General features: G+C 38.4%; 5 protein-coding genes across 8 annotated transcripts; 4 read left to right on the top strand and 1 right to left on the bottom strand.

The window, feature by feature from the left end:
• The first annotated feature begins 532 nt into the window (after positions 1 to 532).
• On the top strand, positions 533 to 75,080 carry LOC122654436 (proteasome adapter and scaffold protein ECM29). Of its 2 annotated transcripts, XM_043848519.1 has the most exons (35): positions 533 to 796; positions 1,957 to 2,124; positions 2,268 to 2,357; positions 3,024 to 3,157; positions 3,257 to 3,347; positions 3,514 to 3,596; positions 3,731 to 3,837; positions 6,738 to 6,890; positions 7,758 to 7,822; positions 13,679 to 13,766; positions 14,017 to 14,095; positions 14,194 to 14,302; positions 20,970 to 21,029; positions 21,211 to 21,329; positions 24,368 to 24,749; positions 24,884 to 25,068; positions 25,179 to 25,251; positions 31,712 to 31,862; positions 31,973 to 32,142; positions 37,660 to 38,010; positions 40,068 to 40,235; positions 41,451 to 41,744; positions 42,036 to 42,212; positions 42,555 to 42,818; positions 50,881 to 50,979; positions 51,128 to 51,312; positions 62,885 to 63,220; positions 66,804 to 66,957; positions 67,060 to 67,170; positions 67,433 to 67,600; positions 71,915 to 72,041; positions 73,427 to 73,585; positions 73,668 to 73,780; positions 73,863 to 73,922; positions 74,741 to 75,080. In XM_043848519.1, the coding sequence occupies exons 1-35, from the start codon at positions 623 to 625 to the stop codon at positions 74,942 to 74,944; spliced, it is 5,451 nt and encodes a 1,816-aa protein (XP_043704454.1). In that variant the 5' UTR covers positions 533 to 622; the 3' UTR covers positions 74,945 to 75,080. The 2 variants fall into 2 exon arrangements, with proteins under 2 accessions (XP_043704454.1, XP_043704455.1); XM_043848520.1 differs by lacking the exons at positions 533 to 796; positions 1,957 to 2,124; positions 2,268 to 2,357; positions 3,024 to 3,157; positions 3,257 to 3,347 and having other exon boundaries at positions 3,535 to 3,596; positions 3,736 to 3,837.
• A 3,068-nt stretch (positions 75,081 to 78,148) lies between these two features.
• On the top strand, positions 78,149 to 89,536 carry LOC122653652. Of its 2 annotated transcripts, none has more exons than XM_043847559.1 (6): positions 78,149 to 78,260; positions 80,835 to 80,888; positions 80,978 to 81,050; positions 84,714 to 84,754; positions 89,156 to 89,215; positions 89,324 to 89,536. In XM_043847559.1, the coding sequence occupies exons 1-6, from the start codon at positions 78,195 to 78,197 to the stop codon at positions 89,372 to 89,374; spliced, it is 345 nt and encodes a 114-aa protein (XP_043703494.1). In that variant the 5' UTR covers positions 78,149 to 78,194; the 3' UTR covers positions 89,375 to 89,536. The 2 variants fall into 2 exon arrangements, with proteins under 2 accessions (XP_043703494.1, XP_043703495.1); XM_043847560.1 differs by lacking the exon at positions 78,149 to 78,260 and adding an exon at positions 80,078 to 80,477.
• A 4,924-nt stretch (positions 89,537 to 94,460) lies between these two features.
• Positions 94,461 to 98,982, top strand: LOC122653805 (ras-related protein RABB1c). Its single transcript, XM_043847746.1, has 6 exons — positions 94,461 to 94,697; positions 95,483 to 95,622; positions 96,587 to 96,669; positions 97,332 to 97,536; positions 97,655 to 97,723; positions 98,769 to 98,982. The coding sequence occupies exons 1-6, from the start codon at positions 94,652 to 94,654 to the stop codon at positions 98,859 to 98,861; spliced, it is 636 nt and encodes a 211-aa protein (XP_043703681.1). The 5' UTR covers positions 94,461 to 94,651; the 3' UTR covers positions 98,862 to 98,982.
• A 2,121-nt stretch (positions 98,983 to 101,103) lies between these two features.
• LOC122653806 lies at positions 101,104 to 107,982 on the top strand. Its single transcript, XM_043847747.1, has 2 exons — positions 101,104 to 101,374; positions 107,428 to 107,982. Exons 1-2 carry the CDS (start codon positions 101,201 to 101,203, stop codon positions 107,854 to 107,856), a joined length of 603 nt encoding a protein of 200 aa, XP_043703682.1. The 5' UTR covers positions 101,104 to 101,200; the 3' UTR covers positions 107,857 to 107,982.
• A 426-nt stretch (positions 107,983 to 108,408) lies between these two features.
• On the bottom strand, positions 108,409 to 118,488 carry LOC122653804 (nuclear transport factor 2-like). 2 transcript variants are annotated; one of them, XM_043847745.1, is made up of 9 exons: positions 118,333 to 118,488; positions 116,515 to 116,705; positions 114,873 to 115,176; positions 114,553 to 114,788; positions 114,274 to 114,457; positions 112,046 to 112,167; positions 111,838 to 111,897; positions 109,124 to 109,187; positions 108,409 to 108,985 (listed from the first exon to the last, which is right to left on the bottom strand). In XM_043847745.1, exons 2-9 carry the CDS (start codon positions 116,701 to 116,703, stop codon positions 108,735 to 108,737), a joined length of 1,410 nt encoding a protein of 469 aa, XP_043703680.1. In that variant the 5' UTR covers positions 116,704 to 116,705; positions 118,333 to 118,488; the 3' UTR covers positions 108,409 to 108,734. The 2 variants fall into 2 exon arrangements, with proteins under 2 accessions (XP_043703680.1, XP_043703679.1); XM_043847744.1 differs by having other exon boundaries at positions 111,838 to 111,903.
• Positions 118,489 to 124,956: the final 6,468 nt, after the last annotated feature.

Genomic DNA, 124,956 nt, shown 5'->3' on the forward strand with positions numbered 1-124,956 from the left:
CCATTTTATTCTCTATAGGTGGACTTTCAATATGTTTGTTTACTTTGTTATGTAAATCTTTTATTTGATAATTAATTAAATTCTTTTAAAAAAAAAAAAAAAAGACAAGAAAACTCTATCTGGTCGTGTGGTCTCTGCATCAATGCGAGGACCAATGGGACCATATACGCAAGCATTAGGGGGTGGAATTCACCTGGTAGCTCTTTATTAACACACGAGGTCGTTCTTGTTCAATGGCTTAGATTTAATGATTATGGTCTAATGAACCTCGATGACAGAGATATTTCTGTAACCTCCGCCTGAGATTTTTGAATAAAAAATTAGAAAAATTAAAGATGTTTGCGTCTTCCAAATTCCCGATCGATTCCAACTGGTTTCGAGTCTTCGTCTTACGACTTTACGAGTCGCTCAGGATCTTGCGACTCGGTAACCTGTGTAACTCTGTTATTACTTATTACAATTTTACAAGTTACAACGTTAGTCGGTTACGAGTCACGACTGACGAATTGGAACTAATCCTCCATGTGTACGACCGAAAGCGATAAATAGATATTCCAACCCTATATTCGATCCGCAAACAATTTTGTGTTCCCGTCTCTTTCTTCTCTCTCAAGAAATAGAAATGGCGGATTCTTCAGGTTCCCAGAAATCCGACGCCGAGCGCGAGGAAATGTTGGATCGAATGCTAACTCGTTTGGCTCTTTGTGACGATTCCAAGCTCGAAAACTTGCTTTCCAAGCTTCTCCCTTACTGTATCTCTTCACTTTCTTCTCAGTCTGCAGAAGTCAGAAAGAAGGTTAGCATTCATTCTGTCAATATGATTCTATATCGATTTCTAGTCATATATTCATTGAATTTTTTCTTGCTTTTATTGAATTTCGAATAATACAGTGTCGTCTTAATCTTTGGGGCAAAAAAAAAAAGGAATAAGAACCGATGGCCACTGCCAAATCATGGAATTGGTTGTATGAATCTGTTCATATATAGAGAGAGGGTGTAGTACTGGATTCGAGTTATTATAAGTTGGTGGCGCCCTGAAGTGGCAGGAGAGGTTGCATCTTCAAATCTATAGCAATTTAAGGGATAAATTACGGTTGAAAATGATCAGATATAATGTTTTAGAGGTTGCTTTGAGTCATTGCGATTATTTTTACTTGTTCCATTTATTCCATATATTTGTGCTATCTTCATACATCTCTGTGTGCTGGCAAAAAGAGTATCATCAAAGCTTCCAGTGTCTGAGTTGTCACAAGTAGGTTTTTTAGTCATAGAGACAGCCAAGACAATATTCATTTCCTCAGTCAGACTCAGTAACCTTGGTTGGAAAAGGGATTGGATATGGATGCAACTATCCGTTGCTTGCATTCTTCCTCCCTCTCTATTTGATTTGCTTCCTTTGGAGTTTGAGCTTAGGCATCTCTTCCAGTGACCTGTGCCCTCGCTCTATGGCAGCAATGCTGCACCTATTTAGGAATTCAATGATTATTTAAGAAGAACTCAGCAGACTTAAGTTGAGGCAATCCTATCGAAAGAAATGGAAACAAAATTTGATACTGTACTTTGACTTGGATTGGATTTAAGCTAATATATGGTTAAAACTCATGAGTCCATTTGAACCAAATTTTATGTTGTTTTAACTTTTAGCCAACTTTTAAATAATCATGATTTTCCAGGTGGTCACTGGAAAATGTTTTATGGTGCTTCTTCAGGCACCTTACAAAGCTGAGACAATTTCTAATCATTTTCTGCACCAGCATTAGGGCTGTGAAATCAGAAGGACGTAGTACTTTTGAATGCATAATAACATTTACATCTTTCCTTTGTCAGATGTCCTCCATAGAATTGTTTCTTTTAAAATGTTATTTTTCTAATTGCTAATACATGAATGTTAAGTCCATATTTTAGGTTTGGCAATATTGACATGCCCATCTCATATTATCTCTGTTGTCATGATAGGTTATGGAGATCTTGAGTCATGTGAATAAGAGGGTGAAGCATCAGCCACAGATTGGTTTGCCTTTGTCAGAGTTATGGAAAGTGTATCTTGAAAATAATGCAGCTCCAATGGTTAAGAACTTCTGTATAGTGTATATTGAGATGGCATTTGAACGCTTATGTATAGAGGTCAGTTTTTGCCTTGTTGATATTTGAACTGTATTTTTTCCACATGATTTCACTTGATCTGGAAGAATTATTTGCCATAAAAAACATTTTTTTGGTTTGGAGAATAGTCTTCATGTTACATTCATTTAGATCTTCTACAACAGGAGAAAGCAAGTATGGCACCTGAGCTTGTTGCCAATATTTCAAAGCTTCCTCCTCAGCACCAAGAAATAATCTTGAGGAGCATTGCAAAGGTATATTTGCATCTTGCTCACTTTAAGAATTCAATCATTCCCTCTTTTTCTTTCTCAAATTATATGGAGTCCTTCTTTTATTTTGTATTGTTGCATCTGGTAGTTGGGACCTTCTGATTTGGTGGACAAACTAGAACTGAAAATGTGAACAATATTGAGGTCCCCATGTCAGTATTTTTAGCACTCCTACAGTCCTACTGCTGCTAATAAATACATAATAGCTATTATTAAATGGGAACTACCAACTTAGCCTTGCGAAGGGATGCATTAACCCATTGATGCACACTTGATTGTCTGTAAGTTGTTTCCACATGATATCTTATTGCTGTCTTGAAATTTCAAAAGCTTCATATTTTATGGTAATTAGAAGTGGATATCCTATTCTTTTTCAACACTCTTCTTGGTTAGGTAGTTTTGTTGTTATGTAGAAAAGGTTGGCTCTATATTTGCTTCTGGCATATTTTGGGAGGAACAATGTCTTAATATGCTTCTTGATTTCAACATTACCAGCACTAAAGAGCACGCCTTCTTGTTCTTCACAGCATGATACAATCATGACTTTTGATTCAAATTCGTGGTTCTAGTAGCTTTATTTCTTAAGGTTACTCATGCTGTTTTTCCTGGCACATTGTTTTTTTGTGATCTTTTGATGTCTATGGGTCTCAGGTGATTGGTGAATGTCATTCAAAGCAACTTGGTGATAATGTTGCTGCCAAGTACAAATTGATAAATGGTCAAGACAGGCAGTTGCTCTTCGAATTTTTTCTTCATACAGTTCTGTATCAGCCGCCATCTCAAGGGTCTGTTTCTGGTTGTGGAATTCCAGCTGTAAATTTCCCTTCACGGAACTCTTTTGTTATATTGTAGTTTTGCAGAAACTAATATTGCTTTTTCTGCAGTATGGGAAGTTCAGCAGGGCTTTCAATTAGGCAGACAGATCGTGTTACTGGGAAGCAACCACTAAAAGGGGATGCACTTCTAATGAGAAAGGTGAAGCTTATGCGAGTTAAAGAGAAGCTACTCTGGGAAATATAGATTGTTTTCAGTATTTGCGAATACTTTACCCCTAGGGAAATTTACCCTTGCTTTTAACTAGTTGCTAGTTTCCATGACTCACCATCAGCTGTAGTTTATATTTGCAATTTTTTGGCAGCAGTTAGGGATCTTAAATATTATTGAAGCTCTGGAGTTGGCTCCAGAACAAGTTTACCCTCTCTATGTGATTGCTTGTTCGGACAGGTATGAATCAACTCTTATATTCAATTCCAAAGCTTATTCTCCTTCTTTTCTTTTAAATTTATTTTTATGTTCAGGCTTTTTCAACATTTGAGATGGTGATATTAATGTATTTTTTTGTGGATGGTTTGTTCAAGTCAAGAGCCTGTTGTTAAGAGGGGGGAGGAACTTTTAAAGAGGAAGGCTTCAGCTGCAAATTTAGATGATCCAGACCTGATGAAAAGACTATTCTTACTATTTAATGGTATATAATCTACTCCATCATCTTATTTAACTTCTCTCTTATCTTGTCATAATAATTGATGGTTTATACATACTTGGATTCCCAGTTCAATCAAAGCTCTTCTGGGATTAAAAAAAATAAAAAGTGGAAGTTCAAATATGGGGAAACATATATCGTTATTGGAAACTTTTTTTGGACCTCTAGGATCATAGTTTTTCTGTAAATAATTCTTGAATATATATCATGTTTCTGTGGGAGTACACATACCAATTTAGGTGCAGAAATTGTGGCCCTTCGCTTGATTTATATTATAAGTTTCCCGCAAGTAGCCATAAGGGTGACAATTCCATACCTCTGAGAGAAGATAGCAGGTAACCAAAAAAAAAAGTTTCTTCCAATAGCGAAACTCTTCCTGAGGCTTGGATGCCTAATTTAGAGGTTAAGGAAGGGTGCTCGAGAGATTTATGTTTTATTCCTTGATATGCTTCTGGAAAAGGCTCAGGGTCTTTCAAATTCAAATAGTTTCTGCATGCTGAGGGCTGAGGGATTTGAGAGGTGTTCTCTACATCAACCTGTGCAACTTTTGTATTGGTTGCTTTGTTGATATAGTAATGCATCCTTTTCTTTAAAAAAAAAGAGAGAGAAAAAGAAAAGGTATGCTAGCTGAAGGCTTGGAAGCAGAACGGAAAAAATTCTATTGGGAATGCAGAATGTAGTTTGGTGCAGTTTCTATTTACATTGAGATAGGATATAGCCTCTTGGAAGAAGAAGAAGAGCAATGTCTTATAAAGTTGTGGAAGTTTGTTGGTCTTTCGTTTGGAAAGGCCTTATTTTTTTGTTGGAATAACAGAACTTTATCATGCCCTATGGCCAAAATCAAGGAGGATATACAAATGTACATGTATGACATGCATCACACCCCAATTAAGGGGCCATGTACAAAAAGAATAACTACTAACTACATCCAAAATTTCAATAATGATTGGCATTGGAACTTACAAATAAGATTCTGATTAATTCTAAGAAGTACCGTGAAGATCTGAATGTTCTTTTTTGAGTTTACTTGACGACGGTGCGTCTACATTTCTCTGTCTTGATCATTGGCACCCCTTGGTTGTTCTCCTGCATGTTGTTGGCACCAGAGCCATGAGCCATCTACAGTTCAGGGCTCCCTAGACAGGCCACAGTGGCGGACATCATTAGTCAGGCAGAGTGGCCCCTCCCCACCCCCCGCGCGCCGTCTTCTCCCCCACTATTTGTGGTATGGAAATATGGAATGCTCTGCCCTCCATCACCAGAAGACCTAATAGAGGGGGAAATGTTGTAGTTTGGTCTCCTTCTTCTACTGGCATTTTCAGCACCAAAGCGGCTTGGGACTTTATCCATTCTTGTGGCCCTCTGTCCGCTTGGGGAAAGCTAGTGTGGTTCAAGAACCACCTCCCTTGCCATAGCTTCTCTGTATGGAGAGCCCTCACCAACTGCCTCCCAATGCAGTCTTTCTCATCCACCGCCAGATTCCAGTTTCGCCACCTTGTTGCCTTTGTTGGAATGGAGAGGAAGATGTCGACCACTTCTTTTTGCTTGCCCCTTCTTTTCTTCTATTTGGAAAGGCATCCTAGGCAAATGTTGGCCAAGGAGCAGGAGGATTCTCCCTTTGCAGAGGGAATGGATTCGGGTGGATATGACTTTTGTTGGCAAATCGACTTGCGATATTATGGGCAAGCTTGCCTTTGATTCTGTCATTAAGCACATTTGGATGGAACACAACCTCAGGAAATGGTCCTCCAGTTCCAAATCCTTCCAGAAGATTATGGACTCCCATCTCCTTTGAAGTCAGAAGCAGGTTGTCTGTGGTCCCCTCTATTTCTAGTAACTCCCCAAGGAACAGGCATATTGCTGTATCATGGGGATTGCCCCTCTCCATTCTGCAGCTCTCCTCTTCCTGAGGCTTGGGTTGTGTGTTTTTTGTCTCCTGTTGTAATTTCTCCTTCCGCTCTTTAGGGGCTCCCTGTTCTTTTTCTCTTTGGTACTGAATTATTTATTCACAAAAAAAAAAAAAAAAGAACTAATTGAGCTACGGTATGTTAAGATATTGGAAGTTAGCTCTAATTTAAGATGCACTGTGAGTTTGCATTCCCCATGGTAATAGGTAATTTCTGTAATGAATTTATTAGAATTGAAACTCAACTACTTAAGGTGGAGGTTCCAATTGGTATTAATTATGAGTATTGGATATTTGACATAGCACAAGTAACTCTTGAATCAGGATTAGCCCCACCGACAGAAATTTAGGGCATTCCCTGCTGAAGGATCTAAATAGATGCTTTTGTGCTTGAAATGGATATGTCTTCCCTCTTCTTTCTTTAAATATCAATAATTTGCTTTTGATGTGTGGATGGGTATTATTGGCAAGCTGAATATGTGTTGGGTAATGCTGAGGAATCTAAAGAAATTGTTGTCATATTGGGACCTGATCGTTTTGTAGCAGCAGTAATTTCTCGTGGAATGTCACAATCTGTGTAGTTATTTGGAATTTGGAGGGAGAAAAACAGCATGGCTTTTGATGGATTTAGTGAGTATTACTGTATTACCATCAAGTTGCAAGGAGGGCTTAATATCAGGTTATCATGTGGGAGGCTACTTTCATGGAGTTTAATCAGGCAGTTTACTTTTTCTACAGAAAGAAATTGGAATGAGTCCTCTGTTTGATTCTTTTCTTGATGATTTGTATATTGTCTGGCCGTGTAGTTGGACAATCATTGCCATCAACCTCACAGATCTCTTCTATTAAAATGTAACGATTGTTCTGTGTTTTTCTGTTCTCTTCAATTTTAAGAAACATCGTTCTGTCTGTTACTTATTTGATCGGCATAACCAGTGTTCTCATCTTTCTTTCCATAATTGATTTACCCATTCTACAGGTACGGCAGGAGTTGAAAATATACCTCTGGATTCTAGACTCAATCCTGGGAATGTTGCCTTGCGAATGCGGCTGATGTCTATTTTCTGTCGGTCTATCAAAGCTGCAAATTCTTTCCCATCGACTTTGCAGTGCATTTTTGGTTGCATTTATGGTGAGTGGTTTCTTTCTCATGTTGTGGAGCACTTGAATTCTTAAATTAGAACTTGATCAATGTTATACAGTGAAAAACATAAACATTAAATCATCTGAAATTTAATATCTAAGCCTTCTCCCTTATCTCCTTTTTTCCCCCCTCAAACTATTTTACATTTCCGTTGCTTCCCTCAGATATGTTTATTGTTTTATCCAATTTTCTCATTGTTTCTATCAATCTTTGATTTATACTCTACTTGGTATATGTCGAGGGCAGAGTGCCTTAATAACTCCGGAGAAATAGGAATTAGAGAGAGGGGGTCATTTTTGGCAGCTTTTGTTCCTAAGCTAGACATACCTTTCTATGCCAATTACCAAACTAGGATAAAATTTTTTCCATGCATATAGTTAATAATGGCATAGCATCCTAGAGAACCCAATCCTTAATATGAACATATTATGTGCCTGTATTGCAATTGAACAACTATTACACCCCACTCCACCCCCCCCCCCCCAAAAAAAAAAAAAAAAAAAAGAAAAAAGAAAAAAGAAGAGAAAGAGAGAGAGTGCTGACTTGAATTTCAAATTGTTAATTTGTTGTCTATACTGGACAGAACTATCATGGATATAGTGGCCATGTTTTGAATTCTTTTGTTAACCTGATCAGTTGGTCTCTTCATTAGTGGTTTTAAACTTAGTAACTTATGTTCTTTATTGTTTCAGTTTCAGTTTCAGTCTAACCTATGTTTTAATACCTAATGAACGCTGGAGTAGAAATATATTCTATAGCAATTTTTAAGTCATTTATATGGTAGAACACACTGATTGACTCCATTTTTTGCGATATACTAAATGCTTGCTTTATTCAAACTTTGTAATATGATAGGAAGTGGGACCACCTCAAGGCTGAAGCAATTGGGAATGGAATTCACCGTCTGGGTTTTTAAACATGTAAGCTTTTGCATGGGAACTTCAGTTTCTGCCTTTAACTGTGATGAGTACTTGGTGTTGCTAAATATCTTTTCGTAGTTTGTGCAAAATAATTTTGTATTTTAAGAGGTATTGCGGGCAGTTACACATGCTTTTAGGCCTGATTTGGTATGATTTCTATTTCAGAAATTGTTTGGTTTGATTTTTCCACCTTATTTCGGTGAAATAGAAATTCTGAAATAGCCGAGTAGTAATTTCATGTTAAAAACAAAACACCACCCTTTTTCTTCTCCTAATGGTCTCACCACCACCATGCCACAACCACCACCACTGCCACTACCCCGCCGCTGCCACAACCACCACCCTTCCCAAAGAAATATAGAGAATCTATTCTTAGAAATCGAACTACGAAATGAATTTTTTTTATTTTTAAATATTTCATATTGTACAACCAAAACGATTTCAAATTTTTGACCAAAAATCTATTTGTTGACTATTTCACGAAATCAATCCAAAATTGAAATAGAAATCATACCAAATCTGGCCTTAGTGCCTGGTTATATAAAAAGTCCATCAAGAACCAGATGGATTTGAACTTAATATAATAATCCCTCATTATGGTGACAAGTCCATGTTTTCGAAGTGTTAATTCTTAAATCCATTTTAGAATTTGTGGGTATCCACAATTCCAGGAGATAAGGAGTACACTGCTGTATCTGAAAGAACTATGGTTGCAAAGTAACACCATTTGTAGGTGATTTTTTTTTTCTTGATCAGCAACAACAATGAATAGATTTTCATTCATTGGAAAAAGGATATAATTACTGTTGAGATGATATCCTTGTGGTAAAAAAACTATACCAGCTATAAAGTTAAAACTCAAATTTGAACAAAAAACACAAGAAAGTATTTATATTACAAGGAATTCTAGGACGAAAAACTGCGCCTAACGACCCCGTGAAATTCTTTACAAGCCATGCTTAATCAATCAGATGCCTGGCAATATCAGCACAAATTCTGGATGCCATTCATCCTCCCGAAACTTTATTTTACCTTTTCTTCCCACCTTGTGTGACATGTTCTCAGTAATTCTGTTTGTGCTGATCTATTATATTCTTCCATACCGTGCCATCCATTTACAATATACTTTCCTACCAAGGCTCAGAAGATTCCAAACAGAATCTCCACAGCAATTTGCCTTATAAAGATTGATTAATTTTGGGCATTGTCCTAAATCACTAACCATGATGTTTCTTCAGATTGTAATTGATGTAGGTGCACTACCTTGGATCGACCGAAACGCGTTTGGGTATCCAGACGGAGATGAATTGGGTCCACTTTGAGTTTTTGGATCTAGTAGGATATTCGTAATTTATTTACTTTGGGTGTCTTGTAGAGGTTGAGTACGAGTCATACGAGTCTTTGTGGTTTTCTTTATTATTTGGATTTATATTGAGGCATGTTTAAAGTTTATTCAGTTTTCGATTTCGATTAGGATTATTGGTTGTTTGAGTCTTTAAATACATGGTTGTAACTAGTAGGATATTCGTAATTTATTTACTTTGGGTGTCTTGTAGAGGTTGAGTACGAGTCATACGAGTCTTTGTGGTTTTCTTTATTATTTGGATTTATATTGAGGCACGTTTAAAGTTTATTCAGTTTTCGATTTTGATTAGGATTATTGGTTGTTTGAGTCTTTAAATACATGGTTGTAAGTTGTAACTAGCAAGGTTAGATTTGAGAATGAATTTAAAAGTTGAGTTTGGAGAGCCTGTGTGGCTGTGCATGAGCAATTCCCCCCCTCTTCTTCGTATGTGATCCCTTCTCTCCCCTGCAACTCTGAGAACCGATTCTCAGGTTTTCCTCTTTCTTCTACTGGCCCTCCATCAATTTAGTATCAGAGCTGAAGATATCTCCCTCCCTGTCAGTCTCTCTCATCTCATTCTTCTTCCCTATTCTCTCTTTCCTGTTACCATTCTGCCAATACCAACAGTGAAAAAAAAAACCCTGTGTGAACACCCTCCATCTCCCAGCCCTTCCTTCAATTCCAGCACAACCTCTCCGTTTGGATTCCCACAGAGCAAACCCAACCACCAAACCCAAACCAGACCTCAGTTCCGCCACATCCACCAGTGAATAGCACCCCTCTCCTTGATTCCCAGAACCAACTGACACCGTCTTCCCTTTCCCTCCTAGGGCTCCATCGTGTGAAAAAAAAGAGTGAAGAGAGGAGAGAATGAGAGACAGAGACGTGAGAAATAACTCATACTGGTCTCCGGTTTCAGAATCCCGCATGCTGGTTCGAACTCGAACCCCAGTCAAAGTCTCCTTGTTGAAGTCGAATCCAAGTCCCAATCGCACTCGACTCCGCTGCTGACAACTCACAAGACCTTCCCCCTCGTCGCTGGTTTCCTCTCTTGTTTTCCAGAGGTAGGAGACTCCTAGTTGAAGTCGTCTACCCTCCCATAATAAGTCGTCCTTAAAATCCTTTTTCCCCGTATTGCCCCCCATTTAGTCGTTATTCCATTTAGGCTATGTTTGGTTGTCAAGAAAAGAAAGGAAAAGAAAAGGGAAAAAAAAAACATAATAAGACAAAAATCACGATGACACAATGATTTATGTGTCTCTCTCTCCTCAAATTCAAAAAAATATAATTTTTTCTTTTTCTTGACAACCAACCATAGCCTTTAGTTCATATTTTCTTTTTTCCAAAATTATCCCCTCCCTATGCCCTTCACGTTAGTGTGTTTAATAGGTTATTTTTCCTTTTATACCCCTTTAGTGCCCTTTATTTCCACTTTGTCATTATTTTTATTTAGTTTCCAAGTTTGTCCCTTCCTCCCATACGTTGCAATCCCCTTGTGATTCTTAGTTTAACTTCTAATATTACGGGACTGCCACCCAATTGTACCTCTCATTTTGTTTACAAATCTGCCATTGTTATCATAAATCCACTGACTCCTTGATTTGATTCTCTTCTTAGTTGTTTGGGCCCATAGGCATGGTTCCTATGTGTTTAGGTTTAAAGTTTGCTTGCCCAACGGAAAACTTTGTCTCACGATCTGTCGTAGAGATGCTATCAAAGACCGACCAAATTATTATTGAGTGAGGATTATGCATTCGTCGAATTGACGAATTCTCCATTTCTCAGTATTATGATGATGCTTATAGTGAAGTGTTCGGATATTCTCAGCACTTATTAAATTGGGTCGATTTGCCAAAACCGCAGGGACAGGTACAGACCAGATTTAGGAGAAAATCTGTAACTCTCAATTCTGTGGTTAGATGGGCCAGAAACTCTGGTCGGTTGGTCTATCTGGGGTCTTGAACAAACCCTCAAAGTTTCACAAGAATCCAACAGTAGGATTGTGAGATATGCACTTTGTCAGAAAATAGAAACTCTTCAAATCTGAATTAGAATGTCAGAAATTTGAGATGTAAATTAACAGCTGACAGAAGAAGAAGTAAGAAAACTGAACTCTGGAAAATAGAAATCAATATATAATGAGAGGAACTGATAAAGAGGTGTCTTACCAGCCATAGGAAGTTTCAAACACTGGCTGGACTGAGTTCTGCAGTTGAAGATGAGGAACTGAAGAGAAGAACAGGGATATCCCACCATTTCGAAGAAGGCTTCTCACTGGCCTCCTCCTTGGAATCTCACTGAGGATGCTGTCTCACACAGCAGGAATGCCTCTCATGCTCACACACATGCACATAGCACATTCTTTTGGCTGTCAATCGTGGCTACTATGGAGGCCTTTTCTTTATTTATAAAATTGTAGAGCTGTTACAAAATTAGTAACTCTCAATGGCTAAGGGAGAGTTACTAAATTAAAGGTGTACAGGAAAATTTGAAACTTCACTAATAACAGCAATCTTGCTAGCCAAGGTAATAACATGAAAACTACAGCAGAAAAGTAAAAATAATAGAAAATAGAAACTGGATCCTAGATCTCCATGCAAGATGCTGCTGGTTGCTGGTTGAACTCCTCCCACACATGGTTTAATATTGGGCCTAGGCCTGGGCCATGAAGACCACTAAACTTGGGCCTATGATGGCTGGTCCCTCTTGTTCCTGTGGAAATATTTCTACTGGAACCTCTGATCCACATCAGGTTTCTCCGTTGTGTTGTTGCAGCTCCCTATGCTGCCTTATTTTTTGTGAAACCCTAGTTGTTGAATAGTGGAAACTAGGGTTCTTATACTGTTGAAGAGATATTAATATATAGACTATCTGCATTATTTACACTTCCAAGTTCTACATCATGCTATTGCTGCCTGCTTCTGTTTTCTTCATGTGCACAAGTGTTTTTCCCATCGGCTACTTGGTTGTGATGTAGTTAAGATCTGATCATCATCTTCTTCATGCTGTGGAATTGAGATAAGTATACTGCAAGATTGGAATGCCTTTTCTTGGTTATTCGATCGTGTTTTCTGCCGTTCTTGAAGAGTCCTAGTCCAAGAAGGATTTTTCAAGAACTCATAATTATTTGTCAGATCATTAAAGAATTTTGCGGCAGGGTTATCTATTCCCATTGGAGTGACAAAATTTTTAGGAAGATTAGACCTGATTTACCCTATGCAATTTTAGGCAGAAGATTTATCTCCTGCGAGTTGATCAGATTTGGTTCTTTTGCTCTCTCTAGCTTCTTGACCTGCGGTTTTTGTTGTCTTGTATATAAGCTCAGTATATGTTGCTCCTCGCTGTTTTCTTGATGGTTTCTTTGTGATTACTTCTTCTTAATACTCCGCAGTTGTGGGTGACCTTTCCTCTTCCCCCCCCCTTTTGGTGACCGAGACTATTGCTGGAATTCTTCATTCTTCTTAACACATACTGCAGCTGAGTTAATGTGTCTGAAATCTCTTCTTCAAGAGCTTGGTTTTCCTATTCTAGTTAATTTTATTATAAAAAGAAAAGGAAGACGAGTTACAAACTCATAAAGGATAAGTCCCCAAACACTTTCTGGGTCTAAGCACATACCCCCTATCTAGCTGTGAGATCTGCCATGGCTTAACTGTCGTGGACTCCTGGGTTTCGAACAGAAAAAGGAGTTCACTTGAGAGGCAAGGGCTGTGTTTGGTGTATATATATGGTAGAGCTATTCTAGCTAATTTTGTATCCTGGAGTTATTCTGAAAAATTGTCATTTTACGGCTATAGCTTGAACCGACAATCTCTTTGATTGAATTGGTAAAAAATAATGGATTTTCCAGAGCTCAAAAGGGACTGGGCTATGGGTGTTTCAAATTGAAATTTAACTTTGAACCAATGTCATTGCTTTGCTCCTATTGCAGTGACAGCATTCACAAGTAAACCATGTCAGGTATTGTCATCCTCGTCTCCCTCTCCATTTCTCCCTTACAAGTCTCTGCAATGATCTGATAGAAATTTCCTTGTGGAAATTGGGTTTGGGACTGGCAAATTGGGATCCTGCAGAGTATATCATCGGTGAACACCACGACTCAAATACTCAAGCAGATTCTTTCTCGCTTTCCCCCCTCTTTCTCCGTCCACACACACAGATGCACATACACTGAGACACACAGACACACAAATGCGTAGAGTTGGCTCCTGTTCAATCAATTCAATCAATAGGTGTAGCTACACAAAGCACAGGTCACGGTCTCCTCTCTTTCTCTCCTCCCAGCTAATACTCTAGCAGATTCTTCTCCCTCTCCCCTCTTGAACACTTTCACTTCTGTCATCCATATAAGCCCATAATTTTTGCAGCAGCTGGCCCCTTTGGAATTTTTTTATTTATGCTTGACACTGGCATTGATATCTTTCTAACCTAGCTTCAACCCAAAACTGATTTAAGAGTCTTTATTTGGCCTGAATTCTGTGCAGTTATGTTATCTTCTATCTTTTATGCAGGCAGAAATGGATCAGCTGAAACTTATGGGTCCTGTTATATTGAATGGAATCTTGAGGTCTCTAGATGGTTATTCAATTACAGAATCAGGTTGACATTGTTTTCTGTTGTAACTCTATGTGCACACAACCCTCTTTCTGTATGGTTTGCTTTCATCTTTCCTTTTTCATTGGTCAAATGTGGTACGGAAGTTTTCCTTCATTTAGTTGAGACTATTACTTGTACAAAAGGGTAAACCAGGAAAATTACTTATAAAAAAGGAATCTGAAATTAGTGATATCTCAATAAGGGAAACTGAGTATAATTATGTAACTGGATCTTTCTGTGTACCACTGTTCAGATGCTATTTCCAGGGATGTCAAGTCCTTTGCTTTTCAAGCAATTGGCTTGATAGCACAGCGCATGCCTCAACTTTTCAGGTTTTCTACCCTATCTCTGTTTCTCTTTGCTAGCTTTGTTCTCTTTATTGTGATGAAATTATCTGCAATGCCGGCTCTTCCCTTTTTCTTTCTCTCAGAGATAAGATTGACATGGCTGTTCGGCTTTTTGATGCTTTGAAAGTGGAGGATCCATTTCTTCGTCTCACCATTCAAGAAGCGACCAATTCCCTTGCTGTAGCTTACAAGGTATCTTATTTGCATTCATAATTTATCCACACTGTCATTCTTTAGATTCCTAATTGTCATGAAAAGTTATGTATATGGCATCACCAGAGGATCTGGAATGGTATTTTTCCGCAAAGTTGGTTTTGTGTTGCTCTGAAGCTCTTTTATGGATGCTGCTACCTGAAAAGCTGTTTACTAATAAATAACATATATGTGACGTGTGGGTGCTGGTGTTTGTTTTACTTTTTCTAAACTAAAAAATGAAACAAAAGAGAAAGGAATCTAAGGTGTTTTTGGCTTAAAAGTGAGATTAAGTTTGGTTGTGAGGGCATTCTGGCCTTTGGCTGGTGTATTTGAGGTTTTAATTAGATATTTTGTAATTTTCATTTTCCAAGAATAGTTGGTAATTTTTTTTTTTGAGTGAATAAAGAATTCATTACCAAGAAGCCCCAAAAGGGGAAAAGAGGAAATACAAGAGAAAGAAAACAAAACAAGCAGCACCCAACTCTCAAAAGGGAGGGACAGACAGCTGAAACAAAGTCACGGGCAAGCCCCAGGAGACAACAATAAGTCTGTTCCTTGGGGAATCTGGAACATACTAAGATAAGGTAACATGTGGGGCTTAGAGCTAACATCAAAGTAGATGGAATTCCAAATCTTGTTGAAGGAACTGGAGTTGGAGGTCCATCTGTGACGATTGTGCTCTGTTGAAATATGATTGATAGTAGCATCAAAGGCGAGGGGCAACATCACAGATTGACTTCCCAACATAAGTCATATGCACCCAAATCCACTCCCTTGCAAGAGGAAGAATTCTTCTATTACATGGCCAGCATCTGCCTAAGACCAGCTTCTAAACAGTGGAGGTGAAGGGGCAAGAGAAGAAAAGGCGGTTGACATCCTCCACTCTGTTCCAACATAATGCACTAGAAGGGCAGACAATAATCTGGTGATGCAGAAGAAAAGACTGCGCTGGAATCGAAAAAGCTCTCCAAACAGTAAAACTGTGATGAGAGATGTGACCTTTAAACCACACAATCTTGCGTCAAAGAGATAGAGGCCCACGAGCTCTCACATAGTCCCAAGCTGAGAAGGAACTGAAGAGGCCATTGGAGGAAGGGTGCCAATTAACCGAATCACCCTTGTTTCTCTGCCCATGAGGGAGGGGTGGGGTAAGGCATTCTAGATAGCAGATAAAGTAGGGGAGGAGGGTGGAGGAGCAGCCCAATCACCTTGAGATATAATGGAGGCTACTGAGGAGAACTTATAGATACCCGAAGAGTAGATAGCTCTATCATCCACAACTCATAGAAGAGCGAACCAAAGGGAGGTGGACACCCCATCAACAATGTTGGAGATAAAGTAGGGGAGTAAGGCATTCTAGATAGCAGATAAAGTAGGGGAGGAGGGCGGAGGAGCAGCCCAATCACCTTGAGATATAATGGAGGCAACTTAGGAGAACTTACGGATACCTAAAGAGTAGATAGCCCTATCACCCACAACTCATAGAAGAACGAGCCAAAGGGAGGTGGACACCCCATCAACAATCTTGGAGGATCCGAGGAGATGGCCCCAAGAGCTAAGGGCTTGAGATTCAAAATCTTTTGCCAAACCCAAGAAGCATCAAAGGAGGGGAGACCATCAATGGGTACACCATGCTTCCTCCCCCATTTCCTCTTTGAGAAGCCATTATGTAATCTTCTTACAACGTTACAACAAAAAATACCACACCATTAACTTTTCTACGTCAATTGAAACTCCGAAGACAATAATAATGCTATTTATTAATTATTACCTAACTCTTATATCTTTTCCTTATAAAAACTATTTTCTTAGTTTTTTTTAACAAATAATAACACCCTGATTAACTGAAATGAAGTATGGAATAACATAGTAATCATCCCACCACCAAGCCTCCCTAGAGGAATGATGTTTTCCTTTCAATCGCCTAGGACATTTTTAGCAACCTTTTTAATACACAGTCATTTTGTTCCACATTGTATTAGTGTCTCCATCAAAATCCCACCTTCTTTGTTGGACCAATTTATCAGTAAATGATTTCAAGATATCTCCTTTTAAGCTCCACCACCTTATCCTAAGGCAAATAACCTCACCTTTCTTACGATTTGGCATAATGAGACACATATCCATGACCACTAATCTATGTTTTGTGGTTAGGCTCTCCCCTTGTATAACCTTACAATCCTTACATAACCTATCAGACTTTCTAGTTAGAAAGAAATCTATTTGGCTACTATGATGCCCACTTTTGAAGGTAACTAAATGTTCCCCTTTCTTTTCAAAGTTTGTGATTACAATGGAAAAATCATAAGCCACGACAAAATCTAAAACCGAAGTCTCCTCCTCATTCCTGTCTCCAAAACCATATCCTCCATTTACACCTTCATAGCCTCTACGATCTCTCTCAACATGTCCATTCAAATCACCCCTTATAATATTCTTTTCTCCTTGGCTAAAACCTTGCACTAAACCATCCATGTGTTCCCAAAATTGTAACTTACTACTTTCATCCAGTCCTACTTGGGGTGCATAAGCACTAATTATATTAACCTCTTTCTCCAACACAAGCTTGATGAATATAATCTTGTCACCAAATCTTTTAACATCCACCACATCATTCTTTAAATCCACTCCACTTCTATTACTTTTATTTCCCGTATACTGAAGTTTAAAGTCATCGAACTCCTTAGCTTTTTTACCCTCCTTTCTAGTATTTTGAGTGCAAGCTATATGCTAATCCTTCTGCTCATAACATAAATCAATTCTATACTCTTACCCTTTAAAGAAACTATGTTCCAAGATGCTAATCTAATACTACGTTTTTGGATTAGCTTCTTTACTTGCAGTCCTGCACTCGTCCATGGTGTGATAACCCTTGCCTACTTGTTATCGCATCTAGGTGCCGACGCGGTGCGTCGCTTATAAGGGACACCCTAGCTAAACCTTGTCCACTATTCGCTATACCCGGGTCAAAGTGAAGCGCGTCGCTTATGGGGACGATCTAGCATAAGGTTGAATAACATGGGTTCTAGAATCTAGGTAAAAAGGGTATGGCTAAATTTTTTTTTTTTGGTGTTGGCTGCTGACTTGACGTACCGACCCTCTTTTATCCGGGCTTGGGAGTGGCAACAAAACACTGGTGGAGTTATAAATTGAGCCCCAACCAATATATATTATTATTTTTTTTAAAATTTGTTTCAAGAAGATCAAATTTTAACCAAAACTTCAAAACTAATTTAAAAAAAATAAAATTGTAGATGAGGTTCAACTAAGAACCATTCTACAGTTGGATCGTTAATAGTTTCAGCAGATCATCAATAATGAAAGCAAATCAGAATTAGAAGGTAAACACCAAAATACAAGGTAACAAATGCTAGATAATCCAGCCAGCAGTTTGGTGTGAAACTAGGATCGAATGGAGCAGGGGCTGGGTAGGTCTTGTGTTCCAAACCTCAGCCAGTTCTGATGGCTAACAAGGGAGATATGAAGGAAATCCCCAAAAGAGAAGGTTAGGACAGATCTCCCAAACCAGTGGAATTTAGAACACCAAACTTGGGATTGAGTTTAGCCCTTGATTGTGTGATTCTGCTCTCCAAACCTCTGCTGATTATGAGCCTTGGTTGTAGAGATATTAGCACTTGGAGTTGCTGGAAAATCTGGGCAGAATCTGTTGATGGGAGGCAGTTGCAGCAATTCACAGAGATGGTTAGTGGCTGATTAGGTCTTCAAGAGTGTAGCACAGTAGCAGGTTGGATTGTCTCAGCAGCAGCAACAACTCCAACAGTAGTCTGGATCGAGTTCAGGTCCTTCTCAGGTATAGCAACAGCACTTGGTTGGTGACTCAAACAACTGTAACAGCAGGGAATCGATTGAAGATAGGAAAAGAAGGTAGAAGAAATGGGTAGGGGGATGGGCTCTCTCAGCCCTAGGTCTGTCACCCACAGCTATCCCAGCTGTTGAACAGGGGTCTTACTCCCATAATCGAGTGCAAGAATGCCTCAAAACTTCATTCATTAATCGTTCGGGGGGCCCTCTAAGGGCATTACATATTTATGGGCAGCTATGCTTGCCTTACAAGTAACTGAAGTAAGAGAAAATTAGAAACTTGCAAGAAAAAGGAAACGAACTGAAAATATAAACTCAAGGAAATAGAAAGTTCTAAATAAAAGCTAAACCTACTTTCTAAATCTGAAATTAGAAACTAAACTGAGCTAAGGTTGCTTACTAAACAACCACAAAATATTTAAGAGAATAATTCTGAAAATAAAAACTAAACTATACTCCTAAATCCCCGCGCATAGACAAAATTGACCCTTCTAAAAAGTTTTCACACGATCTGGTCCTGGGCCCCACAGGATCTTCTAGTTACATTCTCACCAAGTCAAATGTGGGGCTGTGACACTGTTCACGTGAACAGTGTTTTGACCTCTTTTTTTTCATGTTTTGTCCTACAGAAAAAAAAATAAAATTCGACTATGTGAGGTTGTAGATTGGCCTATGATGTCTGACATATAAAAATTTGTAGGCCAACCAGTAAATATTTACCCTTTTTTACAAAAGTTAATTTTGGGGAAAAAGGGTATATTATCTCCGACTTGGAATCTTGCTCAAATTTGGCAAATCATCGCTGTAGATGCATTGAAGCGGTACCCAACACCTTGTTCCACTAAGAAATGGAGATGATTTGACAAAAAAAATCTGGAATTCTGGGGTTTTCTGCCAATTTCCCTCTCTCTCGGTAGAAACAGTCGAAGTTCACGAAATGGGTCAGAGCCATTTTGATTGAAATATTGTATTTATTAAACTTGTTATGTATCGTTTCGCATAACAATGCAAAATTTTCGTATGAAACCAAAATTTGTGCAAAATGTCAAAATTTTGGTCGAATCTTTGTATTCTTAAGGGTAGCATGCAGTTTCGTTTCGATCTTCATCGAAATCAAAACAAGTCACGAGATTTCGGTGGTTTCGACCAAAATCTCAAAACATTTACCCATCGCATCCTATTGTTTCATGAGATTGTTAGGATCTCTTTGGATTGATTTCTATATCAAATTCTGGGGCCTATTTTTATTTTGCTACGACTTATTTCTATTTCTAGAAATTGAAAAAAATAGAAATTCGAGAAATAGATGGAGAGCTCTTTCTGTTTCTCGAGCAGAAGTTGCTTCTTACTATTTTGCACTAAAGGTTTAATATACTCGTGCATATAAGGCTGTCTAGTGTGAGCAAATGTGTCATTTTTTAGGTTTTCATAACAGAAATTTTAAAAAAGCCCCTTTTACCATTTCTATCATTCAACCATTCAATACAGGGGAGAAAAACTTATGTATAGAGAAGAGGACGAATCTCAAAACCTCCGGCAGTTATGAATCCATTGGTGTCTCGACAACAGCTGGCCAATTTCTTTCCCTTCTCTCTCTCTCACTCAGAGATCCTGCTGAACCAGATCTGCCAGAAAGAGTAGCCAGAGTGCTCTCACTGCCTGTGTGATACTGCTAACTGAAAATGTCTTTGGCTGTAACTCTTTAGAAAGATATAAAGAAAGTTCATGGCTGTAGCAGTAACCACCTCTTGCACTCTCCATCTTCTCTCCTTTCCTACAATAATCTCGGATATGCAAAACCGGGTTTCCCCTTCATCTTCTTCTTTTTTGAAATCAACTGAAAGGGGGTTTCTCTAATGGACAGATCTGCAGTAACTCCATCTTCTTCCTTTTCCATTGCAAATCTGTTAACTCATTGAAACAATCAAAATTTTTTTTTTTGGGGGGGGGGGTGTTATTTTAGCAGTCAGATGTGCGGTGATTCGGTGAAGAGGATTCATACTAATATACAGTTGGATGATAGGCCTCAAAGCTTGGACATAAAAGCTCATATAGAAACAGAAATGGGGCTCTCCCATTGAAACTTTAACGCTGACATAGCAGAATGGGCTATTGTTGAAAGTTCTCATAGAGAAACAGAAAGGGAATGTAAAATGAAAAACAAATACAAAGTTATTTACCCATACAGAATCTATTTGCAATTGAAGCAAACAAACAATTTTTAATTCTTGACCAAAATTCTTAACATATTTGTTGAATTATTAGAAAAACAGTAACAGAAGTCGATCCAAAAAGAGCCTTAACTCTTCTTTATGGGGAAGGATTTGAACTTGCTAGTTGTTCTTTAAGTGTTTTGAAAATCGAGATGGAATTAAATCCTTCGTTCTTCATGGCACTGCTATTTTCCTTTATTGTTCCCTTTTCTATTGTATAGTTAGGGTTCGATAGGTTCACCAGGAACTTGCTATCTCTCACCAAACCTCTTAGGGAGATGTGACGGGATGAGAATGAGTTTTGTTTTTGGATTCTAAGCTGTTATTTTTTTACATTATTCAAATGTATGATGAATTGGGGGTAGTTTGGGTTTGTTCGAGTTAAGATAAGCTTCAAGTAGGATTGTGCATTTGTGCTAAACTTGCCACAAGCCCCACTTTGTTTCCCTAGTCTTTGGTATCTCAGACAGGATTTCCCCCCCTCTGAAAGCTCATTGTTCTCTTAATAACTTCAATAATAACCTTGAGTAATGAGAGGTAATAATTTTGTCATTATCACTTATCATTATTCTCTAAACTTGTCTTTTTATTTTTGCTGCTGCATCTGAATGTTTCTTTTCTATTATTAGGGAGCTCCGGCAACTGTCTTGAAAGATCTGGAGGCACTTCTGCTTAGAAATTCTCAAGTGGTAATGCCATTATTCAATTGAGCTACCTTATTGTTCTGTTGTTCAAAATTTTTTTTTTTTGTATCTTATCTACACATAGCGAAATAGGTGGGGAAATTTTTAATCAATTTACATTCTTATTTTTCTCAACGTTGGAAGCTTCCTGCTATTAATGAAGAGCAATTGTCTTGTTGATTATAAGGAACAAAGCGAAGTACGCTTTTGTGCGGTAAGGTGGGCAACATCTTTGTTTGATTTGAACCATTGTCCAAGCCGATTCATTTGTATGCTTGGGGTGGCAGATTCTAAACTGGATATAAGGTAGTTCAACCTTTTTATTTCTTATTCCAGTTTCAACTTCTATGTATCATTGCTTACCAATCTTTAGATTTGAGTTTTTATCCTTTTTAATCTTTCATTGTAGTATTCATTTGCATGGGGTCATGGTGTGTTGGTGACAATTTGATTTGGTAGCTTATTTCTTATGTCGCAGATTTATTTTTCATGTTTGAAAAAGCTTTCTGTGCTCGTTTGATAATCTTCATTTTGCTTAATGTGCACTTATTCAATAAAATGTGCTGGTACAATCCGGTTTTCTGAAATGTTATGTGATGGTCATATATGAGTTATTCTGTGCTATCTTTTCTTATATAAATTTTGCATAAATTGGAGGAGGTGGTCCTTTGGGCTCTTAGCAATCCCTTTGATATTGTCTTTTTCCCCTTTTATGTTATTTTCTATTTTCTTTAGCTGTTCTGTTTTCATAAAGATGTGGAGCCCCTTGATTTAATTTTTTGAAAGTTCAGCCTAATAATGTATTGGTCAGTTGAATTTTTGAGCATCTATCTATTTCTTTCTATCAAAGTCCCCCCACTTAAGATCTTTGAACTCTTCCAACTCTATAGACTGTAAAACTGTCGCAGTATTGTTTATTCAAAGGTTTTTGAAGCTTCCCCCCCCCCCCCCCCCCAACTGAATTTAAAGCTTGACTTTTCTTTTTTGCTTTTGGCCTGGTGTTCGTTTTTATATTCCTTCTTTCAATTGCTGATCCAAAAAAAAAAGTGAAAAACTGCACATCAATGGATATTCTATGATTAATTGTTTCATAGTGCAAACAGAGGTTTAACTGTTTGAGTCTGTTTCATGGTCCAACAGTTCAACTGTCCGCAGTGATATTTAAACTGTTGTGTCTCAAAAGGAAAATAATATTGAATGTATAAAATAAAGGGTTTGGCAGGTGGCAAATAGGTGTTACTTTCTTGTGTGCAGGAACTGTCAGCGACTCATATTTCTAAACTGTCATGCGGCTGAAGTGGTATGGGTTTATTTTATTGATCTGTTTGGGTTTAGTTGGAACTGGATAAGTGTGACCATGTGTCTATGCACCGGCCAAGAAGTCTATTTGGAGAGAAGGGTTCTGCTTTATGGAATATGACTTCATATTTTTCTTATTTATTTATTTGCAACTATACTGATTACTCACTAGTTGAGTATCCAACACAACCCCCCCCCCCCCCCCCCCAAAAAAAAAATACAATTTTGTATCGGAGCTAGTCTAGTTCATCCCCCTTGGAAGGGGACAACTTATGATATTTGTACCTTATTTGAGCTTGGAGGGTGAATTTGGAGAAGAGTGTGATCAGTTGGTTTTGAATGAGCATGCTTCTCATTTAGTTACACTAGGAAGGATAATGAGGTGGTGAAAATTGATGAGAGGGAGATTCCGCAAAGTGATTATTTTAGGTATTTGGGCTCAATCATAAATAAAGAAGGTGATATAGAGGATGATGTTTCACAGAGAATTAAAATAGGATTGATGAAGTGGAGAGGTGAGTCCAGAGTGTTGTGTGATCGACCTATTCCTATAGAATTTAAAGGAAAATTCTAAGGTTAGGCTTTTCATCTCTGACTATTATTATGCTTGTCTTCAATTTACTTTCTCTTAAATTGGTGCTATGTCCCCTTATTGCTAGTTGGACTACTTCAAAGAGGCACTGACATTTTTTAGGGTGAAGTGGAACCTTATATTTATTTTTACAATGCAGATTGATCTTACTCAATTTATTGCAGTTCCTCTTGCTTTTACTCACAACTTTTAAACACATCATTCTAATTGAACCATTGCTCCTTGGGGAATTGATATTCCGTTTCCCTATACGTGAAAACAATTTTCCCTACTCATGATGGTTGTATCTTTGGTTCAATTGTTATATCCACTTTCATGTCATGCGCCCATTGGAGAAAATCCCCCCCTTCCCCGTGGAGAGTCACTTTGTTTTCAGTGGCTGGTGCCTATGGGATGTAGGGAATGCATGGCTGTTTAAGATTTCCCTTTTCTTCTCATGAGACGGTGCGTGCTAGAGCTGATTGTAAATCAGCTTGACCACAGAGTGATCGTAGACCAAGGCTTCCTTCATATGCTTCTTTTTTGCCAGGTTCATTCGATTTGTTGTGGATTGGATGATGGAAAAACCAGCAAGCAGAAAGTGGGGCTTAGTCATGTCAAACAGCGAGCTATGCTTCCAGAGCAAAGCCAGCTGCATTAGTCTATCACGATGACTACCAGAATGTTGCATTGGGAGGCAGGTAGTTCAGTAGTAAGGATGTTCCATGCTGGTACTTTTCTGGATTGAACTCCTATGCTTTGTGGGAGGAACCATCCTGATCGGATTGCTCATTAGGTGACCCCCCCTTAAACCTTGATTAATTCCCCTCAGAGGAATACTGGTCCTTGAGGTGTATGTAGAGTGTTAAGAGACAGCATATGAAGTATTTCTTTGTGACCCAGTGAGGGCTGAACTTCTATCTCTCAGCTTGCGTTTGGATGTTTAACTCAGGTGAGGTTGCAGCAGCATCATGGCTGAAAGTGAATCAGTAGTTATGATAGGATGTCCTTGGAATATTGGAGATTCCCCTTAAGATCATCTCATCTGATCATATACATTTCCCATATGATCTTGTCAGCTAATGCCTCGTTTTCCTGAAGACCTAAATTGTCTAATTCATTGGCAGATAAGCCAGCAAGGCAAGGTTTTGTGAGCCAAATATTGTGTTTGGGGAGTATTATACTCTAGGGTATCATGAGGTTGGTTAGGCTCCGTTGGCCCTTAATGTTCTCTTGTTTTTTTCTTAATATTTTATCTGGGAAGCTGCCCCTCTGTTTTTGTTGTATGCTACTTTAATTATTATAAAAGTTATTATCCATAAAAATAGTTTTTTTTCCCCACTTCCCTTTGGTCAATATTTACATGGATTTTGTTTTACATATTTTATGAGGCCTAGTTAGGTTGTGAATGTCACATCGTTTTTCTTGTGTCAAGTTTATTGATAGATGAACACATTGACCTTATTCTTTGTAGGGAAATGGCTCATGAAGGTCTCTTTCCCACGAAAAATGAAGAGCAAACCATGAGCCAGAATTTTGACGTTAAATATCCTGATCTTGGAGAGATGCTAGATTATATTTGTAAACAGCAGCCAAAATTGTTGGATTCCACTGGAATGGCAGAGGAATCCCTTCTTTTTCCGTCAAAAATGTATGTGGCTATGATTAAGTTTTTGCTGAAGTCCTTCGAGGCAAGTTTTGAACGAGATGACTCTGTTCGGGGAACATCGGAATTTAACTCCTCAGTGGAGACAATGTGTCTGTTGCTAGAACATGCTATGGTATATGAAGGTTCAGTTGAATTGCATGCTACTGCCTCAAAGGGATTAATTGCTATTGGATCTCATATGCCCGAGGTTAATTTGCTAATTATTAATGCATTCTTCCTTTAGTGGTTTTTTTTTTTTTGATAATATTGTTCAGTTTCACTCTTTTAGTGGTTCTTTATCTGATTTCTTCCTCTCCCTCCCCTCCAAAAAATTCTCTGTAGATGATATCTTCACGCTATGCGGGGAAAGTTTTGTGGTTAAAGAAATTACTAGGGCATTTGGATTTTGAAACACGTGAATCTGCAGCACGCTTACTTGGAATAGCTTGCTCTGCTCTTTCTACCGCAGAAGCATCTGCTCTTATTTCTGAACTTGTTTCCTCTGTTAGCGGAACACATAATTTAAGGTATGTATGACTGGGATTTTGCGACTTGAGGGGTTTCAACTTTTGAGTTTCCCTAGTTTGAGCTCAATGTTTTCATTGCTTGTATTTGTGGATTTGAACTATTTCTTTAGGTTTGAAAGTCATCATGGTGCATTGAGTACGATAGGATATGTTACTGCAGAATATATGTCGGGAACAGAGCCTGTAAGTTCTCTTTTTCTAAAAACTGTTTTTTTTTTCTATGCCAGTTATCACTTTTCTCATTAACTGGCAAACAAATATTCCTGCTTGTTTTAACGTTTTATTTCTTGTGACATCATTGAACTATCAATCCTATCTTATTTTATTTTACCTTGAAAAAATATTGAAAACATAAAGATGGGAACAAAATACTATAGTACAACAACAACAAAAACAATGGCATTGCCAACCATAATTGCCATGGTGTCTGGGTGACCAAGGCGGCCTAGGCGACGCCTTTACAGCTATGGTACCAACCTAGAAAGGTTTGGCGGAACTACAAAACAGAACTATTAAGTATTAACAGGATAAGGGCTCACTTACAAAGTGTCCTGGTAACCCCTGACTTAGCCAATTCGTCAGATATAGAATTGTCTGTATGCATTCTCCATGGAAAGGAGAAGTCTTGGTTGTTACGTAACTCTAAATGCCCTCACACCAGCCGACCCTAGATTGCCAAATGAACTGCCATCAATATTCAGCTTGATCACAAATTGAAATCCTATGAGAGACCTGATTTAGAAGAAATTCAATGAGTTAACAATCAACAACTCAGATGAGAATGAAATTTTGATTGGATGTCAATTTAATGATCTAGAATAACACTTCAATATGATTGAAATCAGATAGTCATATCTGAAGTTATGGACTAATCCTATTGCACTTGAAGTAGGACTCCAAGAAATCAACACGAAAATCAAAAATTGAAATTGTGTAATGTAGTCCTAGATTGGTAGAAGAGCAACTAGGAGCCAGTACACCAGGATCTGATATGAACTGGTAGGCCGATTGGGGCAAAATGTGATTTTAGGTCAAAATTGGGTTAGGTTAGGGTTTGAGGTGTTGGTTATGCTAGGCAGGTGTAGGGGAGTCTATGAGTGAAGGTCCTGAGATGGTTTGGTAGGTATTTGAGTGTAGTTAGAATGAGACAGCAAATTAGGTTAGGGTTTCTGGGTTTTTGAAAAGCGTAACATGAGGGAATTTAGGATTTAGAGTGAAGAAATGGACCTTGGGTTAGGATCGAGTGCTAAGGGGAATGTGAGTGAGGTTCGGTTAGGTTATGGTAGGTTTTTGATGGCTGAAATTAGCTGGACAGAAAACTAGGGTTTTGGGGAGTGGAGAGATGGAATCTAGGCTTAGGATGGTGGGTTGGGGCTGCAAAGAAGATCGAGTGCTCCTAAAGGGCAGGGGAGTACTCGATCAGATTATGGGCAGGATTTAGGGTTATGGGAAATTTAAAAAACGAAAGGGGGAAAACTTAAGGTTGGGCTGTAGAGTATGAGAAGAAGTATGGGGATGGGGATGCTTTCACACATACTTGCAGTAGCGGAGAGTAATCGGCAGTAGCTTGAATAAAAATTGGATCTTGGACAGAAAACTTGAAGGAGAACTTGAAACGAACTATCCGGGCTTCACACTGCAAGCTGTCGATTGGATCAGACGCCAATCCCACCAACGAGGGCTTCACACCGCAAGGTGTCGATTGGATCAAACACCAATCCCACCAACTTTGATTAAACACAAAGCAAATCTTCAAGGAGTAGAGAAGTTTCAGCAGCTTGCAAGCAGTTTTTAATTTCAAAAGTGGAGAGTGAAGAGCTCCCCGGTTTGCATTACTTAAATTGGGGCCTAAGGGCTTTACACCTATTCAGCCTAGGAGTGTGAATACTCCTAGCCAACTCTACTAGTTCACCTCCTTTTCTAAATTCGTGGGAATGGTGTGGACCCAGAAAATTACAATAAATAAAAGAAAGGTGACTCAAGTCACTTCAATTGAACCGCTGGTTCAAACTAGTTTTGGACCGGTTCAATTTAAAACACTAAAAAATAAACCAAGTATAGAGCTAATCTCGTGTGCAACCTATGTACCCCTACTTTAGGTCCATAAAAGTGACCTATCACATTGAAAACCCATGGGACCAATGGCCCAACATGTATCGAACCTAATCCTAGATTTATTCTATCAAACTAAGCCTCTTTTGGTGATGTATCTGCATCACTGTGGGTGTGTTTAGAATACTATACAATTACCAAATATGAAATCAGATTTCAAAACTGAGATGTAAACAATGAGAAACAGAAATTTCCAGCAACTAAAACATGAAGAATAACTGAACAGAAAACCAGAAATCGCTAACCCAAGTTTTAACTCATTTCATATGTCTACCTTTGCCCTTATCAAAGAAAGAAGCATTATATAAAATCAATGCCTTTCTCTCTTTTTTTTTTTTCCCTTCCAAAATTCAACCATACCTCAATCATCCTTCTACTTTAGCTGTGGTGCCGGAAAAAATTTCTAGCCAGTGAACCTACAAATTTCCGTGTCAATGAAATCCAGTAGGGTATTGCAAATCCATGGATTGCAGTGAAAGCTTCAACCATCTCTGTCATTACCACAAGTGTTTCTGTCACCTTCCCTCTCTGTCATGAACTCTACAACTCAGTTTGTGGCCATTAACACAACCCACACCCCCTCAGTCTCTCTCTTTCATTAGTCACCTGTAATAGAGAATTTGCATCAGTTTTGAAGCAAAATCCTCCATTATTGGAGCCAAAAGAACCATCAGAGATGGATCCCTGTAAAGCTGAAAGTTTAACCTGAGAAGCTCGTGCTTACTAATCTTCTAATGGTAGAGATTGTTTTTTTGAGAGGGAAAGTTCTGTGTTCGTGATTGGAACGTTGAAGGAACCTCAAAGCTTCTAATCTAACTTTGCTCAAGCTTGAAGTGAGTGCAGGTGACACTTGTGCTGGTTTTTGCTGAGCTCGGATTAAAGCCTCATTGTTTCCTTGGACAGAATCCCTTTCTTAGGAGGGTGAGGGTGAGAGAGAGAAAGAAGATATGACAATATTACATACATAGGACTTGCAACAGGGTGAAGCTATAGTGGTCACCAGTAGATGGATCAAATGTAGCGATAAAGACCAAATATCCTCTCCAACTGCTTCCCCACCCAGTCCTTTTTCATCCATCGCCCCAGTTCTCCGTTTCCCCTTCTTGTTGTTTATTTTGGAATGGATTTGAAGATGTTGACCACCTCGTTTTAGCCTGTACCTTCTCCTCCACAGTTTGGAAAACAGTCTTGGGAAAATGTTGGCCAAGGAATAGGAGAATCCTCCTCTTCAAAGAATGGATTTGGGTTGATATGAAATGCTGATTCCTCTATCTGTGATGATGTTGAAAAGCTTGCATTCAGTGCTGCTATCAACCACATTTGGATGGAACGCAATCTTCGTAGATGGACCTCTAACTCCCACTCATTCCACAAAATTTGGAAGGCTATCTTCTTTAACGTTAGCTCCAAAGTTTCCCTTCTCTCCCCCACCCCCCCCAAAAAAAAAAAAAAAAAAAAAAAATGTAACGGGCACCCCAAGTGACAGGTTTATTGTTGTCTCCTAGGGCCTCCCCTTGCCTTTGCTTCAGCCCTCCACCCCCCCTTATGGATAGGCTGTTTTTGTTCGCTTTCCTCCTTGTATATTCTCCCCTTCCCTTTGGGGGCCCGCCTCTTCTCTTTGGTAATGACTTATTTATTAACCCCCCCAAAAAAATCTATGTCTTGTTATTGCTAGGTTAAATTTTTACGAGAATTAATTCTGTAATCTTTTGCTCAACAGTCCAGTAGAATTTACAAAGAAGTGGAAATGAATTAGAAGACAATAAAACATAATTGCAATTTTACTCGTCGTTTTTGTATGAAAAATATGCAAACTGATTAGAATTCTTTGTGATTGTATTTTTTAATCTTTTGCATATAATAATATATATGTTTTCAACATAATTGAGGGACTACTTAATGAATGTATAGTTACGACATAATACAGTGTATTACAATATTACAAGAGAAGATACATGGGTATCTAATCTGTATTGTCCTTAGTATATAGTCAATTAATACTTTTTTTTTTTTGGCTTGTCTTATATGTGAAAATCTAATTGTAACCATAGCTTGATTCTGCCACGTGGGAGATGTGCCAAATCTTACTGTTGGATTTCTAGGGAATTGCCTATCATGACCATGTGTCAAATTTCATCATCAAATTCAATCATTTATCCTTCCACCTAATGCCATACCATCCCATGTATGTCCAAGAACCCTACTGTAGTCCCCTATACCCTCTCGTAGTTCTAAATTCCATTTTTTCCATGTGACAAACTCTGATCGGGATGAAACTTTATATTAGGGTACCTTGGGACCTATATGTCCACAGATTGTCAGCCTCCTCTTAGCCGCCACATAGTAAAATCTAGGCCATTGTTAAGTTATTTGTAATCATCACGGTTATGGAATTCAATTTCCCTTTTTTTCATTTTTATAAAAATTGGAAAACATTTTTTTCCCCTCTCCGTGGAAAAAGTGAGTGCCTAGCACATATTAGATTAGGTCAATAGAATGTAACAGGTATCTTTTGTCATGATATCGACTTTATATGCTGTAACTTATGGTATTTTTTCCAATTCTTTTACATCATTAATAAACTATTACAGTGGACTGTCAAACTAGATTTGGGATCGTAAAACGATTTAGGATGGTTATGTTATGCTTTTATTTATTCCTCGATGTTTATTTATTCTTAAAACTAGCAGTCTGTAAAGGCTGAAGTTTCATATTGTGATTTCCCATATTTTAGTTTTAGCCCAGATTTTGATGATTCCAACAAAATTTTGCAATTTGAACGCCTTAGGATATTAATCTTATATTTCTAAATTTATTTCCTTACAATCTTATGAAATCAGCTCGAGTGAGCATGACTAGACCAAACATTGTAAGGCATTTATTTACAGAATAGCCTTGTAGCTCTTTAGGCATCAAAGAAAATTAGTGGAATGTTATCCCCTGTTCTGTGATGTGTGGTTTCTTGGAAGTGGGGAAGTAGGGGAGTGTTAATGGAAAAATCCAGATCTTTGTCACTCTGTGCTGATATGGCTATTGGGTGGTATTTTATGGATTTGGCTCTTGCTACAAAAAGAGTCCAGGGCTGCTAGTAGATTTTTAGGGTCCAACTGTTTGTCCCTTTTTGGAAGGTGATGAATTTTCTACAGCAAGATGTTGCATAAGCTGTAAATGAAATACTAGTATATACACATGTTGAGTAAATCACATACCACTGACATTTAAGTAGAAAAAAATGAACTTTTGTTGCCCATTAGAAAAATTAAAAAAAGAAAGAAAAAACATTTTTGTAGAGCTGGAGATGCAGGATAGACAAGGTTCCAGTATTGTGAATCTTAGTGGGTCATGGGTCAGACTCAAGGACACGCCTGTGCCTTTGTTGGGAGGACTTACTTGTCCCTTCAGTTGTTTCTTATCCCAGTAGGACATCCAGAGGAAATGTATAAATGGTAAGGGGCCATTGAGGTACACTGCTCAAGATCTTGGTTTATTCTCTATAAATTGTTTTGTGGAAGGGTGATGCAAATCTAATCGATAGATATGCTTGTGGTGGGTAGTATAAAGTGAATCAGCAAGAATTATGAGAGAGATGTTGTGGGGAGGGAGAGGAGAGAAAACCAGAGAGGCAACGACCTCACTATCAAATAAATATAAACCAATTCCATTACTCATTTTGTGGGGGCTTGTGAGCTTTTGCAATGTATTTTTAAAGCTGTAAAATAGAAGAAAACAGAAAATAAAACTGGACCCTAAAAGAACCAATCAATGGGCTGATGTGGCAGTATCCAAAGGGCCTAAACTGAGTAAATAATAAGGAAACTTCCTCCAGCCTCAGGCTACTTATGGAAGAGTTCCTAACGAACTATACTGTTAAAGAAAGAAACCAAACAGTAAAAGGAAAAATGACTCTAACATTGGCTGACTTGGATTGTCCTAAATTAGTTATGGAAGAGTTCCTAACTAACTATACTGTTGCTTTTGGAGGACCTACTGTCACAAGTGTGGGTTGTGGTCTTGGTTGCATTTCTTTTTGGTTTTCTTATTAGATGTTGGTTGTGCATGTCCTGTTTCTGTAGCCGTTACTATTTCCATTTTGGTCTTTTTTACTTCCACGTTTTCTGCAGGGGGGGGGGGGGGTTTGGGTCTGCAATCTTTTGTTGCCTCTTCTCGTGCTCCTTTGCTGGCCACATATTTCATTTTCTTTCTTTTCTGTTCTAATAAATTGAAGTTACCATTTTAAGGGGGCAAGTTTGATCATGAGTCCAAAATTGAATGTGAGACATTAAGAGTATCTGAGATGACTGAACTTTGGAGAAATGGAGTTTGCTTGTTATATAATTTTCATCACCATGCTAGTTGTCTTATTGATGCATTCAAGTTAAAGCTGAGCTGTTGACTGGAATCATATGCAGTTCCTGTAGTATGTAGTATTTTGTGTGTGAGAAAATGTACAGATTGCATGGCTATTTTATATAATTTTCACTTCTCATTTTACTTTTTATTGGACAATATACTGATAGCCATTTTCCACCAGATCTTAGAGGAACAGGTTCAACGTACAATTAAGTGCCTTGTGGATGTGGTTAATTCTGAGACTGCAACATTGGCTTCCATTGCTATGCAAGCACTAGGTCACATTGGACTGTGTGGCCCATTACCAGTGCTTGATCTTGATTCTGGTTCAGGTAATTTGCTCTTTGTGTTTTGAAAAATTCTGAATTAAGTAATATCTGTATTATTTTACATAAAGAAATAAGGCATATGCAAGCTCAACCTTTTTTTTTTTAAACTGCAGCTGGGGTTTTGACAGTTTTACGTGAAAAGTTGGGGAAGCTACTCTCTGGTGACGATATCAAAGTTATCCAGAAAATTGTGCTTTCTCTGGGACACATCTGTATGAAAGAAACATCGTTCCCAGTTATAAGTGTTGCCCTTGATTTAATTTTCAGTCTTTGCCGTTCAAAGGTGGGTAACATTTCTTGTTTCATTTATTTATGCCCATATCAGCCTCTTTGTGCATAAAGTGCCGAAAGTTAGGACCAATGAGTTCACTTCTCTCAGGATCCTGCTGTTGCAGAGCTAAGGGTGTATTCAAGGGGGAATAAAGGCCATCCCAAACAGGCCCATATTTAGGCCCAACAACCATGACTTAAGTTATAGTCAGGCCCACATCTGGCCCATTTGTAGGTTGCAACTTAAGCAGTTAAGCTCATGAAGAGCCTTTGTAGCCATTGGCCATCAAGCTTTGGGAGATATTTTGGCTGATTTCGTGGGACCATGTGGTTGCCTCATGGGTGTTGCTACAAGAAACATTAGTTACTGATATCATGGGTACATGTGGCTGCCACATGGGGGAGTTGCTACAAGTTACATTAGTAGCTAATTTATTTTAGTTTCTATTATGTTTCAGTTTCCATTTATGTGGTAGACCCTTAGTATAGTAATAGCAACTAAGAGTCTCCCTCTTATTTTAGAAAGTTTCTTTGTATTTGGTGATTGGACATTATAAATAAAGAAGGTCCAAGTTACATTAATTGCTAATTTATTGTAGTTTCTATTATGTTTCAGTTTCCATTTATGTGCTAGACTCTTAGTATAGTAATAGCAACCAAGGGTCTCCCTCTTATTATAGAAAGTTTCTTTGTATTTGGTGATTGGACATTATAAATAAAGAAGAAGGCAAGCTGCCCATGACTTTGGTTGTTTGACAATTGCTCTATTGTGAGTTATGGCTGCTGTGGTGAATCAGTTGCACAGGCTCCTAGGTGGTGAAACCTAGGCTGGCTTATGACTTGGTGGTGATACCAAGTCATATCCCCCCTACCTTCTCTCTCTCTCTTTCTTCTTCTACCATTACTGCTCTGTCGAATTCCAGCAACAATCCCTTCTTCTAATGTGGCCATCATTAGGTACTCTTTCATCCCTTTCATGTCTTCTTCTTATATCCTTAGTGAATCTATTGCTTAATTACTTGTCCTGCAAGTTTCTGCCCAGATTTCCCTTCTACGGTTTCTGTTTGCTCTCCTATTCTAACTGTTGTTTTGTCTTATTGTTTCTATCAATCCAGCCAGCAGATATGGCCCAACTTTCGACAAGTTGTTCTCCTCTCTAAGCTCTTCCTTCGACTAGAATTGGAGATCCATCTGACCTCTGGTTTGAGAGTTATTCCTGTTTCTATAATTCTATTAAGTTTCTAAATTCTTTCTTTTTTGTTACTGACTCTGTTCATCATCGGGTTTGACTCATCCAACTGTTGGATCAAACTGATCTCCGGAGTATAAATTCTGCAGGTTCTAAGCACTATTCTGTCTAATACTCAGTCTCATCCAAGTGGTAGATGTTCAGTTATTGATTCGACTCTATTTTGGCCTGTTTCTATTTAACTTTTACTCTCTGTAATTCTGTCCTGTAGTCTATGTTCCGTTAATCTGTCCTACAGGTTAGTGTCCATCATATGCGAAAGCAGGACTTGCTCCGGGTTACTTCTAAGATATGCAGCTGTAAGTCTGTAACAATGCTTTATGTAAACACTGGGGGAAAGTAAATAGAACACAGCAGTAGGTTCTTGGTGGATCTCCAATAAAGAAGAACTTTTTACAGTCTTTTTATTCTGAATGGTTGGGGTGTTTATCAATATAGATTATAGAATGCTTTGCTTGTTCATCTTCTTTCTCCTAACTGCCTCTCTAGTGGCTGACTTTCTAGATAACCACATTAGATTGGCGGTAGCTTTTGTTAATCTCTCTCATATATGGATTCATACTTGTGAAATGCAGTGACAGGGCAATAGTGTTGTTCAAGCTGCAAGCTTTAATTAAAAACATTATGTTGTTGAGGCTGAGGTCCCAAGCTGGTAAAGCAGTTTCAGCTTTGGTTTGTTGCTATCCTCTTCCCTAGACTACTGCTACACATAGCATGGTCGAGGGATTGGATTCCTTTCGAGAGTTAACTCTTGAAACATGCACTACTCAATTGAAGCCCAAATCTATTGCTGAACTCTGAAAGTGAAAAATGGCCATAATTCATAAACGATATTTTATTGAGAATGGAACAGAATAGGTACAGAGACCAAGATCAAATAGAATAGAACACCCAAGACAAAAGTCCTAGAACATACGATAGGAAGTAAAAACAGATTAGGATACACAATCAAAGCTAGTCAGCCTGCGGCAGAAAATTCCTGGCAAACCAACCCAATCTATGAATCCTTCGCTTGGCCAGCACTCCACCATGCCATTAGCTGATCTCCGCTTCCGATGGAATGAACAGATCATAGTCAGCGTGTGGCAGAAAGTTCCTGGAAAACCAACCCGATCTATGAATCCCTTGCTTGGTCAGCATTCCACCATGTAATTAGCTGATCTTTGCTTCCGATGGAATTAGCAGTTCACTTGAAAAGGCAAAAACTTGGTATGTCTAATAACGTGAGTGAAATCTCCAGAGCCTATTCTTATTGGAAGACAGCCAAGTGATATTAGTAGCTGAATCTCCTTATGCCATGATATCAAGGAAACCCTCTCTAATGGCAAACTGCAGTCCATCCAGATAGAGAGAAGTTTCAGCACTGATTGAATTCGTGGTACTTATTGGACCTGAATGGGACCCTCAAAGCAGCTGTGCCTCTTAGTCTAGTCACTCCCCTTCCTCCTGAGTCCTGACAGACCTGGGTTCACAATAGAGGAACCATTGAAATTTAGTTTCCAATACTCCTCTCTTTGGCCTCTTTGAATTTAGGCTTGACGATATTCTCCCAACTAGTGAACAGGAAAGTGAGTTGCATCTCTGAAACGTGAGTCTGCAATTTCTTAATGAATTACCCTCACGGCCTCACCTTGGTTTTGATCTTCAAAGAGAAAACATTGAATAAAAAGTGTGCATTGTTATCTAAATCAACCATAGAAGAGGTAACATGGTAGCCTTCCATAAGTACTTGATCCTTGTCCTGAAAGGAGTGAAATGCTATAACCGCATCAGCTCTAAATTTGTCATTGGGGAATTCCAAACCAGATTAAACACATCCAGTCAGTGAAACCAGACTTTTTGGGCAAAGGAACACTCAAGGAAAAGGTGATCCAGAGATATTCCTCTCTCATATTCCCGTAAGGGTATTAAGTACTCACTCAAGGACTTGTCTCCCTGCTTGAAAGTAAACAGTTTATTTTGTAAATCATACACCCAAGAGATATTCTTCTCTAGAGAGAAGGCACACTTCAAGTCATCCCATACACCCTTAGCAGTAGGATGAAACATGACATTTGCGGCAATAGATTGATCCATGCTATTCAATAACCATATAAAAATTGTATCATTCTCCCGCATCCAGTCCTCATATGCCTTCATTTCAGAGGATCTGACTCAATATATTTCAACTTGCCTTGGCATTGATGTAGACTTTAACGGCCTGAGCCCAGAGAACAGAATTTCCAAGTCCATTGAGTTTAATGGTGGTAATTTGAACATTAACATTATCCATAGGTTTTGTAGTGTCAACCATCATGTAATAAATACCAAATAGAAACAACCAAGAAACAGCAGCTGACAGTCCAAAAGAAAATAGGAATGAATCAGGAGCAGCTGAAGTCAAATAGACTTGCAAGTATGGATCAAATAAAATCCAAACAAAGGGAATAGTACCCTATCTTAGCATTCAGATCTAAGAGACTGGTCTGAGAACCGATAAATAACAAATCTGGCTCAATAAAGAATGTCACCAGCCCCCAAAAGGAGAAAATAAATTACCACCGATCTGAAAGTCTGATGTGCTTCAAACTGAGATCGAGTTACCCTTTAGAGGAGGGTAACAATGCCTCAAAAACTGGATAGCAGTGGCTGGCCAGATTGAGATTAATTTCAGAATCTAAAAGTCTGAAAAGTGGCCTAAAAACAGAGTTCCATATGCCATTATAGTAGAAAAATACCACCAGATAGCAGGGGCCCGGATTGGCTCCAAAATAGTGTCGAAGAACACACTTCAGATGGGTACTGAAACCCCCAAAACTCAGCAAGATCTAGTGAACAGATCCAAAGTAATTGCAAAAATCAACCTTCTGAAAAATCACCCTAAAACTGGGTACCGCCAGTAGTGATAGAGAACTTCGATTGCAGAAAAATAGCTTGGAGGATCTCCTTTAAACTGAGACCGAGTTGACTGCCTGGTAGATCTGAGTTACTCTGCCAAATTTGAGAGGAAATTGATAATCTAATGTGGAGAAATTAAAGGACCATAAACCTTCTCCATAAGCTGCCGCAGGTTGAAGAATCAGTCTTCATAAATTCTAGAAGTTCATGAACAATAAGTAACAGATCAGCAGGCCCCTAGTTTGTTGTCATTCTATCAGAAACTAAGGCCTCAAGTACATAGAAGAAAAATTGAGGTAAAACAGAAAGCTTGGAGCTAACGTCAAAGGAGTCGAAATAGATGGCTTTCCTAAATCTTGTCAAAGGAACTGGAGTACAATGAGCCTGTTGCTTGGAGTGTCTATAACATTACAATGAGGTAAAACAGAAAGCTTGGAGCTAACGTCAAAGGAGATGGCTTTCCAAATCTTGTCAAAGGAACAGGAGTTGGAGGTCCATCTGCGGAGATTGCGCTCCATCCAAATGTGAGAAATAGCTGCACCGAAAGCAAGTTTCCCTGCAATGTCATATATCAAAGTCCCTGAGAAGGTCGTATCAATCCAAAGCCATTCCCTGGAGAAGGGGAGGATTCTTCTGCGAAGAGGCCAACAGCTGCCTAAATACCCTTTGCCATATGGTGGAGGAGAAGGGGCAGGAGAACAAAAGGTGGTCAATCTCTTCTGGGCCATTCCAACAAAGGGCGCAAGAGGGGGGGGGGATGTTTCTATGGATGAGGAAGACCTTGGGTTGGGAGGCAAAGGGAGCTTTTTATGGTCAATGTCTTCTGGGCTCATTGTTTAGATTATTGTACCCAGATTCCAAAAATTGCTGCTTTGCCGTGTCTCTTGGTTATTAGTCTCGATACCCCTTCCCTTGTGTATGTTCATTTTATATTTTTCCTTGGTTTATCTTAAAACTTATAGATTCGAAAGCATCTTACATTTTTCTTTTTCTTCATTTTACTCAACAAGAAAAAACATGTGGGGCCTATGAAAATCCACATTACATCCAAACACAAGGAAAATTAACTTTTTATGTGAAATAACTTCTCCCACCAATTTTTTTCCACTTCATTGCATTGAACTTTATCAATGAAAAATTTATTTTACTTCACTTACAAACTGAAGTGTCAAATCCTGAAATTTAACTTGATCTGACAGACCTTAAAAGTTGAAGAGATGAAAACACTTGGCTCTTATAAGCATCCTGAACTTCTGGAAAAGTCGTTACTACATATAGGAACTTATCTTGAAACAATGATAAATTACTTCAGTTTGACATTTTTGAATAGCTATAACTTTTTAAATGTTACATACAGCCATATACGGAACAGATTCTTATTGTCTGCAGTTAGGGATCTTTCAGGTTGAAGAAATACTCTTTGCTGCTGGAGAGGCTCTTTCATTTTTGTGGGGTGGGGTTCCTGTGACGTCTGACGTGATTCTCAAAACAGATTATACATCCCTTTCCCTCTCGTCAAGGTTTCTAACAGGTGACATGCCTTCATTCCTGTCAAGGCGCATGTCCACTGAAGAAAGTAAAGCCAGTGAGGATTGCCATACAATGGTCAGAGATGTAATAACTAGAAAGCTTTTTGATGTTCTTCTATACAGTAGCAGAAAAGAAGAGCGCTGTGCTGGGAGCGTCTGGCTCCTATCACTGACAATGTATTGTGGGCATCATCCAAAAATCCAACAATTGCTTCCTGAAATTCAGGTATGTTATTGGATCTGTTCTGCTTTACTTCTGCACTGTATTTTAACTTGATATTTGTATTTAATTACCTGTCTGTGCCTTGCCTTTCAGTTGGTAAATGTGGTCTAGGAAAAAAAATTATTGGATCTTGGGAATTGGAACTGTATAGGCTTGTCTATTACATTATTTACTTTTATACAACCAATTTCGAAAGGGAATGAGGAACTTAGCAGGAAGGAAGGTATTCTCTTGTCAGGTATCTGAATCTATACTTCAGTACGAAGACATGATAGGTTTCACTCTAGTCCCTGAAAGGCCTTTACATTTTCTTCGCCAATGTGTGCATTAAAGAAGCAAAACATGAAAAATAAATGATTGTATAGAAAAATGCGGAATATATATGCTGCACAGTGCTGAAGTGTCTTTTCCAATATAGTGGATGCCCCAATGTATTCATGATTAGGTATTAAGCAATGCTTAGTTGAGTAGAGTCAGTCAGCTAGTCAACACTGGCCAATTAATACATAATACTATCAAACATATTGTTGGTCAACTCATTGAAGTTCATCCATTCTTTACTCTATCTTAACCTTTCTCCGAGTGCTTGTTGGCAGTTTTCTTTTTCCATTGTATTTATCCTTTGCTCTTTATGTTATTCATTGTGTCCTTTTCAGTAGATTTCAGTTAGTTCATAAATATTTTCTTTGATAAGCCCAAATTTTTTATTAGAAGTTGAACACTGCTGTACAAGTCCAGAGAATTACTGAGTAGAGAACAACTTCCAGTCCCTTTTGATCTTGCTAACACAAAGGCCCCCTAAACACTTGCCATACACAGGCCTTCAAAATCATTTTCTCCTTATCTTGCCAAGCTAGCCAGTCAGAATGCTGAGTAATTGTTAGAGGCCATGTCAAAGGCTCCAAGTTACTGCAGTGGGAACAAACGAAATTTTCTCCCTCCATTACTGAAAGGTTATCTTTCCAATTATCAAGCAGTATCGTGGCATCACTCAGTAAATTCCTATGTCCTCAAGCACTGCAACCAGGACTTCATGAGCAGGTGGAAAATGGATTCAGCGTCACCCAAACAAAAAAGAGAGAAAAAAAATTGGGCAAACAGAATCTTCTAGAGACCAAATGATCTGTTGGAAGGATGCTTTTTCTTGTTGTTGTCCATAAAAAGAAATTGGGGGTTTCCTGGTCCTTCCAGAGACTCAAACAAGGATTTAACTAGAAACACACCTGATCAGTCGAGAGTTCAGCAATAAATTAAAAGAAAAAGAATATAATTTCTTTGACATATGAATATGAGTTTTTTTTAACAGAAGGATTTGTTCTCATCTTCTTCAACATTTGAAGTTTGACTGCTGTAAAGCATCCTTCGTATTAGCTACTCCTTCGTTTCTGTTGTGTTCATTTTTGTTTAAATCAGCATCTGCAAGAGATTATATTTGTGTTTCAAAGAAAACATAAGCACCAATTAATATAGAAATTTTAACTCATGAAAACCTATGCGAGCTACTGGACAAAAAGCAGAGAAGAAGACTTTCTATCTACCCCAACAAATTCTATAAAACCCGAAGCCAATTCAATTAGGTATAGGCCAATGTTGGCACTAACTCTTGGAAAAACCATATAATTGTTTTCAAGAGTACTGATATTTCTCTCCTTCCTAAGATCCCAACACTGCATATGGTATAAGTTCAACAGTACACTTCCCTCTTCGGCAGAGGGGCTCAAGGGCCAATGAATAAATAATTTTATTAGCATCTCCATTCTCCATTCCATGTCAGCTGTACACCAAACAGACTGAAGAATTTTGTGCACTAGTGGCTACTTTTTCTTAATTGTAGCTATAAACAAGTTCCTTAACGTTATTATGTTAAAGAACCATGCTCATTACTTCTATGTCAGGTCACATATGTGTCTGTTTTAACTAATTTGTTTATTCTCTTTTGGGATGGCTTAAACTGGCCCAAAAGCCTTGTCTTTTGATTTAGGACAGTTTTGGAGTGGTTCTACAGTAGCAAATTTTTCATACTCCCAGACATTGTTTACAGATCTTTTTGTGTTTCGCAGGAAGCATTTTCACACCTCCTTGGTGAACAAAATGAGCTCACTCAAGATCTTGCATCTCAAGGCATGAGTATTGTGTATGAGCTTGGTGATGAATCAATGAAAAAAGACTTGGTAAATGCACTTGTTGGAACACTGACTGGTTCTGGGAAGAGAAAAAGAGCCATTAAGGTGGGCAAATCTGCTTCTTCATTTTTCTTGTATATAACACAGTTTGTTAAAGAGAAAAAGTAAATGGGGCAAACATCTTTCTCTCTCTCTTATTACATTTACAATTCTTATAGAAAAGAAATAAAGAATACAAAAGGTAATGGAGAGGCTAAAAAAGGACCAAAACCAAACAACAGACGCAGTTGAGAGAGAAAAACAAGAAAGCAGAAAGAACCACCATGACCAATGTTTCAAGTATTGCAGTTGTATTGGTTGATCTGCTCAAACCGTTTCAATATTGGCGACAGATCTGTTCTTGCCAATTTGGGAAGACCAATCTACATAGGGTTTTCGGCATCCAAGTTCCAGTCTACAATGGGTTTTCCAGCCGTTCTTCATTTCCCAGGCTAACAGAAACCCACTTACTCAGTCCCTCTATGAGAATTGCTGGGCAAGTGGGAGGAGAAGGTGCAAGGAGGACCTGTAGAGAGGATTTACTGTATAAGAATTGTTGGGTGAAGGGGAGAAAGAGGAGGGGGGGGGGGGAGGACTTACCTTAGGGAGAGAATATACTGTAGTAGAATTTTTGGGAGACGGGAGAGGGAGAAGTAGGTAGGACTTACTGTAGGGAGTGGATTTGCTGTAGTAGAATTGTTGGGCAACAGGAAGGGGGAGGGGGAGGGCGAGGGGGAGGGCGAGGGGGAGGGAGGACTTAGCATGGTATAATTGTTGGGCAACAGGGATTCATGGAGAGACATATGGTGGAGGCGATGCCACTGCCTTTCAAGTCTCAACTCAACAGACCAAAACCCTGGAGGGATGGGCATGTTTTGCCTAATTATTTATTGTGAACCCAGGATTGGGGTTGGATTTACCTATCCAGTCTGATATAGATCAGGATAGGTGGAGACCTATCCAATCCTGTATCCCGGTACATAAATCCTTGATCCTAAACAGAATGGCACATTATTTTACACCAACCAGGGAGAAATTCAGTTGTTCGGTCATCCTCAAGATACCACTGCCACATCCCCAAACCTGAAAATAATAATCAACATCTCATTCCCACATCTACAGCACCACACCAGTATCATGCCCCTTCCCCTTCAACCATCACTCTTGTAACCGTCCTGTTTTCTTGCTCTTGTACGTTACCTTCTCAAGTTGTAGGTCTGAATTTACTTTCTTATGTTGTAGATCGATTCAGATAAAATAACTATAGTTTCTGTCATGCAGCTTGTTGAGAACTCTGAAGTATTTCAAGAAGGGGCCATTGGTGAAAATCTTAGTGGAGGGAAACTTAGTACTTACAAGGAGCTCTGTAGTTTAGCAAATGAGATGGGAAAACCAGACTTGATTTACAAATTTATGGATCTGGCCAATTATCAAGCTTCTTTAAATTCTAAGAGGGGTGCTGCATTTGGGTTTTCCAAGATAGCGAAACAAGCTGGGGATGCTCTTCAGCCACACTTACGTTTACTAATTCCCAGGCTTTTCCGTTACCAGTATGATCCTGATAAAAATGTGCAGGTATGTGGTATGCATCTATGCGTGCTTCATTAGTGTTGCTGAAACTTCAGTAGAATCCTAGGTGTGTTGATGCATTAGCAGATGGATTAACCAAGTAAGGGATGTTTAGGCCAAGATTGTGTTAGGGTGTGAGTATTCTTTTTTTTTTTTTTAGTAAGTGGTCATTATCAAAAAGGGGGAAGTCTCTGGACGTACTAAGTTGTCGTGGTATTCATTTATTAGGGACAGAGAAGTTCCCTGGAATATTTTAGTGGTTGCCCATTTATAATTTGGTTGTTTCTGTATTTGTAGGATGCAATGGCACACATCTGGAAGTCACTTGTGGCAGATTCAAAAAAGACTATAGATGAACACTTGGACCTAATTATTGATGATTTATTGACTCAATGTGGATCCAGGCTTTGGCGTTCACGAGAGGCTTCTTGTCTTGCCCTTGCAGATATAGTCCAAGGGCGTAAGTTTGATGAGGTATTTACTCTTGGTTCAGCTTCTTAGCAATAGCTTGCTGGGCAACGAGGTTGTTAGGATGCATTGGTGTTATCCACTAAATTATCCTGCATGGTTAGAATAAGCCAATGACTAGAGTTTAAAAGATTAACTTGACAGCATAAGTTGTATATTTGCTATTGTTTATCTATTCCGATATAATTTAGCAATGTTCATTCATGTTTCATTGCATTAGCATTCTCAACTGGGTAACTGCATGGAATTTCTATAGATCTTTTCAAAAATTTGTCTTCAGTCCCCCCACCCCTCTTTAATTTTTTTCCTTTGGGGTCACACTCAGGCATGATTATTCCTGTCATGTAGGTATCAAAGCATTTGAATAGAATATGGACAGTGGCATTTCGTGCCATGGATGACATAAAGGAAACTGTACGGAATTCAGGAGACAGTTTATGCCGTGCTGTGAGTTCATTAACAATGAGATTATGTGATGTTTCACTTACTCCGATATCAGATGCAAAGAAAACGATGGATATTGTTTTGCCTTTCTTGCTAGCTGAAGGGATAATGAGTAAAGTCTCCAATATCAGAAAGGCATCCATAGGAATGGTTATGAAGCTCTCAAAGGTAGGCAGAGTTTTCATTTCTGCTGGTTCTGAGAAGGGACAACTGAAAACTATGCAGTTTGCATTCATTTATCCCTTTTAACAGCACATCTAACATTATTTTCTGTTATCACAGTCAATGGGCCAAGCCATCGTGGCAGGGTTACAAGTCTGCCCTCCTATGGGCTGGCTGTTACAACATTGTTTTACTTGTGGTTCTTTTTTGACCTTGAATATTCAGGCCTTTAAGGGCTAGTGGGATGCGCCTGATTTTAAATAATGAGTGCAGTATGAATTATCTATTAAAAATGCATTATGAATTGCGCTCACCTAAAGCCAGCTTAAGACTGTTTTTTGAGCATTTAAAAGATCAGATTTGGTCCAGAACTTTATTTTTTTTGTTTTTATTTAAAAATATATTCCTAAAAGATGTTTTCAACTCACCTTGAGACTCTTCCAGGCTTGGGCATGGCATGCTAAGCTGGACTAGGTTGACCATTGCTGGTTGCCTCAACCATCTATATGCTGTGAATTATTAATGAGACATTCCAGTCTTGGTATGTGTATTTTCTTAAAGATTTAATAGGTTTTTAAATATTGTGGTCTTCATTTGGATATATTCGGAAACAATAGATACTGAGTCTTGTGATATGCTTCCCTACTACATGATTTCTATATTCATAGGATTTTGTGCTATGAGCCTATGACCACCCCAAGGTTTCATATATGAACTTCCACACAGAATTTTCTTTTTCTTCTGCCTGTGTGATTTTCAAAAGGAATTATACAGGATTATCTTTCACTCAAATTCATTGGCTTGTTGCTGAACTGTGACTAGTGTTGACACAAAATTGGAGATACTGCGATAGCTATGGATGGGCCACAACTCGGTGATGTGAGGGACTTGTATGGCCCACTTACTCAGATACATCACCAAAAGAGGCTTATTTTGATGGGAATATAATGTTAGACTAGATTAGGGTTAACCTAGTCCCAATTACCCACAACACAAATAACCAAATAGCAACCAAAACATTTCAACTGCAGGTCTGAAACAGAGGTTTAGCATCAGAAAATTGCTAACTCCAGAACCAGTAGTTCCCCAACTTGTATGGGACTGATACTCCTAACAAGTAAAGGTCCAATAGGGGTGATGAAGCCCTAGAAATCTCCGCTTCGATTGATGTCTGAAGAGGGAGATACCAGCAGGTCACTAAAATTGAAGGTAAACTCAGATTTAGTAACTTAGTGAGTAGAGACCAAACCAGCCGGCAAAACGTAATCAAACTTGGATCAGTTGGTGCTTGTATGGAGGAGAAGCACTGCTGAAAGTTTCACTCAATTCTGATGGGGGAGTTGGGAGTTATGGGGATAGCACCAAAATAGAAGGTTAGGCTCTGCAGGCCAGACCAGCCAGCAGACTGGGCTGGAATTGGGTTCGATTGTTGCAGGCAACAGGACAGAAAACAGGTCTGTAGATTATCAGCAACAGCAGTCAAGGACTTGATTGGAGAATATCTTCTGGACTTCAGCAGCAGTTCATTGCAATAGTTGCAATCACAAATCACAGCAGGGAGTGGCTCGGTTGGGTGTAGAGGGCAGTGAGAAGAAGAGAATGGGAAAATAGAAGGTATGAGAAATAGAAAAGGGGGATAAGGAGATTTGGCTCTCTCAGCCCTAGCATTTTGGCTCTCTCAGCCTGGCCTCCCAGCCCTTCATGTCACACACATGGACAAGAGAAAACTTGCTCAAGCAATAATAATCAATTAATCAACTTCATTAAATCGTGGGGAGGCTTCTAAAGCCTTTACAATATATAGAGGGCCATACTTGCACCTCAAGTAACAAAGAAATAGAAACTTAAGCCTACTTTCTAAATCTGAAAATAGAAACTAAACTGAGCTAAGGTTGCTTAATAGACAACCACAAAATATATAAGAGAATAATTCTAAAAATAGAAACTAAACTAAACTTCTAAATCCCCACGCATAGAAAAAATTGACCCTTCTAAAAGGTCTTCACACGATCTGGTTTTGGGCCCCACAGGATCTTCTAGTAGCATTCTCACTAAGGCAATATGGGGTTTTGACACTGTTCACCTGAACAGTAATGTGAACAGTGTTTTTGCCTCTTTTTCTTCATGTTTTGTCCTACATCAGAATAAGTCTAGGGTTAGGTTATATACATTTTGGGCTTTTGGTCCCATGGGTTTTCAATGTAATAGGTCACTTTTATGGATCTAAAGTAGGGGTAAATAGGTTGCATACGAGATTAGCTTATATACTTGGTTTATTTTTCATGTTTTAGTGTTTTAAATTGAACCAGTCCAAAACTAGTTTGAACTAGTGGTTCAATTTTAATTGACTTGAGTCACCTTTTTTTTTTTTTTTAATGTCCTTTCATTATAAGTTGGGTCCACTCCTCTCCACGAATTTGAGAGAGCTTGTGAAGTGTAATTAGAGTCGGCTAGGAGCTTTTACACCCCTAAGCTGATTAGGAATATGACCTATGGCCACTATAAATAAAACAATTCGGTGGGGGGGGTTATTCTCATCTCTGAATTTTAAAAAATCTCTCTTTTGAGCTGCTGCTCTGCAACTTGTTCTGCATTACTGAAGATTGTCTTGTGTGTGTTCAAGACTGGTGGGATTGGTGTTTGATCCAACCAACACATTGCAGTGTGAAGCCGGGTGGTTCTCTACTAGTTCTACTTTCTAGTTTCAGTCAAAGATTCAATTTTTATTCAGGTTCCTCCATCAACAAGCTGCTGCCAAAAACTTTCTGCCACTACAAGTAAGTTTGGAATCATCCCGTCCCCAATCTTCTTCTCCTAATCCTCTACATTTCCAACCCTAGCATTCCCCCTTTTGTTTTTGATTTTCCCATACCCTAACTTCCCACAGACCTAACCAGCCATCATAACTTCATCAAACTTCAACCACAACACTCCCTGCCCATAAGGAGAACTCGATCTCCCTTGCTGCCCATTCCAACAACTGAAACCCTAATTCCCCCCATCTCAAATCCAAACCCAAAAACCTAATTTCTGCCCAGCCCAACCCAACTGTCAGAACAGTCTACAAATCTGACCGATTATCCCTCATACCCTCCTAAGAAAACCATTCAAGTTTGGTTAACTCTGTCCAGCCAGACCCTAGAAGTTTATCTTTTCCTTTTTTACAAAACCCAAAACCCTAACCCTAACTTGTTGCCAATTCAATCTGACCTACTTCCAGCCATCAAAACATCTCAGGACCTTCTCTGATAGACTCCCCTACCTTGACTTGACATAACCCATACATCAAACCCTAACCCTAATTTCATCAAAAACCCTATTTTGACCTAGCCGATTCACCTGTTCATAACAGGTCCTGGTTTACTGGCTCCTAGTTGGTCTCCTACCAATCTAGGACTATATTTAAGGGTGACAACCGGTACGGTACAAAAAATAGGTACCAGATACCGATACCGTACTTTACCGCATAATATGTATATTTCGAATACCGATAAACGGTATGGATTTGGTACGGTTTCCTCAATGCAGCTTACATCGACATAGACTCTCTGCTTAACACTGATCTCACCCTCCTCACCAATTTCACCAATCCAAAAAGAAGGTAAGCGTGAAACATAAAACAACTAATGCAGAGATCAAATAGAGAGAGAGGAGGAGGAGGATAGGACAAAGGAAGTGAGGAAATTCCGAGTGGCATGGGCGGTGGAAGCCATTTCCCTTCCCTGCGGCGATAACTTCGTTGCTGAAACCTGAAACCAAGCTGCCCTGTGACATTACCTTCGTTGCTGAAACCTGAAACCATGCTGTCCTGTGGTGATACCTTCATTGCTGAAACCTGAAACCATGCTGCTCTGCGGCGACTGAAGCCATTTCCCTTCCCTATGGCCAATACCCTCCAACAACTGAGACTTGAAGAACCATTTCCCTGCGATGACTGAAGCCATTTCCCTTCCAATGACTCAATAGGTATAAGTATGTTTCATTGTCTCTTGTTTTTAAAAAAATTACAGAATGGCATAGTTTTTTTTGAGATGGAATTGGATAATGCTTGAAGCATTCCCATTCACGATCTTGGAGACCCACTTGCGTTTTATTCAACTGTGTCACGTTCCTCCCCTCCCCCCCCCTCAAAAAAAAAAAAAAAGGAGGTAACCGTGGTCTTCAATTACATGGTCCTTCAGCGCTACTACGATAACACCCTCATCGCTATTTTAGCCATCGATCCTTTCTCCGCGTCAAGGACAGAGTCAAGGTTCCACGCCATGGAGATGATCTCTAGCCAAGTTGTTCTGCCCATGGAAGTCATGCAGAAGCTGAAGAAACAGATAGAGAAAGGGATTAGCGGGAGAGATTAGAGAGAGAGAGATTGAGAGGAAAAGACTTAGCCAGAGAGAGAGAGAGAGAGAGAGAGAGAGAGAGAGAGAGAGTCACAACATGCCGCGAGGAAGGGGAAAGGTTGAAAGGATGAATCGATGATGATTAGGCATTAGGGTTTTGGTTTTCCACTTTTCCAGTTTTCTTTTTTCAATTTCATATCCCTTTAGTTATAATTTTAAATTTACAATCTTACCCTCCAAAACGGTACAGTTTCGGTATGGTATGTTTAAAACGGTATGATATCGGTACATACCAACGGTTTCAGCTTAGAAACCGATACCATACCATACCGAATGCAATACCGTTTTCTCATACCGTACCGTACCGAATTTGTAACGGTACAATTTGGTAAGGTTTTATGCGGTCGGTTTCGGTTTTGGTATACGGTTTCGGTTCCATATTGATACCCTTAACTGCATTACCCACCATCTAGTGGTTTGCGGTTTTCTCAACGTAGGTTGATGAGCAATTCTGGCTTTTGGTAGATGGTTGTCATGTGAATTAGCCATCCTTCAATTCTAAAGCCAAACTGAATCATATACGTCACTATATAGTGAATCTATTGAGAAAATAGGTTGATGAGTAATTCTGGCTTATGGTAAATGGGTGTCATGTGAAGTAGCCATCCTTCAATTCTAAAGCCTAACTGAATCATTTACGTCACCATATATTGATTCTATTTTCTAACCACCCAGACTTAACTAAACCTTTTTCCAACTAATGGTGTCAGCTACACGGATCTTATTTTGCAATTGAACTTTGTTTAGAGAATAGCTGTCAAGGCAGCCCCTAGGTGTCTAGGCAGATTTCTAGGGGCAAGGCAACCGGCCACCAAGCATAGTTCGAAATTCCGTCTCGTCTCGCCATTTTAGGCTGGTCGAAATTTCCGAAATTTCAGCGAAATATGATATTTTCTGCCATATTTCGGCACTTCATCTCTGTGGGTTTTTGGCCATATTAAGGCCTGATACTACATGTACACCCTTATTTAAGCTAAATAAACACATTTAAACCTTCATATTGCAAAAAAATGAACTCAAAGTGATGTTTTGCGTTTGCACCCTTGATTGACAGTAGATCGGCCATTGGTGTCTAACATATATTTAATTGATCCCCATCCAATTTATATTACCTCTAATTTTTTCCTATTTTTGTTGTAGGAAAATCAATTTTGTAAATCAGAAAATTAAAAAAATAAAATACATATGGAAATTTTTTTTGACACCGTGAGGTTGTAGATCAGCCTACGGTGTCTAACATATAATAATATCACCACCATCCAACAAGTATTGAACATAGTATTTTCAAAAAAATAGTTAAAAAAAATTACCTTAAATAGTGAAAAAGCCTTCACAAATGTGCTACGAGGTGTTTCCGAAGTGTTTCCGGCGACGATCCGTCGAAAATAATGAAGAACAAGTTGGAAGAGGCTTGGAAGACAAAAAAAAAAAAGGAACAAAAGAGAATCTTTGCAAGGTCTTGGTCAAAATTTCAACCGAGATATGCGAGATTCTGCTTTTATAGTCCAAGGGTTAAAGAGTCACGTGTTGGGTTTGTAACATTTCAGCGATATTTCGGTGACATACCAAAATATACCGAAATGTCACGAAATTTTAACTTTTTTTTTCAATTCGTAGGCCCATCTCGTCTCGGTAGTGTCGAGATTTCCGAAATATGCCTATATATTGGCGATATGTTGCAAAATTTTGAACCATGCCACCAAGTTGTCTAGACGCCTAGGTCCCAATCCTGTCGGAGAAAGGGCAAAAAAGGGGAGAAAAAGAGAGACAAGCAGGGAAATTGGAGGAAAAGAGAAAGGAAGAAGAAGAAGAAGAACAACAACATATCATAAACAAAGCATAGGATATGAATTCAAGGTTCGAGATATCAGTTTCTGATGGTTTCAGTGTGGGTTTCTAAAATGCTACCTGGGATATTATCAAATCTGATTTGATTTGTGCTGTCAAATGTTTCTTCTTCAATCCATGCCAAGTTGAAAGCATCAAGCAGTCCTTTATCAACCTCATTCCTAAGCATGAGGGAGCTTCTAAGGTCAGTGATTTCAAGCCTATCTCTTTTACAAATTTATTGCCAAGGTGTTGGCCAACAGGATTAAGTTAGTCATTGTTGATGTGGTTAGTAGCAATCAGTCTGCCTTTATAGCTAGAAGAAACATCTCAGGTAACATCTTGCTTTACAATGAAACATCTCAGAGGTAAGGCTGCATACATTTGTCCCTCCCAGACCCTGTAGTAGTGGGAGCCTTGTGCACTGGGATGCTCTTTTATTTAAGAGGCTAGCCCTCAACCATGATTTTTCAGTAATGGATTGAACTAGTTTGTTTAAAAGAGATTGTTATATCTCTCTATCTCTCCCCTCTTTCCCCTCCCACGATTTGGGGTTTTCTCTCTCATCTTTCCCCTCCCCACGGTTTCTTTTCTTCCTGTTTTCTCTCACTTGCAATCTCTCCGTTTTCCCCCATTCCTGCGACACCACTGCTAGCAGGTTCCCCTGCTTTTCTTCTCTGTATTTTCTTCCCATTGATATTCCCCCTTGCTTCTCAGATTTCTAAATTGATTTGATCTGCAAGTAGTCTAGATATCAAGAAAACAAACATTCATTATGGTCATTATCATCAGTAACCCGGTTGAAGCGTAATGATCATACGTCTTTAATTCATTGTATGTCCCATAGTAGGTCTCATTCTTCTACCTTTTCCCAGGAGTCGATGACTATTCATAGCTATTACCTTGACAACAAAGAAGAGTTCGACCCAATGCTTCATATAATTTTTTTATGTACCGTTTCCTTGATGAAATAGTATCATCTGTGGTGTTGGTAAATAGTAAAAAATGTTAATATGCTACATATAACTGATAAGTTGGAACTGTCTATTGGAGACTGTTTATAGTGTTCTATGTGATTTGTATGTCAAGCAAAAGTTTGAGAATATAGAAGGAAGAAGTGCATTGAGCCAGTCATCCCGATTCCTCCTACCTTGTCTGCTCCACAATTACTCCAAATATAACTCCCTCAAATGAAGCCAATTTTAAGTCCTCAATCACCTAATGTATAACCTTTATTTTAGTCACTCAATTATAGTTAATATAACTCCATCTAAGCCATAGGTTTCAACGCGTCACCTAGGTGACTGCCTTGGCATCCAGGTGCCTTGACAACTAATGTCATGGTCGTCTAGGCGGGCGTTTTGGTCGTCTAGGCGGGCGTTTTGATCGCCTTGGTCGCCTTGTTGGTGTCGCTTTGCGCCCAGGCCCCCTCTAACGCCTTGCGTCGCCTAGACGCCGTGACAACTATGATCTAAGCACAAACCAAAGCAGGAAAAAAAGGTGCAAATTCTTTTCCTAATTGTCTGAGATCTTTTCACCTTTAAAACCTCATCTATCTAATTAGCGTCTCTTGCTCTTGTACAAATACTGATCCTACCTCATGTTTATTTTATTTTTTATTAGTGTAATTCCTCTTGACCAACTTTATTTGTTGCTCTCTCTCTCTCTCTCTTTTTTTTTTTTTGGTGGGGGGTTACTCTTGTTAAAATACGTATTGATTTATTCATTTTTGTCATGTTTTGAAATTTAACGAGTTTTTTACTTTTAATAATTCAACTATGTATACAAAACAGTATATTTGTTCTTTCTCAACATAATACAGATATTTCTTTACTTATCTGCAGGGTGCTGGGATTGCAATTCGTCCACATTTGCCAGATCTAGTTTGCTGCATGCTAGAAAGTTTGTCGAGTCTTGAAGACCAGGGGCTTAATTATGTTGAGGTTGGAAAATCTATCTTCTTACTGTTAGGACTGGAGGTCTCCCTTCTTGAAGATGAGGACCCTTAATGTTCTCATCTACTCTTGAAACTGTTATTTTGTATATGCATTTACCTCTTCATTTTTTTTTGGCTTTTGGGTTATGAACCAGTTGCATGCAGCAAGTGTTGGAATCCAAACTGAGAAGCTTGAGCATTTGCGAATTTCAGTTGCAAAGGGCTCTCCCATGTGGGAAACTCTTGACCTATGCATAAAAGTTGTTGATGCAGAGTCATTGGATCAATTGGTACCTCGCCTTGCTCAGTTGGTTCGCTCTGGGGTTGGACTGAACACTAGGTTTGTTGATATGTGAAATTCATAAAGTTTTATTAGTTCTAAATTATGGAAAATTTTTACTATTATGCAGAATGCATTTCCTTTGTTTGTATTCAAAACTAACAAAAAGTTGACAGTCTATTCTTTTCACTTTTTTCCCCAATTGCAGTAGTGGGGATATAGTAGCCATTAAATTTCCAACATGTGGCATGTCTTCTTTTATTTTTTTGGGGGGGGGGAGGGGAGGGGCAGAATTGCCAATGTTTGTATGTTTTTGCAGAAAAACCCGTTTCTCTGGATGAATACAATTCATTACTGTCAGTCTGTCACTAGTCATTTATCTTGGCTAATTGATGTAGCAGCCATGATGATGATGCACCAGCTGTTATTGTGGAGTAAACGGAGAAGTAAGACAGGGTCAGATGTCATTAGGAAGTGCAGAAGAATGGGAAAAATAGACCGTGTAATTGCTGTTTTTCTACTGATCATGGATCTGTGGCAGAACTAGAACTTGAGTTTAGGTGGGGTAATTTGATACATTTGCCTGTAATTGTTCTTTGAATGGTTTAGAGTATGAAGTTAGGGAGGGGAGTTGATGGCTTGGATGGAGAATAGGGCTACATTTCTTGGCTCCATCAATAATTTTGATGAAATGAGATAAACTTCATCTTTTGGCTAATTTTGATAATAAAATTCAGTGGTTTGGACTTTGGAGACCTCCTTTCTTCTGCCTTTCTGAACATGTCTTGCAGCCCAAGTTTGGGATGCAGTCTTCGACTCTTGTTGTTTCTCTATTGTTATTGTTTGTGTTACAGCCAAGGTTCGAAAACTCGTTTCGTTTCGATATTTCGGTCAAAATATTGCATTTTTCTACATGGTTTCGATAGGTCATTTCGGTGGGTTTTAGGCCAAGTTAAGGCATGGAACTTCATGGAAACCCTATTTTAGGCTATATAAACACATGTAAATGTTCAAATTGCAAAAATAGTCACCCAAAGTGGTGTTTTGGATTTGCACCATTGATTGGCAGTGTATGGTCGAATCCTAATGTATAACTTAGTTAATTACACACACGTTGTTTAAGACTTTAATTACTAGAGGACATAATAAATTAATAATTAATAAGAAATTTAAATAATTAAATTCACTTGGAAACATAAAGTGAATGACTCATTGACTCAAAAGTCATAACGTACGTCATAATATTAAGTACAATAAATCAATAACAACTTAACAAGATGATATCAATATCCCAAATTCCCAATACAAGTCAAGTAGTCATCAAGCGACTCAAATGTTTACAAATATTCTAAAAATAATAACTCTACCGTCCAGGATCGACCCCACTCATAGTTCGATAGAGCCGGCATGCATTGTTCTCCGGCTGTTGGACATATGAATGCCACGTCATAGTCTGGGAGAAGAAACGAGTGTAGTCATCCACAGTTGCCATGTAAATTGCTTCATCAACATGCTGAAGGTAACCATTGTTGGAGTTATTAGCAAGGGAAGTATTGGTCTCTCTTCCCCAACTCCAGTGTAAAATGAATGAAAAATGAGCAAATTGCACCAAAAAACTCGAAAAATACCACTCTTGTGAGCTCTCGGTTGAAATTTCGACCGAGAGTCACGAGACAGTGTATAAATAGAAGGGAATTTTTGTAATTAAAGCTTGATATCTCGCGAGATGGTACATTGGCTTAAAATATCGCGAGATGATCGAAATTTCGATTGAAACATTGTATTTTTTCGTATCGAAGTGTCATTTCGTTTCGGACAGGTCGAGATACTCGAAATTCCCGAGATCTCGACCGAAATTTCACGAGTTTTAGTACTATGGTTACAGCAGATCGGAGACTCGAGTTTGGATTGAATCGACTCCTGCCTGATTCAAATGCTAACTGTAGAGACAGGTCTTCCCAGGTGTTCCCTCTTTCCTAGTCTTGGTGGGATCATGGCTGCAAGGTGTGGAAACAAGGCAGCTATTGGATTAGGTTGAAGATCCATTGGACTCTGTTGTATAGATATTCAAGCCTTGAGAAGGCAAGTGAAGTTGCTTAGTTAACAGCTTCATAAGAACTCTACCAATACTTACGTATGCAGCATCTGTAGTTACCTCGAACACCTTGTCTAAATCTGGAAGCTACAAAACTGGGCTTCTGTCATCTTGTTCTTGATGAACTCAAAGGGTTTAATGGCAGCTGGCATCAAGGATTTACATATCGGTATTGATATCGGGTATTGTATCGGAGGGGTGATTTTAAGAGACGTATCATATCAAAGAGATGCATACACTAAAGATACATATGGAAATAGTCAAGAAATGCATGGATGTGCTTATGATACATATAAAATAAAGTTTTGAAGCATAAACATCTTTTTTTATGCAATATGTAAATATATATTAGCTCAGAGCAAGGATTTGAGTCGTTTTTACCTAATCTAGTGATGCATAACAAATTTAAGTACACACACAAAAAAAAAAGAGATCTATAACTTTTGCCATTTTTTTGCCCAAATCTGTTTTGATCCGTGATTTGAGCACTATAAATCCCCAACACTTGTTGAAATGGTGAAAATTAGGTTAGTGTTTTTTTTTTTTTAAATGTTAGATGATTTCCTCCAACAACTCGTATCAAAGAGAAAAAAATTACCAAAAAAAACTATCAAAGAGAAACAAGTTTTCAAGGCCTTTGGTTGCTCTCAGATTCGTATCTCACTCATGGTTTCTGTTTTGTATGTTTATAGGAAGTGTATCAAGTGTATCTTTCTGTTTGTATGTTTAAAGGAAGCATATCAAGTGTGTCTTACTTGTAATGGACCGTATCAGACTGTAAAATAAGTATTGTATCGACACCCACCGATTCCGATACGTATTGGCCAATACAATTCTTACCGATACTTAAAACCCTCGTTGGCGTCCATTCGGACCTGCTTTTACTCTTCTTCATGCATTCTGTAATAAGGGCCATAATAGAACTGAAGTTTCAAATGAATCTTCTGTAGAAAGATGCAAGTCCTGGGAAGCTTCTGATTTCGGTGATTGTCTTAGGTTTAACCTTTTAGGCCAGGCTAAAATGTTCTTCACTTTCTCTGGATCAACCTCCACTCCTTTAGAAGGGATGATGAACCCAAGTATTACAACCTTAGTTTGCATAAAATAACATTTCTTCAAGTTGATATAGAGTTTTTCAGCCTTTAGTACTCTCATTTCTTGCCTGAGATGGTCAGCAGGATCTTTTTACTTACTATAAATTAAAATATCATAGTAATTTACATGGAATTTACCAATGAAAGGGTGTAGTACTCGAGTCATAACTCACACGAAGGTGCTAGGGGCATTGGTGATACCGAACGGCATAAGTTTTCAGTTGTTTAGTCCATCCTTCATCTTTAAGGTGGTCTTCCACTAATCCACTCACACCCGGTTTAATGCGAATTTGCTATTATCCGCTTCTGCGGTCTATTTTAAAGAGGACATTTATTTGCTCTCGATAACATGTCCAATATATTATCAAGTTGAGGTATAGGAAACCTGTAATTGATGGTGATCTTATTGATGTCTCTACTGTCAACACACATGCACCACGACCCATCCTTCTTTGGTGTAATAAGTGCTGGAACAGCCCAAGGACTTGAGCTTTCTTCTATAAACCCCTTTTTCAATAAGTCATACACTTGTTTCTTCAGCTTGGCATGCTCTATAGGGTTTAGTCAATGTGTAGGCAGATTTGGTAGCACCGATCCTGGAACTAGATCAATAGTATGGTGAATATCTCTCATGGGCAGTGCTCTTCAGATGGTTCTTCTAGTACATAGTCAGAAAAAATCAGAATTCAGCTCCTTTATTGACTTTGGAAGCTTAATTTCTGGTTGAGAAACCTTGCTGGTTTCTATGAACTGCTTCTATGGAAGTGCTAGTATCTTTTTCTCTGTCACCTTGTTTCTTCTTAGCCTTTAAAGCCCTTCTCCTTGCCCTCTCAGCTGGTATATTGATGGGATTGAATTTGATAGACTTCTCCTTGAACTCCTCCAACAAATGTATATATATATCCAAAGTCAGTGTATAAGTTTATCTGTAAACTTCATAGGTATGATGATTGTCCAATTGGGCCAATCGGGCATCAGAAGACTTTATTTTGGCCATGGTTGTGTTCTAAGGGTCTTGGACTTTTTATATTTGGGTTTATTGATGTAATGATCTTCTCTTATAAGCCATATTTAGGGTCTTAATTCTGAATACAGGATTTACTTTATAGTTAGTTTAACTAGAGTCATATGTCTTTATTTTATTTGTTATTTAGTGTTTTAGTGAGGCTAGAATAGGTCTCTAAGAGCGGCCTTATTTCACTCTCTTTCCTTTATTATCTCAGTTCCCTAGTTAGTTCAAATTACCTTATCAATTTAGGAATGGTTTAGGCCTTTTCCTTCTTTGTTTTTGATCTGTTTTTGAGTCTTCTATTTAAGTTTGTTAGGGGGCTACAGCCTTGTACACAAATTTGATGAATGAAGTTGGCTTTTTTCCTATGGTACTATGGTGATTCAGTGGGCTCCTTGGTGGTAATGCCGAGGTAATGTTTCAGGTGGTGATTCCTGAACACAAATAGGTAAATCTCATCTTTTTTCTGTTTTCTGAATTTTCTTCAAGTAGGAATTCTGGATTTCTTTTTCTTATTCTGATTTCAGAACTAGCTATAGGATTTGATTCTTAATCTATTCCTGATTTCAATATTGGATCATGCTATTGATTTAAAGGAATCCTAGAATTTCATCTTTTTTCTGTATTTGGAATGTCTGACAGGTGAGACGTGCGCACATGCCGCCTGCACTCTTAGTCAGGTAATAGGGGCTTTCCCAGAGCCATGAGTATATGACCCGTTGGCACTGAAGCCGCAAACTCGAACAGTTGGTTTAGGAGTCTTGATGGGCATGGTAATACTGAGTGTGGATTGTTAAGAACACGAATCTTATGATATGTGGGGAATCTCTTATGATAATTATCCACGAAACAACCACAGGAATTAGGAATAGAAAATCTATATGAAAGAAAGACCTAACTGTTGGAATAAAAGTGTCCATTGTTATTTCATTTGAATCATATTTCTTTTTGTGAATAAAACATTACCAAAAGTAGAGAAATAAAGGGAATTCTCAAGAAAAGGGGGGGGGGGGGGAGAGGAAAGAACAATACAACTTACAAACCCCTGCCTTTACAGGGGTGGAGCCGTGGGCTTGTAAAATAGAAGGGAAATGACCCCAAGAGTCTAAAATAACCTATTTCTACGAGTGTCAGCACACCGGCAAGGAGTCCCAACTAGCTTAGATTTGACATCAAAGAGAAGGGAATTCCGAATTTCTTGAAAGGATCTTGGCTTAGAGGTCCACCTTTTGTGTTGCGCTCCAACCAGATATGGGAGATAGCAGCGCAAAATGCAAGCTTGCCCACCGTGTCACAAGATTTCCCAGCAAAGGACATGTCCACCCAGATCCATTCTCTATAAAAGAGCAAAATTCTTCTTCTTTGAGGCCAACATTTGTCCAGAAGACCATTCCAAAATCCAAACTATAGAACAGAAGGGACAGTCGAAGAAGAGGTGATCCACATCTTCAGTGGCATTCCAACAGAGGCTGCATTGAGGAGAGACTAGAATCTGCTGCGGAATAAGGAAAGACTGTGTGGGGAGGCAGCAGGAGAAAACCCTCCAGTCGGTGAAACTGTGATGGGAGATGTGACTCTTGAACTAGATCAAATTGCACCAAACTTTGATGCATCCACGAGTACTAATGAGAACCCAAGTCAATTTGGCACTGAAGAGAACCGATGAAGAAGCAGACCAAGTAACAATATCACCACTACCAATGCGTCTGCTGGGGATGCTCGAAAAAACATTCTAGATGGAGACAAAGTGGAGGAGAGGTGAGGCCAACCGTTTTGTCAAATGATGTCCGAAACAATGTCCAATCTGCCATAACTGGAACTATAAATAGCTCTATCTCCGACCTAGTGGAGAAGGACTCCATGCGGGTCCCAATGGTCCAGCCGGAATCTAGTGGATTGGCTGTTATCAATCTGGGATTTAATAACCCCATAACCACGAGGTCTGAGCTTCAGGATCTTTCTCCAGACCCAGGAGGCATCAGAAAAAGGAGCAGTCCAAATGTCCAATGGAGTTGTTACAAAAGGGGCGAGAGTAGACCCAATTAACCCAAATACTCTTCCGCTCAGCCACTAGCTTCCAAATCAGCTTGAGGATACTAGCATAATTGACCTCTTTAATTCTTCTCAAACCAAGGTCTTGTTAATCTTTGGGGAGGCAAACGGAGGCCCAACTGATAGGGTGGTGGAATTTGGTAGAGTCACAGCCCTTCCAAAGAAAAAACACACACATGAAAGACACCAACTTTAAAATGGTAGACTATGGTAGGCCAAAAATGTCGGACCAGTAGATGTAAGAGGACGGAAGAACAGATCTAATCAAGTGAAGATGGCCGACATAAGAGAGAAGCATGACTTTCCAAAGCTGGAGCCTTTTGCGCAAATGATCTAGAATAAGGGGGGCAATTGTGTGGAGTCAACTGGGAGGGGATCAAAGGTAAGCCCAAATACTTGACTCATAGGCGGCCAAAGGAGAACCTTGACGTCTCTTTAAGGCAAGACTCGTCACCTCAGAGACTCCAGCTAGGAACAAGAGAGATTTGGAGTGGTAGATATGAAGGCCTGACATACTTTCAAAGTGACGCAAGCAGGGCATAATGGTCTCTAGCGAAGAGAAATCAGCTTTAGAGAAGATAATGAGGTTATTGGCAAAGGCCAAATGAGGGATCTCGAGAGCCTTACATTTGAATGGGAGAGATTAATTGCTGGTCCATGTAATATTGAATGTCTCTGGAACATAGTTCAAAATCTCGCGAAATCTCGATCGAGATTTCGGAAATTTCGATCGAGATTTCGGAAATTTCCGATATTTCGAGTTGCTCGAAACGAAATGCTACTTCGAATCGAAAAAAATACAATATCTCGAGCGAAATTTTCAAAATTTCGTGATATCTCGAGATTTTGAATTTTTCGTCAAACCCCTTTATATAAAAGACCACATTTCGTCAGTCTCGGTCGAAACGAGACTTCAAAACAGCTCTGGTTTTTTGGTTTTTGCTCATTTCTTCTCCATTCTTCCACTTCCTATTTGAATCCTTGCCGCATCTACGCCGGAACCACTTGGAGAACACAAGATTCAGACTTCTTAGCACATCTGTGAAGCCTTTCCACTATTCCAGGTAAAACCATATTCTCAAAATTGGTTTTTCTTAGGGAAATGCATGATCAATATGTTTGTTTGTGATGAAATAAATATATGTTAGACACCGGAAGCCGATCTACAACTTCACGGTGTCGAAAACACCATTTTGGGTGACTATTTTTGCAATTTGAACATTTAAATGTGTTTATATAGCCTAAAATAGGGTTTCCATGAAGTTTTAGGCCTTAACTTGGCCTAAAACCCACCGAAATGACCTACCGAAACATACCAGAAAAATACAATATTTTGACCAAAATATCCGAAATTTTGAATATTTCGGATATTTCGGTCAGCCCGAAATACCGAAACGAAACGAGTTCTCGAACAATGCTCTGGAAAGCATTTCAGGAGCTAAAGTGAAGATGTAGGGGGAAAGGGGACAGCCCTGACGAATGCCAACAGAGGATGCAAAATAGTCAATGGGGCTACTATTAACCAAAATTGCGAAGCGGGGAGAAGAAATGCAATGATAGATCTGGTTGATAAAGATAGGGGGAAAGGACATCTTATGCATGACACTAATAATGAAATCCCAATGCAAGGAGTTAAAGGCTTTATGGATGTCAATTTTCATAAGAGCAGCATGGGGTGGGATTTTCTATCAAATCCTCCGACAAGCTTAGAATAGAGAAGAATGTTATCAGAGATGTTTCTTCCAGAGATGAGAGTCGATTGGCTGGCACTGACTAGGGAATCAAAGAGCAACTTAAGGTGGTTAGCAAAGACTTTAGAAATGAACTTGTACAGAAGGTTCCAGAGGGAGATGGGCTGAAAATCAAACAAAGAGGAGGCACCTTCTTTCTTGTGGATGAGGCAAATAAAGGTTTGGTTGATCTCTTTGATCTGGCTGTAGTTGAAAACGAAACTCTGCAGGGCCTTAACTTTGGTCCTGTTTGATAATGTCCCAAGAGGAGAAGAAACCCATATTATAACCATTCGGATTGGAGGCTCTATTAGCTTTATGAGAGAGGACAGTAGAGAGGATTTTCTCCTCAAATGGGATTAATTGGAGGGAGTGAAAATTTGGCTGAAGAAATTGACTGACTCAATAATTTAATATCCTCAACAAAGGAAAGGAGCACCCATCACTTGACAGTTGATAGCCTTCATGCATTTGAGAAAATAATTAGTGTTGGAGTCGCCAAGTTCCAATCACTTGACTCTGGGTTTCTAGTGAAAGAAACTCTCCTTGTAGGCCACCAAGGAAAGAAGCCCTAAAGAGACATATTTATCTTCAACAACAAGGGGGCATTGATAATGGTTGAATGGAGATGCAGCTGGATATCAGTGAACACAGAAGAGGAAATGTTTCCAAAGGAGGAGTTCTAGGCTTTGAGGGCAAATTTGACATTCCAAAGCTTTCTGGAGAAGGCGATGGGGTGGTAGAGTGAGCCCGGACTGGCGTAGCCCAGGCATCTCTAACAATAGAGAGGAAATCAAGGTGGGAGGATCACATATCAAAGTTTTTAAAAGGTTTGGGCCAAAGGAGGTGTAAGGCTGGATAAGGATAGTAATGCGGCTATGGTCGGATATACTAGGGACATCAAATGAGGCGTGGGAGGAGGGAAAGGAGGTTAGCCATGCTTCATTAACCAGAACTTTATCGAGCTTATAAGCAATGGAATCACTGCTTCATTTATTGTGCCAGGTAAATAAGTCCAAACCATCTCAAGTCATCCATTCCAATATCATCAATGCACTCATTAAATGCATCCACAGAGGAGTCATTGAGCCTGACCCCTCCCTGTTTTCCATAGCCAAACCGAACAACATTAAAGTTACCTCTCAAAGCCCAGGGAAGAGGATCAGCCTGGAGAGCAACATGGTGAATGTTTTCCCAAAGAGAGGATCTCTCAGAGGGACCGTTAGCTGCATAGATGGTGGTGAATAGGAAAAAATTTTCCAGTAAGGTCGCTAACTTGGAGGTGCAAAAGCTGAGAAGAGAATCACCTGACAGCCACTTGAATAATGGATGGGTCCCAGTCTCCCAGAGGCACCAAATCCCTCGTTTGAGTGATGAGAGTAGTTAGAGCAGAAATCCTATGAGGGGGCAACAGAGGAGACGATGTGGGAGACATTTAGCTCTTTGATTCAAGTTTAATAAGGTAGGCAAAGGCAACATACTGGGATTTGATGCAGGAAAGAACTTCTGCCTAGTAGGCCGAAGAACTGAGTCCCCGGGTGTTCTAAATGAAACATTGGGTCATCTGGGAGAAGTGGAGCTATGCAACAATGGCCCTCCATTACTGGGCCTGGGAGTCGCTTGGTGGGATGAGGAGGATTGCCAAAGCGGCGGTGCCTGTATTCATGCTGGGGAGGGGAATGAGGGGTGGGGGTAGAGTTTCGCCCAGGACGGGAAGAGAGGGTTGAAGGACGGTTGGAAGTGGCGGATGAAGAAGGGTAGACTGGGTTGACAGTCGGGTAGGATAAGCTGGGATCCAGATCTAGTGGACACGAGACCGAGAGAAGGTGAGATGGATTGGTTATATGGGTAACAGATATGGCTTGAGAAGTGGGTGCAAGGTGGGTGGGTCCAAAAAGGTACCGAGGGACTTCAGATGTTGGGCTGAACTGGGTGGGCCAAGGAAAGGGGGTGGGTTGGGTTTGGGAGAGTAGAGGGCCCATAATGGGAGGAGGGGCTGTTGACTATGTAAACGGTGGGCCCCTCTAAAGGGGATGTTGACAAGCCAAAATCATTTTTTTCTTCTCTCTTCTCAACTTAATATTTTAATACATTTGTATACAATTTCTAAAATTGCTACCGAGCTCGAATTTCGTCCAATCAAAAGCAGATAATTCTCTTAAGATATTCACACAAAAAAATCTCTTACGATATTCACTTTATTCAGGAAGTAGATTCCATGTTGAATATCTCTTCCATTCACATATGAACTTTGTGAATCCAACACACCAATATATAGCCAGTGTAGGCATCAACCTTTGGTACACCAAAATGCGCAAAGTCCAACTGCAATGTTAAGGACCTCTCAAGTATGGGGACCAAAATAACTATAGAAGAGAATCTCATTGTTTAAACAACTGATGGAAGTCCATGCAAGACTCTCAAGATGATCCAGTTCGATATGCATACAATATGAATACTCACATTTATATTTTGGAATTATATTCCGAAAATACACACTGTGATTAACAGAATGCCCAATTCTATGCCTAGTTTGCAAACACTTTAAGGTATAGACTTAGGATAACAAATTGCTCATACAATGATATCGCAAATTTATTTAATTTAAACATTTTAAATTGGGTTTGATGGACACGTATATCCAACAAATGATTGTATAAAGATTGTGCTTAGTTTGGTTTGTGTAATTGTTGGCCTTTTCTTTTGGCTTGCAATGCTGAGGGAACCTTTTGCCTAGCCATTTTTGGCATCAACTCATCTTTGAGTGATACTTATTGTAAAGTTGTTATTCCCCCCCCCCCCCCCCCAAAAAAAAAAAAGATTGTACTTGGAGGCAAGGTTTAAAGTATCGTATTGGAAGGGTGATTTTAAGAGACGTAACATACGTTACAGATACACATGGAAATACACTTTTGGAGCAAAAAACAATATAATAAGCAATATATAACATGTATAATGCATAAACACTAAAATGGAGAACAACGTATAATGAGACAAGAGACTTTCATCGATTTGAGTACAAATCCTTACAAAGATCAGGTTTGATGCATAAAAAAACTTAGTTTTACCTAAATCTATCGATTTATAGCAAAAAATAGGATTAAAAACCATGATTTAAACACAAAGATCAAGTTTTTCGGAAACCTACCTTTTTCTGTGAAATCTCCTTTTTCTATGAAATCTCCTTCAATCTCTGTTCTCAAAAACAAAATCATAGACTGATAGTCACATGGGCCTTTAATAGCCATATCAACGTGTATCGGTATGTATTGAGTTGTATCCGTTTGTATTGAACCGTATCGACCGATACTTACCGATACATACCGTTACTCTCACAGAACCTTTAACGTATGTATCATAAGTATCAGTACAAAAATATACGTATCGGTATCAACCAATACCGATATGTATCGGTCTGTATCATATTGGCCGATACTTTAAACCATGCTTGGAGGAGCTTTTGGAGTTAAGCAATCATATAGCTATATGCATTTAATAGCTGAAACAGTGAAAATTAGTATTCTTGAGGATAAGAATATAGCTGTCTTCACCTTGGAAATATATCCTAGAAATGGAGCTTTCTTTTCTACATGGCTTAACGCAGATTTAATATACTTTGTTCTTCTAATTTTCCTTATTATCCTTGTTTCAGGGTTGGTGTTGCTAGCTTTATTACCTTACTTGTTCAAAAAGTTGGTGGTGATATAAAACCATTTACAAGCATGCTTTTGAAGATCTTGTTTCCTGCCGTTAAGGAGGAGAAAAGTGGGGCAGCAAAACGTGCCTTTGCAAATGCTTGTGGAGTCGCATTGAAGCATTCAGCTCCTTCTCAGGCCCAGAAGTTGATTGAAGACACTGTAGGGTTGCATACTGGTGATAGAAATGCTCAAATTTCTTGTGTGGTTCTGCTGAAGAACTTTTCACAACTAGCTGCAGATGTTGTGAGTGGATATCATGCAACAATCATTCCTGTTGCTTTTGTTTCGAGGTCTGTGCTGAATAATTTGTTTTCTTTTTAAAGCTATATTTTGGATATTGTACCTCTCCATTTGTCTTTTTATTTTCTTTCATTGGTATTTCCTGTCATTAGCTTGCTTAACCTTGAAATTGAAAATTAGAACATGCTAGAGAAACCATAGTCTTACATTCCTAATTCCAGATCTCAGATGACCATTTTGATTCTGGTTAGCAGGACAATTATGTTATCCTTTCCCCCAGAAAGGATCATCTGTATTTTGCTTTTAGATACACAGAAGACCATTTTAATAGCTGTTTTGATGACTCTGGAAATTTTAGATAATACATTCAGAGCTGGATTAGAGTAAAAAGGGGTACTTGAATCAGACTACTAAATTACAAGGATCAATTAATGTTGCTTTATTAATCACATTTGGGATGTTTGGGATATACTCTTATCATATGTTGCCCATATTTATTCTGAAAACCATATTAGTTGAAACAGGGGTAAAGAAACTAAAGGCAGAAAGAGAGAGAGAGGGTTATCTTTTCAAACCAGGAAGAAACAAGAAATTCCCAAGCCTATTTTCCAAAATGCACCTTGTGTTTGAAGGACACCAAGAATCTTAAAATTTACTTATCTTTTCAAACCAGGAAGAAACAAGAAATTCCCAAGCCTATTTGCCAAATGCACCACCAAGAACTGCCAATGGGTTGGCCAATGGAGTGCATCCCTTGGATCTGTTTTGGAGGTGATACTCCATTTTGAGATGTGCTTGTATTCAGTGGGCTATTAATGTCATGGTTCGAGAACTCGCGAGATCTCGCGCCGAGATCTCGCCGAGTTTCTCGGTTTCGTGAGATCCCGAGACGAGATGCCATACGCATTCTAAAATTACACTTTCTCGGCGAGATCTCGGTATTGTCTCGGTACACATTTTTTCCAGTTTTTTTTTAGTACTCCTATCCTCTCATTGATCAATAAATGTTACTTAACCTAGGGAAATAAAAGAATAACTTATAGTAAAGTCTATAGGATGGTCCTACCTCTAATATGGTCATTTTAATCTTAAAGAATGAACAATACTGTTCAAACAAAAAAGTATTCTCCTTCTGTAGAAAATAACTCCCTGAAATGTTTCCTTTAAAAAAGGTTAAAAAAGGAGGCAGAAATCATAGTTGTCAAGGCGACTAGGCAACTCAAGGCGTTGGAGGTGTGCCTAGGCGTTGTCCAGGTGCCCTAGACGTGCAGTATGTGACTATATGGAAAATAGCAATGATAATTTTATATATTTTTGCGTATCTGCAACATGGAAGCAATATCAATGCAATATGATATAATTATGCTAGCAGTGACCTAATATGAAAAATTCAACATGGTAAACAAAGTATAGGATATAATATAAGCATTTCATCAGAAAAACAAAGCAATAAACATAAATCAATGTAAACTTGTTAACTGTCAAACAAGGCATGCTGTCGCCTTGGACACAAGAAAGAGCCCGCACGCGTCCACAACTATGGCAGAAATGGAATGTGTCAGGATGTCAGGAGGTAACCCAAATACTTTTTTTTTTCAGCACTATTTTCTGAGCAAGTACATTTATGGTCCCTATGGAATCATCATGGCTAAGCTGGAAACATGAAAATAGGCAGCAGCAGGGGATGAGAAAGGAGAAGAAATCATCACAGCTGTGTAGTTTAAGGCCAGGATACTTGTGCCCTCCCTCTTGTCTCAGTCAAAAGTGGGACCTATATGATTCTTTAATGTATTAAATGGAACTTTAAAGGGTGGTTTAGATTTATGCTCCTCAAATTTTCATTTTTTGCATTCATGTCATTTATGCCCTTTATTTCGTAATTCGTAAACACCTTACAATGCCCCTGCCCAAGAAAATTTTATATCGGACACCTTGTGTGATAAGGCACCACCTAAGCCGCAAGGTGGCTGGCGATTGCCTTAGCTCCCCTTGGCACCATGACAACTATCATTGAAACTTATTCCCATTATTTCATAAACCCCTTACAACGCCCCTTCCCAAGAAAATTTTTATATCGGACCTTGTGTAATAAGGCCCCACCTAAGCCCCAAGGTGGCTGGCGATTGCCTTGGCTCCCTTTGGCACCATGGCAACTGTCAATGAAACCTTTTCCCATCACATACTTATTACTTGATTTTTAGAGGACCAGGGGGTTGGGGTGAGAAGGGGGGTCTAGGAGGGGCAAGGGAACTGTAATTAGTCAGCTAGGACTTTCAGTTCTTTAAATTGAATCAACCCCAATATTATGGCAACAATCCAAAGATTGGATGCCAATTGTGTAATGACCAACTTCAATAAGATTGTATGTTACTGACCTAGCTTTGTGGGGGCTCAACATTTGGAGCCAAGAAACTTTTTATAGGATTGAACATTAGTGACTAATGATGTATTAAAAGAAGAGAAAAAAAGGGGGGGTTATTGTCCTATACACTTGTACATTTCTGTCTTTCTCTTTTTCAAATAAATTGCTTTTCCCATGCCTATCAAGAAAACAAGAAAAAAAAAAAGAAGAGAAAGCAACAAGAAGTTAGGATCAGGTCTTTGTCGTACACTATAAACTGATTTCCCACTTTGTCAACATTTATGATTACGGTCAAAGGATCAGACTGGTCCTGACTAATCCTGATCTGGATCTGGGCGGATCCGATAAGCATTGGCTGAATTTAATCAGATAGACAATCCAAAAAACAATTTAATTCACTTTTTCTCAGCCGTTCCCTATCTAGGTCGACCGATCCAGACAAGAATAAACTAGTCCATCAATCCAGATTTGGGAGGAGTCTCTTGTGCAAGTTGAAGGCTGTTGACAGACTAATTCCGGGGTGGTGGTGGAGAGAGATGAAGTGAATGGTTTGAGATGATGTGGAAGGATTGTGGATGCACTTTATGATATCACCCATATTCATCAGGATTCACATAGTTGGGCCCAATAGTTGGGACAAGGCTGATGATTATGATGAAGATTTCTAGGCCTAGAGACAAAATTTATGTGTTTCATGAATCTCGTTAAAGAATTTTTACCCGTTTTAGCATTTTAGACTCGGTGCTTTATTCATCAATAAATGTAAAAGCTTGTTATTTATGACTTCATAAGATTGTCTGAGAAACAAATTGTCAATTGTCAATTAAATGGGGTTCCTTCAACTGAAATAAGAGATAACCCATGTGTAGGTTTCTTTTTTTTATTATTTGTTTAATTCTAAATCCGTATCTTTGCATGCACTGACTTTAGCCATTCATTAATTAGGAAAATTTAGTTTCCTCTGAAAGTTTGTAGGCTCATATGACCTCTTAAGTCTAAGCTTCAGTCATTGCAAGTCTTTATTTCGAGAAGTGTACCAATTCCTTTTGCAGATCCACACATCTGTTTTACTGTGGATGGATCTCCAAAGTTCAGATGTTTTCACTGTAATCAGCATGTAGATCTATGTTGGATAGTGCAATGGCAATGTTCCTGATTTACCACTAATTTAGCAGATTCTTCTTGTGTAATTAAAATTATTGTTGCTAGAGTAGGTTAGGATAGTGAAGTTGTATCTTTATAAATCAATTGTGATGCTAATTCTTATACAGATTTGAAGATGACAAGGATGTCAGTGGCCTCTTTGAGGAGTGGTGGGAAGAAAACACGAGCAGTGAAAGAGTCACCCTTCAATTGTATCTGGCTGAAATTGTCCCTCTTCTTTGTGAGGGTATTGGGTCCTCATCATGGGCAAGTAAGAAAAAGGTCAGCAGAGTTCTTGTTTGTAAACTGATTATTTCACTCTTTTGATGTTATATCTATTTCCCCCCTCTTTTTCACTGATTTTTGTTCTTATCATGCTTGCAGTCAGCCAAAGCAATCAGAAAGCTGAGTGAAGTTTTGGATGACTCTCTTTCCTCTCACCATCATGTCTTGCTAAAATCTCTTCTGAAAGAAGCATCTGGTCGTTTGTGGGAGGTTCAAACATTCTACTTTTGATCTTTGATAAAAAGATATAAAAGATTAAAAAAATAAGTGATGAATATGCAAGTTGATTTTCCTATTATAGTTGCAATTATGTAATGGTGTTCATTTACCATATCAAATAAATAGTCAATTAATCCATTTTCTTTTCCAGTGGAACTGTTTGTGGATATGCTACCATCAAATTCATCCTATGATAACAACCCTTATATCTTTACGTGTTATTTTCTTTCTAATAATTCTTGTTTTTCAACAGGGAAAGGATACTGTTTTATATGCAATAGCTGCTCTTTGTACGTCATGCCACAAGGCTATTTCTGTTGAAGATACCACATCCCTGAGTTCCATTTTGAGTGTAATTTCATCAGCATGTACCAAAAAGGTCAGAGCATACAGTGAAGCTGCTTTCTCCTGTTTGAAACAGGTAACTAATGTCAGATTGGTTGCAAATTTACCGAAGACTTTTTATTTAGTTTGAAGAATTTTAGAGGGTATCTTGTTCTTAATGTTGTTTGGTATATTGTCGACTTCCTGAAGTACATCCTTTGGTTTCAGCAATGGGAGTTTGATTTTGGCATGTAAACTTTAACAGGAAGCTCGGGTCCTCTCTTCAGGCTCTTAAATGACATCCTTGTTGATGGTTAGGATATATTCCTCTTCCTAGCTCCTCATATACTAGAAAATTGCCAAGAGTTACATTATCCTACTTTTTTTCCCATATCAACAACTCATTTAAGGAAAACAGAAGCAAGGTTCAAGAAGTTGGTTTAATTTCGGGTTTCGACCGACTTTTGGTCGAAAAATTCTGCAGGGGTTGGTTGGTTGGTGGATTCCTTTGATCATTTTGGTGGTCAAATGGCCATATTTTGAGCCAAAACTTGGTAGACCCTAATTAAGCATTCCTAAACACAAAACCTTTAGATTGTTGAAAAACACACTCATATTGTTACTTTGGTTTCGTACCCTAGGTTGGCGGTGTATTTCTCAAAGATAGCCTATGTTACACATGATTTAGTACTATAACATACCAAATATAAATAAACCAATTAAAATATGCAGTTGCAACAAATGGAGAAAAATCATTTAATAGTAATTAATGTCAGAATATTACATCAAAGGTGCAAGTGTACAGTCACTGACACTAACTTCACAAATCAAAGTTCACATGAAAGCTCAAAGGTGCAAATAAGCCAAAATCTCTTGCCCTTCTTCCTAGTATCCTCTGTCAATACCACATAGAATCCTGGACGGTCTCAAAAGATGAGGAAGATTGCTACCGCCGATGAAATCGTTTCTCCGACTCGATCATAAAGGATGACCATGTCATGGTATGTCAGAAGAAACGCTCAAAGTCCATGACAGCAGCCTGATATGTCACATCATCCACAAAGTGTAAGTACCCCAACCTCGGATATAGATCATCGGATCAGGAAGATGAAGCATTGATGCAAACATGCCTCCACTGTATACCTTGCTCGATGTACCAAAGTGATGAGGCTACTGCTGGGGGCCTGGGAAGGAGAAGATGCTATCAAAGGAAGATGCCACACCCTATGGGCTGTGACTGATTATCATGAGTAGTGCTAAATGAAGATGATGATCCTTGCCCACCATACTCACCATACCTAACACTGGATGTGTTTGTGGGAAATGTTGGTGCACACCACTATCCTGGCTGCCTAAACCCACTACTACCCTCCAGAATGAGGCCTCCAAGTGTGTCAGACATGGAAGCAACATATATCTCCATGTCAACGCTGGCATGCTCCTCATCTGGTCTGAACTTGCGGCGTGGGCCTCTGGTACAACCTGCATGTGAGGGGGCACGTGCACTATGGTCGGCATCCTGGGTAGCTTGATCAAATTGAGTCTCTCCTGTGAATCGTATTGGCTCTGGATCCTCTGCGTGGTTAGACTCCTCTCGAAGGTTTGCTATCTGCCTATCTATCTCCATCACCACCACCATCATCATCACCATCAGTAGAGGGCAAAATGTGTAAGCGTGGCCATTGGATTGCGATCAGTCAATCTCCTCATTATCCCTGCCAAGTTGGGACTCAAAAGGTCGGACCTACCACCTGCTAAATCCTCTCAAGAAGACATGAATTCACTAACATCGGGCGCCATCTAACTGCAATCTCAAGGTCGGGCCTACCACCTACTAGATCCATCACAAGGTCACCACGATCCCTTGTTCCACAAAGAACTGGAAGAGGAATGGCCAAAATTTACTTAAATTTGAGTTTTCTAGCCTAAGGACAGGATTCACGCGAAACCTGTCAAAATGTGGTATAAGTCGATCAAAACATTCACTGTTTTGATCGACTTTAAGACAATATGGTCGTGACGTTTTGGCGAAACGAAACGGCGCTATCGACTCGGACCAAAATTTTGATATTATGAATGCCTGCAGAGTCACATCCCATTTCGTGCTGGTTCAGGTCGAAACCGAAATATTTTGGTCGCTTTGACCTAAACTGGCAACTTCTTGAACCTTGTGAATGTTCTTGCCAATTCTTAATGTGAAAGATCCTACGTAATTCGTGTTGCATGTGTAAGATGGATTTAGTTATGGAAAAGGTGAAAATTCTCATGAATCTTGTTACTGGGTATCCTTTGGTCTCTTTGTAAGGAGAGGATTGCCAGCTCTTTCAGGACTGCTGGAATACTATTCAAGTTGACAATTGATGGGAGTGCTATTATAGTTGTGCAATGGAGTAATGAACCACCTTGTAATGTAGCTCTAGATAGGTAAAGGACCTACTAGAAGCCAATTATCCAGGATCCAATGACGAAGGACCAAAGGGGCTGCTGGTTCTGCAGTTCCAATAGAGTAGAATAGGAGTTTAGGTCAATTTTTAGGGTTAGGTTTGGGGCAATGGGGGTAATTTTTATATTGTAATGTTGGGCAGGTCTATGGTTAGGTTTAGGGAAATGGGGATAATTTTTATATGGTAATGCTGGGCAGGTCTAGGGGAAGCTAACAGTGAAGGTTTGAACAAGGTTTGAACAAAATTTCAAATTTCAGAAAATTAGGGTTAGGGTTTCGGGTTTTGGGTTTTAGAATTTAGGTTGAAATTAGGGTTTAAACTTGGAATTAGGGCAAGGGGCTAAGGTCGAGTTCTGTACTGGTAGGGAACAATACTCGACCAAGGTATGAGGCCTAGGTGAGGGTTGGTTGGAAGTGTTAGTTCTGAAAACTCTAGGGTTTTTGGGTTTAATGAAGTTGGGGGGAAATTAGGATTTAAGATGGGGGAATGGGGCAGAGCTTAAGGTCGAGTGTAAGGGGTGTGGAGAGGGAACTGTGATCTGAATTTGGGCTGAATCTGATGAAGGATGAAGGCTGGCTGGAGTTAAGAAGATCTAGGGTTTTGGGGGAATTCAAATAAAATAAAAGGGGGGCTGTAGGGTAGGCTGTAGAGGATTAGGAGAAGGGAATGACTGAAATACTAAATCACTTACTAGAATTCCAGGTCCTTCAATGGCAGCAGCTGAGAACTTGGAAGGATAGAACCACCTTCAAACTTAGGGATCCTCCCGGTTGTCAGGGCGCAAGGAGTCGTAGGAATTCCACCTACCCTTTCCACCTTGATAGAACCACAAGAATGCAATCTCACAAGAAGCAGCAGCAGCAACAATGGTGGCAGCACAATTCTGTATTTTTTTTAATTCATAAGACTGTGGGGGAGCCTCCCACGATTTAATATTTATAATAAAAGGCTAATAGCCAAATCCTAATACAATCTAAACACTTCCCTCATTTAATTCGTGGAAGGGAATGACTACAATTAAAAGCTAATAACTTAAAACAGTAAAAAGACCTAATTGTCCCTAACAACTTAAAATAAAAGACTTAATTAGAATCACTTAAATTGAACCAATTGGATACAACCAATTTGAACCGGTTCAATTAAAAAACATAAAAATAAACTAAGTATTGGGCTAATCCCGTATGCAACCTATGTACTCCTAGTTTAGGCCCATTAAAGTGGCCTATTACATAGTAAACCCTTGGGACCAAAGGCCCAATATATATATATCCCAATCCTAGACTTATTTCTAAAGAAATAAGCCCATTTAGATGATGAATAGTTGTTGGTATAGTTGTTTAGGGGTATAAATCCTGATTCTGTTTTGAGGGATTGGCATTCATTTCCAACCTTAGGACATAGTTCCAGTTCAGACCTCTCCTGATGCATAAACTAACAAGCTCAACTCTGAAATGTTCATAGGAAATTATCCTTCTTTTGTTAGGTTGAATTGGTGAGGGGAATACTTTGAGGGCAGGACATGAGTCCCTTGCTGCATCAGGATGGATCATTTGATGAATTTCTTTGGTGGCTCAATCAGGGATCTCTTGGGCATTAGAACTTTTAACATTTTATTGGAAAGAGTCTCATTTCTCATACCTCAGGTACAAACACTTCTTTCAATGAAGGTTCAGAACAGAATGAGCTGCCAGAAGATGTATCAGAAAAGGGAGTCATTACACTTTTGTTGTTTAGTGTGCATCTAGGCCTCTGTAGTAATGTTCTTCTTTCAAGATGTTCCATTTCCCCCTTTAGTTTTGAGTGTCTTGGTCATTATCAAGCACATCACTGATGTCATCACTTTTGTTGTTCGTGTTATATTGTCACAGAAATCTGTGTTTTCCCCGTATGGGCAACCAATAATGTTTAATTGAAGATTTATTATATTCTATTTGATGTTTGATGCGATTTCTGTAAATGTTTTTCAGGTTGTGAAAGCATTTGGTAATCCAGAGTTGTTCGTTATGGTTTTCCCCTTATTATTTGAGCTGTGTAATCAAAGCATTGTTGCAAAGCCCGGGCAAGCAAGTTTGTCAAATGATACAAGTATTACAGGTAGTTTAACAAAACCATTTCTCACTTCGTATAGTATAAATGGCAAATGTATTTTGTGGCATAGCTACTGTTACTTAAATTTGATTTGATTATCATCTAATAATTATGCTTTTCCTTTGGTATTGTAAAATGTGAACCTTGAAGCTGTAGCTCGATATTACTTTCTGTGTTTCTGCTGTAAAAATGTGCAGCTTGCATCTGGAGCCCAGTATTGCTTCCATGTTTCCTAGGGTATTTCACACCTCCTTCATGTCTGAATGAACTTAGAGGAGGTTTTCTGAGACTCTATTATGATACTAGATGTTGGAAAGAATCCAGTGTCTTTTCTTGATTGTTTCAAATATTTTTCATTCCTTTCACTCCTTTGGTTCAAATTGATCTGATTTTTGGCTTCTTTCATGGATAGAGAAATGTAATAACAAGAGGGCATCCACCCCTAAATTTTGTCGGATGACAGAAATTACATCGAGGAAAACCACTGAAGCAAGAAACATTAATAACAATATAGACGAGATATTCCATGAAGTGCATGAACCTTGTAACCTATCTCTGTGTTTGAGTCTTTCTCTCTCCAGAATGACCTTCTAAAACCTCGGTCTTTAGATAACAGAAGACCATCTGTGTCTGCCTGAGCTTCATCAGTGTTGATACAGCATTACATATTTCCTTTCTATCACTGGTTGAATTCTTCCTCCAGAGTTACAATTAGCTAATAATGTACTTGGCTACTTGCACTAGATGCATTGCAGTTGATCTTACTAACTTCCATATCTTGAGTCCCGTTGATCAGTTTTTCGTCTTCTGAGTTATTCTCTGGGATGAACTGGGACCAATGACCACCTGTAAGGTTATGTTGGCCCCAATACAGGTTGTAATCTAATAGGTTGTGGCAGATATAACATCAACTTTCAAGTAGATGTCATGTATATAATTTCAAGCAGAAATAACTTGTCAATGTTTTGACTTAGCAGCATCTTTGTAATTTTCTGTAACTTCTGACACACTTCTGACCCATACATCATTCCCATTTTGAGTTGAATTTTGACCAAGGCAATGGGTGGGGTCTTTGGGGGTCCATTGGTAGTTGTGATGGTAAAATGCTTGGGCACCCTCGGACGCAATCCCATGTCTTCATGCAGCAGCCCAAGTATTTTTTGATATATTTTCTATTTTATAGTATTTGTGAAGGTTTCATTAATTTTCTTTGCTACTATGTCTCTGCTCTCCAACGTTTGGCTCTGAAATGGCCAAAGTACCCTGAGGTGTAATTTCAATGCATGCTTGATACTACAAACGGTGCATTACATTATAATGCAGTCCTTATATTTCAGTGTTAATGAATTGCATGCTGTTCTAATAGTCTGATTTTATTTGGTCGAGTTCAGAAGAGGAGAAAGCAGAAGATATTTCTCCTTCACATGATAAGGTACTGGACTGTATAGCGTCTTGTATAAGTGTAGCACATTTAAATGACGTCATTGAACAGAGGAAGAACTTGATGCATGTGTTTTTATCTGCACTTGCACCTGGTTTGCCATGGACAGGTACCCTCTCTCTCTCTCTCTCTCTCTCTCTCTCTCTCTCTCTCTCTGATTATTGTTACTGCCATGGAACTGTTGTGAGCAGCCAAAGTTTCAATCTTTTCATCCATTAAAGAGCTCAGTTCAAAGTTCCATCACATTGCTAATGACTCTCAGAACAACTCTCTACATGCCAGTGCAGCTTCTTTCATTCATGAGGTAATGTAAAAAAAATTTGATTTTCCAATCAATTTTGTGTCTACAAGCTGTTATGTCTCATTTCTTGCTTGCCTGTCTTCAGATGTTTCACTCTGTGTCACCCAAAGTAGTTGAATGCATAAGCACAGTAAAGATTGCCCAGGTATAACTTGCTTTTCTATTTTTCTTTTATTTTTTTTCTATTTTTTGAATATTACACTCTAAGAGTAGTGAAATGCCAAGATATTTAAATTTGCAATATGCTGTGCCAGGCATATTCTTAGTCTCAGTATCTCATTATCTAAAGGGATCTGTGGCTTCTCTTTTATTTTCCTTGGAAGAAATCATTAGATTTGTATGGAATTATATTGTTTACAACCTACAATTAAAAAAAGTTGGTTTTTTCCACACATTAACCGTGGAGAGAGCACATCTGTTCCACGTGTCAGGATATAAACATTTGACTCTTTAGTATGAAGTCAACTTGTACAGTAGCATCCGTCAACCAGTAATGGATGTATTCTGTTCTATTATTTATCATAATAGTCCAGGGGCTTTTAACACACCCATGAACTAAGAAATGATGTTACTATTTTTCCCTATATGTTTTAGAAATGACCGACACACTCAAACAAGGAAGCAATTTTCTCCGCTTTCTCCTATTATATTTGTTGTCAATGAAGTTCCTTTCTGGGTATTCCCTGCTCATTTTCAAGAAATGAGTTAGCATAATAACAGTTTATTAGGAAAATATTTATTCATGCAAGTTCCTGGGAATAGTAATATCCATAGTTATCAAGGTATCGCTTAGTCCAGTCACCTAGGTAGCACCTAGTCTCCTTGCTGATATCGGCTTTGTTTTTTTCCCCCCTCCACCGCCTTAACAACTATGGTAATATCTGTTCATGGACTATCTTTGGTCAGCTGTCAGCATCACTTCTGTTGTTTCATTCAAGTCCTTATTTCATGGTTGAGATGCAGGTTCACATTGCTGCTTCAGAGTGCCTTCTAGAATTGACCGAGCTGTACAAAGAATTTGCTCCAGTGCAGTGGCAAGATATTGGATTTAAAAGCGAGCTCATTTATCTATGTGAGGTGGAAAAGAATGAATTGGCGAAGTCATCACTAAGGAAATGTATCAATGTGATTGAAAATCTTGAGCAAGGAAGTGCCCCAGTGGTCTAACTTCATATCAAACAAAGAAGCCATAATGCTCACTGTAGATAGCTTAGAAGTTTAATCAGATCATCTGTAACATATTCCATTATAAATCATTAAATATTCTAGTCTAAATCATTGCAGTTTCTTCCCCCTTTTTTCAGTTTTTTTTTATTTGTATCAAATTGCTAGTGAGAATATCAAGTGTATACCATTTGTATTTCTCTCTGATATACTGAATTGAGATTATTTCCACCCACCAAACTGGGGAAGATAAATTAAAAAGAAAAGGATTATTTTGATCTCTTCCTGGTGATTTTTATTGCCATTCTTGTAGTAGTGATAGAGATAATGTATTAACTATTTTCGAAAGGAAAACAATAAAATCTCGTAGCAAAAGAAAGACTTTTTTTTACCAGTTTTCGGTGGCAGCAGCTAATTTTTCATTAGTGTTCTATTCAACTAATTACGTTCCCATTCTTGGAATCGCACATCTGGGTGGATACACATCCTACAAATGTTACCCGCTGTGAGCTTCGGAATGCTGATATCCCTAAGCACGCCCACCTGTTGAAATGATCATTAGTTTTTCATACTATAGCATTGATGTGCACCTACTACTCAAATTTGTTCTTTAATCAACTGGAACAGTCCATTCAAGATTCTCATATGACCCAGTCCAATGTAAACAGATGTAATTCACATTTATGTCTCCGAACTAAAATTGTGGGAAATAAGCATCCAAAACAAACGCATCAAGGTCGGTTTACTTATCTTAATGTAGACAAGCCGAGGTTGATGATGATAATCTCAAGCACCATATAACGTTTCATAAGTCTGGAAAAAAAAAACATGAAGAAACTAGAAAAATTGGTGGGACTAAGTCATGACAAAAGTCATTCCCCTTTAAGATTGTAGACACCCCTATGGTGCAATCGGATCTTTGCGAATCAGCTTCCAAGATAAAAACAGCACTCTAAACGGAGCTATCTAGTAATAATGCACTTCAAATATTAGATTACTAAGGGCACGAAGAGTTGCACTCAATTGGATATAAACAACGGAGAAATAAAGCTAAGATGAAAAATAAACAGAAGTTGCCTCAAAATTCTTAGAGAAATGGGTAAGACTCTTCTCTTTATATAAGAGAAGAAAATGCACTCCCAAGAGATGTCTCCGAAGGATATGCTCACAAAACATGTCTTTTCCCCCAAGACTTATTTTTTAACTATTGAAACAAGTCTTCCAATAGGTATATACTCATTGGTCATTTAGGTTTCTATTAGGAAACGACAAAACCCTCTAATAAACCTTTATAAAAAAATAACAATATTTTAAAATCATTTAAAATTCTAACAATCCCCCATAGATGCAAAATCTTCAAAACAACCGACAATTCTAGATATAGAAGGACGCATCGTTGTAGGTGTTGCGGACTTGAATCTATACTAGGTCTGATAAATTACGCTGATTACATTACAGAGTACGGGTGAATTCAGATTTATTGAACCTTTTCTCATTGGTGTAGCCAATTAGCCTACTAGCCACCTCCTACCAATCGACCCTCGTGAATCTTCCTTTTTAATTATCTAAACATTTTTTATTTTTTTAATATCGGTCTTGTCCTCATCAAAACTTCATAAATGTTTAGAAAAATCGCCTATAAAATCATCATCGATAGGCGACCTCGTCTCGTACATCCACTTAGGTCAGCCTATACGTGAAGTTGTGATCAACTCAAGGGAAGAGGCTGCAGATTGCGTGCAGAAAGTGGTGAGACATACAGTTATGGTTTCAAGCATGAGGCAGGCCATATCTGGATTTCTTGCTGTGGGTGGTTTCAATGCCATTCGATATATCTCACAGAAGATGGGCAAAGCCTGGAGATCTTGGACATGATCATTTATCTCTTTTGTCATTTTTGCAGGTAATGTCAGTTTAGGCAGGCTGATATTTGATCATGGTAGAACATGCATCTTGATTCGAATCTCCTGAGCTCCCTCATTTTGACTTTCCTTGTTACCATTGTAGTGGGGTGAGCTTCAGTTTTTCCACTCAACTTTGTTTCAACGCCTTGGGTCATTTAGTTGCCTTGACAACTATGGTAGGATCTGTCTAACCATTCCTCCACTAGTATCCTTGTGTTTATCTCTCTCTTTCAAACATGAAATGACCTTGTCGCCCTTCTATGCACGATACCATTTTGATGCAGCTCGTTGGTGTGTTTCTCTACGCTGCTTGCTCAGAGAACCCTCTCCCTAAAATAGAACTCAATTTTTACACATCAAAATCCAATAGCCTAATTGTGACAAATAAAATTGGATGATCTTATTTTAAATTAGTTTAGGAAATTAATACATAGAGATTAAAAAATACAATAAAGTGATCGATTAAAGGAGGAAGTGCTATACAAAATTACTAAGCCATTAGTTGATCATCTCTAGCCTAAGATGATTCTCCCAGTCTCCAACCTTTCCTAGCCTGAAAAATATACTGTTCTGTCCGAGAGCATGGTCCTTCTACCAACGTGGAGACTAATCAAAGGGTGGGGTTTCCACCTTTCAAGGGGGTGGGATGGTCATTTTGTCTCATCCTCTGTGTGGCACAATTAGAGTGTTATTTTTTCCTTATAAAAATATAAGGGAGAAAGAACACTAACCGGTGGTGTGCGTCGGTGTGTACTTGCACTTAGACACAGCCCAGCGTGACCCTTGGCCTTTTCTGCCTTTCCAGATAGATGCATCAATATTTTCCTATTGGCTGTGTCTAGGGCCAGGCGCAGGTGCATGCCGCGCCCAGCGACTGATTAGTGTTCCTTTTCCCAAAATATAATTATAACAAGGGTTTAAGATCCCCACAACGGCATCATAAACCTCAAATCAAATTGCACGCTGGCGTTGGATTTTCTTTTCCCACTCAAAACACTGAAGCAAAGCTCCACCCACCTTTAAATGTCATATGGGATTTTTAATTTACTGGGGGTGGGGGGGGGGGGGGGAAGAGGAGCAGCTGACGGTAATTTTGTGTGCAAAGCATTTTACTGAGTAAATTTTTTTTAATTTACTAGGGACTGAGCGGTAAATTCGTGCGATCCTAAACGCTGAACCGGTTAGCGATCTTTTAATTTTTCAATGTCAGTATACACCCCTATTTGTTAAGTTTCCCGTAATAGCCCTTCAACGCCCAAACTGCACACGGCATCGAAGGGAACCTTCCCCTTTACTAATAAATATGGTCCGGAGTCTCCAGACTTCACAGTTCAGACACCATAGCAGCCATGGACGACCAGGAATTCCGACGAATTCTGGATGTGTTCCCAATCGTCCGTTCTCGAGATTACTGTGTAAGCATCTCTATTTCTGTGCTTTGCGTCTTGTATTTTAATATTTTTCCTGCAACTAATCTTTCTCTTTATAATGCTTCATTTACTAGAAGATTTTTTAAAGAAAAAAAAAAGTTACTTGAAGATATGGGAATATAGTCATTTTCTATCTGCCCTCTTTCTCTCCTTTTCTGAAGATTATATAGCATTTGTTATTTTTTCCAACTTAATCAATTTTTATACTTTCAATCTGTATTATTTCTGGACTGAAATGAAAGAGTAGACTGAACATGTGAGTTACATCAGTACATCATTTGGATTTCAATCCATATCATAAATAATTGCTTTGTCCTGATTTTTCTTTTTTTGATTGTGAGTTTCTGATCCATGCATTCGTCATAAATCTCATTATATGATGAAGTATGATTATGCATAACTTAGATCCATTTCAGTGTCAAATATTAGTTTTCCTCATGTTTTTTGAACTCATATATGAGAACAATCAAGTGGAAGTAGCTGGAGATGAAGAAAACAGAAGCCATTTCAATGTGAAATAGCTGCCTTCAATGAAGGTTCAGGAGGGAAGACATAGTTTAGCACAAGAGAACAACTAATTTATTGTTGATTTTTTATTAAAGGTAGGGGTTTCCTAGTCTGCATTCATTTACTGTTACATGGCAGGTCAAAATGAGGCTGAAATTGGTCCCCTGCTCACATGTCAAGTTTAAGCACATATGGAGGTTTTTTAAGTGGAAAAATAAGTGAAGAGTGCATGGACTATCGAGAGGGTGCATGGATATACATGGGAGGGTATACAATTCGATTTGGAACCGGTTTGACATTTGACCAATCTAGATAATTCCTAAATATCTAATGGTCAGAATTGCCACATCACCCTCCCACGTGGGCGTGTGGCACAACTAGGCATACAGACCAGGTAAAGGTTATATGGTCTGCTAGAGTAGGAAGCTTTTGACCTTTATAAAATTAAGAACTGAATGTTCTATATTAATCAGAACCTGGATATAGATCCGACTCCCTGCTGACATCCAGTGGGGAAAGATCACAAACTCCATCATCGCCATTGAAGTCCTACTCCTGGCAAATGGATTTATTGAAGGTGTATTGATTTAAAGCATGTTCTTGTCGATAAAGCTGTTTGGTTTATATGTTCATGAATCCCAATAGGGCAAGGGGCTTTTATTTGAATCTATTTCTCTCCCTGTAGTTATAGAAATCTGTCTTCATTGCTTCTTTTGAATATCGTTTTCTCTTTACTGAGTGAGTCCCAAAATTGACAAATGAACTGGTGGATTGCATTGTGGAAAAGTGGGGTATTTGGGATTCATTTGTCCTGGCTGGGATTTGCCCTTTTGTGCTTTTGTAAATTTATCCTTTGCTTCTTTTCATTTTTAATTTTGGTAGTGGTAAGCTTGTTTATGTCTGTTGGGATTTGGGGAATGATGGCTTGTCAATTGACAGAGGCCTAGGCTCTTTATATATAATAGAATAGAATAGGGTACAAGTACAGTACTGCTCCTAGGGACAAAATCTACCCTTATACCCATATTACAACAATGTCATCAAAATGGACAATTTATCTTTTGGTATTATGATTCAGAGTCCAGCATTAGTAATCAGGATATAAAGTCATAAATTATGAAGTGGTAGGCATTTATGGTACCCACATTCTACATTTACTAATTTGCAGGACTGAACTCCCTAATTATTATCTTTCCAGAATGGTAATGATGATCCTAATCACACAGATCTTTTCCACCTAAACCTTAATTTCATATTTTCAGATGTTGTCTCTCTTTCTAAAGTCTAAACTGAATTCCTTTTGTTGGAACTGCTGCTGAACTAATTTCATCCTCCTTACACCCAAGCTTTGGACCAGCAATGCAAGTGTAAAAGCTGATTGTCAGTGTGTTTTATTTAGAATTATATGTAGCCTGCTTCTCAGGCCTTAATTATAGTGTCAACTTGTAGAGAAGTCATTTTGGACACTGTTGCGAGCTTCTTTATGTAGATACTTGTTGACTAAGTGAAAGTTCAACAATAGGAAAGGGCAACATGAATAACTTTCAATTTGTTTGGTATTTCATGTCCTTGTTCAAAATGGTATTTATTGTTGTTAATTTGAATTTTGTGGTGTACATGGGTTGAAGTAATTATTTCATCACTCTAGAAACCAGGGGGATTGTTGGTATTTTGGAGCCTGTAATGATAATAAAGGTAATGTTGTTAATTGTTTTACTCTGAAATTTAAGCTGAATAGCTTGTCTAGGAAGCTTATGAGAGCTATTGAGAGGTCTAATTAGAACCGAATTAATTCAAACAGTTTTTGGAAGCTGTCATTTGTGATGTTGATCTTCTCCATGTGATGGAGCAAGTCCCACCTGCATGCAACGCTTCTTTTTGCTTGATAGACATTTAAATTAAGTTCTCTATACCCATGCAAATATTGAGCTATTAATATTTAAGGGTCCTTATTTATAGATTTGTGTTGCTTGTGGAAAAAGTTACCAGAATGCTGAATCTCTTGTTCCTGCTAATGTTGATTCCATACTCACCTAATATTTTACATTCTAGGCTGATTCAGAGTTACCAAGACATCAATCTGCTTCACATTCAGCAAGGGATGAGGTGGAATTTCTGAAGCTCTTCCCATTTTTTATTTCTGTCACATTCTTTCAATGCTAACTTTAACACAACCAGCAATTTTGTTGCCACAGCTAACAGAATGGCAAAATGCTTGGAGTGAGGAGGATAAAAAAGGGACTGAAATTCAGGGAATTGACACAGAAGGTATGCTTATTATTTATGCACCAATATATGAGAAGCATTCATATAGATCAGTCTTATTTGTTCTCTAGTTGATTCTTTTGATAGTTATGTAATGGAATTTGTGTGTAATCAATTTGAAAGCCCATCTATTATGCAAATATCCAAGTTGATTTGTACTGGTTCGCAACTGGGATAAGTTTATTTTCAGGCCAAACCTGTCGCGAAATGATCAAAATTTCACTTGATACACTTATCTTGCATAACTAATGATCTTGATTCAAATTTATTTTGAAGTTTGTATTTTAACTTTTTCCTTCTACTGATATTTTGTGGAGTCGACTCTTTTCACCCTTTGATGTAGCAATAAAAGCAGTAAAGGGAGAAAAACTGATGATATCTTGCTTTTTTTTGTGAATTCTGTATTAATAAAAGCAGTGATATATATAAGCTTTGTTTTATTATTGTTTTAGCAATGAAAAAAGTTTAGATAAGTCATCCTTATTCTTCACTACAGAAATCCCATCTTTTGGCTACACAAAAGGGTAGCATGGCCAATTTTGACTGCCAGTAGGTGCAAATGGGGTGTCAAACGGTCGGTTTGGCTCGGTTTCGGTCGGGCTGAATTGGGTTTCGGTCTCGGAATGGTGAGACCCAAACCAAACCGTTAAGAAACTTCGATTTTCGGTCGGTTTCGGTTTCGGTTTCGGTTTCGGTCCGGTGCGTTTTCGGTTTATTTTGGGTTTTCAATATTGTGTTAATACCGATTTAGATCGGTTTGCATTCGGGTTTGAGCCACAATGAAATCTTAAATTCATAATTTGTAGTGGGGAAAGATTCAATAAAAACACTTCAATTCACCTTCCCAGTAAAATAAAAAAAAAGTATACAACCAAAAATAAGAAAAATGATTTGATATGTTCATCAGTTCATGTTGTACTTCAAACAAAAAAGAATAAATTATATGAGGAAGAATAGAAGATAATTAATATTCAAATCAATGGATAAATAGAGTTTATAGCGAAATCATTGTTACAAATCATATAGTTATTTATCATTAATTGTAAGGAGAAGGTAATTAAAATTGAAATCAATGAATAATCATTGAGAAGATAATTAATATTGAAATCACAAAAAGAACCCTACTATCAAATCATTTTGGATAACCGACTAATTTTGTATAGTAAACAAGGAGATCAATGGAAGAAGCATGGTTACAAATCAATTTCTTTTTTTCCAACCTCATGCTCATTGATTTGTAACAATTCCCCTTACAACCAGAAAATTGCTCACTAATATTGAAATCAATGGGTAATCAATCCACCTATTCATAACCTTATACTCTATTTTTTTTTATCGGTTTCATTCGGTTCGGTTTTTGGTTTGTTATTGGTCGGTCCGGTGCGGTCCGGTTTTCAGCCGGTCTTGCAATACCCCAGCCCAAAACCAATCCAATAAGGATCGGTTCGGTTCGGTTCGGTCCGGGTTTTTCGGTCGGTCTTAACGGTTCGGGCTAGGTTTTGACACCTGATGCTACTTTGTTTTGGCCCATGTTTTAAGTACCACCATGAGAAACCATGTTGTATCATATTTTTCTTCTTGTAATCCTGGAAGTTGGAAGCTTCAGTATGTTTATTGAAAGGAAGCCAAGAAAATGGCCACTGTTGGAATATTTTTGGCAATGGGCTAATTGACTGAAATTAGTCCGACATTAAGAGAAGACACTTTGAAGAACCGAATGGACCTTTTTCTTAATGCACTACCTAATTTGCATTTGACTGATTCCTAGGTTGTGGTAATCTCCTTGCTGACATTGGAAATAATGGAAAGAGGGAAGGGGTGGAGGAGGGAGCTGGTTGTTATTTCGTAATTCACAGATCTCTAATCCTCAGCAGGAGTATCCTGAATAACATCTAATGCAATACCCGATACCCTAATTCCCAAATTAGAATTCAAGGCTAGCTAGGTTGCTAACAGGCCCAGGGCATAAAAAATTACAGCAAGTAATATCAGAAACCAGAGAAGAATATATATTTATTGTTAAACCAGAAATTATTAGAGAGAACTAAGAAGAACTTAAGGCCCCGAGTAACATTTCCATTTTGGAGGGAGCACTTTAAGCTAGAAGTGATTTTTTTGTTCCGTTCTGGCCTTCTGGGGGAGTAGAAGCAGGTTTGGTGACATCAAAGTGTTTCTACACTTCTCCACCTCTGCCTCCTGCTGCAAATTCGATGCAGTCACCCACAGCACTCGATCACCAAAAACTCAGAACCTGTGGGAACTGACGAAGCATCAAATTTTCCCCAACACTCAATCACCTAGTCCTTCCCCGTGAGCGCAGCCATAGGAGGTAGAGTGCTGAAATACACGGTGTCAGAGGTTGAGTTGTTCCTCTCCCAGCATACCACATCTTCTTTCCCCCTTGCATCATTGTGCAGAATCCATCTTCTCCAAACACGGTGGAGATCGGACCCATTGAGCCGGTCCCTACGACTTCGGTGGCCATTAACAGTAGTAGCAGAAGCAGAAACAATGGCGGAATGAAGAACCCCTTTTGGGGAAACAGAGGGCAGGTGGGGGTGGGGGTGTTGCAAAGAGATGAGAGAGAGAGAGTTAGGTTGAGTTTCTTTAGATTTGTTCTGAGAATAGAAAGTCAAAAAAATTATCTCAGAACAATTTTTGGATCGGTTCCTTTTGCGGGAACGCAAAATCAACCTGGAATTACCAAACACAATTCCATGCTCAAAGTGTTCCCAGAAAAAAATCATCAGAATCACTCTGGCGGAGTGTTTTCAAACAGTGGCTAAGTAACCAGGTTAACAAAATATTTGAAGTAGAAGGAAAAGACCAGAAAAGAAAATTATGGAAGAAGACTGAAAGGAGAAACTAAGATTAACAGGAAATAGAGAGAACATGCAAATTTTGATTAGTTATTGATGTAACTTATTGGTCATGTTTGAAACAGTGCCTGTCAATTAAATGTTTCACCTTACTGGTTCATAGAATTGAACAATCAAATAACATGAAGGATTGTCTAAGATATTAAATTTTTAATGTATAAAACTGTAAGTAATGTTAAATCAACTGCCCTCATTTGAGGTATCTTTTTTTTTAAACTTGAGATCAGTATCACTTAAAGTCAGAAGTCCATATTGTTTTGGCGTGCTTCCTTTTCAACTCCGATCTGATGGTTAAAATGTAACATGTAATGCAAGGGCACTCTACTCTCATGAAAGGAGACTTAAAAGTAATGTTATGTTGAACAACATATAATTATAGTTGCTGGGATTAGTCTACTAGATCCCTCTCAACTGATCCTTTCCCTGTTTTCGGTTAAGGTCTTTCTCTATTTTATGTAGGTTTTATAGCACATACCAAGGAAAATATTATTTTTCCTTTCAGATGTAGAACATTGTTTTTTGGGTTCTTTCTTTGAATATTTTGTTCCAAGAAACTGCTTGTATTTTTATTTTTTTTTTACAATGGAAAATAAAAAACACAGCTTGTATTGTTGTATACAAAACATGTTTTTCTATTTTAAATAGAAACAATAGTATTAAGAATGCTAATTATAAACCCACCCAAATGACTTGGAGTGCTAATATTTCTACCGTCATTTTATCATCATCGCTAATTGTCATGTAGATTAAATTTATGAAGATTGTGTGGATTTTCTTTTTTTGGCAGAGCCATTCTGGGAGAAATTGAAATTAGCAGCAGAGAGGAAGGTATGCTGTTTGGGTATTATCGTGTGTTACCAACTTTGAAGCTTTAATTGCGTGCCCATTTCATGATAATGTTCATCGATGTTACATATTCCTTTATGTTGGTTGTTTTATTATCAGTGAATGTCGCTGATCTGTAGAACCTTTAAGGAATTTCTTTATGTTCTTGATGCACTGGATTATGTCACACTTGGACATACTATACTACCTTTCCTAGATTACTTCATGAATGCTATTCACTTTTTAGAGTAGTGTTTGATACTGTATAAAGGCTTCCAAAATTCTCTACGCTTTTTGGATTTTCTTTGTGGGGGGTGGGAGGGGAGGATTCCAAATCTCATGTTTCCTTAGTTTTCTTTCTTTTCTTTTCCTCCCCCTTCTTTTAATATTGTCTGTGCTTCAGATCTTCTGCATAATAATATAAATGGTGTATCAGATTAGTTGCTTAAAGTTCAAATTGTAATGAGTCGCACCTTCTTGTCTTTGGGAACTGTGGTTTTCCTCTTTGTGGGCTTTAAATAGGGATGAGATGTATCCTCGATCTGTAAAGTACCAAACTGAGGAACTGCTGTAGACGGTCCTACTTCATCTTGCTTTCTGGCCCTCTTAATAAAAGCAAGAATCTCAGTGAGGGTACCTTGAGTTTCTTCCATAAACTTGTCATGTTTTGTCTCTCTCCTCTGTTTCCTGTAATTCCTTGTACAGCTTGTAGAGCTAAGGATTGGTGATGTCAGAGAGGGTCCTGTCATGGTTAGAAAATTGCGGGAAACAGAAGAAAGAAAGAAGGATCTGCTAGTGGTGAGAACAAAGAGGGATTGAAGAGGAATGATTCCAAGATAGAAAAGGGGGGGTAATGTAGTCCTAGATTGGTAAAAGACAACTAGTCAAGGTAGGGGAGTCTATCAGTGAAGGTCCTGAGATGTTTTGATGGATGGAAGTGTGTAAATTTGAATGGGCAGCAACTTAGGTTTAGGGTTTCGGGTTTTGGAAAAGAGGGGGATCTAGGGTTTAGGATGGGAATTTGGGGCTAGGGTTTGGATCGATTATTCTTAGTGTAGGGAATGAAATTCGATTCAGGTATGGTGTGTTTCTGATGGTTGGATTGGTCTGTGAAAAATTTGGGTAATGGGTGATCTCCAGAAATAGGTGGGATGATGTGGGTTGAATGGGATTATGGGAAAACAGCTTGGTTTGAGTATTCCAATTGGGTAGGAGAATACTCAATCCAATTATGTGAAGGTGTTGTTAGCTGAATGGTTTATTAAGAATTTTGGGAGATGGGATGATTCAAACTCATTGTTGTTGCAGAATTTCCTTGGCAGCAGCTTGTTGATGGAGGAACTTGAATAAAAATCGAATCTTTGATTGAAACTAGAAAGTAGAGCTTGAAGAGAACCACCCGGGCTTCACACCGCAAGGTGTCAATTGGATCAAACACCAATCCCACCAACGAACCATCCAGGCTTCCCACCACAAGGTGTCAATCAAATCAAACACCGATCCCATCAGCCTTGATCAAACACAAGACAAAAATCTTCAATGGAGAAGAACAGCAGCAAAAGCTTTTGTTACAAATCCTGAGAAGAAACAATAGAAGAAGAAGAGATGGGGAAGAAAAGAAGAGAACTCGATGCACTAAGTTCCTCTCTCACAGTTTGTATTTATAATAATAACCAATTACATTAAAATAAGAAACTCATTCCTTGTCAACCAAGAAACTAACCCTAACAAGGAAACTAACATAAAACTGAGGAAACAAACTAAGAAACCAAGATAAGGACAATCCCCCTATTCATGGTAAATTACCCAAACTACCCTTGTATCACCACGGCACAAGGGCCCATTCTCAACAGCTTTTCATTAATATCAAAATTCATGTTCAATTCTTGCCCCCCCCCTTTACAACCTTATATAAAAGACTCAAAAATAGACTCCTATACTAAAAATGAAAGGCCTAATCCAATCCTTAACCTATTAGGTAACCTAAACTGACTAGGAAACTGAAATATAGAAGGAAATAGACTCAAAACATGGCTGGACTTATAGAGTCCTAATCCAGCCCAACTTAATAATTAAATAGTCACATGACCACTTAACCAAGTCACATGACCACTAACCAAATAAAAAAGAAATCTACTAGCTAATCCCGTATGTAACCTTATTACCCATAGTTTAAGCCCATAAAAGTGGCCTATTACATTGAAAGCCCATGGGATCAAAAGCCCAACATGTATAATAACCTAACCCTAGACTTATTCCCATTAAAATAAGCCTCTTTTGGTGATGTATTTGCATCAGAAGGGGGGGGGGGGGGGAAGAAAATAGAGGCAACAACTTCAATTCTCAAAACAAACTATTTTACATTCAATCAAATCGTATGGATCTGTTAGCCTTTACACCCTTTAATAAAATCGCTATAAAGCTGAAACAGGATAGGACTCTAAGCTTTCCAATCGGTTGGCTGAACTGACAGGGTCTGAACTCTGAACTGAATAAAATAATGAAGAATAAAATTTAACTGAAAAGAAAATCCCCCATACACAAGTGCTTTGGAGGAGTCCCAACTGACTCAAAAAACTAAACCTTATCTTAATCTGCCGACAGCTGCTTTAAAGACTTCCTAATGCTATTACATCTCTTAATAAAATAATAAAATAACTTAAAACAGGACTGGACATATCCTAGCCTAACGCAACAATATTAAAATAAAAGAAATAATCTCCTAAAATTAACCAACACTTTGGAGAAGATAAGATTTTTTTTAAAAAATCTGGAATTCTTGGAACCACAAACGGTGTAGAGATTTCCAAACTGGGTTCCACAAATTGGATAAGCCTTATCTGGTTCACAAAACCAAATTCTGAACCAATACTTGAACCATGGGCTCAGTTCTGAACCATAAAATTGACCAAAAACCAGAACTGTCATCATGCTCCTGCATTATTCTCTCCTTGCTTTAAAAAACTCGTCCTGGAATTTTATAGAATGAGAAAATCATTACCATTTTATCGGCATCCATGATCAGCCGCCTTGATTTGACAATCCAGTACTTCTCACGAACATCAAGGACAAAATCAGTGACGTTGAAGATCTGTTTCGGAAGCACAAATTCAACGCATTCGATCTCTAAAGGATCGATCGTGATTTGCTCCTCTTCAACATTATCTTCCGTAGGAGGCTCTTCATCTTCGATCAGATCATCAATCAATTTATCTTCGATTCTGATCATGGGATCCTCTTCAAAGTCTTTATCGTAGAAGGCTTCTTTTGTCAACTTGCCTTCAACTTGTGGTTGCAAAACTTCAAGTATATCTCCAAGTTTTTGTTTGATTCTTCAAAGGCTTGTTTTTGATACTCTATTTGGGCACGCACACTTTCTTGAACACAAGGGTTTGATTTGTTCAAGAAGATTGTTTAAAGCCTTACATGTGTTGAGTTGAAGCTTGTGATGTGGAGAAGAGAAGGAGATGCAACGTTGGACATAGATAACCTCCTTGTTTGCATTCTCATATATGTATTTGTGTTAGGCAGTAGGCTAGGTGTTTGACAAAACACCACAGTCGTAACCTTGAGCATATTGTAGGCATTTGCATATGCCATATTGAGGGCGAGCCTTGGCGCAATGGTAAGGTTGCTTTATTGCAACCTGGTGGTCATGGGTTCAAATCAAGGAAATAGCCTCGTTGCAAAGCAGGGGTAAGGCTGCGGACATCTGCCCCTCCCCAGACCTTGCTGTAGCAGGAGCCTCATGCATTGGGACACCCTTTTTTATGCTATCAAGTGTGTGCTTGATAGAATGGTGTTTGCTCCTTTGTGGTGGGTGCCACATAAATTTAGGGGTTGTAGCTCCTTTGTAGTGGGTACTATATAAATCTGAGGGTTGGTGCTCTTTTGTGGTGGTTGCCACATAAAGTGGGGGTTGGTGCTCCTAACAGTGGGAGCTGCTGAATTGAAGTATTTTGTGCATTATACGCAGGCTAGATTTGGGTTGTAGCCCAAGTAGCCATTTGCACCGTGGACGTAGCCACGCTGGCGAACCACGTTATATCTTGTGTTGTGGATGTTCTTATGGTTTGTGCTTTGTGTGATGGTTGTGTGAATGTGCGCCCGCTGAACTCTTGAGATTCTCCCAAACGTAGAAAAGTTCTGAGAGACCTTGTGTCACTGATTCACCACCACCACCACCACCCCCCCTCTCAGTGACAGTCTGAGTTCAACAGTCACTTCTTGATATATATATATATATATATATATATATATGAGCAGATTGTTGATACATTTCATTTTAGTGACAATCTGGACCTAGAATAATTGAATGGCTTCACTAGAAAAGATAATGCAAAGATTATTTGCTGGTGTGGTTATTGAATATGTAAAACTAGCTGTTTGTTTCTATTTTTGTAGGTTGGTGCAGCAGAAGCTGAGAAATTCTGCAAGGCTTTCCAAGTTGTTCACAGGAAACTTGTATGTGCACCTGATGAATATTATTATATTTTCTTGCCCTTATCTTGTTTTTCCATTATTTTGTGTACTTGATAAATGAAGTCTTTTCCGAATTGCATGTGATTTCAGGTGTATGAAGAACTAAGTCTAGATGTGGCACGGAACTTTAACATCCGATGACAGGTTCTATGAAAAGCTAATGCTGAATTTTAGAATAAACTTAAGTAGATGGTTCATTGGATATTATTCTGGTTTGCCATGTCAAAAAGTTGAAAAGAAATATATAATGAATGATGATATTGATAAATGATGTTCTCACTGAATTGGTAAGTGGCGATAAAACTGAGGATGATCTGAGGTGTGGATTGATGCCTAGAACACTTGGGGATCTGATACAATTTCTGTGGATTGAGGTTCTAGCCCTAGCCCAAAATGTAGCCAGCCCATGTGCAGTGCTACCCAAGCTTTGGTTGCTTATCCAATTCAGTCTTCAGATATCAACCGGGCTACATTCCTCAAAAAGCATGGCTCAGTTCCCAAATAGTGTTTGTTAGGTTTTGAGCTATTTTCCAGCTTTAATTTAAGAGTCTCTCCTGGTTGAAGCTATTTTTTTAAGACATTGAAACTTCTTGGTTCCGTGAGCATGAAAAATGTATACACTATACTTAGTGTTGTAGGTTAGCATATGGACTGAGTAACTAAGAATCGGTGTTTTAAAGGTTAGTCAGATTGTTTTGACTGCTTACTGGCCTGAATGATTCTTCCACTGCATTTTATAAACCCTTCAAGCCTATTCTAATGGGGCTAATGCTTGAAGTAATCCAATCCTAAGTGATGCAGCTTCTGCGGCCAATGCAGAATTTATGAAAGTTGGTTCTGCACTTTCCAGAAAAAGCTTTTATACATTGGAAGAGAATGGAACTTCCAAATGGTCTTCCATATTACTTCTGCAGCTCTACTTGGGGTTCTATTTGCGCTCCTTATTGCAACAAGAACATTATTGACTTAATTTTCATGGTGGTTTAAGTTAGCATTAACATTGGTTGTCAACTTACCTGACCTTGTAGCTGCAGAGAATCAAATCGTCAGGTTGCATATTTGATAATGGAATTAATAAGATCCGGGTTGAAATATATGGAGGGAAAATTGCCTGATCAATTAAATCTATGTTCAATGCTCTGTAACTCCCATGATCAAGAATTAACTGATCAACTGTTGAGAGGTTACAAGTTTACCACCCCCCCCCCCCAAAAAAAAAAAAAAAGTTGAGAGGTTTGAAGGGCTTGCAATGTTGGATGAGATTGAAAAATCCTTTAAAGAAGGGATCCAAGGATCCATCTAAATGTTATAACTTATGAGTTCTAATCTTGATGCTTGGCGTAATGAATTCATCACCCAATTGTTGAGTTTTCCAGTCCCTATTGGGTGTCTATGATGATCCTTTCGCAAACAAGCGGATTCTCACGTTTAACCGATTGATAGGGAATTTCAGAAACGGAATTTATCCTCACATTAGGGTTCAAAACCCTAATCTCACAAAGAAGACAAAGTATAGGAGGAAGAGGAGAGAGAGCCTACCCAAGCTCTCTAAACGTAGTCCAAGGCAGCTGATGCAAGGCCATGGTAGATGGAGCAACCTTTAGAGAGCAAGACCAACTTGTCAAACATGTGGTACAATCGGCTTGAGGGCTGGTGAATGGTGGTGACCACGGTGCGCCCACTGCTGACAAGTTGCTTGACTGTGGTCATGATCCTCAGAGCCGTGGTTGAGTCCAAACCTGAAGTGGGTTCATCCAGCAATAGAAGACTTGGGTTGACCAGCATTTCTTGACCAATACTCACTCTCTTCTTCTCACCACCTGATATCCCTCTAAATATTGGACCTCCTATCATGCTGTTCCTGCGCCGGCTAAGCCCCATTTCAGTGATAAATAAAAATATTTAAATGCATTTATAAACTTTTTACAAAACTGCGACTAACAATCGTAAAATTCTCTTAAGATATTCACCCTATTCAGGAAGTGGATTCATTGTATAATATCTCTTCCAGTCATAGATGAACATTGTGAATCCAGCGCACTAATATATAGCCAGTGTAGGCTTGATACCTTTGATACACCAAAACACATAAAGTGCAACCACAACGATAAGGACCTTTTAGGTATGAACACCAACAACTATCGTAGAGAATCTTGTTACTTAATACAACTGACGATAATCTATGCAAGATTCTCAAATGATCCAATTCGATATATATATAATATGAATACTCACATATATATCCTTTGATCAAAATACACTTTTAAGGTATGTAACTGTGGGACAAAATATCACATATAAAATGATAATGCAAATTAATATACTTTAATCACTTAAAATTGGGTTTGATTGACATAGATTCAAAATTCAATGTGCCACATTATAAGATACGAGTTAAGGTTATATAAAGCTTTTAAATTCATTTAAACGACCTAAATTGATGCAAATTCATGATTAATCTCTCCTCTAGTTGGTTTGACCATATCACACCTTGTTTCAAACCATTGATCTTATTTTGGCCATATCTCATCCGATATCCAATTGGATGAAATTGGTATCAAAACGAAATTGGGAGGATAAAGGAATCTCCCCACAAAACAACACATCTAGCTTAGTTGTGCACGCCCTAAGATGTCCATAATATATATTTTTCTTTCTCTCGAGGCTAGATAGAGGTAGGTCATCATCTCTTTTCTCTATTTAATTTCTCTGTGTAGTTTGTTTTTATAAATTTTTAACATATTATATACTTAATTTTAGAATATTTATTGTTCAATAAAAATACCAAATAAACGAGAAGATCAGATTAACCAAGTAGATTGGTGTGCCTAACACCTTCTTTGATTCACAATCTAATTTGAGTCAAATCACATGGTCAAACCAGTTAAAATGAAATCATATTTTTATTTGTGGATCAAAAATCTTAATCTAGATGGTGACTCAATAATCCTTTTCTCCCAAGACAAGGAGATTCGCTTTAGGATAGACAAATCACTATTCTCACACCTCTAACATTGATAAGATCTTTGAGGAAGCATAATCGGCAACCGAATTGGCCTCTACCAATTTTTTAAGCTGGAATTAGACAAATGATTTGACTAGAATTGACCATCAATTCCAATTCTTATAACCATGGTCTATATAGATATAAAATCCATGAACTTTCATTTTTTTTTAAGTAAAAAGAAAACAAGTTACATGGATTATGAATGTCAAAAAAAATATGTACCTTTTCTGCATCAAAAGAGTCATTGTCTAAATATAGTGGAAACTAGTCACACCTAAGAACTTTTTAATATCACTTTTTCTTTTTCTTTTCTTTTTTTTTTTGTTGTCATCATTTTATATGTCGTGAACAAGTTATTATTCACATGGATACCTTCAATTCTAAGTTATAATGTACCTTTTTGTAGGTGCCTTAGCACTTTTGTATCTATCTCGTTCCTTCTTACATGAAATGATCTCACTACCTTCCTATGTATGATATTGTTTTGTAGTACTTTATTGGTGCACTTCTTTACAATACATGCTTAAAGAAACCTCTCCCTTCAATTTTTATTTCTACTATTTTATGAAGAAAATTATTGACACCAATGACTATCTCTATTATGTGAAGTGGAGAGATATATTGATCATTGTAATCATTGGATAGATGGTGGATATATTTTGAATAGGATAGAGCCCTTGTAAAATTTAATGGCCTATCTTAATCTTAATTGTATTCTTGACTTTGTATTTATATATTTTCCGTTTGTTTTTTTTTTTTTTCAATAATTTAAATTATTTATATAGCACTGACATTTTGTGCACTATTTTCAAAGCATTGCAATGAAACATAGTGTACAAATAGATGAAAAATTAGGTTAGTTATCCATACAACAATAGAGGGTGATGATTTCAAAAACTCACAAAGTAAATCTGAGCTATTTATTTTTACAATTTATTCCTACTCAAAGTTGGAAGAGTGTAGACTAATGTCTAGAGTACTAATACACATGCACGGACATATAGAAGATGTGTGCCAAACTGCCATTTTTTTGTTTTTTGGAAGTTAAAATCCTCTACAATGCGGACATCTGACTGTGCACTACAATGTGGCCCTAAGAGCTCGACACGTGGAAAATCATCCAACAGTGCGAGCTCGCAATGCAAGGCAGTTTTTGTTCTTTCTTTTCTTTCTACTTGAGCTCAACATCGTTGGATGTCGTATCTTCTACTTGTTGAGCTCTCAGACCGGCACGGCAGTGTGCCACAAGAATAGGCACTGCATAGGATTTTTTTCCTTTTTTTGGAGACCATTCTCTATGGGGGAGCATGACCCTTATGCATGCGCATACGCATGGGCCAATGAAAGCAAGCGTTGAAGCATCTTGGGGGTGGGGTGATCGCCTCCCACTGTATCTAAGCGTGGGAGGGGTACACTCCCTCAAAGTACTTTTCTCCTTTTTTGTTAAGTAAACATATTCACAAAGCTGAAGCACATATCGAATTGCCAAGTGATGAATGACTTATAACATTGCTATCATAAAATAGCCTTGAAAGACCTTTCAGTCCAAAAATGAAAATGTGAGTTAGAGGCAGTTTCCTCATTCCACACCCCCCCCCCCTCCCTAAAAAAATTCTAATAGTTTAGGATAGTGACCTGAAAGAGGGAAAAAAGACACCACGAAAGCTCAGGTGTCTATGTCTCTATGATGTCTTTATGAATACGTATTCCTTCAAACTTAAAGTTAAGAACACATTATATAACAAGAGGGTAAAGTATAGAAATATAGAATACACTAAATTAGTGTCACTAATATCCTTAATTTGCCTAAAAAAGATAGGGAGATTATGTGTCACCTATTGATTGGTCCTCAGTCCTAACTGAAATATGAATACGATAAAACCCTTATTAAATTAAATTAGTTGTTTACCAAAAAAAAAATCAAATTAGTTGTTTTTTTTTCCAAATTCTAATAAAATAATAAATCAATCAATATTATTATAAATAAAAAAAAGGCATAAAGATTTTTTTTTCTTTAGGGTTTACCTTTATTAATATATAATCCTTATAATAGAGTTGGGGTTGGCTTTGGCTTGGCGCCTACCCAAATTAAAAACAAAAAAAAGAAAATAGTTTCTCTCGCGGTCGGAGTGGTGACAGCGAAGAATGCCTACGCGGCTATGCTTCCCTGGCATCTCTATGCTTAAAACCTTTAAACCGCTCTTGACTTCGCTTTTCCGTGTAAGCTAAATACTCATCTTTTTGAGTCTTCGCTTTTTCAATTTGAATCAACTAGAAGCAATCCCTTCTTCTCCTAATCTTCTTTGGATTCTTGTTCATAATTTCTCTTTAAATTCTCTCCACACCACTATAATTCTCAATCTTCACGACCTGAACTTGGGTAATCTGATCAGTTAGAATCCGAAGAAACCATGTCTTACGCTTACCTCTTCAAGTACATAATCATCGGTGACACTGGTACTTCTTCTTCCCCTCCCCCACCTTCACCCGCCGCCCCCCCCCCCCCCCACCCCCCTTTTTTTTTTGTAATAATCTCGCTTAATTTTTTGTTGATCTGCACATGTATTCCTGTCCAAAGTTTCTCATCGATTCTGTGTTTTAGAAAATTAGGAACGAATAAATCTTAATTTTTATCATATTGATTTGCAGTGAAATTCATAATTTTTGGATGTGGGCTTGTCTTTTTTATGAAAAGTATTGTTGGGTTCATCGCTCTTTTGAATTTCATCAGGGGAATTGGAAGGTTTATATTTTCCTGATGTAGATCTGATCAACTTATTGTTATTGGGCGGATCCACCCATGTGTTTTAAATACTCGGTTCGTCTATTTTCTGTGATAATAGGTTTTAGTTATTGAACGTAGTAGCAGTATTTTCGTGTAGTCTAGGAATCTCCTCCACTCAGACACCCCTTATTATGTTAGGATCTTCATATGGAATGTGGTTAATGCTTATATAACTATAAGAATCAGTTTGCTTCATGCAGACATACCCATTGTATAACTATTGTTAGGATCTTCTTTTAATTTCTCATTATTACTGGATTGTCAACTATTGAAACTTTCTAAAGTGTGTCTGTGTCAGTGTGTGCTGCAGATGAATGCTTTGTTAGTCGAGCATTATATTGTATTATGCCTTCTTTGAAGCCTGTTGATCTTATGTTGTGGGGATTTATTTATCTGTTGAAGTTCCTGCGAGGGAAACGGGCGGTGCAGTTTTACATGAGTTTTTGTTTCTCTGTAGGTGTGGGGAAATCATGTCTCCTTCTACAGTTCACAGACAAGCGGTTCCAGCCAGTGCATGACTTAACTATTGGTGTTGAATTTGGTGCAAGGATGATCACAATTGATAACAAGCCCATAAAGTTGCAAATATGGGACACGGTTTGTTCTTTTTCTTCTCTTCACTTTTCCACATTTGTAATACTATTATACTTTTGGATTTTTCAGTTCCTTCTCTCTTTTGAAGGGACCTCCTCCTATATTTGGCTTCAGATATTTCATCCAGTTGACTAGGATTTTGAGCAATTGACCACGCAATTCATGATGAGGGGACCTTCTGATCTACCACTCTACATGTCCAAAAAATTTGGGCCCCTAACTAAGCTGCCACATGGCAGAAATTTGGACAGCACGAGAAGCCCTTTCTAAGTGTTCTGCACAGGACAGTAGAGCTTTTGTAATATATGCTAGTGTTGATTGTGATATCTGTAGTGAAGAGGCTGATCACCTCCCCCACACCCCCCCCCCCCCCCCAAAAAAAAAAAAATTTTGTAGGCATGTGTTTGCTAGGTGAGAGGCATCCAAGTGTGTGTTGAGTTCTTGATTGGAGTTCCCTTTGTCAATGCACTTTCTTCTGGAGACTTTATTCCTTGGTTATGAACTTGAGCAGATACTTTATCTATGGAGTTCTGCAATTAGTGATAATATATCTGGGTATTGATACACTTAATAAAAAATAAAAGCTGCTTTGGATTTAAACGGTATAACATTGTGTGTTTTAAAACAGATTCACTGTTTGGTGTGTGTGTCACTTTGCATCTCCTGCCTTGAGCAATAGGATGCTTTGGCATTTCAATCGTGGTTATTGCTTTAACTGCATAATACATAAACTGGTAGTACTGATGTTTAGACTTGTAACACATGAACTAGAGCAAATATGACCTCATTATTGGTAATAATGTTACCATGTGATGTTTGTACTTTTATGGATAATTTATGATTCTTTAACTTTCAATTCAACTTTAAGTCATAGCATTTTTTGAAATTGAATACTGCAATTCTCTTTCCTTTGTACTATAACTCTGCTAGAACTTTTTAATGCTGAAATTTCTGTGGAATATCTCAGGCTGGTCAAGAATCCTTCAGATCCATTACAAGGTCATACTACAGAGGGGCTGCTGGTGCTTTGCTAGTTTACGATATCACTAGGTACAATGCTGTAAGCGCTAGCTTGATTAGAAAATTGGGTTTAGGATTTCTGCTTCATGGCTTTATGAACAGGTTTGTAGAGGTACAATGCTGTAAGCGCTAGCTTGATTAGAAAATTGGGTTTAGTATTTCTGCTTCATGGCTTTATTAACAGGTCTGTAGAGGTACAATGCTGTAATCACTAGCTTGATTAGAAAATTAAGTTTAGTATTTCTGCTTCATGGCTTCATGAACAGGTCTATAGAGGCCAATGGATGGGCACAGAATTTCATGATACTGCAAAATCTCAGACAAAATCTTCTTTTGAAGGTGGATGTTAGAAAGTTTAATTGATTAAAATTAGGACAGGACCTAGAAAAGAAGTGCACGGAAGCATTTCTCCCAGCAAAGAAATGAGATACAAGTTGACTGCTTTGAGATGAAACATACATAGCAGACAACCAATCTTAATTGCAATGCCACCACTATCAAGCATCCATATAAAATCATGAAGAATGAGATATTTATTGGTGAACCCCACCATATGCATCAAGACTTCACTTCATACCACTGCTCTTGATAACAGAAAGGATTATAAATATTTTATAGGAACATTCCTATGTTTTCATTAACACCATATTCTGTTGTTAATTCGCCACTCTCAAAACTCTCTTTTCCTGCAGAAGGGAAACTTTTAATCACCTGGCTAGCTGGCTTGAAGATGCAAGACAGCATGCAAATGCAAACATGACAATTATGCTCATTGGCAACAAATGTGATCTTGCTCACAGAAGGGCAGTGAGCACAGAAGAAGGCGAGCAGTTCGCCAAGGAGCATGGATTGATATTCATGGAGGCCTCTGCAAAAACTGCCCAAAATGTTGAGGAGGTAATGTACCTTATGACTATGCTGAAGAATTTCTTCTGGTAGATGCATGGTTTTCTTGAATCACAAAGCTAATTTTAAGCTTTGGTTTCCCTCACTTACATCCCTTTTCAAACTGCAGGCATTCATAAACACAGCGGCAACAATCTACAAGAAGATTCATGATGGAGTCTTTGATGTATCAAATGAGGTTTGTCTTCATTCTACTTTGTTAGCATTTGCATGTGGACTGCCTCTTTTTCTTGTATAGGCTCAATTTAAAAATCTTGGGTTAAGGTTAAAATTCTTGGTTCTATTCAATGTAAACAATTGTGACCAGGTTCAAACCAGGTATCTCTGGCACAGGGTGCATGAAACTATTGCTATGGCCAACTAAACCCCACCCCCAAAAAAAAAAAAATATAATATATATATATATATATATATATATATATATATATGTATATATTAAATAATAATAATAATAATAAGTTAATGATGGCAATGCTTGTCTGAAAATTAGTTTTTTCACCCCCACCCCTGTTGGAGGGGGAAGGGTGTTGAGACTGAACTCAACCTGTTGCACCCCTTCCCCCCCCTGCCCCAAAAAAAAAAGTCATGTTGCCTGGGATCAAATATGGGACCTCTTTAGTATTTGTTGATGTTCAGAAAAATGTTTTAAACTTGTTAGTTATTAGAAATTAGTTGTACCAATAGGAGAAAGACGTTCGTGCTGAATTTGTTCCTGGAGAATAAGTAGACTTTGGGAATGAAAATTTCTTTGTCACAGCAAGGCTTAATGATCCAGGACACTGGGTTTCAAAGCTATAAAGAAAATATTGGTTCTTCAAATTCTTGTTCTGCCTAAACTGTTAAACTGATGGTACTTCTGTCCAATTGTTATTTCAAGCAAATTCGAATTTTAGTGGCAATGCTCTACAAGTTGTTTGTTTAATCTGGGAGCAAGGTTTGATATCTTAATTTAGTTTTCACGTAGTACGTCACTTGCAATGATACAATTTGGGTTTGCAAAGTAGTAATGAGTATGGCCTTCTTGAAGTCAGATCACAAATTTGCAAAACTAATTGGTTATGTGCATTTTCAAGAATAACTTGCGCGGGGTGAAAGACTATTATTAATTTAAAATTTGTGTTCTTAAACCTTTCTTTTGTTCAGACCTAAGCGTGCTCATGTTACAAATTTCTGTTATTGATGAGCTGCTCTGCTAATGTTCAGCATCTGGTCTTATTTTGCAGTCTTATGGAATCAAAGTTGGATATGGAGGAATCCCAGGACCATCAGGAGGCAGAGATGGCTCTGCAGCTCAAGGTGGGGGCTGTTGCAATTGAAACCTGATCGAGAAGTGACATTCCAATTGAAATGAAACTCTTCTACATATTTTATTTGTTTTCATCATTCTGTCTTCTTTTATTTATTTTTTAGTAGGAATCTAAAGCACTAAAATATGCACACACAAAAATTGCAATATTTGTACAATCATCCCTCTCTTCCAGATTCGCTTGTAAATTTGACACTTTTAAGTTTGAGATTTTTACGTAAGTAACCAAATGTGTTCAGATATGAGTAAACTTGATGTTCCACCAAGAACTATCCATGGAATTAACATGTGTTGTGGCTATAATTTGAATGTTTCTTTTTGAAGCAAGTAGTTCTCTATGGCAGAACCAACTACTTTCTACTTTCAGATTTTTCACCAGAAGCATCAATTGTTAGGAGATTTATGGTGGGAATTATCCTAATGAGGTATCCGATGATATTGATGGAAGTTTGTTGACATTCTAATTGTGCTTCTCTGTTTCCATTTCCAGTTGGTATAAAGAACAGGTTGTGTGCTCATGGAAAGCACCAAACAGATTTTTGTTTATTATTAAAGCTTCATGTAAGAAAGGTTGAGGTTATTCTCGGTGGGGGAGCGTGGGCCTTGTGCATGTGGGGCATCATCGGGATTCCACCTTGGAGGGGGTAGGGTGGTCATTTCACCTCCTTTGTGTCTGTGCATGGTTGATACACTTTCCATAGAGAACTTTTCTCTTTTAAGAAAATAGTGTTGTTTTAACATCCCTAGGTACCAAGAGCTTGTATAGCCTTGCCTTTACTATCCGTCTATGAGCAGTAGTCACCTCTTCCCTTGTCTTTTTAACAAAATTTAAAGATTCACAATATTCCATAAGTTTGGTTACAAGGGAAAAATAACACTAATTAGTTGTGTGTGGCGCGTGACTCCTGTGCCTAGACATAGGATTGTATGAAATGATTATCACACCCCCATGGAAAGACGAAAATCCTTGACGAAGGGTTATCTAAACCTATAATGAGGGGAGGCATAGGTTAGGGTATATTGCCCCTATTTTTATTTGGAGGTAGGGTATCCTAAACCTACAATGTTTCTCCTACACCTCCTCACAATGGAATATTCAATTTATTTTAAGGAATGAGAAATAATAAAAAATCCTACTTAAGGGGCATAGTAAAAATAGTAAGTTTAAAGATATGGAAAGAAATTTCCGTCCAGGGGCATGGTCCAGTGGCCCACTGGCCCCACATAATGAAAAAACAAATGAAAGCATCAACAGGAACGAAATGTCCACCTTTCTAGAGCCGAGAGAATCATTTCACGTCATGTGTCTTGAAGCAAGCCATGCTTCCGAACAGAGCTGGCCACGGGCCACAGCCTTTACCCCTTTCTCATTATTTACTTTAAATTAATCTCAGTTATATAGAAATTGGAGTACATGTTGTCAGTGGATACTTCTTGCCTCCCCATTCTTCTCATTAAATGTGTCCTCTTCTCTCTCCTCAGTGTATATACTATTTTTCTCTCGATATTGACTGGGTTGTAAGATGACAATATCAATGGGCAAGTTGATCGAATTTTTATCCGGTGCTGTAACTAGAGCGTTGTTGTGCATATTGTGCGGTACAATAGCGATCATGTGTGTACAGTGAGGTAGATAAAGGTCCAAGTTGATACCTCCATCGATAATATGAGCATGGTGTTTTATGAATCGAGATCGATCAATTCAAATTAGAATTGTGTGACCCATCTCAATTTTTACCAATCTGATACGTTTGACTTACAATAAAAAAAACCCAAGAAAATCCTTATTTTTGGATATGAGGACCAATTCTAAAGTTCTTGAGCGTCAATTCTGATCCAATTCCATCCCTGTTCGGTGTTATAAAACCCGGAGTTATGAAAGAGGAACTAGTGAAAGCTGAATTGAATGACAGCAAAGTTTCTAAGCTAGAAATTTTGGTTCGAGAGTGGAAGACCGGTGGACGAGGCAAGGGATCAAAATTTTGGAAAATACTAAAACCTATGAGGGTATTTATGAAAAAAGGAAAGTGAATTATTCCATTTCCCTAGCTGCCAGCAGGTGTAGCAGAAACATTCCTGCTACACAAGTAGCAGTAAAATTTTTCCCGAGGCAAGGTGGATTACATAGATACATTTATTCACAGCATCCAACCTTCTACTGACACGTGTACAAGAGATTACTTAGAGGACCAATCCAGGGGAGAACTTTCTCCATCACCCAAAATGGATGCCTTACAGCCTTACGCTCACACCATACAGTGAAGGCCAGGCAAACCCAACAAATCCTAGAGCAATTGCTTTGCAAACCCAGAGAGCAAAAAAGGAAAAGAAGAAAAGTGGACAGAAGCAATGGCAGTTCAGAGCAGCAATGGAGGGTTCTCATTCATCTTATCTTCTCCTAAAAAGAGAAATAATAAACCAGCAACAGGTTACTCTGCTGCAACATTTTCACCTTTTCGTCTTCGGTCCATGGCTACCCAAAAGCCTATCCTATCTGCTACTCGAGCTGTTAGCTCTAAAAAGGTCAGTCACCAGCTCTGACGTTCACTCATTACCATATTCTCATTTTCTTTCTTCACTTCCATGCATTGAGCAGAGAGGTTGCAGGCAATTAACTATACTTGTAGTCTTTACCTGTCAAATTAGTGATTTTTTTTTTTTTTTTGAGTGGGGGGTGAATATATCTGAACTCATTTGACTAATCTCAATATTTGCAATAACCCATTAAATCAAACAGAAATTAGTGGGAGATATGCCGAATTCAGGTTCCAATTCATTCAAGATTGATTGTCTTGCTATCCTCAGGCTCATTGCATGGTTCATGCACCCAATGTGTGATTTAGGTTTATGAATTATGATTTATCCCAAATCTGGAATGAGATTCAGATTTTGCTGAAATTTTATAGAGTTTGAGCTTTAAGAGGTTAAATTCTTCCAACAACTATCTCAAGTATGTATTCATTTCCTTCATGGAACCAAACTTTAGGGTTGGATTGCCTACCTTATTGGTGTTTTCACCACCCCCCATATTTTATTTTTTCTCAGGCAAATAGGCAACTTTATAACCATCTAAACTGGACACAAATGGATTCCTTCCCTTTGAGCGGAAAATATTTTGCAAAAGCCTCACAATGCAAGGCTTTGCTTTTGGTTATTAATCATTTTTAATTGAATGCTACATGCTTTAGAAAGAAATATGGTCCATTCATTCAAAAGTTAGTAGTTGTGCCTTAAAAAGATGGTGAATCCATCAAATTCCTCATACACACTACTAGATACTTATGGATCCATTTATTTAGTCTCTTCAGTACTTTATATTATTTCCCGTTTTATATTTATAGCTTCTGGAAGGATTGGTATCTCATAGCCTGTGGAACAAAAGGGAAGCCTAGCATGTAGATACAAATTTTTTTTCATAGTTATGAGGAGCACACGGATGGAACACAATGGCAGAATATTTTAAGAGGGGCATTGAATGAGCTTGCCCAGATGGTTGGAGTGACATGGTATGCTGCATCTACTCTAGAAGCATTACATGGTATATCCAAGGGTCACATCCTGAGGGATTTGAGAATTATTGTGCCTACCCATCCTCTTTTATTTGATGATTTTCATTAGAGATTGATCTTGTCCTCTCACTTACTATACAAAAGTTAGCTTCAATTGTTCTTATGGCAATCTAGACCCTTTAGGTATAGTAGATGGAGCATTTAGGTTTCACCATGACTACATCATTTGTTATTTTTTGGCTCAATTAGCATAGCCGACTATCTTAGGAAAAACTAAAGTCACTTCTCTATGGACTTCATGTCCATTCTTCCAACTCTAGTTCATTGAAAGTGTGGATTGGAAGGATTCTTTCAGCAGTTATTGGTTAGCTCTCCTCACCCAACAATGGTCCACAGAGACTCTTGTATTTTACTAGGTACTTTGGACATCTTGTTCAAAGGGAGGGCCAGTTCCAACAATTCCTTTGCAATGGCTTGGCTGAGTAAGAACCTACAAAGGGTTCCATGCACCTAAGGCCATACCAGCTATGTGGAATTGTGTGCAGTTTTTTTCCCCCCTTTCCATTCTATTTTTAGTTTGATTTCTTTTTTACTGAGAGAGAATCTTAATTACGCTGTGGAAGAGTCCCCTTTTACAAGCAATTCCCTATATGCAGGATACCAGCAACACATAGGCCAGTAAGGATACTAACAACTGGACTAGAATAACCCAAAAGGATGTCTCCATGATGATTTCTAAAGGCCCTCCTGTACCAGATAGGCTAAGGTACCCATCAGAGCAATCATCAAAGTTGAGTTCTGCATTTTTCATGGGAAGAGGAGAGGTGGTCCGCTCCCTAAATAGTTGTTAGAAAAATTCAAGAAGTTACTACAGCTCTCCAGTCTCAAGATAAAACCCCTTTGAGATAAACTCAGAGACCACGAAGAGTGAAAGCTGGCTATGCTATTTTAATGATCATAGACTGTGGCCTCTTTTAAAAGTCATCAACTCTGCTACCTTACTTGATGTGCCTCTATTACAGGTCTTACTGTTCCATTCCTAGCTGATGGGGGTTAAATCCTCCTAACACTATGTTTCAGAAAACCAACCACAAACCAGAATCATAGACAAAGAAAATATGGCAGATTCAAAGCAACAACAGCTACAAACTTAGCCTTATCCCAACTTAATGGAGTCGGCTACATGGATCCAAACAAAACAAAGTAGGGAAAACTGAGGCCTAATAAAAAAAGGGGGATGATGAGATAGGAAATGAGATGTGAAATGAAAAATGGAAAATTGACAAATGAAAGGTGGAAAATAAAAGGAAAAGTGAATATGAAAGATAAAAGATAAAAGTAAGAGGAAAGAGGTATAGCCCAGCAAGTCTAGAGAATCTCAGCTAAATGGGGTCTGCTACATGGATCCTTGCCTTCCAGTAGGCTCTATCCAAGGTCATGCTTGGTACAAGACCTAGACTATGCATGTCCTTCCTAACAACTTCTCTTATGGTCATTTTAGGCCTGCCCCTAGCTCTTTTAGTTCCTTCAATCGGGATAATATCACTCCTTACTGGGGCGTCCCTAGACCTCCATTGAACATGACCATACCTCAAACGACTCTCTCGGAGCTTGCCATTGATCGGGACAACTCCCAAATCATCTCTAATACGATTATTCCTTACTTTATGCTTCCTAGTTTTTCCGCACATCCATCTTAACATCCTCATTTCTGCACATCCATCAGATTCAAAGCAAATTCAATAAAACAAAATCAAGGACTTGGATGTGAATAGAAATTTGAACAAAAGCTAGTCAGATAATGAGAATAACATTACAAAAATTCAGACAAATCTGAAGGTCAGATTTTAAGATTTGACAGAATTCCAGTTCAGCAAGTAACCTCAAAGGGAAAAATAATAACAGTAATATCGGAGATATTTACCAACAGCAGATCAGAGAATCTGATTTGAATGATATACTGATCGAACCCTACTCCTAGATGGCAGAATCAAAGAATTAAATCTCAGTTTGATCCAAGGGTTGGTTGCTGAGATTGGACAGTCCTTGGCAACTTAAACACCTCAAACCAGATCAGAAAATAGCAAGTATCGATCTCTGATTTGCAGAGTTTAATGGAATAATAAAGATGTTATATGAATGGTAATCAGGTACTAGCAACAAGGATCAGATCAGAAGCATAATTAATTCAACTAAAAAAAACTGTCACTGACATCTGTGGGTGGAGTATGGAATTGTTGGAAACAATTAACTACCTACTTGAATGTTGAAAGAAGAAGAAGATAATGAAGATATGAATTATGGCATCACCACCATGGTACTTGGTTAGGGTCACCACTAACCAGTTATTACATCACCACAACAACCTAGCTGAGTCACCACAGCACCATCACTGCATCACCTCAGGATCTCAAGAAGCAGAGGTTCGTATGAAGTCAAAATCATGGGCTCCTGCCCAGGAGCTTCTTTATTTATAAAAAAGGGGATAAGAGTCCCACAACAACAATGAAATAACGATCAAAATGTAAATAGGAAAGCCCCCTTGGTCAGCAGTCCTATTAGAGAATCTACAACACAATAACAACTCAGCTTTATCCCAACTAAATGGGGTTGGCTACATGGATCCTGACCCTCCAATCAGCTCTGTTCAAGGCCATACTTGATACAAGACCTAAGTTGTGCGTGTCTTTCATCACTACTTCTTCTTATAGAGTCATTTTCAACTCCAATATGACCATTCCTAGTTTTGCCACACATCCATCTCAACATCCTTATCTCAGTTACACTGAATTTATCTATATGATGCTTCTTAACTGCCCAACATTCTGCCCTATACATCAGAGCCGGTCGTATGACTGTCCTACAAAATTTTCCTTCAAGTTTAAAAGGAATACATGGATCACACAACACTCTAGACGCACATCTCCACTTCATCCATTCTATTTTAATTCTCTGTGAAACATCATCCTCTATATCACCTTCTTTATTTATGATTTGGCCCTAATACCTAAAATAATCGCTTCCTAAAAATTCATAAAAGATAGAGTTCCAATGACTAAAGGCAAAAGTGTCTCAACTAATTAAAACACTTAAGTGGGTAGTGTTCTAATTAGGTGGGACTCTTAACTAACTAAAACAAACAAATAAGAACCAAACAACTATCCCACGATGGGGGGTTAAGCTGGTCCACTGCTGGTCCAAATCAGGCGCACCGAGTTCAGAATTGAGTCAAGTCGTCTGAGTTACTGAATTGACTTTTTTTTCCTCCTTTGGTATTTCTTAGAATACCATTGATCTACGTCACTACCATATCCCTATACTTCCATGAGATTCTTCTCGTTTCTTCTTAAGCTCCAAGCTGCCAAGCCCTCATAAAATTACGTGTCAGATGTGTTAACTATTAACCATACATGAGTCACCAGCAAAAGCAAAGGCTTAAATTAGAGCCAGAATTTTCCAAAGTGCATTGTGTGTGTGTTGGGGGGGGGGGGGGGAACTTCAGACATTAGGGTCCATTCTAGGAGTTGTAAAGGTTGCCATAATGAATGAGCGAATGGTGAATGTATCACCTTTGATTGCTGTCAAAAAGTGTCTTCACTGAATGAGAGAAACTCATCTTTAAGGTGAGTATAATGAACTAACTTCAAATGTATTTTAGAGCCAAAATCCACCCCAAACCGGTCCTTGGAGGCACAGATGCACAGTACACTCCATTTTTCCTATTCTTTGCTCCTACCAGTGCGCAGCCTAGGATTATATAACTATGTATGAAAGAAAAAGGGGTAGGGGGGGAGAAAGAGTAGATGCTTTTATCCCATTCCTTTACACTTAATGCTGAACTCACAATAAAAATAAATAAAAAAGATTTTGAAGAGCTAGCTTTAATTGGTTGATTTAATAATTCTTCCTTTCCCAATAATCAAACAATCTCCGGTCCTTCAATGTTAATTTAGTTCTAAGCAACAGCAAGATTCTTCTCTCTCTAACTCTCTTTCATAAGGAGATTCCCGAAAACCTCTCTAATCCTCCCCTCATTTTTCTCATTAGGAATCCCCTAATATCTCTTTAATCCTACTCGTTTCTCTCTTAAATTCCCCTCAATCTGTTATGTGCTTGGTGGCGTCCAATCTGGGGTGTGGACGCTTAGATTGGTCCAACCTAGTAGGGGATAGGTTAAAGGGCCTGAATTACACATTCAATTGGATCTAAAGCTTTTGGCATATTGATGAGATACCTAACACAATCTCCTCTCTTCCTACCACCACAACTCCTATACACTTTTTAGATAACTATCTCATTCTCTTCCATTGTAATCCTATAATATTAGAAACCTCCCCACACCAAACAAACTGAAAAAGAAGAGCAACAGCAGCAACAAGAACAAAGAAAAGCCAAAAAGATTTTTCTTTTAATTCATTCAAAATTAGGTTTGGAATTTTTTATTTGTGTAATTTATTTGATTTTTTTCTATTTCTTAGAATTAATCTAAAATTAATGCTTAGAATTATTGTATTTTTAATTATGAAGTTTCTAGATTCGTAATAATTTTTGTTGTTTTTTAAACAATATTTTTATCCAACTTTGTTTTTGGCATTGTATTAGAATAAGAATTATGGTGTAAAATTTGATGTTCAAGATATACATGTTTTAAATATTTTGCATTTGTTTTTTTGTCTTGTATAGCTATTTCATTTTGCCTTGCATTGTTTTGTCTGGGTCCTTCTACTGCCTAGTATGTATGACAAAGAAGGGACTTCCCACCAAGTGACCCTTGTGGCCTCTTTTACTGCCTTGAGGACTTTACACTCCCTTCCCTACATGGTTATTAAAGACCAGAAAATTTTGTAAAGTTGTGGCACTCACAGTTGGCACCTCTCAAAATATTCAGAAACTTTATGGTGAATGCTTTGTTGATCAATTGGACACTTATTGATGAATTTGTGACAAACCCCACCATGAAATTTCAAGGACCATTATAGACCCAAATTGCCATCTTTAAGTGAACATCTTTAAACCCATTTTTAATCTGTGGTTCATTTTGACGAAAGCAAATACCGATACATGCAGGGTTCGATGGTCTTTTCTGCTGCTGGTGAGGCAGTCCCACGCAGTAGCAATGGGAACTCATCTTCCCCGGTAAAACTACTAACTAGAGTAGAGCAGCTGCGACTACTTACAAAAGCTGAGAAAGCAGGGCTATTATCTGCGGCAGAGAACTTCGGACTCTCCCTGTCTATCATAGAGAAACTGGGCGTACTCTCAAAAGCAGAAGAGTTTGGAGTGTTATCAGCTGCTACAGACCCAGGGACCCCAGGAGCTCTCTTAAGTGTGAGTCTGGGACTTCTAGTTCTGGGACCCCTCTGTGTTTATATCGTGCCTGAAGAGTATCCATGGGAAGTGGTATTACAGGTTTTAGTGGCTCTGATCTGTGTCATTGGAGGATCCGCAGCTCTCGCTGCATCAAATCTTGTATCCAACCTGCAGAAATCAAGCTGATACCATTTGTCCTTTTTCATATACAAATATTGATACATTATCAAAAATAGTAGGTGAAGACTGCAGCCCAGATGATTTTTGTAAGAAATGAATTACAGAATGTCTAAGGTTTATCCACATTCAAAACACATGCTTAAATCGTTTGAAGTATTCCACACAACAGTATTTATTCACCTTGTGAGATTCATTATTGGATTAAGCTTTCCTTCACCCATCTCTTAAGAATTGGTAAGGTAAGGTATCACCATGATTGGACTCCGAGTTCATAATTAAACCCCACGCCTTATTGTACAAGGTTGAAAATATCCTTCACAATCCAATCAGATGGTCAGATCTCCTGGTTGAAGAGATTCTGATCCTTCATCGATTCACTTTGCAAGTTGGCTGAAAGATCGCTCATTCTATAGATACTACATGGAATTACAAATGTTGGTTGGCCCATTAGGATGATAGAACCAATCAATCAAAAATGTCCTGCAATAATCTGAATGGTGAACCAAACAAAAACCCGCTGAAACTGTTTAGTCATCAAACAAATGGGCAAATGGGAAGCCATTGTAAAAGAAATTTAGCCAAAGTCACTTTACCAAAACGTGAATAAGCTAAGTAAGGTCTGGCAGAAGTTGGATTTAGCCATGAATTTCTAATATAACCTACCAACAATGACTCGCACGTACAAAATTGTGACGAAAAATCCAACATTACATCAAAAGACCCTCTCATCTCAAATTTAAACTCCATCTAGAGTCAAAAGAATTAACTCAATGCAGAGTTGACACTATAAATTTGCAAACCAAATTTAATGATCAAATATTTGGCCCCTAGAATAACTCACTCATCACGTCAGAAATTACTTTCACCCCTAATCTTTAACAGTTTCATGCAGAAACAGCAGCCTGACCACCTTGGCGGCCGACTCTTCCATTTGCATTCTCGTCAACTCGCTGATAATTATCACCACTGCGTCCGGGACCTCTTCCTCGTCCTGAAAAGTCGCCTCTGTTTCCAAACTCATTTCTGCCATAACCCCGGTTGCCACCAAAGTTTCCACGGCCCCTGAAATTGTCATTTCTGAATCCACCACCACCCCTTCCTGGAGGAAACCGTACCCCTCTCCCACTGCCAACAACTGTAGAACCAGCAAATGTCAGTATGTGAGACTTCATATCCTCACAATGGTAGTATCCTTAACGCCAAATATACACTAGGTTTTAAAAATGAGCAGCAGGAAAGAAAAAAAAAACTATCCTAAACCATTGTCACTTGCCTCGAGTTGTAGTTCTCTTCTCCTCGATAAAAACTTGACGACCCCCAATTGTGACGGACGAAGCCTGATAATTATACATATTGAAGATTAATGAAGAAATCTATAAAATGGCAATAAACAACAATCAGTGAAAAATAAGAATTTTTTCTGTTGCCGTAGCTTCAATATACAGGTGTTATTTGCCCCAGCAAGCCCGAGCCACTCAAACATTTCAGGGCCTGGTCTGGGCTCGGCTATGGTTGGGATTTCCAGGTCGGGACCGGTCTGACAGCTTCAGTTGAGCCCAGCCCTATGTATATACCTCTATACATGTATATACATGTATACATGGGAAAAGGATGTACACGCTTGCTCTCTCTTTCCTCCCGACTCTCCTACATTACCATGTGGAGTCCCTTTATTCGAATCGTGAGGCACCCTCTCCCATGCACCCATTGGCTTGATATGAGAGATGCCATTACATATATCATCCCCTAACCAATAGGCCTATACATATATAATACATATAAATTGAGATAATATTGTGGGTTTTGGAGGGTTCTGACTTGGAATTTGCTAATACTGAAAATCTCTTATTTTCTGTGATTGTCTAACCCAGATCTGGAAGTTTAAAATTAATTCTCATCAACCATTAGATTGAGATAATATTGTTGGGATTACTTAAGCTCCCTAGGATTGATACACGACTGTGATTTCTTCCAATCTGAGCATTAAATTGAGATCAATTCAAGTTCTCTTATTTCCGGAGTTTTGTTTCAGATTTTAGTAAATTCCTAATTACTTTGAATCTATCTGTTAAGTTGCTCTCAACTTTTGAAAAATTCTTATTCTAATTATTTGTGATTGAGTCCCAAAATCACCTTCGTAAGTTGAAATTTTTGTTAATTCTAGAGTTGATTATCTGAGTTGGGTTTGCTTGGGATCCTATCTGGGAGGGTTTTAGAGTTGATCCTACCACCCGCACATCAAGGCAGGTTTTAACATGTATTTTTATTGTTAATTGGAAGGACAAGACCTGAGGTCGATCTATCCTTCAGATTTTTCTTCATTTATTTACTTTTTGCTACGTTAGATCTTATTTGCGAATATTTATTTTATAATTTTACGTTGCATTAAACATTAAATCAGAAGGATCAAATGTTATAAGATTCTGTATTAACTTGTAGATGATTCCTCCTGCTAAAAATCACATTTATACAGTAGATAGTCCCCCCCTGAGGCCCATGCTCAAGTGGTCTCATGTCAAATTATAATGCCTGTTAAGGTAGCTGGAAATACGAATTTGTAAACCGTTGGCCAAGTACTCCACTACATCTAAGGGCTTAGCACAAGGAACATTTTGCTTTCAACTTCAAGCCTAGCAGATCCCCCCCCCCCCCTCCCCAACACATACAGTAGGTCAGTACCTATATCCAGAATAAGCAGACTTCAAGATGCTCTATTTCTCTTCCTCTGATTGGGGAGTAAAACTTGTAGTAGAAATGGAGATATCCATAATCAGTGCAACTCTCCATGCATTGCATGGGGTCTTAATGCAGCCCGGTTTAAATTTGGACCAGGTTTTAGTATTAATTTGGGTTGGGCCTTAATTTTTGGGTTTTACTATTGTCATAGGCTAAAATATAGCCCAAAAAAGGGGCTTTTAGAGTTCCAGCGATGCATGAAAAGTACTATTTTATTAATGAGTCCCATGTTGGCAATGGTTGGATAGGATTTATCTAATATTCATTCCTAAGTTGTTAGTCTTTGAGTTAGTTTTTGGAGATTAGCATCCTAGTTAAGAATGTAGATATTATATTAGTAGATGAGTCAATCTAGAAGATTTTTTAGTTTTGGAGATTAGCATCCTAGTTAAGAAAGTAGATATTATATTAGTAGATGAGTCAATCTATTTTCGTTTCGATAAATAAGCAATGTAACCAACCCCCTCCACGATTTCAAATTAATGGATTGAATTGTTTGTTTGGAAACTTGAGAGCCAGCTCTTCTCTCTCTTCTCCCTTTGGTCCCTCAATGTGGTAAGAGATCTTTCTTTTCCTTCTCTCCTCACTTCCCCCCACGATTCTGGTTCCCCTTCTTTCTCTCTCTTCCTTATTTCTTCTCTTCTTCCCCACTTCACGTTTACTCATTATTTTCTCATTACTTCTTTCTTTTCTCTGCTCATTATTTCCCTCACCCTCCACGGTAGTAAGATTTCCACCTTATTTTTCTCCTCCTATTTCTCTTTAAACTACCAAATCGATAGCCCTTTATTCTTTCTTCTTATCAGTTTGTTTAAACTTCAGATCCTGCTTTTTAGGAAAGAGATTTTCCTCTCATTATGCTCTCTTCACACCCATCGACCACGCTTCCTCTCTCCTCTGTTCCACCTCATTAATTAGATTATTTGTCTGATTATAATTACTCTGAAAATTAACTACAGATCCAATATTTATTCTCTTAAAATATGACCATCAGACGTGATTATTATTTATTAGTTCTGACCATTATATCTGAGGTCAGATCTGACCCATATCTAGCCATCAGATCGGAATCTCTCTTCTATTCCTTAGATCTGATCGATCTGCATTAGTTCTTTCCTAGTTGGGGAATAGAAACAACCTTTAAAGAAACTATACAAGAATTAGGAAATATTTGAATTACCATCAAAGTGATCAAAAAGCAATTGAAAAGAAATTCAGATTCAGTTGCAAGAACAGGAACCGATCTTATACCTGAATTGCACTCTTCATGGAGCTTTGCAATTCAAACTCAACAAAGCCAAAACAGAATTGCTGTTGCTGCACAGACAACAATACAGTACAAAAATATTCTACGGTTAGAAAAGATAAATCCAAATTTCAACTGGAAGTTCTTTTTCTGTATACACATAGGTGCATCTCATAGATTATATGTAAGATCCAAGAGTAGACAGGAAATAACCTTATTACTCCTGACTTGTATACCACCAAGCTTAATAGGACCAAATTTCTTGAACTCCTCCTCAAGCTGAGCAACAGTGGCATTTAAAGGTAAGCCCCGGACATAGATGGAGTGCCCCTCAACTGTGAAGGAATGCAAATATTAGAAAAGAAAACATTAAGAAACAAAATCTAGATATATAATAAAGAGACAAATTGGTAGTCGAGGCATAATAACCAGTCAAGTCTATACTTGACACAGCAATAACCATTGACACACTGACCAACAATGGCTACATAGTTTGTACACAGTTAATCTACTTTAGTAAATTATACTTCAATACAAAACATGCCTTGATGCAGATCGGGTGGTTGGATCTGTTGTGGTGGGACAAATTGAAGGAAGAAAATAAGAGATTGATGGGCTAGAGAGAGGAGAGAGAGGAGAGAGAAGGGAAATAGAATCGTGCGGAAAAGATGAGAAAGACAAGAGGAAGCAACCTCTAAACTAAAACTTAATTTCATTCTTAAAATTGTAGGGAGGGCTGGGAGGCCACCAAGAGCCTTTACATTGCTTTATGGTACTGAAAACAGAAATAATAAAAAAGGACTCCTAACAACCACCACCACCACCATACAAATCGATTGACTGAGGTTGCTGTCCTAAAATGAATCAATAATGAAAACTAACATAAAAAGAAAAGGAAAGCTGCCAAGTCATTGGCTACCTTTGGGAGAATCCTAAGTTAATGCATCAATTATTAAGAAACCCAAACAGTTGAGAAACTTAAAGACAAACCAAATAGGAAACCCCTACAAACCGTAAGGCAGTAAAAAGTGTCCTAGATATACTAAAACTCTAAGAAATAAAACAAAACAAAAATTCCAAACAATCAGAAATGGCCAAATGGGCCCCACAAGTGATTGCAGTTACCTAATAAGATTACTTCCTAAATAATAGCTAATGGGCTGTACTAGTAATATTACCTACCTAATTAAAATAATAATTTTGTGTACCCCACTAGTGATTGACACCTATCTAACAAGATAACTTCCTAACAAATAGCTAATGGGCCCCACTACTAATATTACCTACCTAATTACAATACTAATTTCGTGTATCCCCCAAGAAATTGACAGCCATCTAATAGGTAACTTCCTAACTTATAACTAATGAACCCTACTACTACTAATACTACCTACCTAATTACAATACTAATTCTGCATACCCCCTATGGACCTGAAATTTCGACCTTATAATTGAGCCTATTACAAATAAGAACACTTAAAAACAAAAACCCATAACCAATACTATCAAAACGGCCCAAAATAATAGATCAAACCACATCCAATGATGGTGATCATGCTCCTGCATTATGCCCAGTACCAGATGTAAAGCATTTTTTGTTCAACACTGATTAATGTTTCATTTCTGTCTTGTTCTTTCCTTGGCTATAAAAGATATACCACACATCAAAACTCTCTCATTATAACAATTTCTTAGATGTCAGATAATGAAGAACCTACCTACGTCTCATCTAAAGGTACATGACAATTCAATATGCATCTGACAGTTTTACATACAATGCATAAACGCTCAAGAAATCACTATTATCTTTTCACATTGTTTATACTCCACCACATTCAGCATTCTACAAAAAAAAAAAACTCACATCAATGCTAAATCACCAAAGCATAAAATAAAGGATACAAGTAGATCACATAAAATGAGCGCTTGAATATAGAATAGATCAAACTAGACAAAATGAAAATAATATGAAGGAATGTGACATTTCCGGAAATCACAAGATAAATCTGAACCACCCATTTTTACATTCTTTTTTTTTTTTTTTTAAAAGTCGTCTGTTCCCACTCAGTTGGGAGAGTGCCCATTATTGTCTAGAGTAATGGTACACTCGATGCATGCCAATACAAAGGGTATTTGATTGATTTAGACTATGAAAGTTGACAAGTGGCCAATCTAAACCATATCCTCTCTATCCAACAGTCTGAATGGACACATCATCTGTCCACGTGGAAGAACACATGCCTTGCGACATTTGGAAAAATAACAGACCCTAGTGACAATGATAATTCGGCTAATATAAATGCAAAAAAAAATATATATCCAAATAATAGTGTCCAAGACAATTGAAACAGTGAAAAGAGAGCACCCAATCAGAATCCTAAGTACTGAGAGAATGTTATCAGAATGAGTAGTGTTCTAAAGCATTTAAACAAGGCATATACCATCTTCTTGGGCACTGCTACTTTCAGGGGCATTATTGATGGTAGGAACTGCTGCTTCAGGTGCTGAGGCAGGTGCTGCAGAACCATGTGATTGATGCTCAGTGTTAGCAGGTGCTGCCGCCCTCACTATATTAGTAGGTACATAAACCGTAGTAGGAGCAGCATTCCCCTTCATGACTTTCACCTGGACCAGAAAACACCTACGCACTAAGTAAAATTGGCGAGGTAAATCAACATACATGCACAAACTAGCTTAGAATGGGAAAATGGGAAACATACAATTGATGCATAAGACTTCTTAGGTGCATCCTCTTGGACTGTAGAAGCAGACTCAGCAACTGGTTGGGCTTCATTTTGACTCAGTTGTGCCTGGGGCTCCACAGGAACCTCTTCTTCAATAACTGATCCATCATCATTGTCTGATGGATCACAGACCTCCTCACCATTATTAAGGCTCTCCTCCATCAGAGATGATGCAGGGTCAAGTACAGGTCCGTCAGGAACATGAGCAGGCTCTGGAAACCAATGCAAAAGTAAAGCTAATATGTTTACAGAGGAATGCCAAAATGGAAAATTAACAAAAAGAGAGTGATGCCAACCTGGATCTGGGGTGAAGGGAGCTACAGAAGCGCTTTCACAAACACCATTAACTGACACAGGGTTACTCTCAAGTGTTTCATTCTCATCAGCATACCTAAAAATATCATTCAGGACAAAGTAACCTTTGTCTTGCGGAGCCAGAAAGAATGACTGTGTGAATTTCCTTCTCACATTGTCCTTTCCAGTAAGCCACCCCGTTACCAAAACAGTCACCCCGTCCTTGTAAGAATCCTGAGCATCTACAGTCTTTATCTCTGCCTTAAACTCCTTGTAGTCCAAAGAAAGAATCTTGGCATTGATCGCCTGCACCAAGCAGATGCGTTAGTCCACTGCCTGAACCATGATTAAATTTCAAGCTTTCAATTCCACTTCAGTAAAATCGAGGGTAGGGATGTTATTTTCTGGCAGTTGAGAGGGAAAGGGAAAAAGAATAATAAGATGATAACTAATAGAAATTTGGGAAAGGGAAACACCGTAGGTTCAGAGACAATTTTTTGTAAAAGTTTATAAATGATCATCTTAAGAATAAGGCATTATACTGTCAATTAGTGCTAGCAATTTACCATAACAGTTTTTGCTTAGTTAAGGAACAAATGTGTGGACTTGGATTGAGGGATCATGTAACACGATTGCTGATGTTATTGTGAATTCACATAAAGACAATGATGGTAATTAGAAGAATATAAAAGTTAGTAAATATACAGTTCACCACTTCATCCTAGTAATAATACTCAACAAAAATTACCTAATCAAGAACAAATAAGGTCAAGGCCTTCCATGTTTCCAAACATCTGAAACATGTCAGACAAGTGTTAAACACTTTTTTACATTTTCAACTACTATTTCTATTCTACTATACCATTTATAGTGGTTGTGAATACTCAAATTTACTTTGCCAGCATATCTCATGATCACGAACAGTAGGTACTGACATTTGCATCACAGCTTCAGTTAATTTGTTGTGACCATCATATTATACAAGCGTCTGATACTGACAAGTGCATGTGTGTTCCCCTGTGTCAAGTTACAACGCAGCAGACCACTAGATTAAATGCCTAAGTCCACTTGCCAATTACAGTCACGTCTCTCTACCAATCTGTGCCTATCTCACAAAGCGTCGATATCATAAAGCACATATGCCCATTAAAAAACATAACAGATATTCCCAAGCAATGGATAGCCCTTGCATAGATTACTTTCCAAAAATTCATGTGAACGCGTCAACTGTAAAGATCATTGTTGTCATGACGTCTAGGAGGCCTAAGGCGTTAGAGAAGGCTCAGAAGCAAGGCAACAAGGCGCCTCGACGCCTAGGCCTTGATAACTATGGTAAAGTTACACTGGCGTACACAATTATCCACATTGCACCCTGAAATCAATGGCATATCTGGCATCAGCCCATGTTTTTGTAAGTGCAAGGTATGGAATTAATGGTGCAAAATTTTTGGGCACATCTGATCATGCTCTCATTGACGTCCTTGTTAAAGAAACTGTCTGATGGATTTCAAAAATGTTTATTTATTTCCTCATGCGTCTTCTCCGGTTCTGAGAAATGTTCAGGTGCAGATAATATGGAAAATTCCATGCACTCACTCAAGCACAGATAAATAAGGCGACATAGTGGGATTACGAGAAATTTACTTGCATGGTTGACACTGATGTCATTGTGCCATTGGGTTCTGGCCGGCTTATCACGCTTGAATCCTGATAAAATCTGTAGACCAACTCTGGCGATTGGTGAAGAATATGATAATACTGCTCCACAAAGGCATTCCCGACCACTTGGGCACTGGGAGTGGGAGTTGCAGGGCTTGATGTCGGCATTGCCATCTCTGCACAAAAGCATATTCAGAATATTGCAGCAAGAAGTTTTCCAATTATGTTTTTAAGGAATGTACGAAGGGCCTATAAAAGGAAACAATATATAAAATTGATGGAAATAAAACATTACAACACAAAAAAAAATGGCAAAAATAAAGGAAACCGAAAAAGAATACTCAGTTAATAACCAAACCCAAATAGTAATGAAGTAATCAGAATCACAAGATATCACCTGACCAACAAAAATGGCAAAAATAAAGGAAACCGAAAAAGAATACTCAGTTCATAACAACCAAACCCAAATAGTAATGAAGTAATCAGAATCACAAGATATCACCTGACCAACCAAAAATCTAGCTGACAAACAAAAGTTGAAAGTCGATAAAAATATAAACCATAATAAAATAAAACAACTATGAAGTCCTTCATATGGCAAAAAATTTAAAACAAAAAGTTAACCACAAGAGAACAAACCGCAGAGCATATAATGATTCATTCAAGTCCAACAACAACAAAAAAAATGAGGAAACAACATCTGTACTTTTAGAAGCAAGAAAACTCAATCGAGCACATACACCAGCTCCCAAGTGCTTCAGATGAGTACTAGGCCCAATAAATGCAGTATAACCCAGAGTAGCTACATGCTAAAACGAAGCATGTGAAGCACCTCTTGCTCCAGATATAAAAGGATTCATTAATGATATTTCCAAAACAACAACCACAATAATAATAATAATGCACTAAACCAGCACACATATAAAACGTAAACCTCAGAACAAAACCACAAAATAAATAATAAAAACGATATAAAAGAACAAAGCTCATTATCTCTCAAAGACGATGGAAAGAAGAGATTACAGAACAGCAAGAAAAAGCGCCCCCCCCCCCTCCCCCCCAAAAAAAACCGATATCAAAAACTATTCGAAGAACACATAACAAGTAGAAAAGAGATATACACATCAAAAATCATATCTTCAGGTTTCAGATAAACCCTAGAAAACGAGGGAGTGGGAGACATTAAGCGTACAACCCAAAATCAAATCTCTAAGTTACAGACGAGTCAAAAAGAGAATTAGAGAACGACCAAAAACCCTAAAACAAATAATAAAATGACAAGATCACGGACCCCAGTACCAACCGACCCGAACGTATTAGAAACTCTAGATCTAAGCAGCAGAAAGCTTGATAATTAACAAAACATAGTTCAAACACCACTCCCTTACTCCCTCGAGAAAATAGAAAAGCAAGGCCTTAGGTCAACCAATCTACCAAACGAAAACCCACGCTCTTCTCCCTCCCACCCCAAAAAAACGAAAAAGGGATAGAAAAATGCCGCAGATCGACTAAACTGCTAACCCAAAAATCGAGGTCACAACAATCAAACGAACACCAAAAGAATATAAAAATCAACAGAGACCCAATACAGGAAAATAACCAAACTCCGACATTGAAAAAGCATCATTGCAAGTACAGAATGTAGCAATAATCATAAACCCAACGATTAATAAGAGAACTCATCAAAACTCCAAAATCAACACAAATATGAAACAGAGACGGAAAAAATTACATATGAATATAAAAAAAGTGATGCAGATCAATAACAAGCAACCGAAGCAAACGGTTAAGATGGAATCTTACCTCTTAACAGAACAAATTCTCTGCAGAAGAGAGACAGAGAAGAAGAAAAAGGGAGCAGAGGAGACAAGGATAGGTGTGAGTGTTGTGGGTTTATGGAGAAGCTAGGAATTAGAGGTAGAGAAGGAGAAGGCAACCCCAACAGTCCTTTCGCGAACCAAGTAGGGAACAATGACAAACACTTCAGATCTATTTTATTGAGCATCAAAAAAGAAAGGGTATTTGACTATTGATACGGGGTATTTTCGTCATAAAAAAACGTACGAGATTGTTGATTGCCCATTGCAAGTATGGGCTGGAACCTGGAGGCCCATTGATTGGACCGTCAGATCCATCATCGCTTCTCACGTTCCTTCGACCTTCTTGGAGATCTGTTTGTGGAGATCAGCATCAGATTGCGGTTTATACCTCTACTTCCTATTCTCGACGGCTAAGCTTTGCTGTAAATTTATTGGCTAATACTAATTTGAGTGATTTGTGAGTTAATTTGGTTTGTACGGTTTGCCACGTATGACTTCCATTATTGCCTGACTGGTAATTGATCTAAGCCGTTCATCTTGTCAATAGCTGGCAAAGCTAATCTTGTTACGAGACACCATGGATGATTTTTTTTTTTTATCAAAAAAAAAACCATGGATGCTTTTTTTTTTTTTTTTTTTTTTTTTTGGGGAAGTAAGGGTGGATGATGTAATTTAAATTCTCTTTGGGATGTTTTATATTTTTGTGTATCTGACATATTTCATGTTTGTTTTGCATATGTTTGTTATGATTTTTATTTCTTTTCTATTTAATATGAATTATGGACATAAAGCATTTTCCTTTTTTATGTGCTAAATGCTAATGAACAAGTCATCAAATTAAAAGTCAAATAGTAAAATAAATGATACTTTTTATAACCAAAGCTTCCCTTTACAACTCCCTAATCCCAATGGAGTGGGGAAAAAAGGAAATGTTTGGTTCCGTTTGTTTAGAGGGAAGGTGGGGTGGGATTTTTGGATTCAGATCGTCTACTCCGCAGACACAGGGCCACATACAATAATCACCTTACCCTCACCTGGGCAAGACGCTCGGGCAAGGGTAAGGCGATCATTGCATGCAACAGGGCAGTTGAGGCAACCCGCACAGTAGAGGGATCCAAGCCTAGATTGTTGGAAAGATGGGACCCACATGTTGGTGGCATCGCTTGAACCAATTGCTCATAATAATGGCTTTAGAATGAGGAGTGACATGGGCAAGAGAGGAACCGAACCAGACAGCTCTTGAAAAGGGGCAATTGAAGAAGATGTGACCAATCGATTCCACCAAATGCCCACATCTTTTGTTGGAATTTTTCAAAATATTGATGTGGACTTTTAGTCTCACATCAGCTATGAAAGGAAAGCTCATTGGGTTTATATGTGTTAGTAGTTAGTAGTTATTATTATCACATGTAATGTTAGAAGAGATTGTACGGTGCACTTGCGAGCCAGAACGGTGACCGTCCGAGCGAATACGCGCGTGCATGAGGCGCAATGTGGCGTTTTGATGGCGCACTTTGCACTTCGCACTTGCGCCGTCATCTTAATCTTTTCGGGATCGACGGTGTCTGATCAAAGGGTGCTTAGGATCGATCCAACCATTGGATCGGTGGCTGATCAAAGAGGGAGTGCAACCCTTGGTTCAACATTGACCCCAAGAGTTGTAGCCCACACGAACAGCCAAGAGAGCATCAAAAAAAATCTCTGATAGCTTCACAATGTTACTGTCTCTGCAACCAATAACAGTCCGCTTGATTTATCTTGGGAGGCAGGTTTGCTGCAACCCTTTGCAGGATTAGAAGGGTGCAAATACTGTCTTAAGGACATAACGATTTCATTCGACTCAGGCCATCTTTCTGTCCTCTCCTTTTTGTTTCAGCTTTCTAACATTTGACATTGAGGATTAATGGGAATATTCTTAGAAAGAAGACCTTCACCAGACGCATTGCCTTCTACACAACATTTCCAAAGAAACATCTTAATTTTTGGCAATGTTTTTGAATTCCAAATTCTTTTCCAATAAGAATCATGCATAGAAAGGTAATTCTTAAAACAGATAGAGGAGGGCAGCTGTTGATTTGAGTCAACCAACTTCCTATTATCAAGGAAGTGATACATAGCACAAACAGAGAATTTTCCAAATTTAGCCCCACCCCAAACCAACTTATCCTCCTGAGGATATAGATTAAGCTGAATGTTGGAGATCTCTTTCCTATCCACAGGAAGGAAAAAAGCATTCAACAAATCCCATTTCCAAGTTCGGGTATTGTGGTCAATCAACTCCAAAACCAACTCCAACCGACAGTGAGCAAGTTTGACTGGACGGATTTTGAAATTTGAAGAGGTAGGGATCCAATTGTCATTCCAAATTGAAATAGCTTCACTTGTACCTACGATCCACAAAAGACTAATCAAAAGATCGTCACGCCCTTCTAATAAACTCCGCCACCCCCAAGATGGTTGATTCCCCAGAGAAGCTTGAAGAAAATCAGTGTGAGGGAAATAAGTACACTTCATCGTCTTAGCCCACACCGAGCTGGGAGAAGACCAAATCTTCCAAGCATTTTTGGCAAGAAGAGCCTAATTATGGATATGAGGATCTCTAAATCCCAAACCCCCTTTTTGCTCTGCACATTCTTTCCCAAGAAACCCAATGCATTTTATAAATCTCAGAGGAGTCATCCCAAAAGAAATTTGAGGAAGCTTTTCTGATGCCTTCAGTAATTGATTTGGGAATTTTAAAGTGTGAGCTAGCAAAGTTAGTCATAGGGAAAGCCGAGGACTTTAGGAGGACTTCTTTTCCAGCCGCAGAAGGGAGAGATTTTTTCCACCCCTGAAGCTTAGATGTAATTCTGTCCTTTAGATTTTGAAATAAGATCTTCTTGGAGATGCCAAAATCGATGGGAAGACCTAGATATTTAGAAGGGCCATCTCCGTAGGGGATTCTTAGGACTCTAGAAAACCATCTTTTGAATTTGGAATGGAGATTTGGACTGAACATGATACAAGATTTCTTAAGGTTGATTTCCTGGCCAGAGGCTTTGCAATACAAATAAAGACAGTCTTTCCAAACATAGATTTCTTTGATATGGGCTTTCCCGAATAGAAGGCAGTCATCGGCGAATAACATGTGAGAGAATTGGGGTAAAGTTGAGGTAAAGTAACTTTTTCCTTGAAGGGTATCCAAAGTCCCACCAATTTGGTGAGACTTTAGATAACAAAAGAGTGGGATTTTTGAAGTGCCACATCAGCAGACAAAACAATTAATGATGTCCCATGCACTTTTATAAGTTCAACACCCCAAATTAACCAAACAAGGTTGGGGTGGGATTTTGAAGTACCACATTAGCATTTTCCCACCTTAATTCTCCCACCCCACCTAAGTTCCCTCTAAACAAACAGGGCATTTGTGAGTTGTGAACATATGGTTCTTTGCACCATGAGAATCCATTATTCCATTAAAGCTCTCATGAAAAGATTATTTCGATAACCCCAAATTCATCTCAAAATTGTTGTCAATAAACCTGGTGTATTTCCTAGAGCATAAACCCACAATCTAGTGTAGGTACAAAGGGTTTTGCACCTCCGTCCTCTTCCCTCCCCTTCGTCCTCTCCCCTCCCCTCCGTCTTTGGAAGGATGGAAGGTATAGACAGGAATATTCAAGGGTATTTTGTTTCTATAGTTTATAATTGCCACCTAGATAAGGGTCTAGAACTAGGGGTGTCACTTTTAGGCCCGACCATTTAAATACTAAATCGGTCCGACCTATTTATAATCTGTCGTTCCCAAGACAAGGGTTTAGCCCAACAATCCCCCGACCGAATAAAGGCCCACCTAAGCCCGATCTAGCCCAACCCTTTAATCACTACATGAAATTCTCATTTTACCCCCAATGCCCATAAACTAAAGATAGACAGTGTAAAGGCATGTTTTTCATATAAAAATGGGGAAAAAAGATAGGCTAACTGAACCTTACCTTCGGCCAAATGTTGGGGGTTAGAGGATTTGTCGTAGAGACAAGTTAAGACTTGTTTTTAGTCACAGTCAGTTTACAGTTAAATATGCATTTATCTTGGTTAAAATCCGATTAAGGCCCGGTTAAGGAAGCCCAATTAAAGCCCGAGCCCGACCGGGCTGAATATAAACCGTACCATGCCTATCCGATGTAAGTCTGATTACAAAAACGGTTTGGCACTGTGCAGGGTTTCAAAATGGTCAAGCCCAATTAGGCCCGACCGATTGACACGTTTATCTATAACAAATGGTTTCCCCTTTTGGAGGAGAGAATTGACTCGGAATGGATAAGACACAAGTCTTCCCCAGATCTTTGGATAGTTGTCAAGTTACATGTTGGGACCATTTTATGCACCCAACCCCACCCGACCAGAGGCCGATCTTCCTCCAACATATATGTTCGTACGAAGATGTACATATGCTTCTTGAAAAAAAGTTGTGGGGGAATCCGAGGTAAATTTGGAAATGACAGGGTTTGCAGAAAAATCGACAATACAATAGCATATGTTGCAAAAAAAAAAATTGGAAAACCGGCAGCCTAACAACATGGGGGCCGAAATATGATAATGCAATATGTATTGAAATTCTGGAATAACTGTAATGGTCAATAAGTATGTAAAATGAGTGAAATTCTAGATATTCTAGATGCCATAATGTTAAAAAAGAAAGGGCAAAAATGACTGGAATTTTGGATACTATAATGTTAAACAAAAAATGATTAAAATTCTAGATACCAAAATCTTAAATAAAGTAATAATGACTAGTGTCCGTAATTGGCGTAGCCAACCTCAGACACACACACACACACACGCTGCATTAAAGTACTCATCGACCTATATGTCTAGTAGATACTAGGGAATGTGATAGAAATAAAGGAAAAAATACGCTATGCGCACTACACGGTAATTGTAGACATTGTATTTTGTCTCCCAATATTCACTCCTTCTTGTAGCTAGCAATTGGAGCCCATAATAGCCCCCAAGGTTTTGTATAATGAAAAATGATCATTTTGCCCTTGGATTGACTTGAATGCCAAAACATTGTCAGAATAGGATGAAACTTTTCAAATAGTATATTTTTATGATATAAAGTGTATCCTAAAATTTGTTACAAATCCAATATTGTTTGGCAATTATCCATTCAAGCCCTAATTATGTAGGCTCCGCCTGCTTTGGGGGATAGATCTGACCAAATCCCGACCAAATTTGTGGTGTATTTTTGCATATTTGATTAAAACATTCAAATTATTTACGATGATATGTAGATTATCAAAATATGACGGTCAGATCTCCCAGAGTCATTCCCGAAAGTCAGTGAAAGGTAATTGCATTGTATACCCTCTGACTTCAGACACAGATATGGTTGTGTTACTTGCTACATTTATTGATGATATTTACATAATTGGAAAGTAAATTCATAACTCTTTTTGACGATATATAGAATGTCAAAATTGATCAGTTGGATCTCTGGAAATCAACCCCATAACATCATGAAAAGATGATCATGCATCAGACCTCACATGGTATTTTCTTATACCCCTTAATGCTGCCAGGGTTGGGCAGTGCCGCCCAACCTTCCCCAGGGTCTCATTAGTTCAAACAGACTTGAACACCTCTGGGCTATGTTCTCTCTCCGCTTAGCCTTTAAGATTAGGCTCTATTATCTCTCTTGGCCTAATCCCTTGATAGTCCCTTGGGGTTGGAAAGGCTTAGAAAATTACTTGAATTCAGGGGAATTCCATAAAACAAAAATAAAAAAACAAGCGAAAGTAGAAATTCACAAATTGTTTTGAGAGTACTGAATTACCTTAGATTGCTACAGAAGTGTCCGAAATCTTCAGAAATCCTCAGTTGGCCCGCAAGAAATCAATTTTCTCTCTCTTACAAATTTTCATCAGGAATTTCCGAATAACTTATAGATTTATGCAAAAGTACTAAAAAATCATCAAACCCATCAAACTGTCGTTGATGACTACTTAACTCGGGTGACAAAGCCTTCAAGATAGTAGAAGGTCATGAGTTGGCTTCATCTCAGGGATGGATGATTAACATTTAGTAGGTTTTTACGATATTCCGGTGGATTTTTGTCTTGCCCTTGGTACATGAGGCTCAAACATATTGATGGCCTATTCATTATGCAATTGATGCTCAAGCAGAGAGAAACTCATAATTAGATTGGATTGTTTGACAATAATAATAATCAAAGAGACCAACAATGGAATTTTGTTAATCCCTTTGATCCTGAGACTCCATCAATCAAAGTATGTTGGAAGTTTAAATGTTTTAACATGTATACTTTAAAACATTATTTTATTTTATAAGGAGGTTTGTTAGAAAGTTGCATTTTTCGTAATCGATACATGAATGGCCAATACGTGCAACTATTGGAATACACGTTTGAATTGTCAACAAACATGTTCTATGGAAAAATACATGGTCTTTGGGCATGTTTATTGGAAACAACCATTGGCGGTGTCTTTTCCTATCATACATATAGAGGGGAGGTTAAACCCTTTTCTTTAATAATTAAGAAGTAACCCCAACTTCAGTTTTATTTTAGTTTTCTCTACCTTTGTTTTGTATTCAATTGAGTACA

Source organism: Telopea speciosissima, chromosome 3 (assembly GCF_018873765.1).
Source record: "Telopea speciosissima isolate NSW1024214 ecotype Mountain lineage chromosome 3, Tspe_v1, whole genome shotgun sequence".
NCBI classification, from domain to species: Eukaryota; Viridiplantae; Streptophyta; class Magnoliopsida; order Proteales; family Proteaceae; genus Telopea; species Telopea speciosissima.

Bases quoted from the DNA above. Each gene is read 5' to 3' on its own strand.
- LOC122653804 (XM_043847744.1), bottom strand. From the start codon at position 116,703: ATGGCAATGCCGACATCAAGCCCTGCAACTCCCACTCCCAGTGCCCAA. The intron at 114,458-114,552 runs GTATGTTTCCCA...TTTCTGGTCCAG, and splicing joins AGAAGTCTTATGCATCAATT to GTGAAAGTCATGAAGGGGAA. The intron at 112,168-114,273 runs GTATATGCCTTG...ATTCCTTCACAG, and splicing joins TAGCAGTGCCCAAGAAGATG to TTGAGGGGCACTCCATCTAT.
- LOC122653652 (XM_043847559.1), top strand. From the start codon at position 78,195: ATGGACGACCAGGAATTCCGACGAATTCTGGATGTGTTCCCAATCGTC. The intron at 80,889-80,977 runs GTGGAATTTCTG...TTGTTGCCACAG, and splicing joins CACATTCAGCAAGGGATGAG to CTAACAGAATGGCAAAATGC. The intron at 89,216-89,323 runs GTATGTGCACCT...ATGTGATTTCAG, and splicing joins AAGTTGTTCACAGGAAACTT to GTGTATGAAGAACTAAGTCT.
- LOC122653805 (XM_043847746.1), top strand. From the start codon at position 94,652: ATGTCTTACGCTTACCTCTTCAAGTACATAATCATCGGTGACACTG. The intron at 96,670-97,331 runs GTACAATGCTGT...CTTTTCCTGCAG, and splicing joins CTAGTTTACGATATCACTAG to AAGGGAAACTTTTAATCACC. The intron at 97,724-98,768 runs GTTTGTCTTCAT...CTTATTTTGCAG, and splicing joins TCTTTGATGTATCAAATGAG to TCTTATGGAATCAAAGTTGG.
- LOC122654436 (XM_043848519.1), top strand. From the start codon at position 623: ATGGCGGATTCTTCAGGTTCCCAGAAATCCGACGCCGAGCGCGAGGAA. The intron at 2,125-2,267 runs GTCAGTTTTTGC...CTTCTACAACAG, and splicing joins TTGAACGCTTATGTATAGAG to GAGAAAGCAAGTATGGCACC. The intron at 3,348-3,513 runs GTGAAGCTTATG...TTTTGGCAGCAG, and splicing joins ATGCACTTCTAATGAGAAAG to TTAGGGATCTTAAATATTAT.
- LOC122653806 (XM_043847747.1), top strand. From the start codon at position 101,201: ATGGCAGTTCAGAGCAGCAATGGAGGGTTCTCATTCATCTTATCTTCT. The intron at 101,375-107,427 runs GTCAGTCACCAG...CGATACATGCAG, and splicing joins GAGCTGTTAGCTCTAAAAAG to GGTTCGATGGTCTTTTCTGC.